Source organism: Hippoglossus stenolepis, chromosome 20 (genome assembly GCF_022539355.2).
Source record: "Hippoglossus stenolepis isolate QCI-W04-F060 chromosome 20, HSTE1.2, whole genome shotgun sequence".
NCBI classification, from domain to species: domain Eukaryota; kingdom Metazoa; phylum Chordata; class Actinopteri; order Pleuronectiformes; family Pleuronectidae; genus Hippoglossus; species Hippoglossus stenolepis.
The window spans coordinates 1,856,911-2,001,089 of NC_061502.1; the positions used below are offsets into that span (position 1 = coordinate 1,856,911).

General features: G+C 41.0%; 7 protein-coding genes across 10 annotated transcripts in view; 4 read left to right on the forward strand and 3 right to left on the reverse strand.

The window, feature by feature from the left end:
• Positions 1-2,907: 2,907 nt before the first annotated feature.
• frk (fyn-related Src family tyrosine kinase) lies at positions 2,908-22,657 on the reverse strand. The gene is made up of 9 exons (XM_035143698.2): positions 22,559-22,657; positions 18,887-19,300; positions 15,785-15,906; positions 12,741-12,904; positions 12,435-12,603; positions 11,673-11,831; positions 5,507-5,688; positions 5,160-5,325; positions 2,908-4,981 (listed from the first exon to the last, which is right to left on the reverse strand). The coding sequence occupies exons 2-9, from the start codon at positions 19,273-19,275 to the stop codon at positions 4,773-4,775; spliced, it is 1,560 nt and encodes a 519-aa protein (XP_034999589.1). The 5' UTR covers positions 19,276-19,300; positions 22,559-22,657; the 3' UTR covers positions 2,908-4,772.
• nt5dc1 (5'-nucleotidase domain containing 1) lies at positions 21,939-78,624 on the forward strand. The gene is made up of 12 exons (XM_035143701.2): positions 21,939-22,309; positions 24,314-24,405; positions 26,179-26,250; positions 26,335-26,444; positions 26,585-26,664; positions 26,761-26,842; positions 54,026-54,200; positions 59,229-59,326; positions 65,036-65,157; positions 71,699-71,872; positions 73,297-73,465; positions 76,350-78,624. Exons 1-12 carry the CDS (start codon positions 22,217-22,219, stop codon positions 76,460-76,462), a joined length of 1,380 nt encoding a protein of 459 aa, XP_034999592.1. The 5' UTR covers positions 21,939-22,216; the 3' UTR covers positions 76,463-78,624.
• On the reverse strand, positions 26,960-32,700 carry col10a1b (collagen, type X, alpha 1b). The gene is made up of 3 exons (XM_035143697.2): positions 32,548-32,700; positions 32,002-32,134; positions 26,960-29,341 (listed from the first exon to the last, which is right to left on the reverse strand). Exons 2-3 carry the CDS (start codon positions 32,117-32,119, stop codon positions 27,486-27,488), a joined length of 1,974 nt encoding a protein of 657 aa, XP_034999588.1. The 5' UTR covers positions 32,120-32,134; positions 32,548-32,700; the 3' UTR covers positions 26,960-27,485.
• A 2,091-nt stretch (positions 78,625-80,715) lies between the features above and the next one.
• On the forward strand, positions 80,716-106,005 carry dse (dermatan sulfate epimerase). 3 transcript variants are annotated; one of them, XM_035143853.2, is made up of 6 exons: positions 80,716-80,851; positions 83,085-83,556; positions 90,380-90,633; positions 99,561-99,800; positions 100,827-101,034; positions 103,051-106,005. In XM_035143853.2, the coding sequence occupies exons 2-6, from the start codon at positions 83,126-83,128 to the stop codon at positions 104,795-104,797; spliced, it is 2,880 nt and encodes a 959-aa protein (XP_034999744.1). In that variant the 5' UTR covers positions 80,716-80,851; positions 83,085-83,125; the 3' UTR covers positions 104,798-106,005. The 3 variants fall into 3 exon arrangements, with proteins under 3 accessions (XP_034999744.1, XP_034999745.1, XP_034999743.2); XM_035143854.2 differs by having other exon boundaries at positions 80,729-82,737; XM_035143852.2 differs by having other exon boundaries at positions 80,729-83,556.
• A 2,164-nt stretch (positions 106,006-108,169) lies between these two features.
• ndufaf4 (NADH:ubiquinone oxidoreductase complex assembly factor 4) lies at positions 108,170-110,010 on the forward strand. Its single transcript, XM_035143302.2, has 3 exons — positions 108,170-108,345; positions 108,456-108,541; positions 109,486-110,010. Exons 1-3 carry the CDS (start codon positions 108,222-108,224, stop codon positions 109,789-109,791), a joined length of 516 nt encoding a protein of 171 aa, XP_034999193.1. The 5' UTR covers positions 108,170-108,221; the 3' UTR covers positions 109,792-110,010.
• Positions 110,011-113,649: 3,639 nt separating this feature from the next.
• Positions 113,650-121,917, forward strand: gpr63 (G protein-coupled receptor 63). Of its 2 annotated transcripts, XM_035144587.2 has the most exons (3): positions 113,650-113,914; positions 114,017-114,116; positions 117,471-121,917. In XM_035144587.2, exon 3 carries the CDS (start codon positions 117,586-117,588, stop codon positions 118,816-118,818), a length of 1,233 nt encoding a protein of 410 aa, XP_035000478.1. In that variant the 5' UTR covers positions 113,650-113,914; positions 114,017-114,116; positions 117,471-117,585; the 3' UTR covers positions 118,819-121,917. The 2 variants fall into 2 exon arrangements, with proteins under 2 accessions (XP_035000478.1, XP_047194157.1); XM_047338201.1 differs by having other exon boundaries at positions 113,650-114,116.
• A 16,571-nt stretch (positions 121,918-138,488) lies between these two features.
• The window catches only part of ufl1 (UFM1-specific ligase 1), an 11,135-nt gene continuing 5,444 nt past the window's right edge, over positions 138,489-144,179 (reverse strand). Inside the window, exons 9-19 of the mRNA XM_035144361.2 lie at positions 143,441-143,616; positions 143,158-143,337; positions 142,928-143,051; positions 142,713-142,835; positions 142,382-142,502; positions 142,125-142,291; positions 141,190-141,320; positions 140,917-140,997; positions 140,736-140,821; positions 139,701-139,881; positions 138,489-138,940 (exon numbers count right to left, since the gene is read on the reverse strand). Of these exons, the coding sequence (XP_035000252.1) occupies positions 138,722-138,940; positions 139,701-139,881; positions 140,736-140,821; positions 140,917-140,997; positions 141,190-141,320; positions 142,125-142,291; positions 142,382-142,502; positions 142,713-142,835; positions 142,928-143,051; positions 143,158-143,337; positions 143,441-143,616 (1,589 nt within the window). The 3' untranslated portion in view covers positions 138,489-138,721. The remainder of the gene's footprint in view (positions 138,941-139,700; positions 139,882-140,735; positions 140,822-140,916; positions 140,998-141,189; positions 141,321-142,124; positions 142,292-142,381; positions 142,503-142,712; positions 142,836-142,927; positions 143,052-143,157; positions 143,338-143,440; positions 143,617-144,179) is intronic.

The following is a 144,179-nucleotide window of genomic DNA, read 5'->3' on the forward strand; positions in this document are numbered from 1 at the left end:
GGGTACAGCAGACAGAGGCAGGAAGTGATGTATTAACTCAGCTGCGGAGATCACGTGCCTTTCTTTACAACACACAGACACCGTTGTCCGCTCTTATGGCCACAAACTCTCTAGACATCTTTGTCAGTGTCTTCTACTGTGTGACACCTCTTTTTTATTTTTGCATCTGTCACTTGTTAGAAGTGTCATCAACCCCCCCACTCACTCGCAGTGATTCCCTGCTGTGTTCTCACATCAGATTCTCCTGAATTTCTACGGACTTTATACTTGAGGGCCAATCTCTCGGACATTTGTGTTCACACATGCGCCTCCTCCGAAGAAAATACAGAGTATCTGCGTAGTTCAGTGCATGTCTGAAAGCAGCTTTAAGTGACTCTAAAGTGTGAATGGTTGTTTGTCTCTCAGCTTGGATTGGCTCCAGCTCCCCCACAAAACTCAAAGGATGAGCGGTATAGATAAAGGATGGATGAAAAAAATCCAGAATCCCCAAATTTGTATGCAATGAGTTCTTCCTTGGGTCGTGCCCTTTGCACATTATTTTTTAAATGATCCTATAGACGGAGACAAACAATGAAAACATAACAACCTTGGCAGAATTAATAATACCTGGGAGTTAATGGGAAGCTGTGTTGTTGCATCCAAGGTTTTCACATTGTGTCAACAAAACAAAAACCGGCTCAGACACCTCCCCTGAAATTTCTCTTCAAGAAAAATCACTTTGATGCAAACTGTGGCCTTTGCCCCTTAATTCAGCTGCTAAACTTTCAGACAGTATTACATGGCATGTTTGAATAATTCAGGACAATCAGGCCCTTGAAGATACTTGCAGACACACACACACACACGCACACACAGCCCTCTATGTGTTTGCAATGTCATCTGTGTTATTTCAGGGTTAGAATTTAAGAGCAGTCAAACCCCAAATTAAAATAACTCTGCAACACATGACAATCTGTTAGAAATGTCCAACTCTGAGTTATTAGGCAGAGGAAACACAGCAGAGGAGCTTGAGTCCTCAGACTATAGCAGTTGCATTGGTGTAACAGGTTGAAGGTTAAACAGTCACTGGCTGCTGGGTTTGTGTTCAAACACACTGCCCTGGGTTTATCTGGCTCTCAGGAAGACACAAGGCGTGAGTGTTAGCAGCAGAGTGTCAGCACCACCCTGTGGCCACGTGGGGGCATTACATCTGGACTATAAACACACTTTATCATGTTGATTTTTTTAAACTGCTGAGTGAGAATTATTTATATATTAAAAAGAAAATCTAAAACCAAAAGTTAAATATAGTATCAGATCTCTGATTATCTTAACAATTTAAATGATTTAAATAGTTATTAGATGAGGAGCCTACAATCAAAATTATGCAGTTTTAGGCGGGACACTAGAGGCAAAAACATTACTTTTTTGTGTACTGTTCAACTTTGGTCTATTTTGCTTCCAAGTTGTTTTCTTCCACTCTAATGGAAAGAAAACTTCAAAAAATACACATTTAGATGGTGTTTGTTTTACCCTTTGTCTGTTTGCTAGCAAGACACAAGTTAATGATCTTAGTTTTTGTCTATAGGCTAATTAGCTGTAGACATGAGCACTGGTAGCTTAGTCCTTTGATTATCACCACTCAGCTCCACACAAGCAAAAAACAAACAAACAGTATAACAGAGACAGGAGGTCGGAGGTGGGAGCTGCTGCCTGTCTGACATGACTGTGATGACTGTGTGCTCACTAAAGTGCCCCTTCACCAGCCTCACTCAGAAATCAGACCACAACAGTAAGTTTATGACAGTGGTCAGTGCTCTCCAAACTGATTTGACATTCATTCAGTTTAGACTTGTGTGTTGCACCTAAGGCTTAATAGGACAAACTCTGATTATAGCCTTTAATGTATCAAGGTGGCCCCACCTGGCCCCCCCTTAGCAGCGCCACTGCACTGAGGCCCATCACTCCGTAGGTCAACAAGTGACTCTGCTCCTCAGATGTTTTCTAATCATCACACTTAGAACTGATCTTTATAAAAACCTGCTGAATGAATATGGCAAGCCAACCTGGACAAAATTCTTCACTCGCATCATGTGGAAAAAAACGCCGTAAAAAGCAGCGTCCTAGCGGAGTAAACAGTTTTTTTAGGCGCTCTTATTAAAGAACGGCATAAAATCCAAGCTGCCTTGGTAGGCTTGCCATACTCTAATGCAAATCAAACAAACACTAAGTAAACGTCAGTCCTGTACATGTCCTTATAACTTGTTATCAGTGATTGTGGTTATTGTTAAAGTGTAAAGTGTGCGCAGGTTAGGGGGGGTGAGGAGGAAACAGACTCCGACAGCGACTCTGACACAGACCGGAACTTTAATGAGCGTCTGTCCAGATCATATACTGTATATAAAAAGGTCCTGATGTTATAACTATTCAGCAGCGGGACATCACTAAAAACTAAATGAATCGATGGAGAGTTGTCCGCGTCGCAATGCATCTAAGAATGGAGAAATGTCCACAGCTCTTGTGCTCAGCACTGTGCAGGAGACGTGGAAGGAGGGAGGTTAGAGACTAAGTCTAATCTCCCGACCTGATATTTTAATTGTTTATTCAATCTATATATTTGTTTGACAGGGAAGCTGTGCACAAACAGGACATTAATATAATTTTTTTAAAAGTACCCCAGAAAAAGGTTACCTTCTCTCGAGGAAGAAAAAGTGCAGGGGCTGAAGCTCCCTTTGATGTCTATGTGTGCACATGTATGCAGCTCAATATAAAGCATTGTAGCAACAAAACAAACATTGTGCCTTTACTTTGAAAGTTGCTACCATGACTGAGATCCGAATTATCCCCTTGTTTTCTTATGTAGCAATATTCCTCATTCACAAATACAAAGTAAAAAAATTCAGTTCTAATGAAATACCACAACCAAGATTGTACTAAATATAAATCATTTATTTGTGATAACAATAAAAGGATAATTACGTTAAAATACAGTATGATCATATATAAACACTGGCCTGGTTACAAATTAAAGGGATGGCGTTCATGACACTGAACACAAGACACAAAATCATCAGAGCATGATGATGGCTGGTAGAACAACTGAAGTTAACGTGTCAGACATCGATCAACACAACATGTTGTTCTTAGAAAGATTGTTGCCACAGATCTAAGAGCAGCTGTACACTTCAAACTGAATCAGTAAAAAAGGAGGGATAAATCCAGTGTTGCATAGTTCAGTCACTGAGCCATTACACTGTAGGTCCCACATGAGTATGACTGAAAAAACATTTGACTGAGCGTGATAGATCATAAAAGCAGAAAGGTTAGTGTGCTGGGGCTTAAGGTGTAGTAGCATGAGGGCACCACACAGACCCTGGACTACCAAACACTGTGGCCAAAACAGTGTCAAGGAGAAAAAAAGAAAAAAAAAAAAACTAATTGCAATTAAAATAATAACTTTTGCCACAATTTTACAGAACATCATGTTTGGCAATCTTTAACATATGTTTAAGGGGGGTCAAACATCTGACAACAATGTTTGATGGACAAAATCTGAATTATATCAATACATCTCCGTCCAACATCTAAACTTCCAAGCAGCTCATTTACAGTAAATTAGATCATCCAACTCTCACTGTTTCTTTCGCAATAAATTAACATTTGGTTACACTGTGATAAACGTGCGGCTAACTGATAGCAACCAAAACTATCAATAGGACAAACAATATTCAGCCTTACATCAAAAAATGTTGAAGGGACATGGATAGTAAGAAAATGGTTTTTGTTTTTTTAGGCATCTCGTTACTGAAACACGACTGATAGAAGGCCACTGACATGATCCTGGGGCTGCCCCCGACCTGACCAGAGAAGACACAACAACCTACCAATTCAGTTTCTGTTGCCACAGTTTTACAATCGAGTGTTTATGTCAATGTCGTCCAAGGAAAAATCTAACATACTTTTGTTTCGATTTTGGATGGATTTAATTTGATTTGGATTTAATCCCTTAACATTACTTTAATCATTTAATGCAAAAGTTGTTCAACCTACAGATAATTCTTCAGTCTTTCGTTCCCCTTTGCCCTACCATATATTTTTATGAATTTTCTTGATTGAGAGAGAAAGTTATATTATGTAATGGAACAGATTGAAGCCATTTTTTTGTAGTTTGTCAATAAAGAGATTGGTAATGTGTTTTCATTTAGTGGGGCTGTAATGGGCTGCCAGGGCCAAATTCAGTTGCCTACATTGGAATAAAAAGAAAAAGATAAACTTGGTTGCTCGCAGTACATATGCAACCACGAGTGAGCTGAAATGACAGCACCTTCGACTCACCTCAGTCTCACTATCAAAGACACAAAGTATTAGTCACCCTCTAGTAGCTTCCAGTAAAGCTCTGCAGGTGGAAACAATGTGAGCTATGCCGAGTGCAAGAAGAACAGGTTCATCCAGATGGACAGATTGTGCTGCAAGAGGTCTGCATTTAAGGACTAATTTAGAGCTAGGCTTAATGTCTGAAAGTGCATTCCTTTGTCATGCAAAGTGAGACCAGGAGTGTCGGAACTAAGCACACTTGGAAGCAAAAGCTTCCTCACTGTGTGCCAGTTACAGTCACAGTATTCTATCACATGCATATCAAACATTTAGATCCTTTTATATTACATTTCAATGAGTTACTTCATGAAACTTAGTGGAACTCCATATTTGTCTCCATACGAGTATGATTTTGTTTTGCTGCGTTCAGAGTTTTTTGTTGTTGTTTCGCTCAAATGTGTCCCAGACATGTTGGTTTGCTAATAGCGGCTGGCATCGTCATACGAGGTCACATCCAGGTCGAAGTAGTCCTCCAGCTTCCACTGCAGGGTCTCGAACGTGGGCCGGTCCTGTTCATTCTCCTTCCAGCAGTCCATCATGATGTCGTACATGACTTTGTGGCAGTGCGGGGGGCACTGCATCCTGTAGCCCTGGGGAATCCGCTGGACCACTTGGTAGTTGGTCATGGCTGAAACAGTAACAGAGGAACATGATCACTGATCTAACAAGAGATTTCTACACTCAAGCACTAATGTGGAATGTTTTGAGAATAAACTGTCACGAAAGAAATAACAATCACACTTTTTAATCATTATGTTCAGTGAATGGTTTCTAAATGATTTATAATGAGGAGATAGAGGTGGTACCTGGGTACGGCATCTGGCCAAATGTCATGATCTCATACAGCAAAACTCCAAAGGACCATACATCAGATTTTATAGTGAACTTGTTGTCATGGATAGCCTCTGGAGCGGTCCACTTCACCGGAAACTTTGTGCCCTCTTTGGCTTCGTACACATTCTCATTCTCTTTCTAGTAACAAAACAAGACACATAATAAAGCTTTACATGCAATATAGATCCACACTTTCACGAAGCTGGATTTAAGAGGAAAATACCTGATGTAATAAACCTGTGTTTTGGGTTGTTGAGTATTAATTAGGTTGTATGTATATATAGCTACATACAGTTTAAACTTGCAAAGTCAAACCCACCATGAAGACCCTGGCGAGGCCAAAGTCGGCGATCTTGCAGATGTTGTTCTCGCCCACCAGGACGTTCCTGGCTGCCAGGTCTCTGTGGATATAGTTCTGCAACTCCAGGAACGCCATGCCTGATGCAACCTGCGCAGCCATCTCGATCTGGTCAGAGATCGCTAGCGTGTTGCCTTTATCCTCTGTAATCGAGGCAGAGACACACAAAATGAGTCTTGGCAGGAAATTTAACAAACACACCAGTAACCAATGCAAATATATTGTGTCGAACAACTTGTACACTTAAGATGTATTCCACCTTTTTACTTGTAGTGAAAACTCGTGAAGACTCCCTCACAAAATCTGACTAATCAATAATCGCATTAAATAAGAATCACAATTTGATATATTTTTTGCCACCCAAATCTACTTGTCTTTTAAGCCAGACAACGTCAGCCGCGTGAGTGTCCTAAAAGAGTGCCTAACTGCCATTAAGGAATGGATGTCACTTAACTTCCTTCAGTTAAATTCAAATAAAACCGAAGTAATAATCTTTGGTCCCGACCAGCTAGCAGGCAGAGCCCCTTTCATTTCTCGATCCCCTGGCAACCAATATTAAACCAACAGCTAAAAATCTAGGTGTCAAATTCGATTCCCGTCTGAATTTTGAAACACACGTTAATGAAATCATTAGATCCTGCGACTTCTGAGGCTGAGAGTAGGTATTTAGTTTAGTTTAAAAAGGCATAGAGGTAATGATGACTGATGTACTGAGCGAGCCACATAGTGCACACCTTTCATAGTACTGCCATACAAGCCAGTAGCCAGTCCGATTTACCTTTAGCCTCATTGACCCTCAGGTCCGGCTTTTAACGTTATTGCGATTAAAATGCTGAAACACCTAATAACGCCAAGGTCCAATTGAGTTATTATTACTCAAATGTGATGACACAACTGTTCCTGGTCCCCCCCCATCACTCTCTCTTCTCTCCCCTCTTTGTCAACCACCTCTCCTCTCATCCATTTCCGTTTCTCTATAAAGTTTGAGGTCTTGACCTTATTATGTTATGATTTTGCCCTTAAAATTGGCCTGAATTGAATAACTTATTATAATTCATTCTTCTTTTTGCTTTGATTTTTTTTGAAGCACTTTGTAACCTTGTTTAGATAAGTGCTATACAAATAAAATTATTATTATTATTATAGTTCACCCCAAAATTTTAATTCACTCATTATCTACTCACCACTTTGCCCATGGAAGGGTGGGTGAAATGTTTACTACTGAAACTCCAAAGTAATTTGTGGACTCAAACACTTCACCCACCCCTTCATCTGCATAGTAGTAGCTGAAGTGGAGACAATGTGTTAAACTTGATATTTGTGACTCTGCACATGTCAAGTCAAGTTAATCTATATAGCACATTTAAAATCAACTGCATTTGCCCAAATTGCTGTATAATAAAAGACACAAAGAAGAATAAAATAAAAATGATATGAGGATAAAAACAACCTAAGGACACTAAAAAGCCTGCAAAAATATAAGAGTCTTCAGTCTAGTCGTAGATATGTCGACAGAAGGGGAGCACTCTATTGTAAATAGTTAACCCAAGGAACAGCCAAGAGCAGCTGATCAGAAGAACTGAGGGATCGGGGAGTAGAAAGGGGGCAAAAAAGCTCAGATATGTAATTAGGGACGTGGTCAATTAGTGCTTTAAAAAGAAATAGAAGCACCTTAAACTCAATACTATACTTAACCAGAAGCCAAAATGCACAGATGCAAGATGCTGTCTCTCTTCCAGGTACCAGTTATCAGTCTAGTGGCAGCATTCTGCACCAGCTGCAGATGGGACAACTGGCTGATGCCAGGGCATTACAATAATCAAGCCAGAATTGAGATAAGGCATTTGAGACAAACCTCAGGTCACTAAAAGAGAAGAAGGGCTTACGTTTGACAATGTTTCTAAGTTGGAAATAACAGCCTTTCACAACTGAGTTAATGTGTTAATGTGAATTTCACAGCCGGTGAGGTGGTACTGATTTTCTACAGCCCATGTGTGAAGAGAAGGTCAAAACAAGATCATATCCATCTTATCGTCATTTAACTGCAGACAGTTATTTGCCATCCAATGTTTTACATCCTGGAGACATGTCCTAGCTGTGATATAAGACAGTCTCAGGGTGTGTGGTGAATTATGGCTGATGGGGTCACCACACGGACTCAGGGCATCAAACATCAGCTCCTCATGAACGCTGCTCAGAGTGGCCATCACTCTAAACGGAAGTGACACTCACACCACAGACTTTTTTTCTGCAAGGTGAACTCAACATTTATCACAGTAGTACAGTACAGAAGGTCACATGTGAAGCCAATGACAGGTCAAAATACTAATCAGGACCGAGGAGAGTGAGGTGTTCTTCGACAGTGTTTTTATGTGACACTGAAAATCCAGGTCGCACTAAGCCAGCATTTGACAACTCTACCACTGCCATCCATTTCTTTTACTTTCCCATCATTCTTTTCATCATCGACATATTTACAGATTCCTTTTCAATAAATGTCAATTTTTTTTTTTTAAAAAGCCCATTTTAACTCTGAACAAAACCTCCACCATTGAAGCAAAATTGAGCGTTAGGCAGCATGTTAAAGATGAGTTCCGAACTCTGGCTTTAAAATTCTTACAAGAAGTGAAGTTGAATAATGAAACGATCTAAAATAGGTAGGTTGACTACATTACTGTGCAAATGTGGGCTCCGCATTTTAACTCACTGCAGTCAACACATTTGACGTGGGCTGCAGTTTGACATCTGTTCACAGTTTAACAACACGGAGGGATTGTTGAGGAAAAACTGAAAAGAAAACTTCCAGTGTGTCAGACTGCTTTAACTGAGATGAAGCTGAGCCTAAAAACTAACCTGACCTGGGAACTTAAGTCACACAATTCAGGACACACAATTTCCTGTTTTGATGAACCTTGATATAATTGGCAAAAATATAAATCCCTATACCAAGGGACGTCTGTAATCTCATTCACGCTCCCTCTTTCGCTACATTGATTGCAGGGATGTCACGATATGACGTTTCGGTGCCACGATTATTGTCAAAGGAAATATGGCGGTTTCTACCATTATCGATACTATAGAAGGAAAAAGACACAACAAGCAATATATAGCTAATAATATAGCTAATGAACTAAAATATGTATTATTATCATCTTCAACTATATCCAGTTAGTTTGGCTATTCAAAAGTAATTTATGTAAGCTATTTAAGTTGCTTTATTTTGGAAGGTTCCACTGCGCAGATCACCTGTTTTTGTTAACCGCACATCAAAACCGGTGTCTGCCCTTATTCTTTCTTTCATTTTTGCGTCGGCCAAGTGTTAGACCAGTGGTGTCAAACTCAATCACATAGATTCAAAAACTGGTACTACGTCGAGGGCCAAACAAGTCCAACATTTATTAAACAGGATAGATAGGATATTGGATAAAGTGCAAAAAGAAAACATATTTAGGTAGGCAACATTCTTCTTTTGTGTACATGTGCCAGAGCCAGATGTCTTGCATCTTTTCTTGGCTGCTAGTTCATTAATGTTTGGGGTTAGGTTCTGTGCTGTGGAAACCCTCAAGATGGAGTGAAGGTGTGCATCAGTGAGACGACTGGGTTTTTGTTCGTCTTCATCACAGAGAAAAGCTCCTCACACAGGTACGCAGTGAGCATACCTGGATACATTCGCTGGAGTGAACGTCACTCACGTTCAAGTTCATCATAACTGATTCGTTCAGTTCATGGTTCACGATGCGGGCCAGTTAAGATAGACATATTTTATCGTGGGACGGATATAATTGTACCACGGGCCAGAAGTGGCCCACAGGCCTTGAGTTTGACATGTCTGTGTTAGACACTTCAGAGGAACTCAGGAGCTCTGACACCGACATTTGCATTCTGCGATTATTAGAGTTCATGTCTGAAAGCAGCTAGCTGGTAGTATTTCCTTTTTTGGCAATACATTAACAGTCCTTTATGAACATTCATTTACATCAGATATAATAATATCCCCAGACAGTGCAAGTAAAATCTGTGCGTTCCTATTGATGACTCTGAGAAAGCGTACCATTTTTCATGCAAAGTTCAGAGATAAGGGTTATCAAGTGCCTTTATGGCCTCTGTGAGCTCAGTGTCACAGCCAAACTACAATAACTAACTTCCTGTTGTATGCTGGATGATTGTGTCCCTTTTATTAATTAATTACATCACTCCTGTCCTTCAGCAGCTTCATAGGCTCCCGGTCAAATACCACGTTGTTTTTAAGAATCTGCTCCTCACCTCTAAGGCCATCCATAATCTCACTCTTCTGTACCTTTCCGAACTCCTGCACATTGACACAAACTCAGGTCTTCCATCCACTTCACTGTACCACCTGCCCACTTGAGAACGATGGGATCTAGACCCTTCAGCCGCTCTGCTCCCCACCTCTGAAACTCCCTCCCACCAGACATCCGTAACATCGACTCTCTCTCCATTTTCAAATCCTGCCTCAACATCCATCGTCATATTCAGTCTGATTGTTTGCCATTTACAACCTACATAATGTTTTATTCACTTTTCATTTTATTAATATTTTTGATATATAGTTTTTTTGTTCTGTTTTTAATCACCTTGTAAAGTGACCTTGAGTGCTGTGAAAGGCACCTATGACTAAAATGTATTATTATAATAATTATTATTATTTTCCTGGGTTTCTCCCACACACACACTTAATTTTGGCAGCCGCCATTGTACCTATGTAAACAGAGGCCAACGTGTATATACACTTTAGTTTTTGTATCTTTCCGAGAGAACAACACACTCTACGATTGATTAACTGGTGAACAACTACCCCTCCCATACCCGTTTGTTCTGGCACAGAGCTTTATAGACGCCCTGATCTACGCCTCAGGACAGTTTTATCATGGAGGTCTGCACGGAGTTCCTTGGATTTCATTGCTTGATGTTTCCCTGACATTCAGTGTAAATTATGGGACCTTATACACACAGGTGTATACTTATCTAAACTCACAGTGTAGTAGTAGACGCATATCGAGTATGAGTAGAGGGTCGGGATACTTAAGTAATTAAGAAATTTCAGCTTTAGAGTTCTAAATACATGTAGTCAATTTGTTATTGAGTATGCAAGTTATATTATTTGGTATTTGATTATTATTTGATATTATGTCGGAAAAAAAATAGCTGACTCTGAATGAATCTTATGCTGGTGGGGCACCACATATGCTATCCCTGTATTTATCCATCCAAGCAATTTATCTCATATAAAACTAGAAGGGCGCTAGGATAGTGCCAACCTCTACGAAGGCAAACGCCCTACGTCGCTATGTTAAAGAAAGTGAAAAAAAATCCAAACATTGGAATTTAATGGTTTTCCTACTAGAGATACTGGGAACCTCTCAACATTATTTCGAGGAAATTTGTGTTAGTTTTGGAATAATCCTGTAGACAGAGACGGATGGAAAGGCAGACAGAGACAAACAAACAGCAATGACAACATAACCTCCTAGACAGAGGTAACAACACCTGAGAGTGGAAGGGAAGCTGTGTTGTTGCAACCAAGGTTTTCACATTGTGTCAACAGAACAAATGCAGGCTCAGACACTTCCCCTGCAATACCCAGAATTTTCTCTTAAGCAATGAAATCACTTTGGTGCAAAATGTGGCCTTTGCTCCTCAACTCATCTGCTGAAATATGTATGGCTGCAAATAAAGTTTAGATTCAAAATTTAAACAGCTTCTCTTTCTCTGGTTTAAATCCCTGTATTGTATTGATTTAGGGTTGGGCCTTAAAATAATATCAATTATCGCAATATAAATTTCAGTAAAAGCAATATAACAAGAATATAACATTGATATATTGCTTATGCATTGTATAAACACAGTGAGGAGATATAACACATCATTGTTCTACCTCATATTGTAGTCATGTTTAGCAGTCATGTCTTACACTCTTCCTCGATGAGAAGAGAATTGACAAACCCATGACATCATTTTTGGGCGTATCGTTCAGCCGTAGACTGACCCTTGCCACAGGCAGATAGACTGATTTCAAAGAGCCGCAGCAGGGCTGTCATTGGACTCTGATCCCGTTATAAAGCAGCAGTAGTAATCACATGTGTAGATTAAAACAAGGCCGTCTTACTCTGGAGGTAATCCAGCAGGCTGCCGTTCTTCATCAGCTCTGTGATGATGTAGATGGGCTCCTCCATGGTGCAGACCGCATACAGCTGGATCAGCTTGGCATGCCGCAGCCTCTTCATGATCTGAGCCTCTCTCAGGAAGTCATCGGGATCCATGGTACCTTGAAAAGATGTTCTGTGATTTTGAGATCTTGTTTTGTTTTTTTGCAAATTTAGCAACAGCTTGGGTGATGCACAATATCTGGTGTCAAGTTTGAATACTAAAGCAGTGGCAAGAAGCAGTGAATTAACCCTTATATTTTGTGTTTATAAATACATTTGTCTTCATATATGGTCAGATCTTCATCTAAATTAATACCAATACAGGGAATCAACAGTATAGTCTTTCTGAAACCCGAGAGTGATTTTTATAAATTTTTCTCACAAGACAAGGTTCTACATGTTGTCATAAATTCTTGTTTAGGTTAGTGCAGTTCCATCCACCTCTTAGTCAAACACCTAACCCGTCTCCATATTGTTTCGAATGCTGCAGCTAACTGGCATCAGCAGAAAGATGACGCCATATCACTCAGATACATAATTCATTTTTATGCTAATATCATCAGTGTAATCAGCTTTCAGTGTATTTTTACTTATTATTTGTGTAGCACCAATCCAAAAACAGAGAAGAAGAAACTAAATGATTTCGGACAAACAGACTCAATTGTATTATTCCCCTGCATCATTTGCCGGAGGGAGAAAATACAAATTATTATTTCATGTACCAGGTTTGAGGGTCTTCACTGCGACTGCTGTGGTTTCGTTCCAGATGCCCTCGAAGACTTCACCAAACTGACCCGCTCCCAGCTTCCTCAGCAGCTTGATGGAGTTGCGGTCAATTTCCCATTGGTCCACTGTGTTGTAGGACATACCATGAGTCTGTGGAGCCTCCATCTACAGGGAAGAGTTACCATTTACCAAGATGATAATTTATCTTTACACAGCAACAATAGGTGAACAAGGTAATGATGGAATTTAGAAACATAAACAGGGTGTGTTTACTTCATGTTGTACAGCACTGTGTGCTTTACCTTTTTGCATGGTTCAACCAGACGCACACAGAGGCCATCAGCCTGTTCGGAGTAATGTTCTACCAACTCCTTAATTGTTGGAAAGCATCTCGACGTCGACACAAAGTATTGACCATTCTCCCTTTTTCTCAGCTTGTAATGCTTCACCTTCCCGCCGTCCAGCACTGAAAGACACATCAGCATCTAGGTTTATACCCAAGACTCAAGTCCTGTCATGTTGAAGGCAGCTACCTGCTGCAGTTGTAAATAAGGTTGAAGAGAGTAGTGAGACTGAACCAGGTCAGTAAAGTTTTGAGCCATTAAATCCAAACGGCGAATTGAAAGAGATGAGGGAAGCACAGTTGGTGATAATTCTCTATGTGTTTTTCACTATGAATGGTAGCTTTCACAGTTCATGTGATCAATTACTTATAAGAAAATAATGTATACAGTACAGTGGCTTATGGAGTTGACTATAAATGTCCATTACAGATATACAAAAATACAGTCCCGGTAAAATGATTGGCACCTCTGAGTGCAAACATGCTAAATTATTCAGAATATGGTCTGAAACAAATACAAATTAACCTGCTTTGTTAAGCAAGAATGTTTTCATAAAATGTCCAAGGTTACTGAAAAATAAAAAGGAAAAAAATAAATTTATACCAACACAGAATGTAACCCAGGCACGATTATTTGTTTGCAGAAACTTTGGTCAAACGCCTACCATGTTTTAATGTAGGTTGACGATTCTCTCTTTATGGGCTTTATTTTGGACACATATAAACTGATGCACTTCATTCCAAAAGATCTCTAATTCGGCTTCATCTCTCCATAGAACATTAACCAACAAAACTCTTAGTTTTGCATTCTTGTGCCTTTCTTTCAATACTGATGTCCTCCTTGGCCCTAAACATGGATCCCTACGTGGTTACTGTCCAGACCTGTGGCACAGGCTGAAACCAACAGTCCAGATTGCTGAGCCTGAAGCTGGTCAGAAATCGTGCATGTGATTTTCGCAATATCGCTACAAACCTTTGCAGACACACACAGTTTTTTTCTAAGCATAGTTTCAACAATTTATGACTGTGGAACTTCTTAATAACATTACAGGCTGTTCAAACAGTGATTTTAGGATCATTGGTAATTGAATTGTAGGGTTTGGAAGTATTTTTTTTAATATAATGGTATTTCTGACACCATCTTGTCTTTGCAATTGTGAAAATAACATGCAAAGCCCCTCCTGAAAATCTATCAATCATTGGTTATTTTAAATGAATCAAAAGGGTACCAATAATTATGTGCAGTGTACATTTTGTTTCTATATTTTTAATTTCACAATATGGAACCATTTTTTGCTGTTGAGTTACTTTGGACATTTCATGAAACATTCTTAGTATACAATAAATAATAAAATAATTTACTTTAAAATAATTTCTGTACTGGTAAGGTGGCAGTGAACATCTTGACCAGGACAGTACACAATGCTTTTATTTAACAGAGCCATCACTGTGTGTGAAAATACAGAATGTATAAAGTTGTTGCTGAATTTTTATACAGAAGTCTATGTTAAATCTGACAGGAAAAGTTACTAAGCCTGGTCACTTTCTGCATTGTCATGATGTCAATATTGCAACAAATTATAAGAAAAATAATATGAAAACACAAAGTTATGTTATTTTCCAGTATTTTTCAATTCAACTGTTTTCCTCACAGGTGTTGACCTAATAATTCATGCACTAAAACAGTAAATCAACCCATGGATAGTGTTTGTGAAATGAACTAGAGTGTCAGTGACTGAGCATGGAAAGAATTTGTCTGTAATGGAAAGAGCAAGGCCAGTGAAAAGACAGATTAGATGAGACAGAGAGATAAAGTTATCACACTGCTTTTATAGCAGCAGAGGTCTCTATTTATTTAACTTGATGACCTTCAAATCATCAATCATTTAATTGAAGGGACGGAACAAATGAATCACTGAACAGTGCTTGCCTGGGGAGAAGCAGAGAAGCACACAGGCAGAGGAATGCGAAAAGACACACACAAGAAGATGTTCGATATTGTCAGCTAATGCAATAATGGTTGTTTACAGGGATTTTGTATCAATGAAAATACGAAATAATACACTTGTACAAGAGTTTGTTCATTCCCTCCCACACCAACTACATCTTCTGTCATCCATAGTTATTAATTAATCAGGTACATAAAAATCTTTGATCTGATTTTGTTTAGCTCTGCTTTTATCTATGAATTGCCACAAGATATGATGGAAGGATGCAGTGTGGGTCTGGAAGGAACCCATTGAAGTTTGGTATGGATCCAAATAAATGGGTGGGTCCAGGAAATTATTAAAACTTTCTCAGTAGCTTTTCCCACAGAATTCATTCAATCTATGGAAGTGGCGAAGGTGCATATGCATGAATGTCGCCTTCACAATCAAAATATTCTGATTGACAGGTACAAATGAAAGAGTGAAAAACAAGACTTTGTTTTGACATTTTCACAGGAAATAATGCATGGATCTAGATAAAAAAAAAACTGCCATATCTAGGGGACTGACATCTATAATTGTCTACAATTTGGTATGGCTAGATTGAATTTAAACGGACTGCTATGCGCTCTTCTAGTTTTTTTATTTGGCGTTTAAATGTCTCTATAGCATCTGCCAAACAGTGGCCAATAACCACAATGAACATAGTCCAAAAGAATATTAAGAATCATAAAGTTGAAGTTAGAAAAGTGATTCAGCAGTGCCAGTTAAATAGCAATATCTATATAAAGTTAACATTAGCTAGCTAATAAGCATATTGGTTATACATGTACCCAACCAAGCAAAGTTGTAGCGCCAAAACCCTGACTGTATCAAATTGAGTAGGGGGGGTGTATGATATTATTTCTTATGAATTCTCCATTGTTAGAGAAAATGTAATTTGTTATTACAAAATATACAGGAGATTGTGTCATTTCATTTTTTGTAGCATAATGTTCATATTGATGAGCTATGGTTTCAGTGGGAAGTTTATTAAAAACTGATGTTGCTGATTTAGCTTCTAATCTTAGCTCACCTGAGAGGGAGAGGTCTCCTGTCTGGGTCTCAGAGTTTCTGATGAGGAAGGCACCATGCCGGTTCCCTCCAGCCAGCAGCATCTTGTCCGCATCCTGACGCTTGGTGTCGGGGAAATACCATCTGGAAATCAGAAATTGGGCAAAGAAGGTGGTCAAGCACATTCCAGACATGTTTGAGTATAAATACTAATAACTTAATGAACCCAACGGTTCCCACAATGAGCAAACACTTGTAACCGTGGAGAGAAAATAAAATCCCTTTTAACTTAAAGAAACCTCCAACAGACTTGTTCACTTCCATTGTTGTCCTCAAGCTATTACAACACATCAGTGAACCACATTGTCTAATGGAGACGTGTTCTTTAACTACCATGAACATAAACAGTGAGGCTTATTTACACTGAATCCCAAATACACCTTATTGTTGCTGGAAATTCTCAACAGAGCCTGAAATATGGATTCATCTGCTGCTGAAAGTAGTCTGCAACAAATAAACTACACTGAAGGTCAAGGGTTTTAGAGCACCTGCTTTGTTCAAGTTTTCATTGAAATGTAAGCAATTCAAGCCCACTGTATAATTACCTCAAGTAAAAAAATAGATTGTATCAGAAAGGGGTCTTTTTGAGGGATTGAAAAAGTGGTTCACATTCACTTTTCCTTCTGCAAATTAATCCTTAAAAAAGGTATGCAAACTGTTTCAACAATGTCCCAACCAGCTGTTTGTTACAAACTCTGTTGGTACAAAGGCTGTGTTAGTACACCCTCTGATGCACCATTACTCTACAGCAGGAAGTAGTACTTTATACTTCTACAAGACTGGTTGATCAGAGGTTCATCGTACAGCAAGCTAATAGTCACAATATTAGAAGAACAGAGAGCAGACGGAGGTTTTACCGAGCAGCACAGACTCTAGACTCAAACCTCATGGAGCTGGTTTGGGAAGAACTGAACAGAAGCTGAGAGCAAAGTAAACTATAAGTGTGGGAACGAGAGGGAAGGAACTACAGTTAGTGACATTCCTCCCCCCCCCCCCTCCACTTCTGTCATTCTGCATGTATCTCTTACTCCAGAGCTGAAGGGTTCAGATGTGACGCTACTATTCAAATATTATTTATTTATTACCCTATTGTTTAGATAAAGCAATAGTGCTGCCATCATTGCTGCTGTTATCATTAGTAACATTACCACATGTATACGCATCACTATTGTTACACAACTGTTCTTTTCCCCCTCCACTGTAGCCAAGTGTAATACTCATTGCTCACTGTTCCCACAGCTGTTGGGTTTCTCCATAAGATTGTAAGGTCTCAACCACATTACGTAAAGTGCCATAACATCGAAGAATTACGTTGTGATTTGATGCTTTAAAAATAAATTGAACATTAAAAGTGTGTTTGGCAGCTGAATAGTCTGAATAGTCTAAATGTAGATTAACAATAAAGATTAAAAAGTCCTACATTTAATTTGTTCTATGCTTTATTAGAACAGAAAGGCCTAACAATTTTCCATGTGGAGGTTTTCTAAAACTTTTGACCAGTAGTGTATTTCTTTCTGCTTCTGAAACATTTGTTCTGAACTATAGTTCTTTGCTGTTTTAGGAGATGACTTAACATTTTATTAAAGTCTATATTCATGAGCTATTCATAAATATCATCAGTGGGACCCAATGTCCTTGGGGTTGAGAGCCAGAGAAAGGGTAAGGGAGTTGGAAAATATGAATGGACAAATTACTATTGTCCTTTTTGTTAACTACCCAGCATTATCCATTAAGGCAGATATCCTTTACTCCTACCTTGATTTCAAATGATGCATTATACTAAAACAAGTACTTAGTTCAATTACCACAAACAGGGGTGGATCAGGGCCCCTGGCAGGCCAATCTGGCCCTAATTAAACAAAAACAGATTAAAAGTAAGTTAAAACAAGAAATACAATGCACTGATGTATTAGTAAATGATTCATTTCAAACGGAAAGCTAAAGCCCTAACACTTAAAAAGAAAAAGAGAGAAGTACGGCCTGAGCTTAAAAAGGCTTTACCCTCATATGTTTGTATTTGACAAGCAGCAAGATTTTTATAACACAGTGTTATGCAACACCCACTTATTCATTCTGTCTCACATCATTCCCATCCAGCATGTGACTCAAGTGAAACTATGACAAATGGCAACTAAGACGGGTCGAGGTAATGAAAAACTATTTATCCTTGAAAACACAAACAGGAACAACCAGAGTTCAGCTGAGCAGGAACAGGTTTGACTGAGGTGCAGAGCAGGATGACAATGCAAAGAACCAGGTTGGATGTTTCTGTGACGCATTTAGATAATAGATCAACATATCAAGGTCTTGGACAAAATATTCTATTGACAACATGCAGCTCAGATTACATTTTCTTGCAGAAGCAGTTATACGCATTAAACCGTCCATCAAGCAACAGTGTCCAGCACAGGCGGTTTTGGTGCACTAGTTATGATCTTGTGTTTCTGGGCCCTACCTTCCTGGGAATTGTTAACCTGTGAGCTTAGTCCTCCTGCTCACAGGTAATTATTAACCAGCTTAACCCATGATTGAAAACATCAGGACTAAAGTCAGAGTAATGTGGCCTGCCATCACATTTTACAGTGGATTACCTCAGTGGGGGGACAGCTACTGTATATTTGTTAGTATAGACTAGGGGTGGGACAAAATATCGATCACGTAATATATCGTTGTCCTGACTCGAGATACGACTATTGATATGCTGACACTAAATCTTGATATTAAGATATTTAGTTATAGTTTGGACTCTTGTCAGTTTATGGTTATTTTACATTGGAGTGATGGTGCGTGTGGACATTGACAAGACACACAGTGTTAAAGACTAAAGAGACACCGAGATGAGACTCGATGCACTTTTTTGGACATGGTTTCATCTCGGTTTCTGTCAAACTCCCAGTGAATAAATACACACATCTCTCACTTTTTCCTCTTGTATCTTGATATTATCGTAATCGTGGCCCATGTTTGGTATCGTGAGTTACCCTCTACCATAGACGTTCCAAATCTGTCCATCATCTCAGATAGAGGAACAACAAGGAGGACGATCACAAGCAACAATACTCACGGTTCTGCATCGATACTCTCCACAGGTGCCACATAGTTGGCGGGGATGTATCCCTTTTTGGAGGCGGACAGGCCGGTGACGGCTTTGGCAAACCACCAGTCACCAGTGCTTTTGTCCAGAGCCTCTAAGATGTCTTCGGTTTGGAAGCTGAGGTCCTCCTCGGTGCGAGCGGAGTAGTCGTACAGGGCGATGTAAAAGTCCCCCGAGTTGTCCGCCGGCCGCCAGCTCTTCCTCTTGGCGGGGGGCGCTGCGCTGCTCTGGGCTGCGAGGTTCACTATCACCGCGCCGACTTTGTCCTCGGACCCGCTCTCCCCCTTAGACTGACCCGGCTTCTTGAAACACGCCAGAAACCTCCGCCAACACGCAGACAGACTCTTCTGGACCTCCATGGCCGGTCAATCACTGCGGGTCATTCTGTGTCGGGAATACAGACGGAAGTGGGTTTGGGAGGAAATCCCTGCTCCGCGCTCATGATAGATGATCCATTAAAAAAACAACGAGAGGTTTGTGGATAATCCCAGAATCAGACAGCGAGCTGGGCACACTGAGTCAGGTAGAAGGAAGTGTGTGTGTGTTTTTGTGTGTGAGTGTGTGAGTGGAGTCCATGGTTCATTTCCCTGTGGAAATCACCTGCACCTGCTCAGGAATGGGGAGCGGCCCACGTCACCATCACTCAGGTGTCCTCTGGCACATATGTTGGGGCATAGCACTGGTCATTAGCTATGTACTTTTACCTGTGTGTGTGTGTGTGTGTGTGTGTGTGTGTGTGTGTGTGTGTGTGTGTGTGTGTGTGTGTGTGTGTGTGTGTGTGTGTGTGTGTGTGTGTGTGTGTTTGCGCTCTTGTACAGATATCTTTGTGAGTACCATTTTGGGAAAGTGATGACATTTTGGCCGGTCCTCACTTTCTGACCCACCTTTAATGGACTGTTTGGGGGTTAAGACTTGGTTTTAAGGTTATAATTAGGGTCAGGTTAGAGTTAGGGTTATGTATTTAGTTGTGATGGTAAAGGTTAGGGTAAGGTGCTAGGGAATGCATTATGCCAATGAGTGTCCTCACTAAGATAGATGTACAAACGTGTGTGTGTGTGTGCGCGTGTGTGCACATGTCTTTCTATAGTTATAAGGGCCAGTTTTAGTTCAATACCATCATTCTTAGGACATTTTGCTGGTCCTCGCAAATTGGAAGGGTTAGGCATTTAGTTGTGATGGTTAAGGTTAGAGTAAGGGGCTAGGGAATGTATTATGTCAATGAGTTTCCTCACAGCAATCTCAGATAGATTTGAGTGTGCACATGCTTTTCTTCTCATTCAAATAAACTGGTGCAGTCTCCATCCTAAACATGTCTGTTTGAAATGGGTTGTTTGCATCGCCGTGTTAATGCTCATTGCAGCTTTCTTTGTGACACTCTAAAAGTGACCTGCAGTAACTGAGCAGCGGCAAGTAAAGTGAACATGCTGTTGCGATGGACAAACAACTGTTCTCAGGATATGCGTTCTACACGCAGACACTCTTTTAAAGAGATAGTAAAACAATGTGTCATTTATTGTTGTGTGTGTGTGTTTCTGTCGTTGGCTACATTTGGAGACTAAAAAACATTAATTGGGGACAAAAGCTCTGTCCCCATCCGGGAAACATTTAATATGGAACAACAACATTGCAATAAATTGTAAAAAAAGAGTGTGTATATAATTAAGAGTGAAGGAACTATGCATTCCATAAACCATTGCAAATGATCCCTTGCCAAAGACTTCCAGCGAGCTTCTTCTTTAATTTAACATTGTTGTTAGTATAGTTCTGCAATATATTGAATGTTTAGGGTTTCATATAGTGTGTAGTATAGTAACCTAATGTAGTAACGCTGAACGATCCAATCGTAGCCGACACGATTTTCATGGTTGTGGTATACATTTCCATGGTAACAGCAAGCTCCACCACTTAGAGACAGTGAGCATTGAGGCAAGTGCAGTTCTTCTTCTTGACATTGCAAATGAAATAGCTTTTTGTTAAAACCCAGTTGATATCATACATACTTGTGGCATATAATGTTGTTTCACAATCTCGTTGCTTCTGCTAAATCTACATTGGATGGTAACAATGTTATGGCTGATAATCAAAAGCTCTATTTAGAAAATGAATTTTTACGCAGTTGAACTCTATTGATGACACCTGTGGGTGGTCTTTAATGCTTAAGACCAACAGAAATCCAAGAAAACACAACAACATAGCTTCATAGACATACACACGTGGACAAAATTGTTGGTACCCTTCTGTTAAAGAAAGAAAAACCCACAATGGTCACTGAAATAACTTGAAACTGACAAAAGTAATAATAAATAAAAATGTACTGAAAATTAATTAATGAAAATCAGACATTGCTTTTGAGTTGTGGTTCAACAGAATCATTTAAAAAAAAACGAACTAATGAAAATGGCCTGGACAAAAATGATGGTACCCCTAGAAAAGATTGAAAATAATTTGACCATAGGGACATGGTTAAACTAAGGTGTGTCCTCTAATTAGCATCGCAGGTGTCTTCAAACTTGTAATCAGTCAGTCTGCCTATTTAAAGGGTGGAAAGTAGTCACTGTGCTGGTATCATGGTGTGTACCACACTGAACATGGACCACAGAAAGCTAAGGAGAGAGTTGTCTCGGGAGATTAGAAAGAAAATTATAGACAAGCAAGTTAAAGGTAAAGGCTATAAGACCATCTCCAAGCCATATATACCTCTACATAGAAGGGCAATGAATGAGTAGGTGATTTCGGATGCAGCCATGTATTAATACCAGGTAAATGTAATCCCAATTCACAAACACATTTAGTCAGAGTTATTAAAAAAATGTAGCATTTTCATACCAAAAAAGACTTTACACCTTGTACACAAGATATTAGGTACAGGGGGGTTATCAGGGGCCTAGTGGCTAATGCTTGCTTCCCAAAGTTTTAACCGGCCCTGAAAAATCCGAATGCGCTTTACAAATTCCCTTTGCGCACCTATACGGAGCATTACGGTTTCGTTGCACACCCGGAAGCACTGTACGCGCTCGCCTCTCTACCGCCTCCTCCTGGCGCACACGAGCTTCAGCTCTTGGCGCCGAGCGGACAACTCATTGACGATCGCCGCTCAGTGGTGGTCGGTGCTGGCTGAGAGGGAACCGGCACGGGGGGATTCTTTCCGCGCCACGGTGAGCGAGGACTGAGCGTGGGCACAGCGCGTGCACAGCGCAGCCCCATTCTCTCACCCAGGCGGTGACATTGACTCATCGGTAGTGTGGTGTTGCCGTGCACGAGTTCATGTGTGTGCACTAGCGTCCTGCAGCTCCAGCTACAATGAGCGAATACTTCAGCCTGTCGGACTGCGATGTGATCGGCTTCGACCTGGACCACACGCTCTGCCGCTACCATCTGAAGGAGACCTCCAGGGTGAGTGTGCGTGTGTGTGCGCGATAGCGACAGTCATGCGGTGGCAGTGCCGCTTCGATCCGCCGCAACACATCTGAATTAAAAATAGCTCCGAGTTGTCGATAGGCTCGGCGGCCGCTCGTCACCTCAGTGTGGCCCGTGATGAACGGACACGGTGGGAACGCGTGTTGTTGTGGGTCGGTCGGTGGTCGCATGTAGACAGATGCGTGTGTGCGCGGACTGATGCTGCAGTCTCTCTGCGTGACTCACAGGTTGATGCTCTTTCACAGTCCATGTCTTCAAACCTTCCCCCCCCCTCCGAGGCCTATTGGCAGCCAGCAGCTTCTCACATCACCATCCACCGTGATCGTACATAAAGAGACTGAACCACAGCTCAGCATCATGATGGGCAGTCTCATCTCACCTGGAGTTCACTCATGCTCTCTCATGTCCCATGTATAGTCCAGTTAATGCACTGCAGGGATCTCATTGTTTACTACTGCTGATACCATTTCTTTGATTTAATTGATACTAAATATTTCTCATAAAACTCAAGCAAGGGTCAATGCATATTGCAAAAATAAATACTAATTTAATGGGAGTCAAAAATGTATATAACTTGATGAAATCAAAATCTCCACAAATCAGATGGCAGCGTGTGATGTCTAGTGACTGCAGGTAAAGATGGTTGACCTGTCTCCACTTCCTCCCACTGGACAAAAATGAGGCCAACATATCCTGGACACGGGTGCTGCCATCTTGTGCTGGCGATGTCATTCAGGGCCAGACTGTGCATTCATGTGGTGTCGGAATAATCAGAGAAATGACTTCCCGCCTAGGTAAATTCACGTGAATGCCATCTCAAGTTGGAACAACAACTTGGAAAAGCTGCGAAAATGTTGGTATACGTGTTTACAAGTTACTGATATCATCACCCATAAACCAATTAACATAATTTTACAATCAGCTCTAAATAGAGGGCTTTTAATACAAAGTTCAAACTGTATGTCCATCTCTCAAAATCCCCTAATATACACCTATACACTATATATTTTTTGGAAGGAAATGTCAAGGTGTTGTATAAACGCTCTAACACATAAATACAACACATGTTGTTCACAGTGTCAATGTTTTTCCACATTCTGACTTGAAAGCACATGAACACACAGAAGTTGGAACGAAGACTTGATAACTCTTGGATCCTCCGAGGATTACGAGAATGCAGTCTGTGCAGTAGTGATCGTGGAGTGCAGCCTCGGTATCGAGGTTCCGTGTGTACTTCTGCCCGACCAATCAACAGTCAGTCTCTGATGTCAATGATGATGTCTCACCCCATTTTTACAGCATCAAATAACTAATTATAATCAAACTTCTCAGAAACATGAAGACTTAAACATACATCAGTTTAGTAAGAACTAGTTAAAATGACAGAAAACATCTTTAGACATAAAACCCACTAACTCCCACTAACATCTGGATGTTGTTTTCAGTGTGAAATGGTACAATCAATTTTTTAATAATAAGCTATTTAACAGCTCCAGCTCCAATCAGCAGTGATGTAAACATGACACCGGGTGGATACACACATTTATATCCACTTTCATACATCCCAGAAGCAATGAAGGTTTGTCACTTCTGTCGGTAACTTCTGTTACTCCTCAAATTCCAACCGTTTGAGGAGCACTCCAACATTCTTCCGTCGGTGTTGAGTTTGAAGAGACTCAAGTAAAAGATGAACGCCATAGCACAGTCACTGCCCTCCATGGTGCTTTCTCTCTACTGTTTACTATGTATTGCAGCATGTCTGTGATGTCGCAATTATCACACCTAGAAAGAAGTTTGAGTAAAAAAAGCGTTAATGAATTTTGAAAGATGTGCACTGTCAACATTTAGTGTCAAAGAAATTAATAAGGAAATGATAAGGAGAAATCATCCAGCATCGGCTTTGGTTGGAACAAGAACTTATATTTTTCATGTAATTTGCTTAATACTCAATCTGATGTTATTTCTTGTATGTGTTTGCAGCTCATCTATGAGAGCTTTGCCAGGTATCTAGTGGAGCATAAAGGCTATGACAAGGACCTGCTGAACCTAACCCCTGCTACATGGGACTTCTGGTGAGTCAGCAGCAGCAGTTTCCACAGCCTAGAGGGGAAGTATGATGTAAAAAGCTCTAATTAATACCTTAATGTTTCTCTTTCAGGGATATAAAAACTTTATTCATATAATACCCACGTCTAAAGCAATAACATTGGATTCCGTCTCTTTGAAATCTCCTAATATCTAATACATATGCAGCCATATTAAGCTGTGGAGGAACAGCCACAGTCACATTCAATGTGACTGTGGCTGTTCCTCCACTTAATGTCAAACTTAATGAAAAACATTAGGTGGATGGATGCATGAATAATAATATGAATCATAATCATGATAGTAATTTTTATGATTATTATTTAATAATTCTATTGTTAAAATAATAATGACATTTCCCATCATCGTGGCATCATTTACACCATATCATTGAAATGCCCCATTTGGTTATGCTAAATAAACTCTAGGTCTTATTGTTTGCAAATGTTAATGCATTACTACACCTACTATATCACTTTCTGACTACATAGTGACATCAGGATGATGTCTTTCCTACCATATGATTATAAATGCATTTTTGAGCTTTGGGTCATTTCTATAGTCCTATAGGTTATATATATTTTGACTTCAGTGTCACATCTTAATGACGTCACTTATCATATGACATAATATAATGTGGAATCATTTTCTGAATCAATATAGCCTTTGTCGCTCGATTATTTTTGGAAATATCATGAATATTTTTTGTTGACCTTGACCTTTGATTTATCAGCAAAAGTTAATCACCTGGAATTAAAAATATTGCTTCAAGTGACACTAATGTTGGGGTTCTTCAAAGACACTAAAGCTAGTGAGAGAGCAGAGCATGAGCCAGGTGTCTTTTTTTGCTCTGTCACCAGTAATGAAAAGACCAAAGCCGTTAAATTATTGAAATCAAGGGGCAGCAGATAACCAGCTATTATAAGTTCTTGAGGATATAGGTTACAATTTTTTTTATGCCATTTGTTTTTATTTGTATTCTTAATCTGTATAAAAAAGCTCTGTCCTGTAACTTGTAACTCGTTTTGTCTTGAGTGACGTTCCTGTAACATTGTGCAGCTTTGGAGAAAATGTAAAAAGTTATTTTAATAGCCCATGATACAGTTAATGTTTACATTAAAGCAAAGTTACAAAAATCTTTGTGTATGCTGTCAATTATAGATCTTATAAAGAAAGGAAATGGGAATCAGCCAAAACTGCAATCAGTGAGTCAGCCTTAAAAAAGAGATACAATGGTTAATGCTCTAATTATAGGCCAGGCAACAATGCCAACACTGATGAGATGATGAAATATGGATTTTATTATTTTGTTTGTAAGTAATTTATATATTTTTTTATATAATAAATAGTTTTAGGGTTTATGTGACACTAAACCACGTCATGCAGATTTGACGTGATTTAGTTTAGAGTTGGTTTTGGAGGCTTTTCTCTGTCTGAGTTGCCTGTTGACCAGCAGTTTCTCCATGCTTTCAGTTTTGTGCTAAGCTAGGCTGCACACATCTAGAACCTACTGATGGTCCAGTGGTCCCTGACCCTTGGGCTTGTGAACCTTTAAATTTCATCTAAATAATAATTTCATCTCGTCAAGTCGTTTAGTTTGACGGAATCTTAAAGGCAATGAGGTGATATTGTCTGGCATTGGCCCATAGTCTTTGCAAGACTATATCAAATATAGTAAATATTTTTGTTCCATGCTAAATACAGGACAACAGTGGTGATATGGATTCCTGTCTTTATAGCTTCCTAACTTTTGTGTCTAGTTTTAAAGGACTAGTGGTGGATCTGGAGGATGGAAACCTTGTGAAGTTGGCTGAAGATGGAACTGTCTTGCGGTAGGTTGCTTTTCTCTCTTTGTACAGGTTCTCATTGTTTTCACTGATTGAGTGCGATAACAGTTTTATTTCTTGTTTGATCAGAGCGACACATGGAACCAATGACCTCAGCATAGAAGAGATAATCAAACATTATGGTCCTAAACGGGAGTGGAAGCACTTCAACAGCCTCAATACCTCCTTCACCAGATCTGGTATTTTTATATCCTTCTTTAATACCTATAGCTGTGTGCTGTTGGCTCTTATGTCAGCTAATGTGTGTTATCTGGGATTTTTTTTTACTTCACCTTTCACTGGATTTCATTGATTTACTTATCTATTTTGCTCTTTGCAGCAAAGTACTATTTCTATGACAACTACTTTGATCTACCTGGGGCTCTTCTCTGTGGAAGAGTTGTGGACATGCTGCACAAGGTACTTTATAATTTAGACTGTGTGGCTTCATATTAATGTTTGATATTTCCACTTGGAAAAACATATTAAAATCTAACTATATATTCCTGTTAACAGCGAGGAAATGAGGTGAATTCCGACTTTTGGAAGGACATGGTCGCTGCCATTGACCACAATTACAACACATCTGCATTCAAAGGTATGCTGTTCATTCCAAAGCATACACAATTGTTTTAGTTTATTGCTCACCACTGATGTCTTCTTGTCAAAGACCCCCACTATAAGGAAGAAAAACACACAATACACAGGGAGGATCTTTCTTTTTCAGACTAGAACTTTTATTCTGTGTATTGATCAGTAAGTGGTACATAACTTAACACATCCAATGGGACATAGTTGTTTTGAAAAATATGCAGTTGAAATTTCTCATTCTGTGTTTTTTCTAGTCACAGTGCTTGTGAGAATGTGCTGATCACTAATAACATATAATACAACTGTTTTGTTTGTATTTTGTATGTATATTACAGGAAATTTAAAAAAACTCATGAAAAAAACCAAACACAAATAAGACGTACTGTAAATGTTACAGGCAGTTGTAAAGCACCACTTGAGATATCTTCCAATATTGTTTCATGATTCCTAAATCTGCCAAGGAACACACAAGATGAACTGGGAAATGGGATGAATTTGAATTTTTCATAATAGTAAATATATGAATGAGGCAGTTAAAAGTTTAGATTTTTCTTCAATACAAAATCTCAAATTGGAATCTTGAAAACTGATCTATTTCTCTGAGTAGTTCAATGTATGTAAGGTTTTGAGGTGTACTTGGACTTGTGAAATCACGTTGAGGCAATCAAGAACCCAGAGAAAGTGCAGTGAACATTATCTGCTGCAAATATACCATTACTCTCCTCATCAGGGACCTGTACATAGACTCTGTCACCGGGATGCAGCATAACCACAGCACTGCCTGACATCTGATCCAGGAAGCCCTTGTTGTACTCATCGTAACTGAAAACAATAGGCTCCTCGTTTTTGTAGAGAGCCACCAATGCGTTTGCACCATTGACATGAACATGATAGCTGAAATAATAGAGGCCGGGAATCTGGCAGGTAAATACACCACTGTTGGCATCATAATGGTGCTCCCCATTGTACAGAACCTGGTTGAACTGAATAGGAGTTGCCGCTTCGGGATAGGCCCTGGTCAACACAGCACTGAATGCAGACATGGGTGCCTTCATCATCTCATGAGACATTACAACCTCATGGGACTTGACTGGCATGCTCTTCTCATGGTGGTAGACCACCTCTCCTGGTTGGCCAGGTTGACCAGGAGGACCAGCTGCGCCTGGAAGACCATCATGACCCCTTGACCCTGGATTTCCAGGTGGACCCTGAGGACCAGAAACGCCCTTAGATGTGAAGCCAGCTGGACCAGGTGGGCCGGGAAGACCTGCATGACCTTTAAGTCCAGAGGGGCCGGCTGGACCAGAGGGACCTGATTGTCCCATGGGTCCTGGTCTTCCGTTCTCACCACTCTTTCCTGGTGCTCCTGAGGAACCTGTGTGTCCTTTAAGTCCTGGGGCGCCATTTGAACCAGGGAGTCCTGGAGCACCACCATGACCTTGTGAACCCTTTGGACCCTGTGGACCATTGTGACCTGTACTTCCTGCAGGGCCTACTGCTCCAGGGGTACCTGGTTTTCCAGTGAAACCTTGAGCTCCTTGATCACCTTTGGTTCCTCTTTGGCCTGGGGCACCAACCATACCAATGTCACCTTTGGGTCCTGTTGGGCCTGCCTCACCTTGAAATCCCCTTGAACCTTGTGGACCACCTGGGCCTATGGAACCTGTAGAACCTGGGTGACCAGTAAAACCTGTTGGGCCTGGCTCTCCTTTTTGACCAGTGGTTCCAGAAGTGCCAGGGGCTCCTCTGTTGCCTGGAATTCCAGATTCACCTGTTTTGCCAACACCTGGCATGCCAGGGGAGCCTGGCTGACCAGCTGGACCCTGTGGACCTTTAGGCCCTATAGGTCCATTCATACCTGGGGTACCATTTTGGCCTGGCTTTCCTGATGCTCCTGTGCCTGGAGCGCCAGTGTGACCCTTTGGTCCTGTCATACCCATTGGCCCTGAAGCACCATCTCTTCCTGGCATGCCACTCTTGCCAGGCTCACCAGAATAGCCAGGGGCACCAGGTTTACCAACTCCAGGTTTCCCTGGCATACCAGAGGGACCCATTGGTCCAACTGAGCCTGGTTGTCCTTGAACACCAGGAACTCCAATACCTCTCTCTCCTTTGTTGCCAGGAAGACCAGGAATACCAGGATGTCCCTTCAGGCCAGACTCTCCTCTTTGTCCATTTGCTCCAGGACTACCACTTGGTCCAGGTCTTCCAGCAGAAGAAAGTCCAGCAGGTCCGGGTGTTCCAGATGAACCAGGTCCACCTCTGGGCCCCATTTGTCCAGGTGCCCCATTTGCACCTCTGTCACCAGGCATGCCAGGGGAACCTGGTTTTCCAGGGCCACCAGGGGTACCAGGTTTACCTGCTTGAGTGAAGCCAGGGGGTCCAGCGGGTCCTTGTGGGCCTTGTGGTCCAGTATGCCCTACACCACTTTGTCCAGGAGATCCAGGTGGTCCCATTGGGCCTGGTTCTCCTGGTTCTCCTGGAGGACCTTGCTCACCTGCAACGGCTAGGGAAGATAGAAATATAGATGCATGTGATATAATTATTTTGCTAATATGATGTACAAGTTGATTATGTTGCAGGACATCTAAGATAGATATATTTAGTTTATCATTGGATTTGGAACTGTCAGTCTGTTTTGCCAAATCATTAGCTTTGAGTGTAAAAAAGGATATTGCACAGTATTTTTACATGATACTGTATGTAGATATAGAAATTACAAACATACAAGAAGCAAGGCTTATAGTACTTAGTAATACCCAAATGGAGTGTATATGATCAAGAACATTTTTTGAAACATTTATCTGACTCCACGTACCTTTTGAATTTTTATTAGACATAATTTTATTATACATAACAACTCCCTGGTCCTTGGATAACCCAACGTTTGGTACTCTACTCCCTAAAACAACAAACTGATATAAAACACTTCTCCCTATGATTGTGGTGTAGGGTGTGGGGACAGGACTCCTTCTTCTCCCAGGATAGTATTCACAGCACCACCAGTCTGCTGAAGTCTGCTGGCGTGAGACTCAGTACACCAGCTTCTGTGCATTTCAGTTTAATTTGCCTGTTCGATACTGCACCCTTTAATTTCCTGCACTGCCCATGGCCATGAATGTAGTGGTGGTCAAGTTGTCAACATTAATTTGATGCATTTCCTGCCACATAGCGAAAAGTTCATGGGCAAGGTCAATTGAATGCATGTCTTTGCACAAATCTGGTACATAATGTCGATTTCCTATTTTACTGGAGGTTAATGCTCACAAATTTATATGTAGCACCATAGTCAACATAAGAACAATCCTTTTTCCCTTTTACTTATATATTACAATAGAGGGATCACAGGGTTTTAACAGATTGGGAACATTGGGACATTCAACAAGTTTTCTGATCAGACCGTTTTATTTTCAGTGTCTTCAATTTTTTTTAAGTTTTCAACTTTTGAAATTAATCTTAGTTGCTAATTTATTAATTCTAATATTTTTGTACCATGCACAAAAGCATCTGTGACAAAGTTGCTATTGTTGCCAAAAGAGACCTGACTCAAACAGTAGTGTTGGCCTCTCTTTTGAAATGGTGTTTTTCCGAGGAAACTGCTTTGACAGGGCTGTCATTTTCAAACCACATACGGCTGTGCCTGAAATCCCATGAGGGAATAAATGGGCCAGAACTGGACCTTTTGGCAGCCTGGAGGTGATACTGACCACAGGAGCTGAGCCAAAACCTTCAAAGTACTACCATACGTCTACTCATTGTTCTACCAAATTTCACTCTCACTTTGGTTAAGTGTGAGTAGTTTTTTTGTTTTTCATTTGTTGGTTTGTCTATTTTTTTGGAAGAAATTTGCTTTTTTCTCTGCAGTGTGAAGTTATAGTAAATTTGCTGTAGTGTGTTGGATTTACTGTTGTTTCTCAGCATTCTGTGCTGTTTTCATCTTTTATTCATTCTCATTGTATGGTGTGATTTTTAAAACCACAAAGCAGTTTGTTAGGGCGCGCCTGCTACGTGGTAGCAACATCTGTCTTAGAGATTTGAGCTCTCATTGTCGACTTACTGTTGTGCTTTTTTATACACAAAGGCAGCAGTCAAACCACATCAAAACCTCTTCAAAAGCAAAGCTGGAGAAATACATTCTCAACCCTTTAATGTAAAATTTGAATATTTTTTTAATTGGGTTATAAAATACAGTGTTACACCATGACCAAAGTTTATTTTTTATTACAAATGACAAATTCCTTCTTAAACTATTATTTATCCAGGGCACAAGTGCACTTTTATAGCTAGTCCTGCCCTCTCAGTTATATACAAATCGACACATTCACAGCAGTTCAGCAGTTCAACCGAATCCTTCTACTCTCAGCCTATGAGACACTGGGAGGGACCTGCTGGGTGTGCACCTTGCTGACAGTTGATGAGGGAGGGGCCTCTAATTTCTTGCCAAGATACATAAGACTGAATTTGAGCACAAGGTCAGAGGAGTGGTGATGATAATGATGATAAGTGTCATGATGACTTGAATTTACAGTTAATTAACAGAAATGCCTTGTTTTCCTTGTTGGAGGTTCACATTTTCAGATTAGGGATTCAGGCTATGGGTGTAATGGGACTTTTTTCTGCGATTGTTAAGTCATTTCATGGAGAGTGAGTTACTAGTATTTTTTGAATTACATTTTAACATGTTTCTGTTTTCATCCATATTGCATGTAAAGCACTTTGAGCTGCATTTCTTCTATGTAAGGTGCTTTACACAAAATATTATTTAAAAGAAGGCTATAACTATATTTCATTTGTTGACTGTTGTAGAACATCTTTGGTGTGTACCTGCTGTCTTTCTTGTCAGCATCTTAATCTTAAGTGTCACTTTTATTATTTCATTCATTGAGATTTATTTGAATATTTAAACAAAACCTGATGGGTTATGGAGCTGATGCACTCTACAAGCAGTGATTTTGAATTAAACAATGTATTTGGAAGGAGTTTAATTATTTAACTAAAAGTAAAGAAAATATACAGGATTTCTTATCCTTCCAATTGACCCCAGTTAAATTTGAACCATCTCTGTTTGTATAAATGAAAGTATCTATCTTACTACTAGTGTACCTGCATTGTTCTAACTTGATTTAACCTGAACAATTATTGGTTGAACAGACACACTTGACTCACCATGGCTCTTGACGGGGTAGGGACCCTTGTTCACTCTCGGCACGTGGTGGTACCTTTCAGGGGTTGCCGCGGCCAAAGCCAGGAGGACGAGGAGAACGCTTGTTACCCTCAGATCCATCTTGTGAAGCCAAACCTGCAAAGACAAAATCCAACTATGAGGAGGAGCAGTGATGTTGGCCTCAAATGACAATTAAAGGAGCGTGAATGATAATATCAGAGCTGCTTAGCCCATGTGTCACTGCATTTCTCATATTCTTGAAAGTGATGCAAAATGAGGACATGGCTGAAAATAATGGTCATACTCATGCAGTTCTGAGCAGCTACAGCTACACCTTTTGTCAAAAGTGTTTTTTTTGTCGCAGCAGAAGCATTGTTATCTTATTTTCTCTCAGTGTAAACTCAGCCATAGCACATGGCTCATTACACTTGTAATTCCATCAACCGGCAGTGCTCTACCACTGGCCCTCTCCTCAGTGAGAGCCTGGCTGCAGCTGGGATCTCCTTTCACTGCACTAACCTGAAATCAAACACAAAAAGCCATCTTACCGTGTAGGTTTACGCTCCAAAGAAACAGTTGGGGGGGTCGGGGGCCTGCTGTCCGAGTGCCTTGCTGTTATATCCTTGGTTGTGGAGTCTGTCAGTCTGAGTGGCAGCTGCTGCTTCCCAGGGCACTGGGCTCAAGGTATTTATACTGAACCGCTCTCCAGTATCTTGAAGGGTCTACCTCACGTGGAAGGCCCTCCCTGCTCTGATGTCATCTTTTAATGATGGGTGCCATGTCCTCAGGAGGCAAGTCACTTCAGGGTGATGGTCCTCCCTTCTCCTCCCTGCCTTCTTCTGCTTCATTCTGTGTGCAGAGAGCAGCCGTGAGGAGACTCTTGTCAGATTCTGTTTGGTGACATTTTACAGACAAGTTAATTTCATGATTTATCTCTTTCAGATGATAAATAGTTGAGATTGTGGCAGACAGTTTGTGCAGTTCTCAAAGTTAGCCTAGTTTATTCAGTCTTGCATCCTACACTTTGATCTCTGCGCTTTTTATATATGAGTCAGATTGGTTAAACTGACAGTGCTACTGTCCCTTTTTTAGTATTTTTAGCTGCTCAAACATACAGAAGTTGTTTGTGTAGTCTAAAAACTTAAAGTAATTGACCATGTGGCTTGTGACAGGTTGTTTTTCTGGAAAAGTAAAGACTGTGTGAGTGTGACAATATTTTCCTCCAGTCTGAAGACCGTGCAACAGGCAGGCTGTGGTGGACTATATGTACCAGATGACTATTTTCACTAAATTTTGGTTAAATCTGAGTTTAAACTTAGCTTTAAATAGATACCTGAAAGTGTTAGAATCTCTTTTTCAAAGAAACTGTAGGTCAATTTTGGGTTTGAAAGACAGCAGGCAGTGTTGACCAATTAAGATGTATTTCTGAACTTGCCACCAGCTCTATATTAAATATAATAAAATATTTGCATAGTAAAGTCTTAAATCATAATGATGGCAGGTTTATGTGTGTGGATTGTCTTTGTGATTTTTGTCAACCACAGTTCAGCTTGAAGACACTGGGAGGCAGAAGTGAGGTTTTGCTCTTTTTGCTGTGAGAAGCTGCAGGTCTGCACTCAGATTCACAGTGTAATAGCAGTTGAGGACTCGGAAATCCTTCTGCTTGAGGCCTTACATTTGTGTTTTTCAATACCAGCCAGAATTAAGATGCTACAACTAGAACTTCTGCATTTTCTGAAGAATAAGCATTTCATTACATTTGCTGTTGCCATTAACAACTGATGCATAAAAAAAGAACGTTATCGTAGTTAAATCAAGGGACATCAAAGTATCAATCAAAGAAAACATTAATAACTGACCACACGGTGGCGCTATCGCAACAGTTTTTGACAATGCAAAGCACATAGTCTGCCAAATTTAATGTTCGGAACAAAGTCAGTTTTTAGCGCTCCTAATCAAAATGAATTACTCATTATGAGAGATATCGATTATCTGCTTATAACTTTGTCATGTTTATTATTTTATTTTTTTTGGTGTAGCACACTCGAAAGGTGAAATTGAGAAATCCGGTAGCCTTATGTAGCCTTACATGGTATACACTACGTTTGGTGAAGTTTGGATGAATGATAGTGGAGAAACTTTTATGTTTCTCACCAGAAAACTGAGTTTTTATCCTTGAGACTTTAAAAAAAACCAAAAAGCTGAAAAAAACCAGCTAAGAATTAAGGAATAATGAGAAAAACACAAAAAGAGAAAAGTGACATTTGAAAGTTGTATAAATTTTGACGGTTGAATTTACGATCAAATGTTGATTTAACACATATACAGTAAATAACAGTCCGAATTGTTCCACTTTGTAATAGAGCTCTGGTTTGGGAAGAGCCTTCCCTTTCCTTCCCTTAGGCCATATCTTTTAAATTGCCAACGTCTCAGCAGCCACAGATGAGCACTCAGTGAGCTGTGGGCATCTTTGGTAAACTCTTTGAATTAAATGACAGAGTATTGTGGGGGGTGGAGTCGACATTTAACAACTTTCTAAGCTGCAGATATGCCACTGCATCTCACTATGAAAGTGGCTGTGACCGCATTGTGTTCGTGGCTGCCTTTTATTTCATTTGGATCTTTTCTTTTCTTTTTTGGTGTGTCAAAATTAATGCCTCTCTATCTCTAAATCTGGCCACTGGGAGCTTAAATGTAAACGCTCACTTAGATTCACATGCTGTTACTGGATAAGCTCACGCTGCTCACGGCAAAAAGCAGTCAGAGTGCATAAACATGTAATTAGGAGTGGAGACGTATGGGAAAGCAGAACTGATGGAGTGATATGGAGTGGTCCTCAGTCTCTTTTCACACGTGGCCTGATGGCAGGGTGGGTGGTATTACAGGAAAGGGTCTGCTGTAACCATTGTTTTGCCCCTCCAAACATCTTAACATTCCACCGCTGCTCTCCAGACATGACTTAATGCTCCTTCAGTGGCTTTAATTAACACTGGTGATGACAGGGGTTTGTCCCCCAACATGTTCTCTGTTTTACACGTTGTCTTGATATGTATAGTATGTATAAGCAAAAAAAATCCTGAATTAAAGTTGTTTTGCTCCTTGGTCATCAATGGACGGAAATTTTACATAGTTGTTAATCATTTTTCAAGTGTTTGTATTGTATTTGTGAGACACCTCATGAAAGGAAGTTTGAAAATATTCTACCTTTTTCGTTGTGTTTTGGTTAAATTTTACACTATCTGTTCACCAGCTAGTGCCTAACTCTCAGCCCTTTTTCTGAATTGCCTAAAGCTCACTGTGGGTTTATAGAGCTTTCCCTTTGACCAAAATTCCTATTGGTCAGAAAAGTGCTATATAAATAGTCTTTTCGGCAGTGGAAGTTACAGACTAACTACCCTCCCCGTTTTCACAACTTGTGACTTGCCCAAGTCATGAATGAGACTGCTAGGTGTAATGCAAGGTCTAAGTTAAACTTATGTAGACATAGGGGATCCCCCTCTGTGTTCATGACGAGCGAGTGGGGGGGTTGATTAAGCTTCTAACGCGCGACAGACGCAAAAATGAAAAGAGAACAAATATCTCCTTGTGAAAAAGCGGTGTCACACACATAGAAGACACTGACAAATTGGATTGGATTTACGCTATTCATGATTCATTGATGAATAAGGCTATTAGGAGTGAACTCAGTTCACTGGACGAAGAGAAGGTATGATTTCAGTCGGCCAGGATTTTCTTTGGTAGACTATAGCCCTAAAAATACTTTATATACTTGGCATTTCTTTTACCGCAGTGTGTTGTTGTGATTAGCATCTATCAACAGATAATTATCAGGTTGGCTAGTACTGAACGGTAGTTGACGGTTTATTCTTGTCCATGGAAACAGTGATTGAGGAAACAGTCTCACCACAAAGGTCTGTTAGCTGTTGCTGGACTTTCTATCTCTTTATTCTCATGAGCAGATGGAGTTACCCAGTTGACACAAAAGTTCTAGATTTGTTTCTTTCTAAATATTATCGCAAAAATCGAGGTGCAGAGTTCATTCATGACTGTGGAAACTGTCTCCCAACAAGGTCCTTTTAGTGGCTGATCTGTAACTTGTGACCTAACCCTAACCCTTGTGAAATTCTGTATTTTCATCTTGATTTTTATATTTTCTGTTTTTGCACTGTCTTTGTCCATTTGACCCAGAGATTTGAGGATGCCATGGTGCCTGAGAGAAAAGGGAGAATAATTGAGGGAGAGTGGAAAGCAGGAGCTAAAGATAGTGTTTGAACTGGGAAGTGACGGTGGCTTAGATTTTACGTTTTAATAAACCAAATACGCCACTAAGAGGCACTTTGAGCTTTATGAATGGAAGGACTGAAGCCGGACCTCCTGGCTGAGAGTTGGCTGCAATTACAGGGACCTAAAGACAAAAACCATGGCTGGAAGCTTGACCAACCTGAGGCTGACTGTGATTCAGAATAGCAACCAAAGGCCCTTACTGCATCCTTCTGCATTTTGTTTTCTTCTTTCTGCATGACAAATCTCACCCAAGAGAGTCATTATAAAATAATAGAAAAGCTGTTCTCAGAGAAAAATAATTGAAGCCAAAGACGCTAATTATTTTTTGCTACCAAATCAGATTTTGCTCTCATTTTAGGATTTATTTTAGGAGCAGGTAATGACTTACTTTAAAGTCAATTATCTTCAAAGCTGAGTAAGTGCTATAATGACCAGTAGTTTTCTTTTTACAGTACCTCCAGCATTAACTCATATTCAGCAGATTTTGCAGGGGTGGCGTTGCAATCTTTATATCCCAGCAGCTCTTACACATCTTCGACTATAATATGATCCGATGCACATGCCTGAAATGGAAACTATGGACTAAAACTGACAAAAGCCAGTAAAAAAATATTAAGAGAGTCAAAAATTTGTAACATTAATTAATAAGTAAAAGTTAAACAAATTTTTTTTAGTATAAATACAAACACCAAACTTTCTAGTGTTATTTTAATCATGATTTAATTAGAATACAAAAGAAACTAAATGTATACCCCATTCACACCTGGCATTAAAGTGTATTTTGCATGATCATGATCAAATTAAACAGAAGTTAACCACATGGTGTAAATGCATCCAGGCTGCACTGAGGACCGATTGTGATCCATCAGCCAAACCATTATTTTGTTTGTTGTTTTTATAGACTCAACAGGACCAGCTCATTTTACTTGAGGCGGGTTAGAACGGTCGTCCTTTAACCAGAAGGTCTGCGGTTTGATCCCACTCTTCCCTAGTCCGCATGCCGAAGTGTCCTTGAGCAAGATACTGAACCCCAAATTGCCTCTTCTCATAGAGAAAGTGGTGCACATAGATGTACTGAATGAATGTGTGTCTAAATGGGTGAATATAAAAAAATTAAATGGCCTGGAGTGGTCATCAAGACTAGAAGAGCACTATATAAATACAGACCATTAACCATGGTGGCTGTGGCTGTGGCTGAGGGGTAGAGCGGTCTTCCTCCAACAAAAAGTCAGCAGTTTGATCCCCAGTCTTCTCCATCTGCATGCCGAAGTGTCCTTGGGCAAGATGCTGAACGGATTGCCCCTAATAGAACAAAAAAAAAAGTGCTGCTAATAGATGCACTGTATGAATATGTGTGAATGGCAAACTGTACTGTAAAGCGCTTGGAGTGGTCATCAAGACTAGAAAAGCTCTATATAAAAAATACAAACCAAACCATTACTCGATGAGGTGCTGCACCTTTTAAAGACGGCTAATGATGACAAAGTTAGCAAGTTAATGCTACTTGAAGTTTGGTATACTTCTTATTATGAGCAAGGGGACATTCAATAATACAGCAAAATGTCAACGAAACACAATAATGTCCAAGATTTTATTTCCCTTGTGCTTCTTCATGAAGATCAGAGATTTGTATTTATTAATGGAAATAGTTTTATGATCATAGATCAGCTAGCGTTATCACTGTTAGCTTTTTAGCTAAAATACTTTTAGCTACCTTTTTATATTGTACTCTGACACTATAGCAGTACTGTATATGAATTATTAACACTTCCTGCAATGGGGCTGTCAAATCTATATTTGAATGTGGAAAGAAATTAAGTTGGCGTATGTTCAAATTCAAAATGTAGTCTATAAGAGTAAAAGGCTGTTTGAAGCAGTTTGAGGCCTTGTAGTCCAGCAGAGTGCGCTCTTAAAATTCACTAATAGCTTTGATGGTAGAGGAGTACACAATAAAGCAAAGTTGAGTTAATCAGATAAAAAATGCTGCAAGTATGTTGAGCACGACAGTGAGGATGGCGAAATTACTAGCAAACATAGGGCTGTTTGTTGGAAAAAACAGCATTACAGCCACAACAAATCTGTGATATATTTTCTGCGATATTCTTGCAGTTTAACAAGAAAGGACATATTTGCAAACTGAAGGGTTGCTGCCCGCTGTATTGGGTTGGTCCACTCTGGGATTGGAAACTAAAGAATATGTTACAGTGTTTATTCTCCATGGTTTGCGTTAGAGATCCTTCACCTTCCATAAACACTCCCCCATAAAACCTTTACTATATGCTCCTATGGTTTCGACCTTGGGAACTTATCCCAATTCTCTGTGGTACAGAGTGCGGAGTGGCATAAGTGTGCATTCTGTACTTTGTTTTTGTTGAATTTCTTCAAACCGCCTTGCACCTTGAGATGTCGGTTTAGTTTTTTTTTTTTTTACTTACGCCAATGTACAAGACTTAATCGTCCGTTCACTGTGCATGTCATTCCTCACCTTCATTCCCGTATGGTCCTCCAGTGTCACTATAGGAAGCCCAGCACACTAAAGCTTGTCGTTGACTGACTGTGGAGGTGGTGTTAGTGGTGAGAAAAGTTGTTGGAGGCCAAACCCAATGTCTTAAACAGCTCCAACACTATTATGTTTATGTTTTTCTGAAAGGAGCGCTGGTGTTTACCAAATTACGCAGAGTTCAAAATAATGATGGTGCACAAAGACAAAAATGGAAGGAATGATGCTGGAAGCTCCTGCAGACATCTGCGGCAAACACTTTAAGACTCATCTGTATTGATTTTGAGATAGTGTGGAAGCTTAAAGTGAGACACGAGAAGGAAAATGTGATGTGATGGAATCTTCAGTTGAGGGGTGGAGCCAAACTGACCTGTCATGTGACATTGTTGTTGAGTCATGAAAAACTCTATTTAATTTAAAGAAACAACTCCAAAACATGTTTGTCTGCTCTAAAATGTTCAGTCTTCAAAGGTCATGTGGGACTTTAGATTCCAGACTGACAAAGGTGGACAAAGAACAGAAGAGGCCAGAATTGATAGATGTGGCAATCCCAGCTAACCCTAGCTAGTAGAAGTATAAAGGGCTAAAAGAACACCTAGAACAGATGTGGGAGGTAAAAGGCAATGTGATCCCCATGGACTTAGGAGCATTAGGAACTGTGATTCCCAAACTAGGGGAATGGCTCCGGCAGGTACAACATCTGAAGCCCCGGTCCAGAAGAGTGCAGTCCTAGGAGCAGCTAAGACACTGCACAGAACCCTCAAACTCCCAGGCCTCTGGTAGAGAACCCGAGCTTGAGGAAGACATACCACCCCATGCAGGATGCGGGGGAGATTTTTTTTACTCATCAATATTTTATTGAAATAGTGCAACTTTTCAATGCTTTGCATGGAAAATAAAGTTTTTTTCTTGAAATTCATTATTGAGAATTTTACAAACTGAAATACCACATGAATGAATTCAGAAAGCTGTTTCTAAGTCAAATATTTTAGTGGTACTTAAATTTCAAGTAGGCTACTTGGTAGGGCTTAAATTTCTAATTTATGATTTAAATTATTGTTGCAATAATTTTTTGCATTCACGGTCATTGCTCAAACTTCTAGTCACACATGTGGAATTCCTATCTAATAGCCACAGGGACCAGCCATGTAAGCAATGTTTTGATTGTGACCGACTGACTGAGTAAGGTTCTCCACTCCCTGCGACCAACCAGCCAATCAAATGTTGGTCGAATGAGACTCTTCTTATTGACTAACATCTGGTTGAGGGGGGCATCATCTACATAAGTAAAACTGACCTGATATGACGTTGCTGTGGCAGCAAGTAATCACTTTAAAGTAGGACTGAGCCTTCTCATTGCCATAAATAGTTTCCCCCGAACTATTCACCTGTTTTTTAATGAACAAACTATGAATGAACTCAGGTGCTGGCATACATCTATGTCATTTGCAAGCTCTTCATGGTCTTTTGAACCCAGTGCTTATCAGCCCTGGTGGCCTGTGTCCTAAATATACCGTAGTCTGTGTGGATTTCCCTCGCTAGGCTGCTCTCCTGGCTCAGGTCTGTTGTTTTTGTCGGTTTTGATTTTATTTTGGGTGTTGGGCTGGGAAAGATCCCTGAGAACCATTCTGAGTACAGTGGGAAGAATGCGTAAGGAACTTAAGAAGCCATTCACTCTTCTTTTTTTTTACCCCTCCAATCCAAAGAAACCTAACATCACTCAGTGGAAATGAATAAGGAGCAAGTCATGAATAGCATTTATCTCACAAGCTGTATAAATATCTTTGTTTTGATTCCTACCACAGCTGATGAATAGATAGTACAAATGTACATGGATTTGGATGTAGTACAAGTATTATACCTATTAGAGTGGCTCAATTACGATTTATTATGCCCTCCATGAGTTATTATGAACAGTAGCTAAATATTTTTCTGAATTGTGCGTCACAGAAAAAGGCAACATCTTGATTTAATAGTTAAGCATCCGATTTGGATAAATGTTATCTTAATTGTTGGGAAATATTTCACATATCTCTGTAGTCCTGTTGCTTTTTGGCTTCAGTCAGTGAAATTGTGAAAAATGAAAAACAAAAAAAACTTGTGTTGTTTACAGGGCACAGTGTGGCTGTATAAGAATGATACTAAACTCAGGCACCACAACCTTTCAGCTGTGCTAAGACATGTAAACACAGCCTAAAGGTTTCTTGCTTTTCCCAAACTGTGGGGCTTTGTGTTGCCAAAAGTTACTGCTGGGCAGTTTTATGGCGGAGGCAAAGAGCCGGCCTTCTCTGCCTTGTCCTGGCTGTTTCGCACTTCCTGCCTGATCTCTCTCCCAGAACTCTTTAGCACGTTTTTATAGTCTTTAGATTGTTACAGATGGAGATAAGGCTACGCGCTCTCAAGCTGTTTTCAGAAGCATTTACGGTTTTGCACTTGGCTGTTGGTGTGTTTGGTAGTCATGGGGAGTGTGTGTTTGAAGGAAGAAAGAGAGAGAGGTTCAAATTTTGGCGTGCGTTCTCACCCCCAAACACCTGGTGTGTCAGTAGATGCACTCCATTTTTAACATACTGTTACTCCTGTATTTGTAAAAACAAACCTCACAACGTTCAGTTCAATCCTCATGAAGCTCTCAGAGGCAAATTTGGGTGAACTTTGAATTTTGAACTCATGTTGCTTAGCAGTTGTAAACCTGCTTTAACAATGACAAATGACAAGAGGGAGAAAGTTCAAAATGGAGGAATCGCAACAACATTGATATTCAACATCTGTAAAATGTAAATTCTTGACAAACATTGTTTTCCGTTGTTAATTTAAAGTGATGACATCATTATTACCCAGCTGTGGTTAGGTTAGTGTGGTGTGAATTTACTCTACTGGAGTATCCTGTGAAAATGTGAGGAAACACAGCATGATTTTTAGTCTGTATACAAAAGTACAGTATGTTTCTTGAATAAACTGTCATAATTCTTTATGGCAAATATTAATCTTAAAAACAGTCATCTGTTGATGTAAAAGTGAAAATAGAATACTTGGTTATGCTCAAGGAGGATTTGAATCAATCCTATGTATCATTCAGAAATGTAATAACCACTGGCAAGGTGACCTCGGCAACCCCTTCTCCTCTGTGATATAATTACTTTGAGTTATTAAAGGCCCATTCTCTGAGGCTTTTGAGAAAGCAAATAAAACACATTTTTGGGACATTGGCTCTGTATGTGTGGACAATGCACTTTTGTTGTGTTGCTCACTTAAATGAAAACCCTAAGTAACAGCTGCTGAGTGTGATGGAGGGCAGTAAAAGGAGCTGGATTTTATATTCTGATTTTTTTATATCTTTTAAAACCTCGAGATTTTGTTTGGTTGGAAACAAATCTATAAGAACATTTTAATAGCATTATGCACATGTGTCACAGTTTGACGTCAGTGATTATCTCAGAGGAAAGGTGGAGCGAGTGAAGAAAAGTAATGCCTAATTTTCTCTGTAAATTAAGGGGGCTGCCATGGTGAAGGGACATGTGCTCTGGTTTTATGGTAATCCAGCAAATCCAAAATAAGACAGCTTTAAACTCAGTAGTTTCATTTCAAACATGGTATTAAGCTGCAAAAATACCGAAATGCTCTCATCAAATCCACCACGTCTCCGACCACTCAATTCACCTCAGCGTCCACTGCTAAATTAACTGCTGAATTTGTTTAGCTCCTCTCAGCATGATTGTTTTGAGCTTCCTATGTCTGATAGTTCAGCCTGTCTGCTCTCTGGATGCAGTGGAGCCAACTTTAACCATAAAGCTGTGGTTTTGCCGTTTGATTTTCCTCCTGCGCAGTAAAAATCCCTTTTTCAACTTTGTAACATTTTCCCTGCTTCTAGGTTAGTAGCATTTCTAGAGACAACTTGCAAACCAACCGGTATTTTTGTATTTGGTATTTTTAACAGACTTTGAAACTTGGATCTCTATCGTGATACTAGTTTTGTCACAGTCGATATGTTTCTATACATCAAACACACTCTGCTTTGACCTTGTTAAGAAGTAAGCATACGTGTGTATGTTGACATAGCAACAGTATCCATGTTTTTACAGCTTTGTTTACGTTAGATGATGAAGTCATCCATGCCACAAGTCTTTGGCCTAAATTAGTCTGGAAAGTTGATTTAACGTCTTTGTTGCATTTAAAATGCCCAACCTACTGGGTTTGAAGATGATGAGCCTTTTCTTCATGACGTACATGTATAGAAGGAAGAGTTGAGGTGGATTTAATTACATAAAGGGACACCTCGTTCGCTTATGTTTTAAGACTCAGCGAACACTTTGTAAGAAACACCCACCCACCAACCCAATAGTTGTGACTCAGGACATAGAGAGGGTCGTTCACTAATCAGACAGTCTGTGGTTTGATCCCCAGGCCTGACCATTGGCAAGTGTCCATTGGCAAGTGTCCTTTAGCAAGATACTAGGTATGAATGGTGAGTTATCGAAAAGCACTGTGCATAGAAGCCTGTGAATGTGTGTGTAAATGGGTGAATCTGGCTTGCATGGTTGATATTATCCGAAAAACGCTATATAAATACAGTCCATTTACCATACTAACACTGGGCAGTTCCTCCCTCAAACAGCCATAGTTCTTAGTTATGTGTTATATGGTATATACAGCACTTTTCTAGTCTTGCTGACCACTCAAAGTGCTTTACAGTACAGTTTTTGGCATTCATACAGTGCATCTATGGGCAGCCGTCAGGGGCAATCTTGCCCGAGGACACTTGGCCTTTTAGTTAGAGGACGATCTGCTCTACGCCCTGAGCCACAGGTTCAATGACTGCATCTCAACATTACTGCAGATTTGTCAGCTGCACATTCATGCTGCCAATCTCCTGTTCTACCACATCCGAGATGTTCTACTGGATTCATATCTGGTGATTGGTGATTGTTCTCTGATTTGGCGCTGTTTGTCTCTCTGGCTGAAGACTGTAGTCATGTACAGTGAGAGCACAGACAGACAGGTACGCCAGTGAAGCATTTTATTCGCTCTGAATGTGCTCATTACAGTCCTGCGAGGGCCAAAGACACTGGCTTTTTTCAGACAACTTTATCTATTGATGGCTATTGGGACGTGAAGATAGAAGTTATTTTGGGGGTCGTTTTTCCTTCCTCTTGTTGAGGGTTAAGGACAGAGGATGTCGGACATTGTTAAGCCCTATGAGACAAATTTGTGCATGTGTGCTACATGAATAAAATTTGATTGATTTTGTTTCAGAAACAACTAACCAAACCTACCTTTAAGCAGTTACGTATGAGAGATGTAAAACAAAAGTAATAAACACAACATCAGGCCAGCTGTGGGCACCCTCTATCATTTTTATAAATGCCAGACATGATAGAGTTTGATGTTTTTCTGTTTACATTTGTTCCTGTTCCCACTTCCCAGTACGTTAAATATGTGTGTTCAGGAAAGGCAACATTTACCTTCACCCCTCCTGTCTCCGTCTCGGTCCCTGTCTCTGTCTGAGAGGACATGTAAACACCACAAACCCCTCATATCTCAAACCATCACCAAAGTTAAGATTTAAGTGCCAGTTTCCCTCGGTTCGAATCATAGTCAACCTAGTTTATGAATAAAATGATTTGTTTGGTATGTCAATCCCTTTAAACAGTCTTGCACAGCTTTGTAACAAATGCATTCAGAACATATGTTCCACACACCGATGTCACATATCAGGGCGGGGACATACACTGTTATGTCTGACTTGCTAAATGTTGTTATAGCGATGCCCATGCTTTGATCTGGCCGGACCGCTCTCAGATAAGCTAAAATTGTGTTTTGCATGCAACAGTAACAGTTGAGGCACTTTCTGTATCAAATAAACAACTCTCTCCTAATGAACTGCTTGGATCAGGAGCTGTGCAGTAATGCTTGGAGTCTGATGAAAGCTGGTGACACCAAAGACCTTTTTAATAAACGCAGTCAGTTTAATCAGCCTTTTATTTCATGACTCACTATTATTGTGGTCGTGGACAACACAATGAATTTGTCAGATGTTGATATGTTGTGCTACACTGTGGTAAAATAAAGATTTTTTTTTATTGAATTGTACTGTAAGGATGCACGATGCAGAAAGATCTAATATCATAAGCACTTCTGGCTTTGGCACATGGCAGTCTTCTCTTTGTCTCATTATGCCTCATCAAATTCATGCGAATGGGACAGATGGACAACCTGAAAATATATAATCCTTCCGAATTATAGAGACTTTCTTCAAATTCGGCACTTGGACTCCAAGTTGATCCTCTGAACATGATATCTCAAGAATGCCTGGAGGGTATTTCATTATATTGGCACAAACTTTGATTCAAGGATGAATTGACTAGAATTTGGTCATTTTAAATGATGAGATTTTATTACCAAAAGGTCAAAACACTATTTATAGGTAAGGTTGGTTGTCTCTGAAACACTTTTTTTTTTAATCTTATATATTTAATTCCTCTTCACAACCAGATAGCTGCAATAAATAAAGTGGTCTGAAAAAAAAGAACACTCTGGTACTCGCATGGCTGTAGTAAACACAACCGATGGCGTACCTGTCTGTCACTAACTGATCATCCTACGTACGTGCACCGAGGCTGCGCTCTCACTGTGCATGATCACAGTCTTCACAAGGCGCAGAGACGATATCCAGAAGTAAGCGAGCGAATCACATTAAAGGTGACTACTAGCAGTTGTCAGTGTTCATATGGGCGTACTTTTCACGGGAGAGCCGATGGGAGGGGGTGGGATTTATCGGTTGCATGTTTAAAAGTGTAGCATGCTTTTTTGCTAGCTTTTCCAGGAATACCATCCCTAGATTTAAAACCAAACGTCAGAACCAGGAGAGCCTGTAACCATATTTCCTGCTCCTTGACTCGTTCCCAAAGGCAAACTCAGTCAGTCTAGTTTATAATCTCCACTTGTGATTGGGCCTGTTAAGGACCTGGGCACACCCGCATATAAACAAATTTCAATGTAAACATATGGAGATCAACTTTCACTCTGTCAATTTTTGCCCTTGACCAACTTCTCGTTTGTCTTGAACTCTACAGGAACAGAGACTTGTACAGTTCAGAATATGCTTCAGTATTCCCTGTATCCTACCACCCCATCTGATTCATAGCATTGTTCCATGAGAATATTGCTTAGCAATTGTCATGAGATGAGCCTCCTAAATTGCAGTCAACGCCTTGTTTTAAAATCGTCCTTACAAACATTTACGTAAGAAAAACCCTCCAGAGCTTCTATAAGTAACACAATGTACCATATGAGAGCACTCCCTCCACTTGGATCAAATGTCCTACAGTAGCCTCAGTCTGCTGCAATACACTACATCACACCGAGAGACGTGGTCACTTTGACCACAAGAGGGTTATATACTGTACATCTGGACAGGATGTGGATGTGTTTGTTGCGTGGTTTTTTCACCGAGAATCAGAAAGCCAGTCCAAAAATATGTCTGACTCTTTCAACTTAAAATAAAACACAGGAAAAAGACAAAAAGGCTAAATACAAATGGAAAACAATTGTTTTAATGAATAAAAATCGAAATCATAAAGCTTTATATATAGAGAGATAACTTAAAATACTTATAAATTAGCTGACACGAATCCTGTTAATTCAACATAACAAAACTGACAATAAGTTTAGATTTAAAATTCTTTGCTACCCACATATTGTGTCTCCTATAGCCCTGAATGAAGCTGATTCACAGCATGCTCCTGGTGGCCTGATGGTAATCTATTGTTTATGGAGATTGTACCTTGAGATGGGAGTATAATTCGTCTCTGAGTGCCATAAATCCCCTATGATTAAAACAAACCTGGCAGGCTCTGGATTTTACACGTTTTTTGCTTTCTGTGCATATTTTTGTCCTTCATCTGTCGTCAGCACCATTCAGCCAAGATGGATAAACTTTAATAAGTTGAAGGTCATTTTAACTTAGGTTTTTAACTTTTGTTTAAATGGATTCTTCAGCTCCTATTAAGGCAGTTGCAGAAGTGACTATAAAATGTGATGCAAGTTATTTTACACCTTATGGGAAACTCAAGCTACGGTTCTGCTGAGATCAAGCCTTGAATGTATGAATCCTCACGGTTTTCTTAAGATAGCTCTGGCTAAATATAGCTCTGGTTTGGTATAATGACAGATTTCAGTGTCTCTCACATTTGCTCAGAGGGGGAATGACTGTGTGCCTGGCGTCACTGTCCCCCACAGTGATGTGCACAAGGGTGTCCAAAAACCACTGTGTATTTTTTTCTCTGCTGCCATTGTTCTTGTTTGTTGCCTTTTCTCTCTGCTTCAATCACATTTCTTCAAAAAGGAGAAAGTCTATGAGATAAGAATCTTTTAGACTACGTCTACCTGTCTGGTGAACTACTAAAAGTTTCCCTTTCACTGACAAATGCCTCTGTCTGTCTGAAAGGCCAAGGTCCAAACTAAGGTTTATGTCTTTGTTACATTACATTTGATCTGGTTAGATTTGGTTTCACATTGCAATTTATGGCGCTGACTAAATAATTTTGTATGGCGTACGTTTTTCCAGTCATCACCTAAAGTAAATGTCTTATCAGTTCGACAGGTACCATAGAAGTGAATGAACCAATTCATTTTCTAAGTTTCGTTGCCATTGGTATATCATTACGGTATTACTACCAGCTTCACCAGTACTCAACAATTGGGGGGAAAAAAATGCCAAATGATTGCCCTCTTCGTTCAAACATTATATTATTGGAGGAAAAAGAATCCTGCGATCCTGCCTTCTTCTATTGTTTAACGCTGTCCAAACTATCCAAGAAAGCCAAACTTTTACCTAATGCATAAACCCTCAATTATATTTGGACCAAAACAATGGCCCATGCTGTTGAAAGAAAATAACATAGGGCTAATGTGTAATATTTACAAAATATTCAGCTTACCCTGACTTTAAATATAATGCTTATTTCGTAGGTTTAATTGACATGTGTTTTATTCTTATTTCTGAAATCAAAAAGTACACATTTGTTTTGTTACCTTAGTAGAGAAATGCAACCCCAACAGGCTTTTCCTGTCCCAGCAGTGGTGGCAGTATATGGATGGGGTATCACCTTTCATTTGTCCTTCATCATGGTACAAGATTAGAGATGTTTCTATTTCGGTCTCAGTTTCAGAGTCATAATGTCAAAAATCGAAATAGTAGCAAATTCAAAATTCTTTGTCGTTGCAGAAATATCTTCCAGATTAGAAGCAGTTAAGTTCTCCATGAACATTTTGTGCTTCAAGTTTGGCATATGGTATGTCCCAGCAACGTAGGGTACCTTTTACCTACTACACCTACCTGTGTTATATCAAAAAAAGCAGCAAATTTTACATACTATAGTGTATATAACATATATAACTCCATGTGAAAGATATTGTCATGACACTCTCAAGATTCTCCCTGTGTCACTGTCTTAGAAAAAAACTGTGTGCACCATGAGGGACATAATGCAGCAATTTGTGGTCAGTCTGCTAAAAATGGAAAGTCCACAGATAAAATGGCCTGGCCAGTGTTTTCCACGTGGTTCCAACAGGTGCTGGAAAACATTGTCTGTCTGGATGCCTTTTTAAGACAAAACACCCAAGATTATAGCTTTCCTTTAGAGATCTTCTCCACGTGCCTTGTGTGGGCTTGATGCACATTAAATATAATGAGAAAATGGATAAATGCGTCTTTCTTCATATTGTTATGATAGCCTTTATCTTCCTTGCTGATTAACTGGGCGATAAAAAAAAACGAACGTGATTCTGCCCCCTCATCACTTTTGGTGTGGCTGTTTGTGCAACGCACCCGGGCTTGGCCCTAATTTGCACTGCAACTGTTGATTTGTGTATCCTGTCAGGGTGCTTTGATGTGTGAGAGCGATGGAGCTGCTGCTAGTCGCGGTTCTCTCTGTGACGCTAGGCAGCTCTCCAGCCGTCCAGGCCCCGCGCCCAGCCTGCACGGCACGGTGCCCAGCCACAGGCCTGCAGGCCCTTGGGGCACTTGAGTCTTGAATTCACAGCCAGATCCTTTAGAGCCACATTTTGATCCACGACGCACACAAACACACAAATGCTGTAGTCAGCAGGCACTGGTGATGAACCAAGCAGCATTTAAAATATGCTCTTTTGTACTTGTGGATTGATCACACATTACACAACAGTAATAATCTGGCCTCTCTACTCTCAGCCTAATGCCAGAGAGAGTGGGAAGTGGTTTACAAGAAATCTAACATATCATCTTGGTGGACACATTTTGCGTAGATGTTTGGCAATTATGCAGGAAGAAACAAATCACAGAGAACCAGAGGTCACTGATCAAGTATTACAAAATTAAACCACCTGCTGCCATGCAAATAGTCTTTGGATCTGAATGCAGACACACAGAGAACCAAAGGCCGGACATCACTTTATGCCTACTCACTATTCCGCCAGATTCTGTGACTCAATGCAATCTCCCTTTGAGTTAAGACGTGGCTCCTGGTCCTGTGGTTTCTCTATCCTGCCAAGATAAATAGGTATCTACTGTATTACAACACACGCTGCAGCTGTTTACTACTAGAATTTGAGCTTGTTGTGGTTTTTTGAAATATGTTTTTATTGACCTTTTGTTGTTTTCATTGGATAGTGACAGAGAGACAGGAGACACAGGGAGAGAGGAGGTGAGTGACAAACAGTAAATGGACCAGTAGTCGAACCCGGGACCTGCTGCTTGAGGGCATGTCTTTGCAGTGTGACACTTACCTTTACCATACGCCTGTTCTGGTATTAATGAAATTTGAAAATTATTCATTTGTTGGCACTGACAATATTATAGTTGCAATGAAGAAGCAAATAACTCTAGCTGTTTGCCCTTTAAAAGTTACGGTAAATGGTCTGTATTTATATAGTGGTTTTCTAATCTAGATGACCACTCAAAGCACTTAACAGTACATTTTTTTGCCATTCACCCTTTCACACACACACACATTTATACAGTGCATAGCCGTCAGGGGCGATTTTGGGGCTCAGTATCCTGCCCATTGACACTTCGGTATACGGAAGGGGACGATTGGGATTGAACCAAGGACCTTCTGGTTAGAGGCCGACCCACTCTTAACCCTGTGACACAGCCGCCCCCAGTTATGATTCAAAACAACATAAATGTACAACTTTTCTGATATTTACTCTGAAAGTGCTCTAGAAATAATAAAACAAACTAGAATGGCACTCAGAGGGTGTCAGTCTCCTTATCAAACCACATTTAAATTCACTACATCCAGATTTTGTATTTGGATGTGCACTTAACTGCACACACTCATAGATAAATTTCTGGATCTGCCCCTGAATCTGCAAAAATGTTCATAGATTCTTTCCTAACCTATACTGCATGGTAATCCATTCAGTAGTGTTTGCGTAATTCTGCTAAGTAACGAATAAACACACAGATGAAAGCATTATCCACTTTGGGCCTGATCTACTAAGATCCCAAATAAAGAGTGCTAAATTGCATGTGCATTATAACAGATTGCACGTTTGGTTGGTGTGCATTTTGCGGGTGATCTACTAAAACTAATTGCGTAAATGATAACAGGTGCAAACACGGTAGAGGCAGCAGTATTTAAAAGAGTGTTTTGTGTGCGTCACTAGTTTCTGCCATGGAGCATTACGGAGAGCAGAGTGACCGCAAGCGCAAAGCGAAATTTAATGCCATGGAATTGGAGGTGTTAGTGAAGGGGGCAAACAAACATGTTGTTGAGCTACAGCAAAGAAATATTAATATAACTCAAAGAAACACGATTAGGGAGAGTGTCTGCGAGAAAGTAAATGCTGTGGGTAAAACAAAAACCGATGAAATTAAGAGAAGATGGCAGGACATAAGAACAAGAACAAAAGAAAAAATAGCTCATAATAAAACCTCGGCAAATAAAACAGGTGGGGGGGGGGGCCGGTTGAAGAGATGCCTCTGACCAATATTGAAAAGCAGGTGCAGTTCACTTTCTGTGACACTCGCGCCATTGTAGCGCACAGGGACAGCGGTGTATCTGGTCTGAAGATGGCCATCAGTGCCCTGGCAAGAGGGATCAGAGCACAAGGGATGACACAAAACCCTGCCGCTATACAAATAAAACAGAATTTCATTTCTTGTTTTAGTCTGTGTTTCTGTTTATTTGTGGGTAAGGTAGAAGGATTATGCAGAAACTACTCAAATCTACTCCATACATTTTTGTGGTGGTGCCCAATTTAATAGGTTCTTCTAAAGAAGAACCTATTTAATTTTGGTGTGGATCCAGATCAGTGGTTGGATCCAGGATTATTGTTTTCACTATATAGGGTGTTTTCAACATAATTCCTGGATCTTGATAAAAAATATCTGGCATGTTTATGGGAACGATATTAATGTGAGTGTGTGCAATTATGTGTCAATGCAAATAAAAATCTGATTCTGGTTAATTTAAATTTGGTGTCATGAGGCGGATTGTCGGGCCTTGGCAGAGGTATGTGCCCCCTAGCTCTAGTTCCATGATGGTGTTTAATCAACATGACCATTCCCTGGATCTTGTGTCAGCTGTGTACTTGGGTGGTAAATGTCAGGTCCTGGTGGAATAAAACAGCTTCTGCTCTGTGTTTCTGCTGCACGCTATCTGATCGTTTGAACGTTGCACAAAGATTGATGACGAGGTCAGTTGTTTATCCTCTAGCACACATAACTGCAACAGGGAATTTGTTGTTTGCAGGGTCCCAGAGGAGGAAGCCCCCTCACACTGAGGGCCAATTGTTGGTCCCCATGACCTGCCCTTTCTGTTTAACTGAAAGTGAAATGGTCTGTGGACACCATTAACTTCAGAAGAAATTCGTGGATGTCAAGCCCAGATGTTTACAAATGTGTGAAGTCCGGGCTCCTGAAATGAATCTAAGCCTCTAGTTGCCTGTGTTTGTCGCCATCTTCAGGTTAGATCCGTCTACTGCATCTTGAGAACCTCCAGGAGCTTTGTTCTTCCTCAAGATAGTCCTGTGTTCTACCACTGGGGGGCACCATGCCCTCATTTTTCAAACTCCTGCTGCAGGATATTCATTAGCTGCTTGAGTCAGTCCTCCACATTTTAGGCTTATGTACAAGAACTGAGTAGTTGAAATGTAGCTAGTTAGGTAATTGTGTTGACATTGTGCTAAACACTTAAAAAAAGGAAAAAGACTGAAAGTCTGTTTCTATTGATTTCTGTTCAATCAACCCCAAAAGACACAAACAGGTGCTACAAGCTACTATCCCACTAATGGACAATCAGCACAGATATTTTTTCCAAATGAAGTTCAGGTCCAATCGTTCGATCTCTTCTTTAAAGGATTAAAGAGGTTTATTTTGTCTTTGCTTGAACAGTTGGGAAAGATACAAGAGAATGAAATCCAACACAAGTCATCTGTTCATTTCAAATCAAATTTCAGATCAGCTTTCCAATGACATTGTGACTGAACTGAAGCTTCTGTCCAAATAGATAACAAGACTTACAATGCACCTTCCATTGCTAAGCCATCCTCTCCGTAGCTGCTGTGGTGATGATTGTGGAGAAAGACAACAAATCTAATCATTTTCATGAGAACGGCTAAAAATTCCAACTTTAAATGGTTAACAGATTTAATGCTTTCATGCCCTGTCAAGCGATTGGTAAGACCTTATATTTTTATAAGGGTTAGGGTTGGAATATTACGTGGACTGAAAACAGGAGGCTGATTTTCTCACTGGCTTCTATATAAATTGAAAACTGACTTCCGCCCTGCATGAAAGAATGCCAAACCAGAAAAAAAAGGGTTCCAACTAAAATAAGCAAAGCAATGCGGTGTGACATCATCTGCCACAGCACAGCAATGGTCATTCAGATATGTTCATGAGTTGATTGCTAACGTTACCATTAAATTGCAACTGTTGATCTGCGGCCATCATAACTATTTGTTTAGTGTTTAGATTATGTTGCTCAAACTGGACTTCAGTAGCAACAGTACCAGTGTGTTGTTCTAATCTGTGTTAAAATGAATACCTGCCTGTGTGTGTCCATGTGGCACTGAAGGTGCAGGGATGCTCCTGAGATACATGTTCTGAAACATCTAAATTCATGAGAACACACTAGTCAGCCTCACCCTGTCCTGTTTTTATAAGCCCTCTTTTCTCCTGCTCATGAAAATAAGTGATGCAAAATTCTCTTTTTTTTTGTTGAGCAAATGCAATTTGTGGGTTGCTTTTTTATGTCTCAGGATGAATCCAAATATAATTCTATACTTAAAATCCTCAAATAATGCTACACATAGCAAAGGAGAATGTAGTGCTTTTCAGTGTCACTGACTTGTTCACTGTAATTGGATAACCTGTCACATTTCCTCTCAGTACCAAGAAAAAACACACTATTTTCTAACTTAGTATTACATTACATGTATATTGCCAATCAGCATCAAGTGCCTATTTCCATATAGGTCATATTTTATTCATGAACTGTTACATTCAGCTGAGAACCTAAGGTAAAGGATATTCTGTGATGGACTGGGATTATGTAACAGAGCGCAGGAGAGCTTTGCCATATTTAGCTGTGTGCACTCTGCTGACAGGATGTACTGAAGGGCAGCTGGGGCATCAAAGTGGGGAGAGCCCACTGAAGTTGCCTCAGAAGTGGGGAACATGACTGAGGTCCCCTTTTACCTCTTTGAATACAAATGTGGAGAATCAAGGCAGAACTCAACAAAAACATATCACAAATGTAAAAAAACACATAAGCTATACATCCTGCAAAAAGTTGGACTGAAGGATGACCTACAAAACCCATGTTTTGCTTTATCTTAAGAGCACCAACAGAAAATCTTTTCAGTTGTTTTCTAATACTCAAGGATAAACTAATCAGATTTGGGGAGTTAAAGGTCAAGGTCACGGTGGCCTCACAGAACATGTTTTTGGCCTCTTGAACATGATAACTCGAGAACAGCTTCAGTGTGTGAAATCTAGGAATTAACAGCATTGTCTTAAAAGATATATTCACCAATTTGGTGTTTTGATGTTGGTGACAGAGAGAGACATCTCACAAACTGTTCCATAATCTTCCACTGGTTGTCAGATGGGTTGAGAGCTTTAGAATGTGACGGCCATATCATATGATACATTTTAGTGATGTCGCAGATCATGATGGTCCCCACTGTGTCACCTTAAATGCATCTTTAAGATCAAATCTGGTTGTCTAACTGTATCTCACTGTGTCTCTGCACAGAGGACGCAGGGACTTACTTCCCTAGTGTGAAGATGGACCCAGGCCGATACCTGCAGCCCTGCTCTGACTCTGTCAAGGCCTGGCTGCACAGCATGAAGAAAGCCGGGAAGGTCCTCCTCCTCATCACCAGCTCTCACAGCGACTACTGCAGGCTCATTTGTGAACACATCCTGGGGTAAGACTGCCCACACTGGAACCACAGACTGACCCCTCCTTAATAAGACCAGGACCCAGTCTGCAGTGCTCACCATAACAGCCCCCACAGGATTTATAACCCGGAAGTCTGCAACGGCCGAGCTGGGAGGTTTTGCTTCTCCCTCGACTCATAACATTCCTTACAGCCCCTGCATGCCATTAGTCATTCCTTTAGTCAAAGGTGGCTCTTATGTCCACCTTGAATTACCATCATCATCACATACAGTATGTGCTACACACATAAACATTGGCTCCATAAAATATTCAAAGTATTCACTTTTTTCGCGCTTCATTGTGTTATAGATTTTTTTTTTTTTCATGCTGTGCCTTTATTAATATTCAATAAAACACAAACTTATACCATTAAATTGAAAATAGACTGCAAAATACAATAGCTATAAGTTAGTGGGACCAACGGCACTTAGACTTGTTCCTCCTCCGCCTTTACTCCAGTTATACTGCTTTTGTTTCTCCCGGTAGGTGTTGGTAGCTTTTGCTTGGTAGTAGAAATGGAAGAGCCGGAATGTGAGAGGAGGCAAAGAAGGCGAACATGTAGGGTGATAGAATACCAGCTAAAACAACAATGCACCTCAGACGGTCTTCACAAAATGTAGAGTGAATGCTGCCCCCGGCCCCTCCCCTCAAAAAATAAATCCAATCATGAAGTGACTCTGATTGAGCCCAGTCCCAGAGCACACATGCAGGCTCATGTTTCCCAAGCCTATTTTTCATTTGCTTACACATTATGAATTAGAACTTTAAGGCGTCATATGTTGTATTTGCAGATTGTTCTGTTTTACAAAAGGGGCCAAAAAATTCATTAATGCAGTTTTAAAAAATTGGAAAAATGCAGTTTTCCTCCTTTGGTTTTCTCCCTTTTTACTAAAACCGCCTTTTATAAAGGCGGTTTTGTCAGCAATGTGTCAGCAATGACTCCACTCAAATAGGCTGGCTTAGAGTATATCTGCACCTTCTAAACACATTCATGTGTGTAATTATAGCTGCACAAACCATGAAAATTCATTCTTACACACTTTTCTGTCACTTACTTAAAAGCAAAGTGGTTTTCAACTTTTAAGCTGGTTAGTTTTTAAATTCTAGTAAAACGTACTAAGAAGTCTAATTTGGTGAGCTGACAGATTTAGGCCAACTGGTGCATGTAATGCACCAGTTGGGGGACCAAAAATGAGCTAAAAGTGATGTGAGTGAATATTGGACTTTTTCAGGCGGGTATAAGAACATGAATCCAAATTCATGCTAACATTGCCTTATGATGTGTTTGTGGCTTGCTCTGGTGTCAACACAGAAGAATTAATTGAAGTTTAAAACCTAAATACAAATAACAGAAAAGCAGTGGGTCTAATAATTAACATCATTAGTTGTACAAATGTCAAATGTCCATATTTGGCAAGGTAAGTGAAAAGTGGAATCCATCTCCTCACACTTAGCCATTTGTTACCAGTCCAGAAGTAACACTCAGCACTTAAGTTTATAACTGTAGGTGTGCAGCAAAGGGATTATTCTCTTAGTGGGATTTTTGTAGTTCAACACTGGCTTTGTGTATCACTGACGTCCCTCTGTTTGCAGCGCACCCTGTGTGGTGTAGGCTTATTTTTGTAGCCTAAGCCCTATTATGCACTCGACCAAGCAGCAAGAGGGCCTTGAAAAAACACAGTGTCCATGTTGCTGCTGTGATTGAACTAACATAAGCCTCTCTCATTCTTTGTGAGGTGCTGTTGTCTTTCAGTGCACTCGCCCAGTGAGGTGGTCTGCCTTTTCACTTTCCACGCTGTAAGCTGATTGTTCTTTGTACGGCCAAATTGCAGGTCGACTTAAGGCCGCTTTGCTCGCTCTGGATGCCAGTTTGTCTCATGTGGCCTCGGTGGCCCCCGCCTCCCCCCACGCTTCCCCTCGCTCACGGTTTCCTGTTAGGCAGTGATCAGCCTTGGCCATTCCTGCAGTTCCTCACCCCCTTCCCCTGCTCGCCTACTGTTTCCCTGGCTGCCCCCCCACCCCCTCACGTCCATGACCTCCCAACACCACAGCATGCGACGCCTTACAGAGAGAGCAGCTAGAGCCCAAGCTGTGCATGAATGTATGTGCACCAAATCATATTCAAATGACTGCTTTACAAGGTCAGGGGAGACATTTTGGCTGTGACTTTCAAAGATTAGGCCAGCTTCATCTTGTCAGGTGTGGTTTGTGTGGTGTGGTGTGGTTTGAGTATTTTCATTGAGTTGGCCTTTTGAAAATCGTTCCTGTCTTATCTATATGGTAAGTGTTCCTACCTCAAGGAATGTAATTAATGCTAATTAATAAAATAATTTAATTCAGTCAACACAGTACCAAATTCTCTCTCTCATTGTGCGTCGCATTAGCACTGCACTATCAAGACAGCCTCCTCTGCCTCACTACAAGGTCCCTCCTCTTCCAGACAAAACCCTTGCCCTCAGCCGCTTCAGTGTGGTGAGTCGGCTACAGGCCAGTGACAGTCAGCTGTCAGAAGTAGCATAACAAGGTCAGAGCTGTCTGGCAGGAGACTACTTGCCAACAGCCAACCACCTGTTCGGAGAAGCTGCTGTTATTTGGCCTGACCAGATAAAAGCATTTACTGCTGGAGTGCTGCAAAGCTTATTGATTTGTTAGGTGTCAATGTGTTGAGCTTCTTTTATCCCTTAGATGATATCAGTTTAGACAGAACCAAAGCTTCTCCAGCTGGGTGAAATCAGCTTTAACTTGGCTGCATTCACATGATATCAATGCATCTGCAAACACATTTTCACATGCTAAAATATCTTTAGATCTGTAATGGTTACTCAGAAATCTTGCCATTTTAAGTCAACATTGTGGTTTTCTAAGGACCTGAAGTGTGGAAAAGGGCAGAGGCAACACACATAAGCACAAACCACACAGTGTGCTGCAAGCAGAGGGAGATCAGTGATATACAAAGCAAGTGGTAAACTAAAAGAAACCCACTCAGAGAAAAGTTCCTTTGCTGCAAAACTACAGCTATAAAATAGAACGCTTTTATTTCTGGACTGGAAGCAAATGGCTAACACACTGGCTGCGTGAGTGACACCTGTGTGATGAAGAACATCTTTTCATTTAGGCACCCATGTTATCAGGCAGGAGCGTTTACACTGCCTGTGTGAGCAGCGCAGCTCAGGCGTGATGCTCTTCAAGAGAAAGGAGGTCTTGCCAATTTTCTCCACTTAAGGCACATGGTTCAGAGAAGAACAAACAGTAAAAAGTATCTTTCTCCACAGTTTCAATGTCTATCTGTTGAATATGTCACAACACATTGAAACACTTCTTGTACCAGTTTTAAAGTAAAAGCACTGTCACGTTTCTGTTGACTGAATCCATTCATTTGTTTCACAAGGATTGTTCTAGTCATTGTTAGAACCAGAAGATGCACGGCTTCATACTGTAGAGTCCTAGCATTACGTTGCGTATATCGCAGATCTTTTATTCAAGGAAATACAGTATTTATACCATAAACCTCTCATTGCAACGCCGCAGCAGACACACTACCTGTGTGAACAACAGAGGTCTGCGACACGCAGCAGATCTGCGGTGCAGCCATCACACGTAGCTCACACAGGTAGAGTGGCCCTGTGGCCCTGGTGTAACTCTGAGCAGATGGACACCAGATATCATATATATAGCCTAATTATGGAATTTGACTGTTAAAATAATAATAATGAATTTAGCAGCACGCTACAAACACAACATCTAAGATATTGTCACATTATGGCTCTAGCTAATTGTTAGCAAACAGTTGCCTATTTATCCAGCAGACATAAGACAATGTTAGCATTCATTGTGTCAGGCTCTTAGCCACCTGACACATTCAAGTCCAATATTCACTCAAATGTGACTGTATCTGGTAGAGCTTCATAAAGAGCTAGCTGCTTTAAACGTGTATCATTTTCTGGCAATATGTCGGCAGCACAACAAGCTGCAAACATAACATTGTGAGGCAATGCTCGCATTAATTTGGACATGTTTAGTCATCTTCCTAGACACCTGATAAATACAAGTCCAATATTCACTTATATTTCACTTTTTAGCAGATTTTTTGTCTCCCTTAGAAAAATATGTGACTGTTACTGCTTAGTGCTTCATGGCGTGCATCAGCTTGCCTAAATCTGTCTGCCTGTCGCTTGTTTCTGGACAGCTAGCAGCTAGGGGAGTAATCTTAACTCAAAGACCACTTTGTAGATTTTTGTAGGATTTCAAAACTAGCTAGCTTTAACACTAACACTTAAAAGTTTTAAATCAATTTTCTTTTAAGCTAGTAACCTGAAAGGGTCTAAATACTATGTTCAAAGCCGAGAATTCATTTTCATACTTAATGAAAAATAATGTTTAGACATAAACATACACCACTGCCTTTTATTAAAGTTATTTTAAGGTAATTAGCTATCTTCCGGAGCTTTAAAGCATTCTACTTTATTTTATTAAATACAAGTCTTAAACTGCTGAAGGCACAATGTAAATAGGGGGACCTTATATAAACCAGTGTGTGTGTGTGTGTGTGTATATGCCTCCCAGTTTGAAGACCTCTGCTCTATAACATATATTCTCACTATAAACTTGTCAAACATCAAAATGATAAGTTTACGTGTTTATACATTCCCAGTCCTTCCTGTTTCATAAGACACCTTATATGGAAGAACGTACAGAGGTTCTTATATCTTATATACCATGGTTTCCTTGGAGGCACCATCCAGCTCCTTAAATGCTCATTGTAACTCCCTGTGGGAGTGTATACTGCCCTCTCAAAGTGTTGACTTTATCAGTCTAAGTATTCCTTCCACAGTGCCCTATGTTTACACTGTTTATTGCACCAAGCTTTTCATCACATCTGTACAGACTAGTTGGCTTCACTGAGCTATTAGTGCTTATGTAACTCAGTGTCTTGGATGTTGTCCAGGCATTGTCCTTCATGCAGCGGCCAGGCGCATGTCACAGAGGTTAATGTTTTTTCTCTGGCTGTCAACAGGAAGGACTACGAGGAGCTGTTTGATGTCATCATCACAAATGCACTGAAGCCCGGTTTCTTCTCCTTGGTGCCCGAGCAGAGGCCCTTCAGGACCCTGAGTGAGTGCTTTAACACATCATCAAATAAACCAAATAAAGCCCATCACATCAAATATTCTCTTTATAGTCATATTATACCAAGACAAACATGAGGAGCTGGAGCCATGAATTTACCATATAACCATAAATATAGTATCATCAACTAACACTGACAATTCCAGTCCTTCTAAATAGATTTTAAAAAATCCCTGAGAGTAAATTTTCCAGTTAGACAGTCAGTGTCAACTACATAATTGCCAGCTTTGGTGTTATTGTACCACACCATTCTAAATTATTTAATACATACTTCACTCTAACCACTCTGAACTTCTTCTGTTTGGTGAGTCATCTTACATCTGATGGTGGTGGTGGTGATAATGATGAGGATGATGATGATACTGGCAGCTGGGTCTCCAGGTTTGTGTCGGGCAGTCTTCTACTTTAATGTCCCCAAACAGAGATGCAAACTTAAGTGCATGTTTTCTCAGGACATACATACACTCGTATATAGAACTAGAGCAGAGAGAGGTTGTTGTATCTACTGCAGAGTTGAGTTTTGTTGTTTTGAAGTTCAATGGTTTCATAAGGGACATTGCATAACACGTCAGCTTGTTCCACATTAAACATCTTAACAAATATGTTCTGTTTAATTTGTTTCCTTTCGTGCCCTGAAACATCTCATCTTATACCTGCTTTGCAAACTCAACCGCATATTCAGATGTTACAGCAGACTTAAAGTGCACGTTAGGAAAATACACAGTGTTTGCACACAATGAGTTTTACTTTGTCTGGATCTAGCAGCTCCACAGCAGCAACAAGGCTCCTTCACTTATTCTCCCTGGTAGTGAGGCTTCAGCTTCTTAGCTATTAGCTCGCTCACCACAAAACCTGCCTGTGTAGCATTATCTCTGTCAGAATGTGGTGCTGTGAAAGCTGTATGTTGGGCACACACCAACCCCTTAACTTTATCTAAGGGTGTTTGTCTTTGCAACTCATCTAGTTTGGCTGCATATCTCCAACTGGATTGATGCCGAGATTGACCTTCTTCTTAACTGCGAGCTCCTCCCTGAAAACTAGGCTCGTATTTAATGTCTACCAAAAAAATTGTCCATTTATCTTCATTATACTCATGAACTGTCAGATCAAATTATCTTGTGGGCCAGAGATTCCCCACCCCTGACCTACAAAAACACACAGTTATGAGATTGATATTGGTATGTGTATCCCAATGCCATTTATTAGAGCTTTGAGTAGCACAGAATTCATTCTATTGTACTGAGGAGGAGAAAGAAATCTCTCTAAATCAGCACGACCTGCTTGTCATATGTACAACAAACAACCACTTTTTTAAAATTTGGGTGAACTGACATTTTGAGGGAGCAGGGCTTTTTAGACATATGCAACATCCCTTGTATTATTTTAAAACATCATACAGAATCAGACATCAGACCAGATGTAATTCTATATTCAATATGAAGATTTCCAGCAGCCGATGGTGTTAGTGAGAAAAGATCATCTGTCAGCATCTCATCAGCTTAGATCACCCTCAGCGGTCCACGTAACTCCATTTACCTTGGTGGACTGTCTCCCTTCTCATTAGCCCAGGCGTCTGTTCCTGAATGCTCATGTTAAAGGTGTGTGCAGCCAGCTGGAATGTTCCACTCATCTGGATTGTCTTCCTGCCAGCAATAACACAGGGGATGCATTATGTGAGAAGACAGGATGATCTACGCACTGAAATATCCTCCTCTCTCTCCTTCTCTTGCTCTTCCTGAGTTTTGCCACGTTGGCAGAAAAAAAAAGCACCAGTATCTGTTCCCCCGGCTGCTGCACAGACAGGCCACTCCTTTTTTGAGCTGGAAGTATTTTTTGTTTCATTTATTGGCAAATACAGTTTATTTGGAAGAATTGAGGATTGCTGATGTATTAAGTGTGTACCGCTGATTATCTGCTCGAAATATATTCAGGAAAAGTTCCACTTGTCACATTAAATGACTCATTTTCTGGGGCCTTTCAATGTTTAGTTTATATTATCTGTCTGCTTTTGTGGGCTTTTTAAAGCACTTAAACACAGGTAAAATACAGAGGTGAACTTATCTAAAGCTGTGCTAACATGTCATGGTGTTCCCAGCCTTGTGATCAGTGCATGCTGGGACCGACCAGAGCCCCAAGCTATCCTGAACAAGAACTGTACCTATAGCAAATTAACGTACGGATCAACTTCATGTGGGGGGCATCAGGAATCAAACTGTGCTTTTCATAAAACATTTAACTCAAGGATTAAAGTGGTGTTAGAACTGGGACTTTAGTCATTTAGCAGTTGCAATTAGAAATTTGGAATGCCAACAATACTGTGGGCATTTGCTGCACTGTTATGATGACAAGGGGGTTGAGCTGGAAGGTAAAGCGTTTGAGTTACCGGTCAGTCTATGCTTCAACCCTCCCCTATGCGGGGCCCACCCTCAGAGACAGGGTAAGGAGATTGGACATCCGGAGGGAGCTCTGAGTTGAGCTGCTCCTTTGTTGTGGGGGGAGACAGTTTGTGGTTTAGCAATCATCTTTTGGAGGTTTTCCGACAGACCCAAGTGGTAAAATTTCCTCGGGTAGACCCCTTCTTTATTATTGTGGTTACATTTATTCAAAAAACCATGTTACCCAGAGGAATCCGGTTTTGGAGATATTCTGGGAACGAGTTTGCATGAGAAAGTTATGACCTATCTAGTATGAAAACTTGTACAGATGCAGCAGGCCAGTAATCAGCTCTCTATCCTACTGTACATGGCAGGTGAAATCAGGAATCACTAATCCCCTATCCTGATTATGGAAACATTTATATGACGGTTATTATTCCCATGGAAAAATCTTTTAACAACAAAAACAAAGATAAAGATACGTTTTTCATGTTCCTTTTTGCAAACTAGTTATTTTCAAGCAAACTCAGCCTTAAAACAGTCTGCACATTTAGTCTCAACATGTTTATGTGATTTGGTTTGATCTGGTACTAATCAGTGTCTTTCCTTTCTTTGCATGTCGCTGATTAACTTGATCTGGAGCCTCAGAGGTACCCACTCTGTTTGAGGCTACAGTCTGATCAGTCTCTCTTTCTGCTGCTCTCCAAAGACACCTCACGTCTTGAGTTGGTTATGTTGTCTGAGGATATATTTAGGTTTTGTCCTTCACTTTACAACACCCACATCCTTCACTCCTGCTTCCCACACACCGCTGACTTTACTGATATTCACATATTCTAAAATTATAGATCTATAATTTGTCACTTAAAGTAAGTTTGAGTGTGTGTGTGTGCAGTGAATTGACATGGTTGGTCTGAAGCTATCCTTCTTTTCCAGTGGTGTATAGGTCAGACATCTGTCCTGTTTCTTTCCATGAGCAGCAAAGAGCAGTTACGGTACAGCTACCATATCTATAGCATCACTGATTCTGCCACAAATGTAGCCAGCAATAACCAGAACAATCTAAAAGAAAACCTTTGTTTGTTGCTTCAACAAGCTTTGTGGTTAATGTAAGATATCTGGTCACATCAAACAAGAATGACACATTGAATGAGTCAATCAGAATAAATGCAAAGCTGTTTTATGTTCAGTGTCTCTTCATCTCTCCATTCTCTTATCTAGCGTTTCTGTTTAAATGTATTATGGCTTTGTATTAAAACTGGACCAGCACACTGACTTTTCCTATGGGTCGAGGAGGGGGGGACTAAATTATATAAAACATATATACCATATACCAAATTCAATATAACATCAAACTTCCCTCAGTTTGCCATTGGTGGTTCTGTATTCATCTGGATGTGAGGAGGATAAAGGAAAACAAAGAGAGAGCCATCACATCTGAACCAAAACCTGTTACTACCACTCCAAAGTGTGTTTAGATTGGGTCACTTGCCAAATGGTGAAAACATTTTCAATACATTTTCAAAAGTATATTGACACTGCAATGCAAATTACAACAACAAATGGGAAAACACAACAGCAAGTCGTGTTTTGTGATTTGCTGTTATTTGACAATACAAAGTGAAAACATATTCTAAAAATATGTAATTGATGTAAATGGTCTGTATTTATAAAGCGCTTTTCTAGTCTTGACGACCACTCAAAGTGCTTCACAGTACAGTTTGCCATTCACACACACATTCATACAGTGCATCTATTAGCGGCACTTTTTTGTTCTATGAGGGGCAATTCGGGGTTCAGCATCTTGCCCAAGGACATTTCGGCATGCAGATGGGGAAGACTGGGGATCGAACTGCCGACATTTTGGTTGGAGGACGATCGCTCTACCACTCAGCCACAGCTGCCCTGATGTGTACGTCTATTGTGCAGTAATGTGCAAAATATAAACTAGTTTAAAATGTGTAAAAGTTCACAGCATGCAGCATAAAGAACATTTTAAATGTGCAAGATAATCCTCCAAAAAACAATGTAAAAATAATATGACATAATTTATTTCATAACTGCAGGAGCTGATGTACATTATGATTCTTTTATTTTGGTGAAAATGCCACAGGGCATCTTCAGGGCTGCTGCTCATCTCAGCAGCAGTTTCCACTTCTCTGAAGCCCAGACCACATACCACTCATTCCTCTAAAAGTCCAGTGTCCTCACAGCTGTTACCGCTCGTGTACACTCCAAAATGTGCATGTGCTCATCACTGTTCCTTCACTCTCTCCTGTCACAATATTTGTAGCATATTTAACCTCAGTTTGAACCTGCACCGCCCTTTACTCCTAAGAACACCACGGTTTTGTCTGTGAGGATTAGGAGCTTCTTTAATCCTGCTACTGCTGCTGTTGTCTTAAATACCAGTCAATCAACGTAAAGACCACTGCCTGTCCAGAGTAGCAATTACCTACTTCAGAGAAGTTTCTCTATTGATTCCTAGATGACAGCCAAGGACATACCACATTTAAAAGTCATTCTTTAACCTGCTTCAACACACTATTATACGTTATTATAGATAAATGATTGTTATTTCATTTATGTGTGCCTAAATTAAACTATATTCAAATTTTTGTTCTAGTTTCATTATGGCTTTTGGCCCATTTAAGGATGTGAATGTCAGGTTTTTATTTAACTAATCTTTTGAAATACAAATCTGGTCCTGTCTAAAATGGAGGCAAAATACCAATATGCAGAAATAAATGAAAAACAAATGGCGCGTGCATAAAGTTAGGCAGCTCACAAAAAAAGAAAATTGAAAAAGGAGAGGCCAATATATCCTGACTTTTAATCCCTAGGAGGGGGTCAAGCTCCAAAAACGCTGGATACTACATTACCCATAATAGCGTCACTTGGTTCAACACTGTGTTTAGTAAAGCCTAACTTATTTTCAACTCCACACCACAGGCTCCTTTGTTATAAGTTTGTAGTCTCTTGTTTATGATGACATAAGCATTTTTTATTTTATTTCAAAAATGTCTCTGCTCTTTTTCTTGTGTTAATCCTGTTGCAACTCCTGAGATTTAACCTATTGATCCCTGAGGGGTCCTAACTCATAGTGTAGGACCAGCTGTAGTGGTGGTATTGAAAGCAGGTTCACTGTCCACATGATTCACACGGTGCTTCTGCTCTTGTGCTTCCTTGTGAGCCTGCTGCTGAGTGCTGTGGTGAGGTTTTGGTGCTGAATGACTGGAGGCTGTGTGGTCATGTAGCCGCTGGCTGTTTGGACAAACTTCTGCAATCATGTAGTCTGATTTTATTCCCTTTCCTGCAGTGAACGATGTGGAGGAGAGAGAGGGTCTACCTTTGCTGGACAAACCAGGCTGGTACTCCCAGGGCAACTGGCCCCACCTCCACGAGCTGCTGAAAACCATGACGGGGAAACCAGAGCCAAAGGTAGGCCCACCACCTCGTATATCACAGGAGTAGGCAGCCAGACGTCTGGCTGAAGGACATCTCCGACTCGCTTTGAGGTTGACTCCAACTTTGGTTTTGGCAGAGGCTGAAAGAGATGAGAGCTTCACGATAACTCAGCTCAGGGAGATTCACACTGGTGTGATGGAGAGGAGGAACGTGGCCCTTGGCATGACTGTCGACAAGGCTCCTGTGTGCCAGCATGCTGGGTGTTTACTGATGAAACATGGCAAATATTTCCCCTCAGACAAGCTTCTTGTGTACGATGCAGCCTATTTTACTCTCTCAGGTCGACAAAAAGTAAGAAGCTAAAACCAAGGTTGGATTTTTCTTAAAGGTTCAGTGTGTAAAATTTAGGTGAAAGGAATTTGTTGGCAGAAATTGAATATGTAATAATCCTAGAGATGTTTTCACTAGTGGGTTTCATCTAAATCGTATGAATTGTTGTTTTCTTTACCCTAGAATGGGCCCTTTATATTTAAATACTTTATCTTTACATCGGGAGCAGGTCCCCTCTACGGAGGCTGCCATGTTTTGTATTGTTGTCCAAACTAGACAAACTAGACACCTTTCGAGTTTTATGACAACTGAAGGTTACTGCAGGTTCTCTTTCATGTTTGGAAGGGGTGGGTGAAGTGAGGGGTATTCAGCTGTAACATGCAGCTTCACCACTAGATGTCCCTAAATTCTACACACTGAACCTTTAAGTTCTGAGATGTCATGAATGAATTATTCCCATTTCAAGACCAAAAATTGTATGTTATGTATGTTAATTGTTATGTTGTACCTAACATTTACATACATTTACAAAAACATTTTAGCGAAGGACAGGGCTAAGGACAAGCTACTTGGCGCGTGGCTCTCTTTTAGGAGCAGAAGCTACTGTAGCTGTCCTGGAATGCAGGGACACTGGACATTGATCAGAGAAAGGGGTGTTCGGAGAAAATTTACAGTACCACAGATCTCAAACATTGCTGTATGTTGAAGCAGCAGAGTATATTTAGCTATAAACAGTTCACACACGAAATTCAGGTTTCTTCTTGATCAGAAATCATGCTCAAAGTTATCGACGTTGTATTTCTGCGTCACATAGGCAGAAAGTAAATGAATTCAAATATTCTAAAAAAGATAGGTGGATGGTAGGCCTTCTTCTGTGCTTCTCACAAAATCTTTTACCACAAATGAAATGAACCTTTTTTGTATCGAATTTTTTCAGTGAGCTTTTTGCTTTGAAGGTACATTGCCTCACCAGTTCCCTGCCTTCGGACGCAGAAACTCAAGAGAGAGAGAGAGACACACACAGAGAGCAGCGAAGTCAGTGTGTGTGTGTGTTACTTTTCCCTCAGGTTCTGGGATCATGAATAAGCTACACAATTCCTTTATATAATCAAACGCTCATAGTGATGAATTTGATCCGGGACAAAAGTGATCACTAGAAGTTTCCACAGTAGAATTTAGTCGGGAGGAGGCAGAGCGTGATTTATTTTCAAATTCTCTGTTTTCTCTTCTTATTCTCTTCTTCCGACAATGATTCATTGAATTTCTGACACCCATTTGGACGTCAGTTAACCGTTCAAGTCATTTTTCATTCAGCAGATATATCCAGTTGTAGTTTCTCCCATGTAAGGATTCAAATCTTTTCTCCATCAAGAAAACATGAAAAAGAGAAGATCAGCAGACAGAAAGCCACTTTAGAAATAATGCTTTGAACCGAATATCTTTGGGATTTAACAATGTTGGTTGGACAAAAAATACTATAAGCTTGTTTTCAATTTACTAAACTAAACAATACACCAAAGAAGAGATCAATTATTGATCTGCCGATTAACTTTGAATCCCCTTCTTTGAGTTTGAGTTTAAAAGGAATGTATTTTATGTTTGTGACAGGAAGTTGCCAATGAATTTAACTTCACTTTGGTCTCACTAACTTGGTCATGTTTGTATCAGGTGAAACATCTAGTCACAGTGGTGTCTCATATTCTATTATCGTGTCTTACTGGACTAAAAGATATAAAGACAAATGATGTCTATTAAAACAAACCCTCCCAGATCAGGCACATACAGCTCTGTATCATCTAACCCCTGAGTCCACCCAACAATACTCGTCATCATCCACATCCACAGCTCCGTCTCCCCCTCTCTCCCTCCCTCCCTCCCTCCCTCCCTTTCTCCCTCCCTTCTGCTCAATGCCCCCTCTGTTCCTCAGCCACGTGGAGAAAGCTCTTGTGGAATTCAGTATCAACCTTCACTTTTAGCAGTTGGAAACACTCCTCCACGGTGACCTGAGGCGCTCTGAGTGTTTGCACTTTTCTCCACTTTCACCTGAAAAGACTTAATGCAAGTGCTTTGAATAGAGGCATTCAGGGGAGATTACAATTCCCGCTCTGAACTAGAGTTTGAATTCAGTACAATCATAGTCAAATTTTAATTTAGCAAGCCGAAGACCAATAAAGCTTTATTTTACAGGTCAACAATTTCCCTAATATTTTCCTACAATACTTAACTTGGGGAATTTTGGGGAAAAAAAGCTTAATTTGCTGACAGTAAGATTAATGAGTCCCCAAACATGTCACTGGGTCTACCAGTTGAAGACAACCCCCTACATTACGTCAATATTAAAGTTATGACAAAATTAAACTAATAACATAAATAACTAAACTGAAATGATCTTAAAATGAGTATGGAGATGTGTCTCATTCTGTCTGAGCTGCATTAAAAATAATTTTCACAGCTTAAGATGAAAGTTTTTTGAACATTGAATGAACATTTTAGACCAAATGGGGTCTCATTGCCCCCCCCACCTCCGCTGCCTGTGCCACACTGTGCTGCACAAAGGGCTGATTAAGACCCCTATGTTCCTGCAGCTCTGTATATGTGAGTGATGAGTTGATAAGAGATGTGGGGTCCACAGACCCGCATTACACTCCATCCTCAGGCTGCACTAAGTGGTTACTGCCAAACGTATACTAGACTGCCTTATAAAATATGTGAGCGTACATTTCTGATACATTACTTGGTAACGTGATTAGTTTATTTCTACTGTTTAGCTTATGATCGTGTGATTGTGATAAAGGAGAAAAATGTTTTTGATGTTATTCTTGAAACTGTGAGCTTATAAAACTCCTCATCAAAGTATAGCAAACTAAAAGCTGGTGAAAGCTGCAAAGAGCTGAGGATCAGCTGTTGATTCTTAGTGGGATCAGAAGCAGCAGAGGTCCTAATGTTTGAGAGTACTGAATGCAACTTTCAAACACGTTTAAATAGTGAGCAGAGCTGGTCGAAGGTCTTCTTAAATTACAAGATTTCAAATGCATGTAGTGTTCCGATATAGTGTATCTGATACCAAGTCCTTTAAAATCGACCCAAAGAATTCTCCAAGTTCTGTGAATATACACAAGGTCAAAGCTGAGATGTTTGTGTTCCTTCAGTGAGTCCAAGTCTCAGGTAAGTTGTACAACAGTTACTCTAGGTCCAAGTGTCATCTTGTAAACATTGCATTTCTGCAGCTCTGTGATCGAGAGTCACAGAAAACTGTAATCCGAGTTACATCGCTTGTTTTAATTAACTAATGAACATTAAGTCTGGAAAACTTTAGAAAGAGGTTGAGTGATCTTTACTTAAATATATTCCACTGTGCTCAACCTAGTACATTTTCCTTTTTTTAAGTGTTTGCAGATTATATGTATCGTTTTGTTTTTTTGTCGGTAATGTATATGGCAGTGAAATTCATATTCCATCGGAATTTATTTGAATCCGTTCAGTAAGAGAGAGGGGTCTGTCCAGCTGATATAACTGTATGGTGCAGCCTGGTTCACCTCACCATGCTGTGACTCAGGCAGAACTCAGCGTGGTTCAGGCTAATGTAACTGTATCCACCCACAATGAGTGTCTTTTATGATTATGTTGCCTCTGTGCTGGAATCCTGGGCCTCTGTAAATATTTATTATAGTGATCCCATGACGCCGGCAGCAGCGCTGAGCAATGAGAGGTGCAGGGATTTTTGGGGGCTCGGGAGCCAGCTGTGGCCAGTTCCGGGAACAAAATGAGATTCCTGCAGCCCCCTCCCCTTCTGGCCGGCCCGCAGCAGCCCCGATTAGTCCGACTGTTTGTTTACATGTGGTACGGTCGGACTGAGACACACATCAGCTCTGTGAGGGGGAGGGAGCTACAGGCAGCTACTGGAATGCTGAACATCATCTTTAAGGCCATCCAACTCCTTTGGAGAGATTTGATCTAGTTTAATGTCTATGTCACACACACGCACTCTAACATGAGGCATCCCAGTATGTGGTGTCTGAAAGGGTTTAACTGATGAACCTTCCATAAATCTTCATCTTAAAGATTTGAGAAGATATTAAGACCATGAATGACTAACACACAGATTAGAGTGCCTATAGATACAAAGCTCAGATCAGCAGATCCAAACTAAATGTGAGCTCTGAGCCGCAGGAGAGACCAAAGATATGGTTACTATCATACTTTTACTTGGTTGCACTTTTGAGCATGCCAATTTTAAATTATTTGATTTTAACTAGCTTTAAGTTTTTCTTTTACTCATGTTTAGTTGAAGACATGATATATCAACTCAAATAATATTTTTTTTATTCCTTAAAATTGCAATTGCATCAAAACTTCTTAAAACATCTTGAAATGTAGCTCTACATCACAGCCAGTTACCCAACAGACTGCTGGTTAGTAAGACTGTAAGTCTACATTATTGCAGTTATGTAGCATTTAGAATAGAATATTCACATCTGCATTAATTTCAGTGTTTTAATCCAGAGCTATTATTAAAAATCGATTCTTCTCTGTGGCTTCACTCACACTAGTATGTTTTAGTTTTAATACACATCACTGTGGCTATGTTTACATCTGGTATCCACACTACTTCAGACTCTTGAGCCCCTGAATGGAGACTTTATCAAATGATTCTGGCTCCATTTCAGTTGTGTTTTACTCTGAACGGGCAAAAATTTACAATTTTAGAAACAATGATACAGTCATGCAATCACTATTGATTTCCTAATGGGTTCTTATCAGTCATGACTTGACGACCGGCGGTGAATGCAAAGCATAGTTAACATTTACTGTACAACCGACTAAAGGGTAGACAACGGCTTCCTATTAACCAGCCAGTGAACATGAAAGATCATGTGATGTGCGATTATTTCTGATGCAGAGAAAAATAATATTTTCAAATAAAAATGTATTAGTGTGGATGTAGCCTGTAATGCATAAAGTAATCAATTTTCAGTTGACAGATTTTCATGCTGAATGGAATCCAGTGGGTATATGCAAAAGTAAACAAATGGTGTATACACATTACCTAAAGCTTTTAGAATTGGTTAGCACACCTTGAAACTTCAGATGACTTGTAGTTAATGTAACATCTGTGGGGTTTTTCTTTTTAAAACATTACCTCATGCATCACTCCATCACTCACATGTCTTACACACATTGAAAGACTGTAATGATCAGTTTGCTGTAATCCTTCCGCCTCTCTGCAGTAGCTGTGGAGTGATGTCTTTATAGTGCAGCCTCACTGTAAAAGATGAGGGGGGGGGGGGCAAAGTCCACAGTTAATCCAAGGCTAATCTCAGGCTAAATCTATGGAATCCACCAAAGTTACACTTTACAGTCGCTTTAGAGCAAAAATACCATCTTTGTGTTCCCTGGTTGTGTTTCCCTGCTCAGCCACAGTGGACTCATACCATTGTAGTAGATGTGCACGTCACAGTCTGAGTTCCAGCTCATCTTTCTCTGCATTTGTGCAAAGAACTAGGACTGTGAACTTTTTCCACTATTTTTCCACTGAAGTTGATGAGGAACCATTATTGCAGTGAGCAAGTTTTCATTAGAGTCATTAGATGACTCTAATGAACGTCAGAGCCCTGCGTAATCAGGATGCACTTGATGTAAACAACAGTGTAGTAGTAGTAGCAGCAATGATGCATCAATAGGCAACTCATTATTTGACCATATAAATGTGATAATTCTCAGCCTGAAAACTGCATTTCAGTTTTCTTTTTTGTTCTTTTTCAGTTGTAGTCGTTGGTGTGAAAAGCCAGTAAAAAGTAAACGTGAAGTGGCCTCTGGTCTTTCACTTCAGTGTTCTGATTGTCAGCAGACGTCTCTGTCTTTTCTCCAGCCATCTCCACTCCACTCACTCCATTTCCTTTCTTAGTTGGAGGAATAGAAAGAAATAGGTTGTGGAAATGGGATTCGAAGCTTCAAACGACTTTTGCGTTTGGAATGCATCTCGGTGAAACCTGCCTCAACTTGCTCTTCTTTCCAGACGTGGGGGGACAAAGAAGAAGTGATGGTCAGCGGGGTTGTAATGAGCTTTGCAGTCTCATCGTGTCTGGTTCACCCTGGGGGCCCATAAGTCTTGTGCCAGCTTTACTGATTTTACCGGCTGCTGCTGAGAGAAGAACACTGTGCAATCTTACCACAGCGTTTGAACATTTGTGTTGCAGTCAATAATCAAGCTGTCCTCTCTGTCATCTTTTTCTTCGCCCTGCAGGTAGTCTATTTTGGAGATAGCATGAGATCAGACATGTTTCCCGCCAGCAGCTTCGGGAAGTGGGAAACGGTGATGATAGTGGAGGAAATGGAGGGGGAGGGTACCCCGAAGAGCGACGCAGCAATGTCTAATGAGGCCCAAGTGGAGCCGCTGGAGGAAAAGGGAAAGTTTGAGGTAAGTTCACTGAAGCAGCTGTTTCTGTTTAGCAGCCCGCTCCCCACTTACCAAAACCCCCTCCCCCACCTCTGTGTATGTATATATTAGCTCCCAGAAAGTATTATGGGCACATTTTGACAGTCAGGTGTGATGGAGAGACATGTAATATCAAGCATGTTGACACATGTCTATGTCAAAGATGAGGACACATTAAAGGCTGAGTGCTGGTTTGACACATCTGTTCCAGGTGTTGTGAAGCACTAGTGCATAGAGCCCATGTGGAGAAATATATGAAAATATGTGAAATCTGCTTATTGTCCTAAAGTGATGTCACTTGAGTTTGAACATTTTAATAAATCTGGGGATGTGGAGTTAGGAAGAAATTATTTTACCAGACCTCTGTAGTTCAATCCTCATCTCCACTTGAGAATAGAGACCCCAGGCTACATTAGCTTTACTTGTTCAGGGGCCATTGTAAAGCTGCCTGTTTGGAATGGGCTGTTTGATTGGCCAGTGGTGACGCTCTGGAGCTTCTTCAGAATTGATCCTTGTCATTCCATCTTTTTGCCATGGGTTTTTGTGAAGCACTTTGTAACCTTGTTTAGATAAGTGCTCTACAAATACAGTTATTATTATTATTATTATCATTATTATTATTATTCCTGAGTCCTCCTCAAACAGACCTACAATATACTGTAAAAAAAATAATTTACGTTGTGTGCAGAGCTTTTTATAAACAGTCAATGATACAGAGTGAAATTTTGAAAACAGTTCATCCTACCTGGTTTATCTGCAGTGAAGATTTTATAGTCAGTGTGTTTCATCGAATAAAACTGAATGTGCTTCATTATTGTTCATATGCACGATTGAATGATCTACTCAACTGACTTGTTCAAAGGTCTGTTTAGCAATCGACACATTCTTCAGACCCAATTAGATGAACTGTTTGTGAGATGTGCGTTTCACAGACTTACGTTTGTGGAATAAGTAGGTAGATTTGTTACAAATCTCTATAACAACATATCGGCCTTTTCAGGTTCATATCTTCTTGCAGTGTCTATATTATGCAACATTTCCTGATTATTTAGCTGATATTGTGCAAAGCACTAATTCCTCTGTAAGCCGTGTGTCGTATCACATCCTTCTCTTCACATCCTGTTGTCACAACGATTGCAACTCTATCTGGCTACAAACGCATTGAAGTTGTATGACTGATTAAGAATAAGCGGGTGGGGGATTTCTCAGGAATAATGATTCACTTCAGTTCTGGGAGAAAAAAACAACTTCAAAGCTGCGTGGGTTAAAGCCACTTTAAAGTCTCCCTATATTCCCCTGTGCTCAGGGTAGAATTCCTACTTCCTTTTATCAGGTCTGCACTTGCCTGAAAATGAATGTGAACTCACAGTGAAATAGTTTGGTTCATGTGTCAATTGTCTCAACAGGAGCAGGGCATGAAGTCACCCTCTGCCATGTCCAACCAGTGGGGCTCATACTTTGTCGACGTAGACAGAAGTGGAGGAGGGGACGAGGAGAGCCAGAAACTGACCTGGTGCGGCCACTGCATCCACAAATACAGCACCATGGCCATCCCTAGTGTTGAGCACATAGCAGGTATGTGGAAGGAGAAAAAATGCAAATAAATGTTCGGAGACTGGGATTAAAGAACCCCCAAAAAAGAAGATCAAAATAATGATGATAAAAATCAACTATCTGAAAGAGCTTTACACTTTTAAAGCAAAGTCAAGCAAAAAAGTAGCAGTCGAACATAAAAACAGAGAGAACGAACTTATATTCAAATACAGAACTCAAACAATCAAGGCAGTAAGAAATGACAAGGTGAAAAATATAGGTAAAATAATAGGGAGCTTAATTCAGTGTAAAATACTGTATGTGATGAAGGGATTTGAGAAGTGATTTAAAAGAAGACGACAATTCAGCTAAGTGGATCCTCCTAGGCAGAGGGTTCAGGGCCCTGAGGGAACCATGGTTGAGGAATGGTCTTCATTTAAGGAACGTAGAACAGATCTCAGGAATAGGCTGCGAGTACAGCACTCAAGAAATCAATAAAGGGCCTCCTGTGGCAAAATGTTCACATCATGATACCGTGTCGAATGCTTTCTCCAAGCCAAGGAAGATTAAGTGCAGCAGTCTTGGTCACTGTGTTCATGATGTGCCGTTTATAAGTTGCACTGCTTATTTTTATGCAATGAAAATGTCGAGTTTTTGGCTTGCTGCCCTTACATATCTGAGCGCCTCGCATTTTACCGCTCTATGCACTTAGCGATTTAGTTTTTTTGGGGGGAGGGGGGTGAGCATCACCAGGTCTTAGAAAAGATTCAAATTTGTATGGACTGTACAGTTGTGCTGTGTAGCTATGTGTCAGATCATGCACTTAAAGGAAGCAACACATTTAAAGTCTTAATAAAGAACATTCACCGCAATAGCGACTGCTAAAGGGACATAGCATGCAAATTCCACTTTGTTAGTGCTTCTACACATTAATGTGGGTATCTGGCATGTCTACCAACCCAAAAACTCTGGGGAAAAACACTTGCGCGTTTGTTATAGTTCCTCTAAGTCAGAAACGTCATGCTTGGGCGACTCGATTGAGCTTCCTGGGTTTGTGTCGTAACAAGGAACTGGAAGTCTCCTACATGGTCTTGGCCCACCCCCACCTCACCCCCAGCCCCGTCACGCCGTGTTTACACCGGATGCTGCGAGGCTGCAGGCAGCGCAGCGCCGTTCCCAAGCACGCAGCCGGGCTGTTCACAGGGCAGAGCATTTCTCCGCTGGTCAGCCCGCGATTCACTCACATGTGGCATTTGTCTGGATCATTGGGACTGGGAGGCTGCAGCAGCTGCTCGGGCGCGACCGCTCGCTCTCCCATGCGTGAGCTGGAATTTGTGTCAGCGCCACACAGCCAGCAGTGTGGAAGACTTCCGCAGTGTTCAGCACTACTGTACGCCGGGTTACAGTAGTTAACACCGGACGCGGAAGCGCAGCTGCGAGGCAGCGCAGCGCCGTTCTCCAGCACGCAGCCGCCTGGCTGTTCACACGGGACGAGCATTTCTCCGCTGGTTAGCCCCATAGACTGTATATATAAGGTCAGCCCGCGATTCTGCTTTCTCCGCTTGTTGTTGTACCCGTTGAATGTCGGGGTTCGGGGTAAATGATGGTCTTCATAGCCCCCCCTCTCTTTCTCTCTCTGTCTGTCTGCTTGTGTGCTTGTAGTGGATGGGCAGAGGGGACATTTAATTATGTGATTGGGAAAATTAAAACTCCAGGACAACAAAGGGAATACAAAGTATGGGATGCATATTTGATAATTTATATCATATAAAATATGTAATTTATATCGTTTAAAATCATGGGGGGAGAGGGGGAGGGGGGAGCTGGCTCATTAGCATTTAAAGGAACAGGCACTCAAAACAGGTCACTCTGTGGAGGGCTGTTTTATACAGGGTAAAAAGGGTGCTGTTTTATATGATCCTTGTGGTATTTTGACCAAAGTATGTTACAGACATTTCATTAAGACCCCAAGGAACCATATCAACTTGTGGTAAAATGGGCATGCTATGTCCCCTTTAAGAAATTAGTGACATTTATCTATCTAACAGGTAAACAATTTTGGTTCAGATAGATGCCCAGTTTTCTATGCAGTAGAGATAAATACAGTAGCATAGACTTTATGACATACTCACTGTCCAAAAAGTATCATAAAACTTTCTTCAGCAAGGCCCCAATAAATTGTTTGTCAGCATTTTCCTTTAAAAACACACATATGGTACACAGAGCATGCATGAGAATCTGATTCATTACGTTAAAAACAGGGAAAAACAATCTGAGGTTACAATTTTAGTGGTTAAAAATCCATCCCCACATCAAACATTCTCTCCATTTTTCTGTTTCAACACATAGAAACACTCACTCGAGTCAAAACAACGACTGAACCAGACACAGATGTGGAGTTCGACTGAGCTGCAGCCACCTCTGCTGCAGAGCAGCATGTGGGGAAATGGTGCCAGTCTCCCATATAATGAGGAGCTTAGGGCTGTTTTCACACTGGGGTCATTTGTTGTGTCTGAAGTTGGATGAAACTGACCCACTTTCACAGAACCTTGCAGCTCTGCTTTCACCTTTGTCTACTGTTGTTGCCATCTGTTTTCAGCAGTTTCCAGGAAGTTTCAGTTCAGATTTTTTCTGTACCTTTTTTTCCTGTTTTTTTCGGGGGTGTTTGGGGCGGGATTAGCCCCGGCTACCCCACAGTGACTGTGTTGCATCTTTTTCTGAAATAAACCATCGGTGTATAGCAGACTTTTCTCTGTAGAGGTAAAAGATCAAACCATGGTGACTCTCTGGACCAGCTGTTTAGAACAAAGCGTGCTTTTCCACTGACTAATAAATCATTGCTCTTCAGAAGAATACCATGCAGGCGGCTTGTACACGTACTCCTCAACTTGCAGTTGACTTTCTTGTTTGATATTGCTCTTTCTAGATCTCCCTCTGGATTACAAGTTCCCCAGGTTTTCTCCTGACAAGCCCTGCACCACCGGCTACTACCCCAGGCCCCCGGATTCCTTGCTGAAGAGGTGCGAGAGTCTGTCATAAAAAAAGGAAAAGGTCTTAAAAAAGAAAAGTCCTCCCTTACCCCTTTGCCTCAGGAGAGGAATGTGCCTCCATATTTGCCTGTAGTTCCCCACCTGACCCCCATCGCCATCTGTGGAGCACAGGAAGCATACACTCCTCACCCATTCAGAGAAACCATGTGAATGTAAGCCACAGTATCTCTGTAATAACGCCTGAACGTTGTTTCGTGGTTTAGTGTTCCGTATACGTGGAAATATGACAAAATAAGTGTGCGTGTGTGTCTGCATACAGTAATAATAAGAGATGTAGTGTTTTTATTGTTTAGTGTGTGAACCCCCTGTTCTTTTCTATAGCTGATTGTTTTAAAATCCAAACTTTTGAAACTTGAAAAGAAGTGAACACTTTCCCACCTTTTTCCCCCCAGAAGTAATTACCTCATGAATGTTATCTACTGTAAGCAGAACCCAGATGGTGACCGTGTTTGTCCCTGGAAATCCTTTGGAAACATTGTGGCAGTATTTCTGTATAACACTCTCATTGTGAAGTCTTCTTTTTTCAAAACTAGTTTCATTTGCATTTTAGCAACCTTAAAATGAGGTGTAAGGTTTAATGTTCCCCCTGTGTACGTTCTGTGGAAGGTGTTAATCTTCAGGTCATTGTTGCTGAAGAACTGGCACAATGCTGTCCTTTGTGTTGGCTGTTTCGAAAAACACAACCCTAGGAAACAATAATAATAATAACAATGGATGATAAAGACTATGTTAGATGTTCTCTGTATTATTTTTGGTGCAGCAGTGACATGTGCTCTGTGAGTCATAAAGATGTGGACTACTTGTGCTTCATTGATATGCAGTACCAGACTGAGATATGCTTTAACCGACACCTGAATGGTTTCTTTTGTCGGTGTGCATAGACAAGTTGTGCCATAATATTTAAGGAACACTTTCAGTTTGGGACAAATCTGTGCTTGTTTGTTTCACAGGAGATTGATACTGGATATATCTGTAAACACATGGGAATCCAGATCTAGTCCCACCAGGTCCAAATTATATTCATATGACCAGCATTTAAGTACAAATCCACTGTAGATCTGCATGTCCATATACCTAACCTGAGTGGATCCAAGTATACTTGCTGTCAGCCATCAGTCTTGGGTCAGTCCTCGGGTCTACAACATGCAGCACAGAACGTGAATACAATTTAAAGGGTTTTTCCCTGACCCATAACACATCCTTCCGCCAGGTTTCAGGGTAATCCGTTCAATAGTTTTTGTGTTATCTTTCTTACAGATAAACACAACCTTTTTGGCAGAGGTTAGTTAGTTTATGCCATTTTGCAATACTGAGAACAACATTAGCTGAGTTTGCAAATGAGCAGGCAACGGAAAAAGGAGAGGCCATGTGTTTTACAAACGCCCCTCACTGGAGCATGAGATAGGCCTGATACACTCTGATTGTTGCATACTGAATACTTAACTCTTTTCAGTGTCTGAGCTGTTGAACTTCTACAAAGACCCTAAAGTCCACTTGTGCACACAAGAGAAAACTCGTCACCAGTTGGGACTTGAGGGCTCTGTAAATGTCAATCCTAAAAATCGACAATACTACTAAGTCACAAATAAGCTAGTTCGAAACTCTTAAATAACAATTGTTATTTTGTTTCTACAAGTTTTCCATGCATAAGATTAGACATGGAACCAAAACTGGTATGCAGTATTTATTACAGTACCACAGCAGTTGTTGGCTTGCTGCTAGCTGGTCGTTTCTTGTGCTCAGATGGACTAAACATGTCAATGCTGAGCACACAAAGATGAAACTGGTTTCAGTCTGCCCACTTGGCTCTGATTAAATCAAGAAACAAACAAGATGGGTTCCCACATGTGGAAGTGTTCCTTGTAGATGACCATCATCTCACACATGAAGAGTAGAATATTTTGACAATGGGCAGCACAAATGGGAGATTGGTCATCAGAAGTGAATTATTACTTGTGCTGTGTTTTCTGCATACAGCTGTAGTGATTGTACTCTTCTTTTCTCATCTGTCCTGGATGTTTGACATGCACATTTGCCTTATGTTGAGTTACTTTGTGGTCTTAAGTTCTTGAAAACACAGGGAAAGTTGAATTCTGTGTTCACGTGTTGAAGTACTGTCAATTAAATAAAATGTGATACAATTTTCTTAAATAAGGCTTTGTGAGTTCTTTGTGAAGACGTGAAACAGTGCCTGTGCACAGGAGTTGAACAGGTTTAAGGGGAACACATGAAACATGAGCCGGTTACTCCCATTCAGTTTGAAAACAAAATGACAACTAATTCATGCATTTTGGTCACAGTGAAAGTGAATGTTTTATTTCCGTTTTTCACATTGTCTCTAAAGCAGGTCTATCATACAGGCTACACTGGACTGCTCTATTTCATTAGTGCCTCAGCTGTGTCAAAGGCAAAAAACAGTAGCTATACAAACAGTGAAGACAGGCAGATTTACAAAGCTGTGATGCCTTAATTTCTGCTTTTTAAGAACATTTTAATCATGCGAATTTCCCCTTTGTGCTGGTACCTTTGGTGGGCCGGGGCTTTAGTCTAACCAAGCCGGGCATATCCACAGGGGCAGAGGTCAGACCAAAATCAGCACCTGGTCCTCCTGGTTGGGGGTTGGGCCAAAACTTCACCCTGTAAAAGTACCATCATGTTACGGAAACAACGAGGACAACCACTACACCAGACGCTGCAGTGAACTTGAGCCTACTAACTGGCAGCATGACTACCTCTGATGAAAGCCTCCAGCAGAAAGCCCGAGGTAGGAGGGTAGCCTGCTTTGGCCCCAAACAGCGAACTGTGAAGCCTATACCATGATGTCATGATGCCTCTTCCCAATCCATTTTTGGTGTAACACAATGCTTCCTAAAAATGTAGAAAGTTCAGATATTTGAGAATATATGTAGTGGAGTCAAAGTAAAAGCCCCCCCCCTAAAAAAAAACAACAGTGTGTTATGTCTTGTGTAATATTTGATGGTGGGGGGAGGGTCATTGAGCAGTGGGCTCAGTGAGACTAGTGTGGGGACAGTTAACTAACAGTATGTAAAAATACTCTGGTGTGTCTCCTGTGTGTGAATATGTGTGTGTGTTTGTGTGTGTGTGTGTGTGTGTCACCAAACTTGGTGGGAATATAGATTCTCCAGCCTCTAGACACGACCTTAAGGTTACGTACATAGAAAACAAATCGTTCATGGTCACCTGGTAGGAATGATGTCACAAGCAAGCCAGAGAATGAGGTTGTATCGTGTAGTTTTACATACAATAAGATTAGATGTACAATCTACATCTTATTTAAATATAACAATCATTCTTCTTCATATAAGTAAAATTATGCCATGATACATTACATCACATTACAGATTAAAGGGATAGTTCACCCAAAAATGAAAATTCACAAAGTATCTAGTCACCACTATGGTGATGGAGGGGTGGGTGAATTAATTGCAGCTATCGCGAGAACCCGTGAGGATCGTCACGTGCCCCTTGGGCGAGAGCACAGAGGCGAGAGAATGTGAACGGGGCTCCAGAGGAAGATATCAGAGGAGATTTGGGCTAAAAACACGGTGGAAATGACGCCGCTTTGAGTTGAATTTGAATTTCAGAGCTTCCGGACAATTGGATGACACCACAAGAGCCGTATGGAGGCCTTTTGTGTTGTTTCTGTTGGGTTTTTTTACGTTTGAAGAATCGGTCACCAGTTACTTCTGTATTGGATTTGGCTGCAACACTATTTACACCTGAGACTCCAAAAGTGTTCTGTGGAGTAGATAATGATGAATTTTTTATTTTTGGGTGAACTATCCCTTTAATATAACAGTTATACAGCCTGGTTGGGGTATATACAGCATAAGTGTTCCCCTCTCTGGGTATAGAAAATATTTGCTCAGAACCAATACATTATTTTTTATAGTAATCACAACCAGATTTTTGTCAACAGCTTTAATTCCAATTATATTGTGTGTGTGTGTGTGTGTGTGTGTGTGTGTGTGTGTGTGTGTGTGTGTGAATTCATTAGGTCTCCTTTAAGCCTCTCTCCCCCTGTTGCAGCCCCTCCTCACTCTCAGGCATGACGCTTCCTCCCTCCCTCTCTCCTTCCTCACACATTCTTACCCTCCCCTCTCTCTCTCTCTCTCTCTCTCTCTCTCTCTCCCCCTCTCTCTCTCTCCCCCTCACACACACACATACACACACACTTTACTTTCTTTGACTTCTCTCCTCGATCACACACACTCTCTCTCTCTCTCTTCCTCTCTCTTCCCTCTCTCTCTCTCTCTCTCTCTTCCCCTCTCTCTCTCTCTCTCTCTCTCTCTCTCTCTGTCTTGCCGTGAAGAGAAGAAATGAGCGCCGTGCGGACGGGAGTACGGATCAGTGACAGGTAACGTGAACGTCTCCTCACTTCGCTGCTCTTTGCGCGGTCCCACCGGCACAAGGAGACCTTTGTGTGCGCAGATTGAGATAACCGATCAATACCGATCGATCCACTGATCGGCTCGAATGGAGGCTGGCGGGTCGGACCCCATCGTGCGGTGGAGAGCGATACGTGAGGGGGGAAACAGCTGCAGACTTTCTTCAGGAAAGTGAAGGAGAAGTTGTCTGTAACTATTGGGGAGAGGAGGGGTAATAACAGAGTGTGGTGGGGAAAGCGCTGCTGCTGAGTGACATGGACGAGTCAGACATTATTGTTCTTATATAACTGTCAATCTGAGAAGCATCTCACTCTCTGCACCTACAGGAAGTTAGACATGGAAGCAGTTGAGGCCCAGAGGAAGGTGCACATCTGGCTCGAAATCTGCTCTGTCTTTAGCTTATTGTTTTTACACTGACAGCACAACTCAACTGTATTTATGTTACACCAATAAGCCATAAGGAAGTGAAGAATTAAAGCTATTCATGTCAAATTGAAAGGACAGAATTAGAGCCCTCACAGTGATTGTACAGTTCTGTCACAGCTCTGTGATTCTGTTGCTGAGTAACAGAGACAAACTGAGGTCATGTCTTGTTTATTTATTTTAAGTTTTCACACTATGTTGTGACTACTTTCAGGCCACCAAAACTAGATCAGTAAATGTGGACTTTGGTATTGGCAGTGGTGCAAACACATGATACCTTACTCTGGGGTTTATAAACAGCCTCTTTCTTTTTAACAAAAAAATCTGGAAATGTAGAACAATGTTTAAGAATGTGAGTAAACATTACTTGATACGGCCCTTGTCTATATTTTCTGTGTTATACTCATATTGTGAGTATGTATTCAGGATGTGCCTCAGTATTTCTCTGCACCGTCCACAGGACAGTGCAGAAACATCTTAAATGTTTATTTTGAGAAATATGATTTTAGAGCAGCAACCAGCAGTAATATTTATTATTATTTTTCCATTATATATTATACTATGTTTATTGTTTTTCATAGAATTAACAGGTTGCATGGTTTATAAATTGTCGCAATAAATAGAAAAATACCATCAAAATGCCCCAATTTCAAGGTGAAATTATAGATATTTCATTTACGATTACATCAAACAGAGAGAGAGGCTGTAACCTGCACCATGTTTGGCATTTTTGCCTCAGAAAGACAGTTAATCAATTATAAACACTTTTTTTACTTCTAATTACCTGTTAGATGACTAATAAATTAACTGATTCATCAATATCCATTGAATTTGATAAACTATCTTACAGTTGGATTTAAATTTGTTAAATTTGTCTAATTATAAAAGGGCCTTGGCTCGTGACACAGCTACAGCTTCCCTGTGATAATTTAGTCCTAAGTTGTGTTGACGGTTTCAACATGGCGATGAGCTAACCGGGCACCCTCATGTTCACCACAGAGGAATGTGACGCCTCCTAAGGTCAGATCTCAGAATTAACAACAGTGGAAAAACCATTTTTCGCTTCCCCTTGTTCATCAAACACAACACAAACTCCATGCACACGTCGGACAGCAAGCGCCTATTAGAACGTGCCCCCGTCTAGACGGCGTTAGAATGACTACCAAATGGTTTTCCACCCGGCCTTTTCCAATGGCTCCACTAAGGTCATGGAATTTACCCTCATGTTCAGAGCAGAGACGCTGGGCCAGCCCTTGTCTTTCTGTGAAGCACAGCACTTTGGTTTGGAGCCGCTCAACAGACCAGAGTAATGTTACTGCAGTAATGGGCCATTTATGACCTCCGGGTCTGCTCGTCTGGACATCTGGGTGTGCATGGCTGGACTTGTCTCACAACAGCTACTCAGAAACAAATCCTGGGAGGTGAATATAAGGTAACAGTGTGCAGAGGTGTGACAAGCTCCAGATTTGTAACGTGCATGTGGCTATTGGCAGGAGGTTATCACTGAATTCCTAGAAATGGTGAAGAGTTTTGAGGAAACGTAAACATGTGTATGTTTTGTCAACAAAAGGTCCTACTTTATCTGAAAGTCCTGTTATTACTGTTTAACTGTTGTGCTCAATAATGGCCTACATCAGTATGGAAAGCCTGCATCATCAGGACTACAGCTGTATCTAATTATTCCAGGAATGCCGGGCTTTGTAAAAAAAAAAAAAGCTTTGCGCAGAATATTGGCTGACTTTTTCAAAATCCTTCTCTTCCCCCTCGGCTCCCTCTCAGCTGAGCTCCTTTGGCAATGCCACAGTCTCCCCTCTGATGAGATGATGACAACCTACACCCGCGGGGCCCCCACAGTCTTCTTCCTAAGTCTTCTGTGGCCCCTGCTTGTCCCGACGGTGGTGGCTGCGACGGAAGGGGACCCCAGCGAAGGAATCCCCTTCATGGGAGGCAACTACGATGGACATCCCATGCTGTACTTCAACCGGGGGAATGTGGAGGAGCTGCAGTACGCAGCGGCGGGGACTCATCGGGACATGGCGAGGAGGATTCGTGAGGCTGGGGAAATAATGCTGGAGCGCCCGGAGGAGTACCTGCCACCCTGGAGCCCCGCGGAGTTCAGCGCCCGCTGGAACGAGGTGTACGGGAACAACCTGGGTGTGCTGTCCATGTTCTGCCTGCTGTACCCCCACAGGGCCGGGGCCCTCGACCTGGCCAAGGACTACATGGAGAGGATGGCGGCTCAGCCTAGTTGGTAGATTTACTGTCTTTTATTATTTCATCTATTTCAGAGCTCCAGAGTGCACCAGTCCTAACATTTAGCTGGTCTGTCTATGTGTATTTGATTGAGTCGTGTCGCTTCCTCATCTCTTCTCCTCTGCGGTGTTTACACTCATACACACACACACACAGGCCCCCACTCACACACTGACACCACACAGACACACGGACAGTGAAGCAGAGAGGAACAGAGAGTGAACAGGTGAAAGGATGGTGGTTGTTTGTACCATGTCAGACATATATTTAAACACATTGAAAGAAAGTCCCCCACTCACACACACACACACAATCCTAGGTGAAACGCTGTAATACTAACCTAATACAATAGAAACCTAAAAGCTCATCTAAATCATAATTGTCCGGTTTACTGAGCTGGTGACATACATTCTGTGCCAAATACTTATTCAAGAGCCATTTTTGTTTACAGAGCCAGAGTCCATGGTTGTGTTAACTTCTACAAAAGATATTTGAACCAGCCTCCTGTTTCCTTTCCCAGGGACAAAAATGTTTACAGATGCTACCTGATATCCCTTTGCACCCACATGTGTGCATCACAAAGGTTTTGATGCTAAGACCTCCCCCTCACAGGCTTTTCTACCATGTCCAATTCCCAGTGTTCTTGTTTCTGTCTGGTGAAAATGCATTTTACTCTGAAGATTCTGTGGCACGGGAAATATGTTTAGCAGCTGTCTGCGGAACCTGTACCCCCCGATGAAGGGAAATGAAATGTTCAGATGTGAGCTGAACAACAGACAGGGACTGAATCCACTTTGCTTTGATTGTTACTCCTGTCAGCCGAGGATCCTGCAGCTCGCTTACAATCAGTCATGTTGAACTATCTTGACATGTCTGTGATTTGAAGGTGTTCAGACTGGATTTGATTTGATAAGGGAAAGTTTAAATTTAAATGTGTGTTTCTATGTAAAATATATCTATTCTTTTATTCTGTCAATTTCTTTAAGTTCAATTTAAATGTATTGATTTTTATGAATACTTTTTTTTAATTAACTTTACAACATAGAAGAAAACTAAGTTTTGTTCCTAAATTGGCTTAAATTGATAGAGTAAAAGTGAAAATATTTCTACACAGAGTGACAATGAATCATTTAACCAAAAATCAACTGCCACCGAATAGACCAGCATGGGACCCTTGGCAGTTCTCAGCAGCAGCCAGACACTGCTTTGTCACATTGATGTATAAAAAGGAAAATCTGTCAGAACCATTTACAATAAAAACAGACTGAACCGTTATTTATACCACGAGAAGTCAACAAGTCAGCAGACTTGATCTCTTCAGCCAAAGTCTGGCCTTTTCAGAGTGGGCCATGGCTGGACTTAATGTTAGCATCAGCCGTCAACAGAGCTTCTGAATACCCTGAACAATTTGATTGAGCTCAATGAACACTAGTTCTGTCTGGCAGGTGCAAAATGGCTGCGAAGTGGATTAGAGCCATTCAACTTCTCCTCAGCTTTAAAAGAGGGAAGGTCTCAGAAATGATGCTTGGTGAATATTTGCATCCAGTGTTGGTATCCATGGTAACCTCCGACAGTTCATTTACATACATTCACATAAACATAAAGAGAATTTGCACACAGCTGCTACTCCCGGTGACCCAACTTTCTCAGTAATACTTCCATTTACGATTTTGGAAATATGTACAAAAGTAGAGGGTCCAGTCATGTCGAGACAAAATTCATCCAATCACAAAAAGATACCAAACAGCAACATTATTAAAGTAGAGATGCGTTGATCAAGTGTTCAAACCCTTAAACATTTGTAGATACTGACTCTGATCCTCATGTGATACTGATGCTTTACCTAAATATTGATTAGATATCATGTCAGCGGTGGCTGTTACAAGTGAACTACACTCAGAATCCTGCTAAATCGGCCAAAATAGTGACATGACGAAGCTAAACGTGACTGACAGGCATCGTGTCAGTGAGGTTACCACAGTAACACTGCTATTATAGTTCTGATATCCTGAAACAAAGGAAGGGCTCTACACGAATCACTCGCCCTGCTGCTGTTGTTGGTAATTTGACTGATTACTAACTACATACAAACTTTTTTTTGCATCTCTGTTCTTAGGTTAGAGTGTTGAGGATTTGAATGGCTGGTATGTTGATATCCGTTTCTATCCTCCTTTCACGTCCCAAGTCCTTTACATATCAGCCCAAATGCTGTTTTTATGCTTCAATATGTTCACACATTGGTAATAAAAAGTGATTAATACATTCCATCCATTCCATCCTCTAAGTTGATCAGCAGAAACTATAGATACAGAATGAATCCTAAAGTGGGAGAATGTGACACGTCTCATCAAATACCTTCATATTCACTTATTGCATAATTTCTTTGGGTGCAAATATCCTTGTTTAAAAAAAATTTAAAACAGCACATCTTCCTCTTCAAAAATGAAAAGTTGAATTAAAAAAATTTGAAAAGCACACCTCTGCTGCTGAAGCTTGTCTTAGGCTGGTATGACTATCAGCTTATTCACATCGATACAGCTACACATTACTGAGTCACTTCACTGACTTTACAGATCTCCTTGACTTTGTAGGATTCTCCGTTGACCTTGTCACTTGTGACTTGTGTTTTTTAATCAAGTTATCACAAAAATCTTCATAATTCTTGAATACAAGTTTTCGTTTGTAGTTGATGTTATTGGAGTTTTTGTAAGAATCAATCAGCTCCGTGTCAGTTAGTTGGTTTTCATTTCATTCACTGTATTTAAGTTCCATACCCCCCCTCCTTCATTTGGAGAGCGAGCAGCTTAATCCTTTTCTTTTTGCTGTGCGGCTGCTGTGCTCCCTCCAGCCACTGAACAGAGGGAAGGGGATTTTCCAGGCGGGCTCATAATGCGGTATTATACATTTCTCACAGAATCAGTGTGTGTGCCACAGCGCAGAGAGGAGAAGCCACCGAGCATGTGTTTTCACGTCTCGTGAACACACTGAGTTTTCTCCTCGGCCGCACTTTTATTATGGTCACTGAGCCTCTGAGGGCCTCTGCACAGCCGCTACAGGAATCAGTCAGCTGTGGTCTTCACACCCTTCAATTATGTCTGCAGCAACTCCACTAACCATGTTCCAATGGGCTACTTCTACTTTGTGGTGGAGTGGTGCCTGCACCTTTTTTTTTTACACAGTCTGCAAACTCACATAAGTGAAGTTGTGTGTTCGTCTGCATAATTTGGCTGTAATTTTGTTCTTTTTGTTATATTGGTAAACTGCAATTTAAAGAACTTTTGATTTTGGTTGATTTTGGCGCCGCTGTGTGCAGAAGAGGTCGTGTTTCCACCGTCTCCTGTCTTAGAAACCTGGGTCTGCACATGCATTTGTTATAGAAGGAGCGAAAAACGACACTCAGCTGTTTGTAAGGATGCATGGCGATGAGGGAATAATCTTGCAATTCACAAGATAATTGTGAATTATTTCACATAAGACATTCCTGTTAGGGAGGAAGAAAACCAATTCAGGATCGGTTTCGAATCCTTTATGATCATGTAATTCTCTAAATTGTTCACCTTTTAGTTCGTACTTTATCACTAGCTTTTTTAGCTTTTCATTGTTCTTCTGTCCTTTCTCCTCTTTTTCATTTTGCTGATCCTGCCCCAGCATCAGCCATTACTACAAAATGCAATGTCAAAAGAGAAATCTACTACTCATTGTGAAAGTTTGCAGGCGGAAATGTAAACTTAGGCTTTTCCAACCTGACTGCCTTAAATCGACTTAGAGAATAGTCTAGAAAAAGCCAACTTTCTAGCTGATTGTCTCCTTTGCTGTAGGTCACAGAGAGGCAGCAATATTAAATGAGGCCGTTTCGTTACCAGTTGAAAATTGCTTGTAGTATGTTTGAGCTGCAATTAACAAGAGTAAACATACAACATATCACCAACATCAGATGTGTGAATCTGCTCAAATATCACTGATATACTCTATCATGTGTTTGATCGCTTGTAAGAGTCATTGGAGAAGCTTGTCACAAAATGTCATAACAATTCACTCATTTAAATGAAATGAAATCAATCTATTCAGCTCTGCAGCACAATTGTTCGTCCATTTGTGCAGAACAGAGTCTGGCGATGGTGATGAGGAGGAAAAACTCATTCGTGAATACATGTTGCTGCAGGGTTTATTTGGTGGAATCACTTTTTCACAGACAGCCGAGCAGTAGTTCAGATGTGAATCATGTGGAGAAATGAAGGGAGGCATCTGTCCCAACAGGCTTCCAGGGCTCTGTTTACACAGCATGCCAGCACTGCCAGCGGGCTGCCACAGTGTAGGTAATGGGAAACACGGGCAGTGACGTCATGCATTGTTCAGAAATGCATTTTTGTCAGGTTTGTCTGAATCCCGTAGAACTGTAGACACGACCTAAAGCTTCTATAAGCTGAAAAATAGTTATGACCATATTTCTCATATACAAATTTTGAACAGCATGTCACTGTTGCACAAACATGTTTTTATCAAATAAGGAACATTGGTAGAATTCCTCCGATGTTAAGGGACAGAGAAACAATTTGACCTGCTTTACTTGCACTAGTGGTAAATCTGTAGAGCGTCTTCAGACAGTACAGAACTCAGCTGCCAGGCTTTTAACCAGAGTAAACAGGTTGGGACACATCTTTTTGGACGTGTTTTAGGTCCAGACGACATTTGATCAATCTTTATTAATGGTTATCTGCATGTGAATACTGATAAATTAAAAAGCAGGAGCATGTGTTCCGCTTCTTTTTCTCTCCAGAATAACTGTTTACCTGCGGGCAACCAAAGCCTGCTCAAACATGATTGGTCTCACTAGAGAAACAGTAACTCAAGGACCCAAAACATCTACAGAGTTTGTATATTCACATACACTTATAGAGATTAATATTGCCTCAAGGCAATATATACAATGTGCGCATGGTATGCACCACCCCTGTCATGCTGTTCATGTCAAGTGAAGTTTTTTAGTAGATAAAAATCTTGGATTCTAGGAATCAAGGCACACGTCTTCCACATGACAAGCAGACTTGATGAGAGCTGCATGAAGAGTTGGAATCCAGCCCACAGATGAGGCAGAAAACCTTTTTTCCATATATATCACCAAACCACTCTGACAACAAGCGAAGGTGTCACCAAAGAAAATACATTTGCAATATATTGACTAATAGTTACAGTATTCCAAAACTCTATAACATTAAGCCATAGAATAAATTATATAAATATCACTATCGCATCAAAAGCAAGAACTGTAAATTTAGCAGGGAAGAAACTTAATCCAATCGTAATCCACACCTGTTCATATCATAGACTGTATATAAAGATGGACGACATGACGGATCCCACAAGTGAAGCCAAATCTTTTGTATTGCCCCCTGGTGGCTGCCTGCAGTATATATATACTAAACTCTACCTCCTGCATGTTAGCAAGTGGGACATGGACCAATATAAATCGGCAAAATGTGGATCGGAAGTGTTTTCTGTCAGTTTACACTGATGTATGTTCAAGTGTTTGTGATTCTGATACGTTTAGTTCAAATTAGGTAATTGGCTGGGACGTCATGATTGACAGCTGAGATTGACTCTTGATTGGACGGTCAGGTTTACTGATGGGAACTCGATGTCACAGCTCCACTCCGCGATCACTACCGCACAGGCTCTGACACCAAATGACATCACCAGCACAAGATGGCCGTGCTTGTATACATATAAGATATCTTGGCTTCATTTTTGTACAGTTGGAAGAAGCGGAGACATGTCGTCCATCTTTACATCCAGTACGGTCCAATGAAGATAATTCAAAGCAGTGGTCTCATGGCACATTCTCACATTCTGAAAACACTGTAGCAAATCTTGTAGCAATCACCACAATGTTATTGAACAGAAATTTCCGTACAACATATAAAACAGAAAAGCGTGCAGTAATATTCATTACAGTGTTGTAAATGTGTGCAGTGACAGGCGGTTTGCCCTCATGTTCATTGTTTCCATTCTCCCTGAATCTGAACAACGAAGCTGACGAGTGCTACGTCAGGACGAGGCCTTTAAGTGACCACATTCATGGGAAGTTTACTGGAACTTGCTCTTTAATTTTCATGGCAGCTGTTGTTGTTTGAATCCCAAGAAAACGAATCATTACATTACTTTGTCAAGCTTGTGAAGATCTCAGCTTCTAATAGCAGGCACTGTAGCAGATACTAATTTAACTGACAGTGTAGCGCGTAAACCACAAGATCGCGTTTCATTTTCCATAAACTTGTGATGACAGGAAGAACTCAGTGATCGGCGGCTAGACTGCGGATGAGGTCACGACTGTGTCTCTGTTGGTTTTCAGCTGAATCCTGGCGCATGTGTCAGTGGGAAACACTAAGCGAACACAGCATTTGCTTTTAACACAACATCTGAAGTTCATTTCTCTTCAATTAAATCAAGCAGCAGGATTGGAGAACACCTTTCACCTTTTTTACGACACTAATGCTCCTGACAGTCAGCGTTCTCAGATCCTGGTGTGTGAACCAGCACATGCTGCACTTTGCAAGTCTCGTTCTACGTCTCTTTATTGCTGCAGCTGTATTCGTGGTGTAAAAGGCAACTTAGCACCTTTATTTTTGCTTTCAACGTGAATAGTTGTGTTTTACAGCTGTGTTTAGGTGTAATTAAAAGGCTCTGCACAGGGAAGGGTTTCTTGTTCATGACATAGCATTTAGGTTTTATTTAAAGAGGGAAAATGTCACACCTGCTGCCCTGTTTTCAAGATCCACGTGTGTGTCTTGCCTTCAGTCTTGTGTTGTTGTTGTGTGTTGCAGGCTGGTCAAAGATGCCCCCTGGGATGAAGTTCCTTTGGCGCACTCATTGGTCGGGTTCGCCACCGCTTACGACTTCCTGTATGAGTACTTGAACAAGGGCCAACAGGAGCGATTTCTGCAGGTGATCGGCAACGCGTCACGCCTGATGTACGAGAAGTCCTACGTCCGAGGCTGGGGCTTCCAGTACCTGCACAACCATCAGCCCACCAACTGTGTGGCTCTGCTCACAGGAAGCCTGGTTTACATGACACAAGGTTAGTGGTCCATGTCTTTATGATGTGGTTTCATTCTTGCCCTCGCTGCAGGGTTTAAAACATGTTTTTATTTAGCGATATGCAGGTCTGATACTGATATCAGATATTGGTCCGATATAATCTGATCTAATCCATTTAAATCTAAATGCTTGCAGCCCGTCATTGGGTTAGCATCAATTTATATTGCTAAGAAGGATTCCAGTCTCCTCACAGTGAGGCAAACAGCTATTTAAAGTATATATTTTTGGGCCATTTTTGACTTTGTTCGACAGAGATAGTGAAGAGTTGACAGGAAACAGAGAGAGAAAGTAGGGAATAGAAATTCACTTCCAGCAGGGAGCTGCTGCTCAAGACGTATGCACCTATGTGGTACGTTTCCTAACCTCATTTGACTATTGGGTCCCACCAGTCATACAGCTTTAGTTTAACACTGGTATCAGAGAGGTACTTGGTATTGGCCAACACCCAAAGCACAGGTATGGGTATCAAGAATGAAAACATATACTGTTCCTATGATTCTCTTTTCACCAGATTTCCTGTGTGTTGCGTTGTGAATTCGCATTATCCCAAGTGTTTCCAGCCATTTTTAAATGTAGAAAAATCCTATGTTTGTCAAACAGTGTCAGAGAAACTCCACTTTCTAACACGAAAATGCTTCCTTCAGTGTTTTAGCTGGATTTAATTACATGGTGCGTCTGTTTTAGAGAGGAGGAGACCTCTGTGGATGAGTTAGCTCTCGGTAAAAACCCTCTTTAACATCCTCTTAATGATCACTGACTGAAACAGCGGTGAAGACAACAATTCATATGATCCCACACCACTTCATGACAAAACCAAGTCTTTTGTCATTGATTTGATTTATGGTCCCCGATGTGGCAGAAAATTACATATTGTGTGTTTAATGTTAATTATCTGAGGAACTTGCAAACAATGAAAATGAGGGATTTACAGAAGTGCTTGCTCATTGTGGGATCTGTTGGGTTTTTCCTTTCTTTAAGGTCTCTTTTTCAGGTTAACATGTAAAGTGCCTTGAGATACTGTATATTAGGATTTTGTTCAGTACAAATAAGATTGAATTGAATTGAAAATCAAACTTGTCTGTTGGTGGTTTGCGTGTCTGCACTCGTCAAATCAGTTGATGGAAGAAGCATCACACTCTCATCACATTCTCTCTCCCTCTCTCTCTTCTCCCTCTCTCTCTCTCCCTCTCTCTCTCTCTCTCTCTCTCTCTCTCTCTCTCTCCACCAAGGAGGTTATATTTTCACCCCTGTCCATTTGTTCAAATTTACACATAACGCAAAAGAACAGATTTCCACTAAACTTGGTCGAAGGATGTGTTATGGGTCAGGGGAGAAGGCAAGAAGTGTTGGTGCGGACCCAGATCAGAGGGCAGGTCAAGGAATTTATTTTCACTTTCTTTAACTTTGTAAGATTTTTTTAACATTTTCACCATTTTCCGAGAGAATAAGTCATCGATTTTGACAAGCAGCTTTCCTTTAAAAAAAAAACTGCCGGGTCTTGGAGAAGATATGTGTTGTGAATTCCCGCTGTGCACCTTGTTTTGCTCACAGGGATTTGATTTCTGCAACAAAAGCTCCGGTGCTGATGTGAACCAAATGACGGATTTCTGAGAGTGGCTGCGGTCACAGTGGTTTTATTTGAGGCTTTTTTTTGGACGGGGTAACAACAGGCATGAAGCTGTGTAACACTCAGGAGAGTTAGAGCCTGACCTGAGAGCAGGGGAAAGTGTGTTTGCACCAGTGTCTGTGTTACCTGGGGAACGGATTCTGCCCGGGTGCTTTTGTTTATGACAGATTTTATTTGTTAATGTGTGCTTTACAGGAGACCACATGCAGAGATGATAGGTTCACACCCAGCAGGAGGGAGACGATAGCTTCTCAATAGATTGTTAACACATGATGTATCTGCAGTGATCAAATAAACAGCTCTTATTTCAGCTGCTTCATTGAGCAGCCTCCCTCAGCCATCACAAGTAACACTGTGCAGAGGCCTGACTGTATTACATTATCATACGCATCATTCGTCTCCTGCGCAAACGGATGACATAAGTTCCCAATATTATTCCCGTCAAAGTGGCTTCGAACGAATGGAAGTTTGTTTTCGTAGCCAAATGGAAGAACTGCCAGAAATGAAGGGCAGATTCTGGTTTCTGCTCGTTCTTTGTTGGATGTCCGTCACAAGGCGTTGTTTCCATCATTGTGTGGCCTAAAAATAACATGGTCTGCCCCTCACTGAAATGAAAGATGCCTGTGCTGTCATGTGTGTTCGGTTCTTCGTTTAAGATAACCAGACAAGAATGCAGCAGCAGCAGCTCAGAGGAAACATACATTCCAGATACAGGTGTTTGCTTGTTGGCTCCTGGAAGCATCAGCTCAGGGCCCAGTTTAAAATACAGCTCATCTGTAATGAACGTGTCTGTCACATGCCTCTGACTTTCCAGCCACACTCTTACATCTGCCAGAGCAATGCAAAAGCTGCTATTGTTATACTTGTGGGCCCCAGTGCTTGCCATGAAACAGTTTAGCATCCTGTTAAGAAATGTGGAAAGTGGAGAATTTTTTATTTATATTCAAAAATATCTAAATATTAGATATCAAATATCACAATGCAACAAAGCTGATGTTCTTACTCGTCTCAGGCTTCCCAGGGGGAGCAGCAATGCTACGTGACACTACTAAAACTAAACTGCACCTCCTGGTAGCATTGAAGTAGCATTGCAAAATGATGTAATCATATTTTTTGTATCAAGCTTTTTTTTCCAGTAAGTAGCACAGAAGTGTGTCCAAATGCTACATCAGTACATTTCTAACTATCTAAAGCTGTGCTGCAAGCCATAATGCCATATACATAACTCACATAAATGACATTAATGATACTAACAGACTCAGACAAGAGGCAGCTTGTGCACAAAGAGAGAAGTGAAAATGAGACCTGACATCTGTTTTTTGTGTTGTGTGATTCTACAACATTTAGCAGTGAGAAGTGTAGAACATTTACTGTATATGAAAATGTCTCTGCTTCCTCCCACTCCCAAATATCTCAGATACAGATACTCATGACACACAGTCATACTGTTGTTATAGCATCAATTAACTAATAGAAACTTATCAGAAACATGAACACTTTACAAACATTTTTGTGAACTGCTTAAAATGAAAGAAAGCATCTTAAAAAGTAATTTGATTTGTACTTTCATATTTATATATTGTACTTTTTTTGTTCAGCACATGTCCCATCTGCTAACATGGAGGGGTCAGGGTTTATGGCCTATACTTTATGACCTATACTAAACACTTTGGTAACTGTCATGTTGTCAATCTTTATATACAGTCAATTAGGCTTGTCAGTTTTTCCCAAAATTAAGTTTGAATGAATTTGACATGACATAGAATTCATACAATTATATCATGAGGTTAATTACTAAGACAGTCTGATGTGCTTCTAGACTGTATATTTTGAATTACAATCTTGCATGACATTTCGAATACAAACTTTTCCTCCCATGTTTAAATTGAATGTTCGAATTTTTTATATAAAATGACAGCCCGACAATCTACGGTGTGGAACTTTACTGCAAATCATCTCCATTCATACTAACACATCTGAAAATGTGTGTCACATGACCATTCACGTACACTGGGCCTGTGTGTGTGTCGGTGTACACAGGAAGTATATTGTCTTCTCTACAGTTGGATGCTCGTTCTAGTTTTGGTTTCATAACAAGGTGGGACAGTTTCTGACTTAAATGCAAATGTGGTCGCTATGCATCATTGTTTCCAAAAGTCTCGGTTTCTGCCTCTTAAGACTGAAAAGTGAACCTGGAGTTTTCAAACTAAAACAGAGCCTGCAGTGTTTCCAAGAGTTAGAGGGCCTCAAGTACTCCAGAGTCGGGTGGATGGTGTGTTTGTGTGTATTTGGTGAAACCTTGCAAAAAAGAGACCAGAAGAACTGGGGGATCGTCATGTGACAAAACTAAAGCAAAGTATGTGGAGTCAAAACTCTCGAAACTGAGCTATCAGCCTCTGGGGCAGATCGTATTTCAGCACTGACTCTTTCTCACCTCTAATTTAAAATAGAAATAAAACAGTTTTTCCCAATAGCTGTTAACTGTTTTGTAAAACTGCTGACAGGGCACCTCCAACTGCAACTCTTTCTGTTCCATTTCTATTCAATTTTATCTTTGTGACATCCATCTGTGTACCGAGCAGGAACTACAATACTTGTTTTTGCTCATGCAACAGGAGAGCAATTTTCATTCAGGTGACAACCATCTTTGAGTGTGGTATCCAGGTCCTACTGTACAATACATTCTTGACTGTATAGTACATGTGTATGATGCAGTCTGACTGGTATAGGTGCAGTTTTCCTTTTAATGCAGGTACAAGGGATTATTGTTTTTGTAGTTCCTCTTTCTTCTCTTTACATTAAGTCTTAGTTTACGTGTTCAACACCGTGTAATCATTATTGTTGAATTTTCTGCTATGCAGCACTCTCATGTCTGCATTGCTTTAACATGGAGCACGTGATCGTTTTGGCGGATCGTGATTGTGTTGCCAGCTGACTGTGGACTATGATTACAACAAGACTGCTTGATATACAATATGCCTCCTCACATATTCTACCATTACTGACAATAATTCATCAATTAATCTGTCATTGCTGCTCCCTTCATCTCTAGCAGACATATTCTTATTCACAAATACTTTAAACATTGACACACTTTTCCATTATGTTACTAACTGTTTCTTCTAATCGATTTTGTAAATACTGTTATTTTGCTGATGTTAGTTACATGTGGCATCTATTGCACTTCTGTCTGACCTGGGAGAGGGATCCCTCACATGTGGCTCTCTCTGAGGTTTCTACGTTCATTTACCCTGTTAAAGGGTTTTTTTCATAGTTTTTCCTTACTCTTGTTGAGGGTTAAGAGCAGAGGATGTTGCACATTGTTAAGCCCTATGAGACAGAGTGAGATTTGAGAATATGGGCTATACAAATATAACTTGATGATTGATTGATTGATTGATGCTTGGTGGTGGTACTTACTGATGAGCAGTGTTTCATGTTAGTGCTCAGTCAATGACATTTAAGCTTCATTACTTTCTGCATATCTTCTCTGTTCCATCATGGTTTCTGTCATTATTCATGCTGACTGCTCAGTTCCTCTTCTGTCTTCTGCCAACACTGAAACTCCTCTGGAGATGCTTTGGAAAATACATGATTTCCTGTTTGTTAGAAGAATGACACCATGCACTCTCAGTTAAACATTGTTTTTGTCATTAGGTCATTGTCACTTAACTCAAACCAGCACACAGACACATATAGAGACTAGCTAGCATTAGCAGGCAAGCAATTTTTCTTTGGACTTGGAGAAGACCAAATCAGAGTTGAAAGCTGAGCAAATAATGTAATGATTGTTATGTGACCAATAGAATGGCTTGAAATTGCTTCCTTGACACTGCTGTTTGTTAGTATTAGTGAATAATAATCTATCTAATAATTCCAGAAATCTCTCTATCTAGTTATTTAAGGGCCCAACGAAGTGCAGTGGGAAATTCGGTATGATTTGGCCATGGGATACGTTTAGTATTAATAAACTTTGAATAGGCAAGAACTGTATGTGTAGCAGCAGCGGCTGGGACTCCTCAACAGAATGGACGTTTTCCAGGATTTCAACAGCACGGTTACGACAACGGCAACAACAACTGATTCTGCAGTCCAGGGTTCTACGTACTGAGTCGAGCTTCACCGAACTTTGAATAAACAGGTGAACAGCTCTTTGTGCGGCAGCGGTTGTGCGGCTTCAGGGTCCTGCAGTAAATCTTTACTTTCTGCGGCTCAATTACCGCAGGTCACCTTTACAGTTTCAGAAAGAAAACTGCAAGCAGTGTAACCACAGGCCAAACAAACAATACATTCCAAACAGAGAAGTTTAGAACAGGCACTGAACTTGTCCATATTATGTCTTAACTTGAGGAAAGTAACTGGGGCATCTCTCTGCGCCTCTGTTGCACTGAAGTGTGGCCCTGCACTGCATGAGTGCCCGTCAAGCTCTGTTTGTGTAAATGTGGTCTTTGTGCATGGCAAGAGTTCCTGTTTGATGGTAAATACCTGCTCTGTGTAGGCCAAGCGGTCCCCAAGCCTAAACCAAACACGTCTGGGGGACGGCTCCACTGGGCGGACCTGCACCCGCACCCACCCAGCCGGTTACTGCCAGTACCCCCTGGGATTCCTCAAAGAGTTGTGGCTGGTGTGTTTATATAGTCGCTTGTTCTCACAGTAAATGCTGCGTGTGTGTATGTGTGCATGTGTGTGTGTGTGTGTGTGTGTGTGTGTGTGTGGGAGAGAATATACATAGTGTAGTGTCCCACCGTGGTGTCATGCTTTCCATGACCACAGCTAAATGTTGCGTGTGGAAGGTTTCTTTAGGTAACTGACTGAGAAGACTTTGTTTGCTGTAGTGCTGTTTTCCATTAATTCCATTTGTGACATAACACATAAACCACTCAGACTGAATAACACGAGGCCCTGTTCACTTTATGTCCTGCTGTGAACATACAGTATTTTTCATTAATTTAATTCAAGCACTTTTAATGCCCCTGCTTCCAAAGAGGATAACTACTACTTGTAACAGGAGTCAAATTTGGGAAGTATGTTCACCCTGGATTTCAGCTTCTCTGATCCAAAGTGAGATAACTAGCACCACCAGGTAGCTAGTGGCTAACCTCAGCTTTTGCTCTTGACTCCTACCATAGCTTGTAGATGCAAGATTAAAAGCTTTAGATATTGATAGAGTCCAGCTTATCACCTCATCTCTTACTACTTGGGCCCATTCCTGAAGTAATTTTGCTGTACAGATCAGTGTCCTGCACGGGTTCATTTTTGCAGACCCGACCCATTACCAGTAATGATCTCCAAATCAAATCCGGACCCACCTGGATCTTTGAATCTTGGAAAAGTATCTGTCAATTGTCAGAGAACCTGTGGTCCTGCCACTGTCTATGTGTTTCCTCAGTGACATTGTGTCCAGGAGCTTGTTGCAAGCAGTAAAGCCACTGACAACATATTCACCACTGGCTATTTTTTATCTTCATGTGATCCATTTCGATGTGACAGTTATTTGAGCGGAAGTACCTGCCAGTACCCGACCTGGTGCAGGACTCACATGAAAAACATTGTCTCATTGATTAGAGCTGGACTGATTAACTCACACCTCTATGACTGACTTGGTGCAGTTACCACCAAATCTGATGATCTGACACTTTTGAAACATTTGTCATTTCCACCCTGCACAAGGCCCGAATGAGCCCTGACAAAATTCAAACCCAATTTCATCCAAAGTCCCTCGCCTCAGTTGAGGATGATTCCCTGTGTCTCCATAGCAGCTTCGACTCTGCCCTGGACATCAGCCGCCCACCACACCTTGTACTTTAACCACTTCCAGGCCAAGCAGCACTACTTTGTTCAACAAAGTGTAGCCGGGTCCATATAGTGCGTCTGTGATAAATGGGAAACCAAAGGTCTGTGTGGACCAGATTTTAATATTATTATTTGTGAGAGTTGTATGTGCGAATGTGACAGATTTGTTAGGAATATGCTGTCGTTGCACTTTAAGCATGTGACTTTTAAAACAATGGAATGCAGGCGAATTCATGTATTTGAACATAGTCATTTCTTTATATTTATTTACAATATGATTTGAGCAGAAACTACTGGCAGTAATCACAATGCACTTCCTTCAAGAAATGCTCTTATTTTTCACTTTCCTGTGTAAATCAATGCAAATCGACACTTTAGTGTTTAAATGCAGTTGTGAGTGAAAAGGGGAACTGAAACTTAATGCTTAATATGTTCAGTGTTTGAATTTAAATTGTATTTGTATAGCTGCAAATAACAACAGATGTTTTCTCAAGGCACTTTACAAAGTAAGGTCGAGACCTTACAACCAAACAGTTTCTACAACAAGCAGGCAACTGAGGAGAGAAAAAACTCCTTCATTAACTGGAAAAAACCTCTTGCAGGACCAGACTCAATGTGGGCCGACATCTGAGCGGAGAAGAATGGGGGTCACAATAAAAGGCAACTCTAAAATGTGCAGTTCTTTCATGCAACACAATGCCACATCTACCACACGTCTTGAGGGAGTGTGATTTGAAATGCTAACTGCAGGAATGTCCACCAGAACTGTTGTCCATGAACTGAGTGTTCATTTCACTTCCACCTCCAACGTCTTTTCAATGTCCAAAATACCTTTTATGTGAAACGGTAGTTCAGTGCCTAGGTAAACTGCACATTTTAAGGTGACTTTTTCTGTGCCCAGTCTAAGGCACGTCTGTGCAATAATCCTGCTTTATAATGAGCATCTTTTGATATGTCACACCTGTCAAGTGGACGGATTATCTTGGCAGTGGTGAGGTGCTCACTAACACAGGTTTCAACAAATTTGAAAACAAAATGGATGAGAAAGTAGCGATTTCTTTGCATAGAGGAAATTACAATTCATGAAAAATGGAAGCGGAAGCACAAGTGTTTATATTTTTGTGTACAACAGCTTTAACACAGAAGAAAATCCCATTGCTGACATACAGACACAAACAACCACTGATGCTCACATTTACACATTCATCTAACCTGCATGTCTCTGGACTGTTGAGGAAGGTCGAGAAGGGTGGAACTCTGCACAGAAAGGCCCAGATCTGCTGGCAGCTTTGAACCCAGAACCTTTTTGTTGTGAGGCGACAGTGCTAATCGCTGCAACATCCTGCCACCCCCAAGTTGAATCCAAAAATCTAGAATAGAATTCAATACGGTTATACCAGTCAATTTAAATAACAATAACAATGGCGGGACTAGGTATCTCTGACTGTATTCCACTTGTGACACCATCTCTACTCCCTGTGTTGCAGGTTACCTTCAGGAGGCCTACCTGTGGACCAAGCAGGTCCTGTCCATCATGGAGAAGTCCATGGTCCTCCTGCAGGATGTGACGGATGGCTCCCTGTATGAAGGCGTGGCCTATGGGACTTACACCACCCGCTCTCTGTTCCAGTATATGTTCCTGGTGCAGCGCCACTTTGCCATCAGCCACTTCGACCACCCGTGGCTTCTCAAACACTTTGCCTTCCTCTACAGGACTATCCTGCCCGGTAACTGTCACATCAACTGCTGTTTACTCTGCTAAACGCCTGAGAAATGCATCTGATACACTTTTCACCTAAGTCAACAACCGGGGAATAAGTAGTTACTTAGCTGTGAATGACGGACACATCCTGCTATAGCCTGTATGCCAAAAGTTGTATAGATTCGATTAGAAATGAAAATGACCATAGACTGCCTCATCGGAGAGCAGCCTCTCCTCTCAGTTGATATGGGGTATGCATGCATGTAGCTCCTACCTCCCTGGATGTAGTTTCAAAGCTGAGCTGAGACCTCCAGGGACCTGTGGTGTCCCGGAAGTTTCATCTGAAGGTCAGAAGGAGGGCAGCAGCAGAGGAGGGGGCCCCCGAGGTCAGGCTCGGACATTTTACAACCCCCCCAGCAACACTTTCTGTATTGTGTTTGAATGGCACTGCTGCACTCAGACAGCACCTCTAATTACACCAGCCAGGAGAGCCCCAGACCCAGAGCCACAATGGCAGCTTTCTCCCTCCAGCAGACAGGAAGACAAGGCCAGATTATCCTCAACTGCCCCCTCAGCAGCAGACGATTGCTGTCCCCTCACTGACTGTGTGTGTGTTCCCCGGTTATGTGTTTGTGTACAGTTGACAGAAAGCAAATGGTAATTAGGATATTGCTAATATCTGAAAAAGCACAGTTTTCTTGGGACAAATTAATTTGTTCTCCCTGTAGCACATTGGCTTTAGAAACAGTTGTGGCAGCTGGATGATAGCTCTCCTCTCCCTGCCTGTGTGTATGTGATACAGATGACAGAAATTAAATGGTCACAGTGCTATAGCATTACTGAAGGGCAGTGATAGACATGGAATGTTAGTTGATATGCAACGGCTTTGTGTGTCCACATATTGGTAATTATCTCTGCATATGCATTGTTGTCACTGCAGACTCATGAATGAGTCTTTACATCTTCATTTGATTTACAATATTATGTCATTTCTTTATGACGCCACTATGACCAGCCACCACTGACACTGTGTATTCATCATTTCATCCAGGATTTCAGCGGACTGTAGCCATTGCAGATTCCAACTACAACTGGTTCTACGGGCCGGAAAGCCAGCTGGTCTTCTTGGATCGCTATGTGTTGCGTAATGGCAGTGGAAACTGGCTGGCAGATGTGATTCATCAAAACAGGGTGATGGAAGGGCCAGGGCAGGCTGGAAAGGGCCAGCGGTGGTGTACTCTCCACACAGAGTTCATCTGGTGAGCTGCTGAATCTAATTTAACACTGGGATATTTCTTACATCTTATGTACAACTTTTATCAAAGGCAGATCATGGAATTTTTTTATTGGTTTTTCTGTAACATTTTGAGACAGGACTTTTTTCAGAACTCTGAGGAAATGATGTCTGGATCTCTGGATTGAAAAAAATCGGACATATTTATGTTGTGATCTATGGGCCTCGTTCACCAATATTTTCTAAAAAATATATATATTTGCACTCAAGAAAGTTCATTACGTTTTCTTAGGGTGAAGACTGCAGGTCCGTGTGCACACACAGAAATCAAGGAACTGAAAAGAAAAGTCCAGAATTCCGAAACGAAAATCTAAAGATGGTGGCACACCAGAGTCAAACTGTAAAAAAATGAAAGAACACAAAAAAGTATTCATGGGATGCAGTTAAACATTCAGTGAAAGCTAAGAAAGTCCCACAGTTAATGGATTCAAAAAATAATAAATAATAATGAAATATTGTCAAACGCTGAAGAGGAGGGGGAAGCAGCGCATCATTGGAAACACAGCACTGCTGGTGAATCCTCCGTTGATTATTTGTAGATACCAGACCTGAGCCTGCCGGGTCCCGACAAAAATTTCGAAATTATTTTGGGGTCGGTCACGTTGGCTTGGCTGATTTATTTACACTGCACATGTTTTTTTCTGCTCGGACGGGTTCAGAGAGAAAAATGTGCCCCGAGCCTAACTCTAATCTGGACACACACCTGGGCGCCGTCTCCTGGGTCATCTGCCGTCTCTGAATCAGAACGTCAGCTCATTTTTCAGAATATCTGTGACAATTGGACAGAATATTTTAAATAAAAGCTGTAGTGACACATTTAATATGCAAACACCTAAAGTGTGTAAAACCTAAAGATGGGCGACTATTTTTGTGAATAACTGTTCTCCTCTTCAACATGTCCACGTGTTTAAAATCTCTGAGACAGTTAAGTAAATATTACAAATTTGCAATAATAACTATGCACTGAAACGTCTCTGTCTTTTTAATTGACATGTTTCAGTCTTGAGATTCATTCTTAACTACAAATAACCACAAACCAGCAAAATATTATAAATTCTAAAATATTGTGGTAATTTTACAACTTTAGAATTGAAGAAACCACGGATTTTTTTACACAAGCATGTAGTCAAGTTGTAGTCAAGTTTGCGTATGAGTATGCATAGATGCTGTTCTTACATAAGAACGGTCCCAGATAAGAGTTCTCGTGAAAACTGTTTTCTATGACTTTGTATGACTTGTTTCCAGACCGCTACTTTTTGCTTTTTATTTTTCTATTATAAGAGCTGGATAGAAGTGTAGGATTGTTTGGCCATGGTGGAGGTATGCGCTCTTCTTAGTACCATTCCAGTTTGAGTAATTATAAAGCTTATGCTGACTTCTTCCTTGATAGTTCCCTCAATCATCAGATAGAATTAGCTTCTAAATCCATGCTTTAATCATATATATACAATCACATAGTTACCGTAATCACTTTGGTAAGAGTTTGATAGACAACTAACCTGGAAATAATGGGCAAATGTCCGGGAGCTATGAAAAACACTATGAATGCCTTTGAGGGACAGTTCGCACCTACTTTGTCTTTAAATGTGGTGACAACACCCCATAGGTACATGCTTATTTAAAGCATTCTGACAACATATAGCCATCATTATCTCCCAAGATGGTAGCTTCAAATGTTTTCTGTGACCATCAGTTCCAAACTAATAGTAATTCGGTGTACTATGATATAAAACACTGTAAAGCTCACATTTGAAACTTTCAATGTTTGACATGTGTCCTTGATAAATGGATTATGTGAAAAACTGATTATCAAAGTTCTCATCAATCAACTACTTGTTTCCAAGGCATTGGTAGTTGAGGCAAACGTGTTTTCACAACCTGACATCTAGAATACCCTCAATGATTAAAATGCCTGTCAGTGCATTTTGCTTTCTATTCTATTGTGCAAGTATTATATTGTTTATCTTGTTGTATTCTGCAGGTATGACCCGAGCCTGATCTCCAAGCCCCCGTCAGATTTTGGAACATCCCAACTCCACTACTTTGAGGACTGGGGTGTGGTCACATATGGCAGTGCTTTACCTGCAGACACCAACAACACCTTTGTCTCCTTCAAGTCAGGGAAGCTGGGAGGACGCGCCATCTTTGACATTGTTCACAGGAACAAGTACAAAGAGTGGATCAAAGGGTGGAGGAACTTTAACGCTGGCCACGAGCACCCAGATCAGAACACTTTCACCTTCGCACCCAATGGTTTCCCATTTATAACTGAGGCACTATATGGACCCAAGTACACTTTGTTAAACAATGCGGTGTTGTTTGGCTCGGCGGTCTCAGGGAGTTGCTTTAAGCCGTGGGCTGGACAGGTTACAGAGACCTGTGACTCTAAGTGGTTGAAGTACAAAGTGGGGCTGGCGGCTGATACCCAGGGCAGAGTCGAAGCTGCTATGGAGAGACAGGGAATGGTCTTCATCCGAGGTGAGGGACGTTCTGCGTATAATTCTGAGCTAAAGATCAGAAACTTTCAGAGGAACCTTCTCCTTCTTCACCCACAGCTCCTCCTCCTCGTGGACCACATCCACCTGGATCCTGACAGCCCAACCAGGGCCATGAGTGCCTTCTTTCACAACACCGATCTGCCATTCCAGGGCACAAAGGTAGATGGTGTTCATGGAGCATTTGTGTCACATGGTGAGGACAAGTATAAGATGTTCTGGATGGACGACACTGGCTACAGTAACAAAGGAGTGATAGGTTACTGGAATTACCCTCGAGGGTACCCATATAATGGTTCTAACTATGTGAACATCACAATGCCATTAAGGTACCCTTACACAAGGGTGGCCTACATTTTTTTTGGACCGGGGGTGGACATACAGAGCTTCAGCCTGCGTGGTGATGACCAGAGAGTGGATATTTACCTGGCCACCAAGGATCACACTTACACCATCTACCTGCTTACTGGAGAGGTCACCAGCAAGCCTCTGTTCTCCATGGTGCTGCTGAACAACAAGAAAATCGTATTCGAGAAGGCCGCAGTTGCGGATGACAGCTCGCCAGAGGAAGTAGAGGAGTACGTCAACGTGATGGAGGACAACCTCCAGCACGTCAAGCCTGTTTTTCAGCAGATGGAGAGACACATCCTCGGACGGGTTCTGAACACTAACAGCTTCAGAAAGACTGCAGAGCGCCTCCTGCAGTTCTCTGACAAAAAGAAGACAGAGGAGGTCATTGAGAAGATGTTTGCTATGTCCAAGAAGCAGGGCAAGGGTAAAGGGGGGAAGAAAGTCAACCTTGGGGAGAAGCTTTCTGAGAGTCTCCCTGACATTTTTGCACAGATTGAAGTGAATGAGAAAAAGGAGAGACAGAAAACCTCAAAGCGTACGTATGAGGACAGTCCAGAAGAGGGGGACGCAGACTCCCGGGCCTTTATGGATTATACAGACAGTCGCAAAAATAGAAAAGGTGGCTTTGTCAAGGGCCGCAAATTCAAAGAGGTTCACATGGTGGGCACAGCAGGGAGTGAAGGTTTCACCAGCACAGCCTCTTACATAAGACTCTTCCTCCTTCTGAACACGGCCACCTTCTTTTTACTGCTGGCTGTGTTGCTGACTCGCTTTCAGAGGGGTCGAAGTTTGCACACACAGAGGTGTTTCTACACCATCCTTCTGATCGACTGCTTCATCTTACTGTACCTCTACTCCTCCTGCTCTCACACACAGTGCTAACACCTTGAGCGGGTTTGGAATCGTCCAGCCCACGACCGAATGACCTGTTGTTCATGGTGAACTAAATGCACCTCACACCTCAGTCTGAGCCAGATCTTATAACAGAATATTGGGCTGCTAGTCGAAAGAAAGTCTGAGATTTCAAGAAAAATTATAATTTTGACAAAATAGTTATAATATTATAAGAATGAAGTTCAATAAATGTTTACATAGTTCAAGACATAAGTTCTAAATGTATAAGAAAACATTTAATGTTGATGAAAGTCATGATGACATGAGAAAAGATTTACAGTATTTCATAAATTAGTGGTAATGTTACGAGATGCTTCTGTCAGTGCTACCTATTAATATCTCAGTCATTAGCAGTCTAGCAGTTTTAACTTGTCACATGAGGGATGCAAAGGATTTGAAGTTAGGAGTTTCATATTTAAACAATTGATTAAATCATAGAGTTTAGGACAGTAAAATTATATAAAATCAATTATATAATGTGACAATCGTTACATACGGCAAATGGCACAAGTTAAAAGGGGATGTACGTCCTAAATGCACTTGAACAATGAGATCAAGATCATTCAAATAAAGCCTGATGACCTTTTTGAAATGTGACTCTTATTCTCAGAATATAACCTTTCTTTCTCATGTTATGACTTTTTGTCGTCATTTCTATTTTATTCATACAAGTCACAAATTTACCTCATGGGGTTTGAGGATAATAATCTGAAAATTATGACTGAGCCTCTTAGTAACATACTCGTAATGTTGTGAGTTTTATGTGTCATAGACTTTTTCTCAAGTCTATGACTTTTTCCTACATAATATCCTGATTTTATTCTTGAAATGTCAGATTTCCTTTTCCCTAACAGTGGCCCAAATACTTATAAGATCAGGAAATACAACAACTGATTCCAATAGGAATTGAAGAATTGCCAAGATGAAACCAGATCACCTCTGATTAAGCTTCTGTGGAGCTTTAGAACTGAGTCTGTGTGAAGTTTGTTCATAGTTGTGTTCAGAGGTCCTGCCTTGTATCAAAGATCTCAAGGTTAGCCACTATAGTGCAGTCGCCTCAGCTGTACATGAGATTTGTCCTGTCTACATAGTTTATAGAAATACATTGAAATGTATATAAATATATATATATGTGAAAGCAAGATATATTTTTATGGTTTCTTTTTTACCATTTGTAAATAAAATTACCACATGCAGATGCGTGCGATCATTGTGTGTTGTGTCTAATGAATGTGTGAACTGTGAACAGTGGCTAAGAGAGCACTGTACCTTTACCTGGAACAAATAAATGAAGATCTTTATGTAGCAACACGTACATTTCATTGTAAATAAAAATTGCAAATCCAACTTTGAATCCAGAAAACAAGCAAACAGGAACTGTTTAAATCCAGAAGAACACACGGAGATACTGAAATCAATTCAATTCAACTTTATTTGTATAGCGCCAAATCAAAACATAGATTATCTCAAGGCACTTACCACAGTGTCAGTGTGGCTCTGTCTATTTCTTGAAATGACCACTTAAGCTTTAGAATCACAGCAGATATCTCACGTATACTCCAAGAAAACTGTGTGTGTGTTCTGGTGGTGATGAAGGTACATGTCACCCAGAACAAGAGTGTGATTCACTAACATGTTAATAGTTGTGGAGCTCTATGGCTCAGGGTACCAGATCAGGCTTGGGACACACGCACACGCACACACACCAGTCATATGCTTTCAATTTGTAGTCTTTTGTGAAGAGAGATGATTTTCTGAAGTGGAAAGTTATATTTATGAACTGACATCTGCCCTCCTCATGCTCCACACACTGAAAAAAGAAGAGATGATGAACAGATATAAAAACTACTCCCATGCAAAAGGCCAACAAGAACATTAATTATTTTTCATCATTAACAGAATTGTTTCCTTTTCACAGCACTTTGTTTTTATTACAATACGGTAATTGTTACATTTTTAGTTAGAAATAAACACTCCTATCTGCCTGCCTCGTGATTTGTGTTATTCGTCAGCTCTTTTTGAATGTGGTGATTCAGCTGTTTAAGGCTCTGGTGTAACAAAGCACCATTGGCTGAGAACCTGTGGCCTTTTGTTGACTTTCATCAGCGAGTCTGACTCCACCAAGTAAGTGAAATGAAAAGAGTATCTTTCCATCCCTCTCCTCAGAAAAATGCTGTGGGTTGTTTTGTCATGATTGAGCCGATAACCATTTCCAGATGTGCTCCATACTGCTTCTTTCAGGATGAAAAGTGACCTCTGTTGTCTGGCCCAGTCGACACACTCGATGAGCAGAGAGGATGGTTGATTTATCGATTTTGTATTACTATGAATTGTGACAAACAGGCTGAGGCTCTGTTTGTGATTGTGATAAAACATGAAGCCATGAAAACATGAAGTTTGTTTTAGTTTGTTTTTATGTTGAGCCTCTTTGTGTACAAGTATGAAATACTGCCATCTGTTGGCCATGTAACTGCTCAGGTTGTAGTAATCTTTAGAATAATACCTCAGATCTTTTTGGATAATTGTTTTAGCGCTGGTATTGATAATTTGGAAGATACACTGGAAGATGTCAGTTTCACATCTTTTGATGAAATTACAAATTGATTATTAAGTGTGAATTTATGAGATTTCTACAAGTTAGACATTGACCTCTCAAATACAAAACATATTAAGCAGGGTTCAACTGGGATTCAGGAACTTTCATGTCAGATTTGACACAAGAATCATGGTAGGTCAAATTTTAAAAGTATGCAATGGCTAAAATTAAATGTCCTTAAATTGTGCTGGGAAAGAGACCTGGATCATTGTGTTGTCACAGACGGGAAACACAGTCAAAACTCATCCTTATAAGATACTAAATACATTTTACTAGACTCCCTCCAAGTTAGAGAGAAGGTGAGAACCCTCATGCATGTGATAAAAATAAAAATAAATAAATCATTTCCCTCTTCAAATATGATGTTTGGAATAAATTTATCAGTGGCAGATCTATGATTTTTGTAAATCAGGGGCCATAAAGGGCCACAATTTATACAGAGGGGCCAATAAATGCTTTTATTATCTGTATTATTATTGTTGTTGTTGTTGATATTATTGTTTGTGAGCTTTGTAATGTTTATTGTAAAGCAATTTGTTACTTGTAGTGCTTTACAAATTAAACCATTATTAATATATTATTGTCTATAAAAGAAGGGCTTTAAAGTAAGACTGTATATAATATATACCGTTTGTATTGTGTATATAATATATTTATTACAAAGTTTTATATTGCAGTTTTATAAAGCAATGTTCCATCCTTCCATCGCAGCTATTTACTGTGTTCGCCTTTTCGCCATGAAAATGACCCTCCTCGCTCGCCGTCGACAGTTTGAATAAACTTTATTGGTAGAGAGTTTTCGGCTGATGGTCAAAGATGGGGTCGCGTGTTGCTCGTATGTTCAGAAACTTCAACCTGGAGAACCGAGTGATCCGAGAAATTTCCAGAGAGAAGCCGCGGGCGGCTCCGCGACACGAGTCCAGCGCGCCGCCGTCTGAAGGTGAGCGACACGCGACCATATGTAACTGTGACTGTGTCCTCAGGGTCACAGCAGGTCCATCACACAGTGTGTTCATGCCCTGTGTGTGTGTGTGTGTGTGTGTGTTTCAGTGGTGGACACAGTGAACCAGAAGAACGACCCTCTGCTGAGCCTCCTCAGGTCTGTGTATGTGGAGTCCACGGATCCAGCAGCAGAGGTCAGACTTGTTTTTAAAGGCTGTGATGCTGCTTTGTTTGAGCTCATTTGTAACTAATGGAATAATTAGAGCTACAAAATGAACATTTCTAGTCACTTCCATCCTATTTGCTCACCACACACGTATAGTTTAACTAAAGTAGTAAAATGTCTGGGACTATTTTCAGTGGTGGATCAATCCACACTTGATACTAAAGTGAGAATTTGCTGCAGTAGGATGGTTTATGTGAGACGTCTTAGTAAACTACTGTGTGTGAGTGTGTTTGGTACTGGTATTTGGATAACAATAAAGTTGTCTGGCTCAGAAGAATACAATTAGGGACACACACACACATTAGGGTGAAACAGGAGCTGTTATCTAACCTTCACTGGGTGTGTAGCTACAGCTGTTTGTAGCTGGGTCAAATGTGTGTGTGTGTGTGTGTGTGTGTGTGTGTGACCCCACACACATTTGACATATCAGGGCACCAAAACATTGCTGTAGCTAATTTGTTACTAAGCTGGTTCCTATTTACTTTTCAGTTCAGACCTAGATTTATTTATTTATTTTCGTGTGTGTGTGTGTGTGCGCCTGCTGTAATACCTAACTCTTACAGCAGGCGTATTTGGACCAAACATGTCATATGCTGTAGGAAGAAAAAAACAAATTTAGTAATTACTAAATAGACAGCATCCTGCCCTAACTTTAAATGTTAATAATTTGGTAATTAACATGTGTTAATATGGAAATCAAAAAGTAGATTAGGGAGAGCTCAGCAGGCTTCACCTGCAGTGGTGGTGTTCTGTCGTCCTGTATCGCAATACAAGATTGAGGACATTTGCATCACACTTCTTTGGTTTCAGAATCATTACATGTTAGGAATCTCTTCACGGCTAAGTGTGTATTCAACAAAACAATAGGCTTTTTATTTCCCACTCATTTCCTTTACCTTGATCTTCCCACAGGCGTCAAAGGAGGTCACAGAGGGTAAAGAGGGAGAGCGCCGGCCGCTCAGGTACAGTTTACCAGGGGGGGCATACGGCCTGGCGGAGCTCACGGACGTTCCTAGAGGCAAACTGACCATCGCTGAGGCTCTGAAGGCCCTGAGCAGCCACCAGCAACACCCTCAGACGTGGACGCTGGAAAAGATTGCTCAGGAATATTCTCTTGACTTGAAAGACACAAAGGCTCTTGCTGAGTTCTTCATCCCCTTCCAGGTCAAGATCATACCGCCCAAGAGCGACGATGCCAGGCAGATAAACGCTTCGTAGGACTGGACTGATGGTGATCATTAGATAAGATCAAATGTTAAACTGATTTATTCATGTATGTCGATGTACTGGTATTGGGAGAGTCACCTGACCTGGAGCGGATCAGCCACAGTATCTCAAGCTCGGGGTTTGGACACAAATGACGATGAAAGAAACTATGAAAAATAATAAAATATTAATAAATACAGTGGGTCTAAGAACTCACTATCTATTGAAAAATGATTCCATCTTAATTATAGTATTTTTTCTTAGAGTCCATGTGGAGATTTTGGAAAGCTGGTGAAAATGCAACACGAGTAATTATACTCGGGAGGTCTAGAAAATGGTTGAGAAATCCGAATTCAATGGAATGTAACGTTTTTCAGAAATACACTTATTAGCGTTCCCTCCAATGGTGAGATGAAAGATGGGTATTTATCTCGTGTTTGTGTGTTTTGTGCACAGCTGGATGTGGTTAGTCAAGCTAACAACTAGCCTAGCTCCATCTAAAGTTGAGAAACATAACTACTGATGCCTCGTAAACTCAGTAATACTTGGCCTGTAGCTAGAGTCACTTCACAGAGTGGCTGGGTATTCGTAATCTTCACTATCCCCCAGATTTAAGTCATTATGCTAAGCTATTGGCTAACTACATTCAGACTCATGGGTGCAGTTTTGAGCTATTTGTACTCTAGCATTTCCATTTTATGCTACTCTACACTTTGCCTCCACTATACATTTGAACTGGAAGAGCTTAAATCTGATCCTCTTATTGAATATGATTTAAAAGTTTGATATTTATTGGAAAATGTAGCTCCACTTTGACATACTACAGCACTGCATCAGCAGTAATAATGTAAATTAAAATTACTCCAGAATATGTACATTTTCCCCACTTTCTAATTTTCTGCAAACTTTGGTAACTACTTGAGCATGTTAAAGCCCTCAAAAAGCCAATTCATTTGCCTGAAAAAAAAAAAAAATAATAATAATAATAATCCTTACAATTGCAATAGGGCCTCCCACTGTCTCCTACTGTTCGGTGCTCGGGCCCAGATGTCAAGAACACCATAGGAATCGATATAAGCAGCAGAAAACACAAGACGAGCCGTCAACAATGTTCCTTCATTTGTTATGAAAGCAACCAACCTCTTGAAAACCAGTTGGTGCAACTCGAGGGGTTTATCCCATTTGAATAAATACATTTAATAAACAACCAGCACAGAAACCAGCACATTATCAACATTTAACAGCAGCAGGTAACAGCAGCAGCTTCATATTTTACAGTAGCATCATTTCAAAGTTGAATTATGAGCCTGAATTGTAGAGGTTAGCATGATGGATAAATACAGAGTTCAAGAGAATGAGACATGACTTACCTTACACAAGGTCAGAGTGCAATAAGAAACTTTCTTCAACTTTAACAGCATTAAAGGCAGAGTCAAAAAGACAACAGCCAATCAGAGGTCTCCTGTGGAAGGTGTCCAATCAGATGTGTCCTGTTGTCCCAGCCCCAGTGGAATTATGATGGAATTAAAATTACTCCAGAATATGTACATTTTCACCACTTTCTAATTTTCTGCAAACTTTGGTAACGATTGGAGCATGTTAAAGCCCTTAAAAAGCCAATTCATTTGCCTGAAAAATAATAATAATCCTTACAATTTCAATAGGGCCTCACTGTCTCACTGTCTCCCACTCTGTTCGGTGCTCGGGCCCTAAAAATGTTTTAACTTTAATTTATTTATATAAGTCAAATGTATTAAATATGATTAATAGTCCCAGCATTATATTAAATGCAGGACCTTTACTGCAATGTAACAGTATTTACATTGTGGTTGTACTAGTCACCTCAAATACAATAATTTTGACAAACATGATGCAAAGACAACATATTTAAAGTGACTCTTCTCATCTCACTCTTGGAAAGAAAGCAAAAAATGCACATTTCCAAAATGTTGGACTATTCCTTAACTGTCCAGCAAACACCTTATTTACCCAAGGACTTTAACAGTACATTTTTGTCTAAAGAGGCAAAACAGCATCTATCATATTATTGTGTCGACCCAGTCGGCTAACACTCGAGTCATTGTAGCTCCATCAGGGCTCCAATGACAGAATCTGCTGCACTGGGTTTTTCATGAAGAAAATACATTACTATGCCATTAAGCTAAATAGCTACCACATACTGCAATGGTTGTCAAATAATGGCTCCAGGGCTGAATCCACCCTCCAAACCAAATGATGTGACCTCAGACAAAGGTTTTTAAATTCATAACAAAACCTCTAGATCAGGCCAAGGACCCCCAAACTGGTGGAGAGATGGAGCAGGGACCCCTACTATATATATTGTATAAAATTGTGTTTTATATTAAACTGGGCCTAGTGACATGTATAAACATAGCTACTCTGTTATTTTGCATTCAATACTAAGCTATTCAAATATTACACAGGTTCATATATTCATGTTTTTAATTTAAACGTGCAAGGTACAGGGTGGCCGTGCCACTGCCATTTATAAACATACATCTTGCATACAACACTGAGCTATTAAAATAATTCACAGATTCATGTTTTTATTTTAAACATTCATGTAGAAGGGACAGTGAATCCTCAAGCCATCTGTGGATGGCACACATACTCCCACATTAGTGAGATGTCTGTCCCTGATGAGTAGCACACAACTTATCTAACCTCCGGATGGAGGTTGTCAGGCAGAGGGTCATATCAGCCTCACAATATGTTGGATGCATGTTAATGTGTATTTAAAGACATTTAAATTTGTGGGGAAAGAATTGGTTGGAAATAAAATTAAAAATTAAAAAAATATAAAAAATTGTCTAATCAACCAAAAATTTTGCGGACCCCGTGTTGAAGACCTCTGCTCTAGATAATCAGTCATGTATCTACTGTAGATAATGTGAGTACTGTGATGATTATCTTCTTATTTGATGTGTGGTCATGCAAATGAATATTAAGTGTTATTAGTGTTTTGTTGAAATCACATATTCACAAACTGAATACACAGTAAATAATATGACTTAAACAATAACAAGCTCCATTTGTCATTTTACCACCTTTAACAGAGATACATGACCAAATAAGTACTTCCTTCATCCGAAGCCGCGCCCACTTTGTCCAACCCCGTCAATCAGACGACGAATAAAAGGGGCGTATCCTAATAAAAGTCCACATTTCAGCAATATAATTGGCTCCTGTAGGTGTCAGTCATCACAGAATACAAAGCTGCGTCAAACCAACCAAAGAGAGCGTGAAAACCGCCGGAAGCTGCATTTTTCTTCTTTCACAATAAAATGTTAGAGCAATGAGCAGAAATTGGCCAGAACCACCTATTAGTATCAGTTTACTCCCTTAATTTTTTTTTTTATACAAATGTCTCCTTCTTATGTCTTTTACCACTTTTAATTTATTTATTCTGCTCTTAATCTCTTTTATTTTTGCTTAAACAATGTCTTAAACTGCGCGTTCTGATTTGCAGTTGATTTCTTTAAATTTCGTCTCTGTGTTGTCTTTAATGACCCTGAAACTGCACATTGAATCTACCTCTGTGGTACCATACGGTAAAACGTCTCGTGCCATCTTACTCCAAGATTACAGTTAAACAATATATAATATAGTTCAAAGTATAAAACATTAGTCTTATAAATACAAGTAAAAAAACAAATATACACTATTATTTATTTTTTATGCATATGTATTCACCACACAATGCTGTCTTTTCACAGTCTATATATATTTGTTTTCAACTATTTCTTGTGTATATATGTATATTTTCATAAAAACGGGGGAAAGACGTTTATGTTGAAGGTCCAAACAGGAAGTGGCGCCTGTCTCCCTGGTGCTGCTGCGGGTATCGAACAGTGAGGGCAGTGTGCCCCAGTGTGTTGATGGTGGTGTCTCCGGCTCCACGCAGTGTTCAGTGAGCTACATGTGTGTTACGTGTGTGTGTGTGTGTGTGTAGGATGAGCCGCTCACACGTCGCAGCTGCATGAAGAGAAGGAGATAGAAGCGGCTGAACAACACGAGCTCCACTGGCGAAGCGGCGCCGCCTCGCTCCTGCTCCCCCGGAAACAAAGCGACACCAGGCGAATGCGGATTTCACTTTTCCTCCGGCTCCATCTGTGTAGGTGGAGGCTCCGGCGGCTGTCGCACTGTTGATCAAACACACGGCCTCGCACACGGCTCCACGCCTCGGATTGAAACCCTCTCTGCTCTTGTTCTGCAGAGCCGCGGTTCGTGGGGTGGACTTCGAGCGGGAGGAGACCTCTTTGCCGTCGGTGAGATGCACCGTGTGGAGGACTGAGCCTCATGGGAGAACGAAGCAGGTGAGATCAGCGAGGAGCCATCCGAAACCCGAGCCAGCTGGGTGTCCTGTTATTGTTCACTGGCGTGTTGTTAACAGGGCGACACCATGATGGGCTCCTGGGTGTAAACACACTGTGTCGTCTGCTAACATGTCAACTCTCCACGGACGCTCAGTGTGTCCTCGGAGATTTGATGGAGCAGCATAGAGACAGTGTTTGTATGACTGTAAGTTTCAGAAACATGTCACACATGTGATGGGGTGGGATGGAGGGAGGGCCTGCTCTGGAGGAGGTGTCATTCTGATTGGCAGTGATTGTATTCCTCCAAAAATCACAAGACCCCTGAGTTTATTCCACATGCGTGTGTGTGTGCATCAGCTGTTGAGTGTGATAGAGGTGATTTGCCTGAATCATCATGGGTCTGTCACATATGGCAACCAGCGAGCTCATCAGGGTTATTATTGTCAGAAGCCTGCACTGATCTAAGTGTTCCTTTCTTTAACACACATCAAACTTAATACAACATTTATCAGCTGGAATAATCAATGCTAAATGTTGACTTTTAAATGCCACTGGATTTAAAGCTTCAATATATTTAGACTTTGAATATCTACGCATCTCTGTCGAGATCAAATCCCCCACTTCGAACATTTCAGAAGTCTTCAACCGCTCAAATCAGATTTTGAAGTTTGCCAGTTTTGCAAATCAGTGCATAAGTAAACATTTTGTAATACTGTGTAGTCAAGTTACTAAAATTTGTAATTTTTTTATCTTAAAACTTGCGTTAAATGGAAAAAAAGGTCTAGATGCCAACATTGAATTGATTAGTGTTTGACTGCATTATGAGGAATTCGCAGTCAAAAATTATGAGGAATTTTGAAACAAATTTAAAGGTGCTACGTAACGTTTTTTTTCACACAGCCCATGACAACATTGGCAGCTGTTATACTTTCCAATCTGGCATAAAAGTTTCGGCTTGTGCATCAGACTTCATCCCATTACTCGTCAACATCTGTCCACATATGTGGAACGTATCGCCCGTGGTAACTCCTGTGGTTTCATTTCTCTTCTACTGAAGTTAGCATGCTAACCAGCTAGTGTCATCTTTCCAATTAGCAAGAAGTCGTGCTGCTGAGATTGTGTATTAAAACCTCTCGTCTCTTAAGCACAACAATGGCCGAAGCTCTTTGTGAGAGACCATCACTCCCACCTGCCTCCCACAAGAAACTGTGTTTGGTGGCAAAACCATTAACCCATGTAGCCAAACTATAAGCTGTAGATTTAAAATTCTTCAGTTCATTTACAGTGCCTGTGAATGAAAAGCTAACTTAAACACAGTTGCGTTTTAAAGCTACAGTCTTTTCCTTATCCACCACTTCTTTAAAGGCTTCCTCTCATTCCATCTCGAATGGTTTGGATTCCTAGTTATCTGCTCAGCATGGCTTCTTAGTTTTTGACTATGATGTAACTAATCATCTCCATGAAATCTTTTACATTTCAATATGCAGAAATCATATAGAGAGACATATATATCCGCTTTGCTTAACAGTAACAACGCTGCTCTGAGGTGAACCAGTACATGAACTCGGGAATTTTTTCAGTATACACCATCAAAGACTTACTTCAGCAGCAACCCTGTTTCTCCTAACTCTTCTTCCAAGCTATTTAAGGTGAGGGTCTGTGGCTAAGAAGCTCTCAGGATGCTCTCTATACAATTCTCAGTTGCATGATTGCGTTGCCACCGTCTTTCAGAACGCCAAGTACCCGATCATCCATTTTTACTGCAGGTTTACTTGATTGCTTGGAGGCTTAAGTGGCTATTTTAACATTTTAGGTCACGCCGCCTCCAAAGGAAAGGAATGAGATGTGGCATTATATCCCCTGTTATGGCAGAGTGCTGCACGGTATGTTCAGAATTGGGTTCCACAAAGCCCATGACCTTAGAAAATGAGTTTGTAAGTATGTGAGGTGAATGGAGCCGGAACTAGGCCAAAGTGAAACCCGCTTCTTCACGAGGTCTCCATTGGGATGAAGCAGTAGGTATTATTGAAGCAGACAATACACCAGGAGAATAGAGCAAACTGAACTTGGCGGCTGCCGGCCTGTTTATCTCCGTACTACAGCTTTTCTCTCGACTGTCTTGGGGACATGTGATAACACTATCATAGCTACATTTGCAGCCAACCCATGTTTAAGCATGGACAGTTGCTGTTGTCCCAAAAATTGACTGAATATCTATTTCCTTGATTTCCTTTAAATTATTAATGAAGTAATGAAACCACATAATTTATGTGGAAAAGTACTCACAGTACAAATGGACTCTTTCTATGGCTTGTGTTTACGATTTGGCATTAGTCTCTTAGTCACTGTTAATGATACCAGGCAGTCTGAAATAAACAGTGTCCGTGTTTATACAAGTGATAAGGTTTTATTGCACTATTTGACTTGTCTCCAGTTGAACACTGGCTGTTTTACTGGCAGCGGGTGAGAAAAGCAGTTAACAGGATTTGTTTTCACATTTCAGTCTAATAAAAGATTCATGTGAACAAATGCTTTTAATTTCTACTTTAGTTCATATTCTATTTCACCTTATTGTTAAAATACAATTATTACATTTCTGTCTTGAGGAAAAAATGAAAAGATGAATGGCAAACTCGTGTCTGTGTGTCGAATAGAAATAAATAAGAGCTCAAGTGCACAACTCCTAAAATAACAAAGTGGGATTTTTACCAATCTGCATGGTTTAAAGAAATGAGTAAGCCTTGTAAGTCAGTGTTGTAGTTGTAGGTAGCTGTATTTTGTAACTGTATATTCAGGCTTGTTGTGTCCACCTAGGCTAAGCATGTCCTCTTACTTAAGGCCAGTTCATGGTTCGGCTTGCTCTCAGCCGGACGTGCGAATGTGGACACAGACTCCTGACAACAAAAAATGCTCCTTCATTTGTTGTGCTCTTTAAAAAAAAAAGAAGAATGAACAGTTTGTGTGACCCCCTAAAATGAATAGGTCTATTAATATAAGTACATTTTTGTGCAGTGTGCTGGTTCCACGGTTCATTTAAACTTTAATCATAACAATTTTATTTAATCCATCATGCTTCCAAAATACAAAACCGTTACTATAAATTGAACAAATTAGAATTAGCTGTTTGTTAAAGGAAGGGTAGTTTGCATGCAAATCAATGGAAATTTGCTACAACACAAATTAAAACGCTTTAAAACAACATTAGCATCTAGACTTTGTGTTTTGTGTCAGTACTAATAATGGAGATTGGTGGTATGAATTAATTGGGGAGATCAAATTAGGGGTATTTTGGTGAATTGAACTTTTATTATATTTCTTTTCTCTGTATTCACTACATTTTTGTTTATTTCTTAGGGTCCCACAGCCATGAAGACGCCGCCATGTTGCATTGAGCTGGGAATACCTGCATCCACAGCACCATGTTTGGGATGAGCTCACCAGCAACAATGGTTGCTCACCCTGGGGAAGAATGGTACACTCCACTACTGCCCCCCCTCCAGAGGCAAGGGACATCAACATCAGTCTCTGCTGCCTCTATACGGGGCTGCTGAACTTATCTGAGAGGCTGGCGATGGAGAACATCTCCATGGCGAACCTTTCCCTGGGCTCCCGCTCGCCCCTGGAGCCGGTCATGCCAACAGCGGAGGCCCAGAGGAGTCTACAGGGTGTCGGCCTCCCTCTGCAGGTCTTCTTTTGCTCTGTTATGGTTGCCATCCTGCTGGTGGCACTGTTGGGAAATGTGGTGGTGTGCCTGATGGTGTACCAGAGATCTGCCATGCGCTCGGCCATTAACATCCTCCTGGCAAGCCTGGCATTTGCAGACATGATGCTGGCCATCCTGAACATGCCCTTTGCTCTGGTTACTGTGGTGACCACCAACTGGATTTTTGGAGACGTTTTCTGTCGAGTGTCGGCCATGCTCTTTTGGTTCTTTGTGATGGAAGGCGTGGCTGTACTGCTTATAATAAGCATAGATCGCTTTCTTATTATTGTCCAGAAGCAAGATAAGCTGAGCCCACAGAGAGCTAAAGTGCTTATAGTGGTCACATGGGGACTATCATTCATTTTCTCGTTCCCCCTGGCGGTTGGCTCCCCTCCCCTTCAGATCCCCCCCAGGGCCCCTCAGTGTGTATTTGGCTACAGCATTGAGCCTGGCTACCATGCCTATGTATTGATCCTAATGTTAGTCTTCTTCTTCATGCCTTTCATGGTCATGCTATACACATTCATGGGGATCCTGAACACCATCCGCCACAATGCCATCCGCATCCACAGCCACCCAGACAGCATCTGTCTAAGCCAGGCCAGCAAACTGGGTCTGCTGAGCCTCCAGAGGCCCTTCCAAATGAATATAGACATGAGCTTCAAGACCCGTGCCTTCACCACCATCCTCATCCTCTTCTCCGTGTTTACAGTGTGCTGGGCACCCTTCACTGCCTATAGCCTGGTAACTACCTTTAGCGATGGGTTCTACCACAAAGACAGCTTTTTTCAAATCAGCACATGGGTCCTGTGGTTGTGCTACCTCAAGTCAGCCCTCAACCCTCTCATTTACTACTGGCGGATCAAGAAGTTCCGCGATGCCTGCCTTGATCTGATGCCCAAGTACTTTAAGTTTCTTCCTCAGCTGCCAGGAAACACGAAGCGGCGCATACAGCCAAGCGCAGTCTATGTGTGCGGAGAGCATCGCTCTGTGGTTTGAAGTAAAATCCACACTCAAACACTTAAATCTTTACATACTGTACTGTATTTGCCTGTTTTGCTGTTTGGTGGTAAACTTCTCTTAGCAGGTGTTCAGACAGAAAGTAGCACTGCATTAAAAAAGGCATGGGGCAGGGTTAATGTGGGTGTGTTGCTACAGGGCGCAGGTGAAATGCAATCTACAAAGTCCAGTTTGAAGCAAACATCTATGAGTTTCAAAGCTTGTTTGATTCCAAAACACTGTTCAGTGATAAAAAATTGTTTTTAAATCAGGGCATTACAATTTAGAAGTAGGCTGGGTTTTCTTTGATACCCATTCTGTTACAATATCTGAGATTCTTCACCTATAGAAAAAATCTATATATTTTAATACCCAATTTTGATGAATATTTTTTTTTTTGTTTGACAAAAGAAGATACTTGAGAATTGTTTTATCATATAGTCAGCTGTAGGATATAGATTTTTTTTTTTTTTTTTAAACCCATCCCTTAGAGAAACCATCTTCTCCTGCATCTTGCCAATATTGACATAATTATATGACGCTGTTACTCACAGTGGAAGTGTGCAGGGTATTGTGTGCTATATGTCTGATTGGCTGGATGATGTGCTGTGTTGCAGCAAAAGTTGAGTCAGGGTCAACCTTTTTGCTGGACAACCTTGCATTTTTGCTGGAACCCTCATAAGAACAGTGTTTAATGCTGTGCTAATTTTAGTCTGACTCACCATTTTTGCACTGATGCTCAGAAACAGTCAGGGTGTATGTTAAGATTCGTGGTAGCCATGGAATATCTGGGGGTCAAAAGCAACTGGACTCTCCATGTGCAAAATGTTTTAGTGTTCAGTCAGAGGCTTCACTTTCTGGTGAAAGCTTCAATTCATTTCTCTCATTGTGGTGGTGATGTTCAGTACCCCATGGCTGGACTGAAACTTGTTTTAGAATCATGCTATATTTTCTATAATATCAGATTAGTCTGGTGAGTATGATTGGTCTATTGATATTTTTTACACTTAAATACTTGATGCCAAATGTAACTTTTTTTCTGGACCGCAGTGAAAGTCCAGTTTTCTATTAAAGCTGGGCATACACTGTACGATTTTAGAAATGCTGTTGTTAAATTCCAACTCGTACTGTGCGTGTTAATCGTCTGCAATTGAGATGTTGTGGGTTTGTTAGCGTTGGGATAACTAGACATACAGTAGTTTTATACTTTCATAATCTCCTTTGAGTAGGTTTATCCTATAAAATTTAATATTTATTAGTAATGGGAGATAGATAGTTTACAGGTTTACCTTTTGACACCCCCTCAATAACCTGTGCAGTCAGCCCTCACCAAAATGACAGTACACTGTTGCGAGGTGCACACTCTCCTTAAAAGGAAGGATAAGAGAAGTTTACTACAATGGTTGGTTAATCCGTGCCGGTACCACACCACGAGTACATCTCAATCTCTCAATTTCTCCATGTCAACAGATTCGCCAGGCGCATCCTGTCACCAGTTTGCCATATGTGCACAGTCACGCTCCCTGCGCACTGAACCTTTAACTGCGCTTTGAATAGGGCCCTATGTTCTTATTGACTAGTAATCGCAAACGTTTCCACCACAGTGTGGCCTCAATCAGAGTCAGTGCATACAGTGCATGTCAAACTAAAGCTCATTATAGAGGTTACATCATGTGATCAAGTGAAACGTTTCATCTCTCATCCAAGAGGCTTCTTCAGTTCAGTTCACTGTCTCTGTGTTTGCCACTTCACGCCATCAGGAAAAAAGGCACAGAGACGGAGGGACCGACTCGCGGCTCTGCTTCAACTGTGCGAGACGATGAAGTCAGCCGACCAAAAATTGTCAGAAATGTATCGGTGCATAAATTTCCACCCTGTGCAGTGCACAGCAAACATTGCACGACAAAGCTGAAAATGGAGTCATACGACTCAGAAATCAGGGCAAAAACGGGCTTAAATCGTACAGTGTGTGTCCAGCTTTAGAGTGTGTGAAGATTGAGATCAGGTCATTGTATATCAAGTGTCAACTCAAAGGCAACTGTGCTGGCTGTTTTGTCTCTTAGCAGAACAAAGATTGAGTACATTTGTCTTTGATTTAGTGCTGTACTGGAAAGAATGCATTGCAGAAGAGGGAAACCAACTGTCCACATACAGCTTTAGTGATCTTCAATTAAAGCTTCAATAATAGAGCTGGGTAATTGAAGGTGTTTGATACTAGTTCCAGTGAAATCCCTGAGTGAAAACAAGTTCCCCAATGTTAAATGTGTAAACATAAGCAGCCATACAAGATTTTTGCCTTATAGTCAAAATTTTACAAAATTACTACTGAAATCAGGAAGTACCGGGTCAATGAGAGATTCAGCAAGATAATTATGACATTGATTATTGACAATACTTGACTGTTTTTAATACTTTGTTAGACTTCATAGTTATTTTGCTCCAGGGATATTCAAGTAGATCAGCCAGCCCTACTCATAGACCAGAATGCATTGCAGCAACATGACTTTTAATGCCAAGAATACAGTCACGGATAAACTTGCTCTCTTGCTCTTATGCTGTCACTCTAGCTATGGTTCTTTTTCCACCTACTCATCCCACAGAACGCACTTTGTCTCAGAGTGTCGCTCTGGGTAATAACAGAAAGCTTTAAGTGAAGTTGTCAACTAGGAAACATAAAAAGAATGAAACCACTTTATAATTGCTGGAATGCACTGAATGGCACCGACCATGCAGGAGTATCCACAAATGAATTGTAACTTTAATATTGAGCTAAAAAGAAAACACGGGCGCTGTTGGATTTGACATGATCACATCTTTTCTTGCCACTGGAATCATGAGTCGAGGGGAAAGGACAGTTTGTTTTAGCTGTGTACAAGTTGTTATACAGGGCATGTAAATTAACAGCTTAAATGGAGTTGGGATGTGGTCAGAAAGTGGCCATGACCCATTTGAACATGTTTGAATTTCAATGTTTTTGGATGTGCCTATTGATTAGTCCACTTGCCAGTCAGAATGCTGCTATATCTGGTGAAAATGTGCAATTTCAGTGTACTGTACTGTTGAATGTAATAAAGAAATAGACATTTCTTACCTTGGTAACCGGTCTGAAGTGGGCTCTTTGTTGCATGTGTTGTGGATCAATCTTTGTCAAGCCATGAAGTCATGTAAAATAATAGAAAGTAAAAAAGTAAGTGATAAATCACATCACTGATGGTTCGGAATAAGTAGTTTTGAAACAGGCCACAATGCAACACAATGCTAGATTAAAACAAATAAACAGTTTTAATGTTATGGCTGACTGGAGTTGACTAGGAGACGACCTACTTATGTCAGCTTTGGGTTATACCTGCTGTTCCACTATGTCACTCAGTGTCAACCTAGACTTTCTTTAATCTGTCTTTCTGAAAAACAATTAACATTTTCATGTTGTTTATTTTACATGGATAAATCTATATACCATAAACACTTGCTGAAAACTTGAACTTCGTTTACATACAGCTCTCGTTGCTACTTTTTTGTCCATGATATATCAACTTAAAATCTTTTTAGTGGATCTCTGCAGTGTAAAACATTGTGTTCATTTTGAACAGACAGAAAAGAAATGATGGAACAATGATATTGGATTATTTTCTAATTTGCCAGCCTTTTCTCCATAAACATAAACCAGCACTGGAACAGAGATTTGTCAAGATTAGATTGCAAAACCATTTTTGAGTTCCCTCCAGCCATGCCTATTTTACATTTTGTTTTCTTGTTCCAGCTATTAGAATATCAAATTTCTCTGAGCATCATCGATTATAGTCACTTCTACTTCGGTCAGGTGAAAGAAGAAATCTCAGATACTGATGTACATTTTGTAATTTGATTGGTCAAACCAGACAGTGTGGTTATTTTACCCATAAGTATCTTAATATAACAGGTCTTTGTAAGAGCAGCATTTTGTCTTGTTATGGGTTGATAATCCTGGAAGCCATTAAGAGCAGGCTACACTTTAAAAATATGGAACCAATACATCCCACCCCCTTCCATCGGACCTCTTGTCAAAGCTCCACCCCCAAATCCCTTGGACGCACACTTCCTACTGCTAGAAACCGACTTTTCCGTGACTGGCTCGCTGACTTCTGGCTGTTATCTCTGCTTTAGAGGTTTATGTCTCTCTGGCTTGTGAAGACTTCGGTCATTCACAATGAGAACACCTGCAGACTTTATTTCTTTCCTTTTTTATGACGACTTTGTTTATTGATGGCTTTCAGGAAGGGAAGAGGATTTTAACAGGTAAGATAAGAAGTGTTTCAGAAACAAAATACCAACGCTACCTTTAAGGCCTCGACACATCAGGATTAGAAATGGAAAAAAACATGCTGGGCCCAAGTTAACACAGCTGAGATTCCAGAACTATATCTCACCTTTCACTTTTATTTAAACCTCTCCAGTAGGAAATGTAATCCACTAAAAGAGCGACATTTGTTGTGACAGCAGCTCATGTGAGGTGCACATCTTTTGAGTAAACTGTTGGACTGTTAGCACCCAGGTTAGGCTGATGGCTTTGTAAGCTCATTGGCTCAGAGAGCTTTGACTTCATAGGCTGAAAAAAGGTGTCCAATGGTAAACAAAATGTGAAGGTAAACAGAGCAGCAGTGGTTGAAGACACAGCAGTTCACCATTTGCTCTGTATTAGTCACTGCCCCATGAACATCTTCCATTTGACACCAAATTTGTTTACATGAACATTAATATCTCTATATAAACCTAAATATAAGCGGGATACAGAGGCATGTACACATGATCCATATTTGTGTTTCCAGCTTTGATATGGGACAATAATGTGTCATTGTTGTATGACACAAGGCTATAGAAAATGATCTGGTTTTGCTTTAGCAAAGTTAAAAAAGAAACAAAATGTACCTGATGCAAATCATCAGCTGCTTACCTCATATCTGATTCATTTTGCTTTTGCATTTCAAAGCATATCTGCATTTAAAAACATCATTACTGTTGGTGTAAGGCCTCCTGTTTGCCTGGTGTTTACGTGACGCCTCTGTGCAAGCTCTGCGTTAATTATCCTCCTCCCAGCGCATCACCTGTGTCTCCTCTTTCCACTCAGGGACTTCACTTCCTGCCATCGTCTCTGCTGAATGCTTTTGCGAGGGCGACACACGCCCGCCGTGCGTTTATGCATCACTCCTCCACACGGTGATTTCACGGGGGCCTGCCACTCACACTCCTCAGTCGAGTGAACAGCGTGCTGTGAAATGCAGCAAGTAGTAGTGGTGAATACCAGGGAGCTGCACCCGCTGCTGTGCCTGACAACCAGCCTCAGGTCTGTTTCCAGTCTCACAGATCTGTTGTTTTGTGAAGGAAGTGTGAGCTCACGTCCCTGCTCTCAATGTCCTGCACTACAGGTGTTAGGGGAAAAAGGGAACGTGTATTCATATTTTCTGTTGGTTTATGGTCATTCATTTCTGGTATTTATTGAGCTTATATTCATAAATTGACTGCACAGGAAAGCCCAGGACCATGTCAGGGGATTTCTTTGGAAAATCCAGAAATGCAGATTGATGGGGAACAGTGGCTCGGGGGTAAGCTCTCTGTAATCATGAAAAACATTTGCATATTTCTTATCCAGCCGTGCAGATGCTTTTGACTTCATGCATCCAGTGAATGAAGGTGTCTCTGCAATTTCTGCCTCCACCTTGGTGTTTGGGTGGAGGCAGAAATTGATTCTCTGTGTATTGAAAATGACATTTAACAAATTCAAATGTGCATAATTCTCACGCTCATAAACTACATTTCAAAGGTTTTTTTCTTATCTGAGCTCTACACTCCGCCGTGGTGACTGCTTTCTACATTGAGTCTGACTCTGGAACACAATTTGAACCTTGGACATTTGCACAAAAAGCCTCTTAAATAACTACCAACCCCTGAAGCCCTTTGTAGAAATTCAACCACAGTCTAATTTAAATAAATGAGAAGCTGCATCTTCATCAACAAATAACACAATCCTAGCATCTGTTAGAAAGAGGTAAATGTGATTGAAAACAAAATTTTTCTCAGTATGTTAAATTGTATTTTCGATAATCGAATTCAGATATATGACTGAATGATATGGAGTTTATCAAAGCATTTCCCCATTTGTATGGTTTGCACTAATGAGTACAAAGTAAGGACATGAATGTGACACAACCCATATTCCTTACCCTAAACTAAATGCATTATGGGATACTTAACCTGACCACACATGGTTAAATCTAACCAGTTCAATTAAATTGTATTGGTGGTAAATCACAACACACATAATCTCAAGGCACTTTACATAAGGTTGAGACCTCACAATAACAGAACCTGACTCGATGTGTGCGTGTGTATGTATGTGTGTGAACCTATTTTTCTTACGTCTTTAAGACCTTCCCCAGCATAAACACTGGCCTTGTCAGGACCAGTCTATGGTCAGGACCAGTAGCAAAACATAATTTTTGAGGTCCTGATTAAGATTCGGGTTAAGATATGAATTGTGGTTAGGTTAAAGTTAGGGGTAGGCATTAATAAGTCATGGTAAAGGTTAGAGATAAGGTTTTGGTTAGGCTGTCCACGATGAATAGAAATCAATGCAAAGCTCTCATTAGAATAAGTAAACAAATACTTGTGTGTGTGAGTCTGTGTTTGCAGGGGGGCGTCTGCCTTGACTGGTTGGGTTGAGCGGAGAGACAAATGCACTATGTTGGCCGCTCTGCCAGTGACAGTGTAACAGAAAAACTGGTTTGGCCCATTCATTTTGAAAGAGTAACAGTCAACTCCCATCACTCAGCCAGCCAACCACATGTGTAACGTCATCATGAACTCCACTCTATCAACTAACTAAATAATATGGGTGGCTGTGGCTCAGGGGTTAGAGCTGTAGCACTCTAACCAGAAGGTCAGCAGTTTGATCCCAGTCTTCCCCTTTTTCCTAATGCCGAAGTGTCCTTGGGCAAGATACTGAACCCCAAATCGCCCCTTCTCATAGAGAAAGGTGCTGCACATAGATGCACTGTATGAATGTGTGTGTGAATGTAAGACTAGAAAAGTGCTATTTAAAAACAGAAATAACATTTAATGTGCTAAGTATCAGATCTATTCTGGATGTGTCAGAAATAGATTTTAGAGGCCGGGTGGCAAAGAGCCGGAAAACCATCTATCATGTGATTCAGTGAAAGCAGCCGCACAGTGTTTCAGTTAGAATGTAAAGAATCGAATGTTGTTTGTTCCACATTGGACACTTAAATACAACATTTTAATCCTGAATGAAAATTATTTAAAAATCATTTCAAAACTTTATCTTTCTTATAAAAAAACAAAGTCTAAAACTACCTGTTGCATGTGTAATGCATTTGATGAAGGGTTTTATTATATACTGTCTAAATCTAATCTTAGTGTGAAATTTGACTGTGAAAATGTTATTGCACATTTTAATGTGGATTTAAAGAATGTATTAAGACTCTACAATTTTAAAGATACAAAAAAAGTAACAAAACTTTCCAAATGTACAAAGAACTGACTTTTAAATGAGCAGTTCCCTCCTCTTTCTTCTATTTATCCCCCTTTATATTCATGTTATATATAATGTTTTTATATATTGTGTGTATGTACGCCCTTATTTTCCTAATTAATATTTATTTATCTGCATGACTGCTTATTTTACTGTACTGTCACTTTACCTGGATATTTTCTGTGTTGAGCGCACATCTGCAATGTGTGTTTATTTACACATTGGTAAATAAAGTCGTTTAAATGTGTAATGAATATGATTGTAAGTCAGTATTTAATTTAAAACCTTTCAGAGCTGCCCACCTTCATGTGAGCCCAAAAGACACATCAAAGCCTCCCAGGCCATAATCTGTGTGGCCTGGGAGACATGAAAGCAGAGCAAATGAGGCGTCTGGCAACTGTCCGCATCACATGGGGAACACGGCCGGTCCAGAAAAGGTCAGCGGGTTGCTCCTATGAGCAGACATCAGACCTGCTACACCTCCGCTGACCCCTGTGACCTGTCGCCGCCGGATCGGCGCAGATAGTTCCGGTGAGACGAGGCCAGTTTGATCTGCTCCAGACGTGCGTTTATAAAGGATGGTGTTCTTAATCAGCTTCCTCCCTGGGATTCATTATGCAGCCAGCAGTGAGTAATGAGCGTATCCAGAGCTTTGAAGCTCACTGTAATCAGAGCACTGAAGGCGATTACTAAGCAACAGGAACTTGCACATGTCTCAGGAGGACGCGTGGTGATGGTGGATGGAGTGATGTTTGCGCGAGGAAAGAAGATTGAAGTCAAAGGCACTTGTGCTTGTATCACTGTGCTCGCGGCTCCAGCATCTTTACTCTATAATTTGAGTGCTGTGGTCCATGATTGTTGTTACAGCTAGAAACCAGAGAGTGACTGAAACAAGGGCTCATCATTCCTGCAGGTGGAAAATGTGGAGCGGCAGCACAGACAGTCAATTTGTGACAGATCTTAGCGGATGACACTTTGTGTTTTTGAACGTAGAAATATATAGTTACTCTAAACTATTACTCATTGATGTGTGATTGGATTTTAACACCATTAATTCTTTGCTACCTGGTTTTGGGACGAAAAATTTCCCACACACTGATGAGACATGTACACAGACATTTGAAACATTTTTTAATTAAAATCTTAAAGCTTATGAGATAAATTGTGATTTGTGAATATTAACAATACAATTAAAATTTGACTGCATTTTTTTAATTGGAAACTACAGATCGCTCGATGACATTTGGAAGACACATTTTTATGAGGTATAGGAAGAGTATAAAAAGCATTGAGTTGACAGATGGGAAATGTAGGATCTGCATCTCAGAGATGGTATGTTTTGAAGATGGAATAATATACAATTCAACTGAATTAAATTCAGTTCTATTTGTATGGGACCACATCACAACATACATTATCTCACACCATCAGTGGTGTTGGCTTTCTAAAATGATATTTTGCTTACACCCAGAAAATTGCCTTCACACCTGCCGTGTTGTGAAACTGATGTTCTTAAAATCCTAATGAGGAGCGAGCACTGGGATGTCCGGGTAACCTTGGATGTATTTTCTGAGAATCTTCAATTCTCTCAGGGAGCTTGTGTCCTCACCCTGTGGAATGTAGATGCCTGGGAATATGTATTCAGTTTGGAGAGGATCAGTGGCATCGTCTTGTTGCCCGTAGTGACAGTTATGCAATACTCAAATTACCTCATGAAGGCATAACTAAAGGGTCAAGAAAACATAAGACTGCGCTGCCAGGACAATGGTCGGTTAACTCCTGAATCAATATGAGCGCTGTGATTGCTTAGGCTGTTGCTATGCACTGCCAAGGGAACCAGTGTCCCTGTAGTCATTAGTACATGGTGTGCGAAGGTGACTTCATGAGGGGCTTTTAGGTTTTTACATAAACAACATAAATCATTGACTAGATCAACATGGATTCAATTGACTGCATGAGCCACTTCCACATCACTGCAGTGTAATTTCACTGGGAGAATGTGTATAAGACTGCCTGCTCTCATTCATGATGGATTCTCACTGGAGCAAAATGAGAATAGGCGTCTTCGACACCTGCTCTTGTTTACATACTTGATTTCACTGTGTTTCCTGTTAACATCCGGTATTCAGATTTGACATTTAGATATGATTTTAATCTGCGTGTCCAGTGTCGACGTTGAGATCTGATCCCTCTGTCCAGCTCACGTCACATCTCTTTTGCACAGTTCCAAAAAAACAAAAAACAAAAACTACAAAAAGGTCCACGAACAGAAGATCCACTAATTGCGTTATTGTTTTTGAGTGTCTTGAATAACATTGAGAGATGAGGAGGTGTGTTTACTGACAAATGTCTGCTCGCTGCTGCTACCTCAACGGTTTGAAACTGTCGATTTTTTCCGCCCATGTAGTTGAAGTATAGAATGTGGATTGTTTCAGTCAAATTCATCAGGAAGTTTAATAATATCGGTGATTGAATTTGATAATTAAGTGATTTTGAATTAATAACTTAATGTCAAATCTTCATACACATCAGCAGAGCTTGGTCCTTGTGTATGTTCATTTGATCTCATCTTGAAAAAGAGAAATCTACACACCTAAGCTTTTTAATTTGTCAGTAATGTGTCAGAATGCTCTTCTTGGCTCTTCGCTACTTCTGAAAGAAAAACAGTGTCGCCGTCTGAAATACCCACAGACCACGTGTATCTATCAGTGATACAGTATATATACATACCATAGTAGATATCATCATAAATGTACATAGAATTATGTACAAAATATAGAATTATACTCACGTGTAAAGCTCATGCCACATCGGAAGTTGGTGTTTCATTGCAGGTTCAGGGTAAATAAATGTGTCTAGATACTGTTTCTCTATCAGAAGTGTGAGGAAGAGCCTTGGTGCTAAAAACGTCACTGGCAAATAAATCCTTTAACATGAGCTTTAGCTGTGCTGATTTTCTCCTCATCAATCATTTTATGGTTTGTTGATCCTGCATCCATCAAAAGATTAAAACTGGATGTGTTTGTTGTTGCTATTTTTGTTCACTTTATCTGGAAAATGTAGCAGCATTTGACGCTAGAGCCTGTGAAAGTGATACACTGCAGATGTTTACTTTATCTATGAAATATGAAGTCGTCTCTGAGTATCATATTTGTCCCGTAAATCCTGCTCAGAGTTAAAAACAGCTTGAATGAGGATTATAATACTTTATCCAGCTCTGTGTGCATGCTGTATCTGCTATTTGGGAATCAAAAAGGAATGTGTGCTATCCATGAGTCTATTTCTTCTGTAGTCTGAAGGGATTAGTGTGGTTTTAACTTTGCGTCAGTATTTTGTGTTGGTATGAATCATATTCTGAGAGTAGGAGGCTGTTCCTCAACCTCTCGTTTTAGAACGAAATCCCTCTTTTGACATCTCACACGCCAAACCTGCAGGCTTTGGAGGAAGACAGAAAGAAATAGAAGGGAGAAAAAAAAGAATCTGGCCTCAGCAAGGAGATGCCCGTTTCCATGGCGACGAGGAGCATGTGCTTAGGTGTATGATGACCTCACGCATACATATCCTCCTTGCCAGCCTCTTGTGCTGCCAGGATGCAGACAGTGCGTTTGCCTCCATGCGGCACATGGTGCAGTCACATGTCAGGATCTGCACTGGAGGAGGACTTTGTGTTCAAAACGTGACAAAGTGTGACATTTAGTGCCACAATGTATTGTTCAACATTATTATTCTCCAGACCCAGATAGTTTCTCTGTTTTCTGACTTTCTTGAGATGGAAAACGTTAATGTCTGAAATAATAATAATAATAATAATTATTATTATTATTATTATTATTATAAACTGCATTTACATTGCACCTTTCAAAACACAGTTACAAGGTGCTTTACACGTTTAAATTGAAGGCAAACAACAGGAAACAATTAAAAGCAAATTTAAAGATCACACAGCAAATATTTTTTTTTACAGATGAGAATAAAACACTGTATGACATATAAAATATTACAATAGACGGTTAGATCCAAAGAAGAATAAAGCTCACCTTTAAAAATGGGTCTGTAAGAGAGATTTAAAGAGGATAAGGAGTTTGCCAGACAGATTTCCACAGGGAGACTGAAAGTGGAGAGTGGGAGCCCTGACAGGAGAGGTCTGGTCTCCTCTGATCCTCAGCCACGACTGTGGAATGGAGAGTAGGGCTTTCGCTGAGGACCTCGGGTTATGATACAAATGGTTTCAAGAGATGTGAAATGTACAAGTCCAGAACGGGCCTTAGAAGTCTGCAATAAAATCTTGAAATCTATTAATAGACTATGAAGGAGGTAGAAGGCCTATAGTGAAACTTCAGGTTCTATGAAGTGGATGTTTTTCTCTCACTTACATCCAACTGCACACATTGCAACTAGGGTCCAGTAGTCCGGATAGTGCAGGACGTCATCATTCTGGTAAGTATTATTTTGATTAATAAATGTCTAATGTGTCATTTTATTTTAGAACATAGGACAAGATGGTGAATATCCCTTATACCTCTGAAGTCTTGAAGTCACCAGCAGATGTTAGGGATCACCAGCAGATGTTAGGGATCACCAGCAGATGTTAGGGATCACCAGCAGATGTTAGGGATCACCAGCAGATGTTAGGGATCACTAGCAGATGTTAGGGATCACCAGCAGATGTTAGGGATCACCAGCAGATGTTAGGGATCACCAGCAGATGTTAGGATCACAGCAGATGTAAGGGATCAGTATCGGATGTTAGGGATCACCAGCAGATGTTAGGAATCACTAGCAGATGTTAGGGTTCACCAGCAGATGTTAGGGATCACTAGCAGATGTTAGGGATCACTAGCAGATGTTAGGGTTCACCAGCAGATGTTAGGGATCACTAGCAGATGTTAGGGTTCACCAGCAGATGTTAGGGATCACTAGCAGATGTTAGGGTTCACCAGCAGATGTTAGGGATCACTAGCAGATGTTAGGGTTCACCAGCAGATGTTAGGGATCACCAGCAGATGTTGGGATCACTAACATCTGCTAGGATCACTAGCAGATGTTAGGATCACCAGCAGATGTTGGGGATCACTAGCGGCAGCAGATGTTAGGATCACCAGCAAATGTTAGGATCACTAGCAGATGTTAGGGTTCACCAGCAGATGTTAGGGATCACCAGCAGATGTTAGGGATCACTAGCAGATGTTAGGGTTCACCAGCAGATGTTAGGGATCACTAGCAGATGTTAGGGATCACCAGCAGATGTTAGGGATCACTAGCAGATGTTAGGGATCACTAGCAGATGTTAGGGTTCACCAGCAGATGTTAGGATCACTAGCAGATGTTAGGGTTCACCAGCATATGTTAGGGATCACTAGCAGATGTTAGGGTTCACCAGCAGATGTTAGGGATCACTAGCAGATGTTAGGGTTCACCAGCAGATGTTAGGGATCACTAGCAGATGTTAGGGTTCACCAGCAGATGTTAGGGATCACTAGCAGATGTTAGGATCACCAGCAGATGTTGGGGATCACTAGCAGCAGCAGATGTTAGGGATCACCAGCAAATGTTAGGGATCACTAGCAGATGTTAGGGTTCACCAGCAGATGTTAGGGATCACCAGCAGATGTTAGGGATCACTAGCAGATCATAGGGTTCACCAGCAGATGTTAGGGATCACTAGCAGATCTTAGGGATCCCTAACAGATGTAGGATCACTAGAGATGTTAGGTTCACCAGCAGATGTGCACCGATGTTGGATCACCAGCGGATGTTAGGGATCAATAGCAGATGTTAGGGTTCACCAGCAGATGTTAGGGTTCACCAGCAGATGTTAGGGATCACTAGCAGATGTTAGGGTTCACCAGCAGATGTTAGGGATCACTAGCAGATGTTAGGGATCACTAGCAGATTTTAGGGATCACCAGCGGCAGCAGATGTTAGGGATCACCAGCAAATGTTAGGGATCACTAGCAGATGTTAGGGTTCACCAGCAGATGTTAGGGATCACCAGCAGATGTTAGGGATCACCAGCAGATCTTAGGGATCAATAACAGATGTTAGGGTTCACCAGCAGATGTTAGGGATCACTAGCAGATGTTAGAGATCACCAGCAGATGTAAGGATCACCAGCGGATGTTAGGATCACCAGCAGATGTAGGATCACTAGCAGATGTTAGGATCACTAGCAGATCTTAGGGTTACAGCAGATGTTAGGATCACTGAGATCTTAGGATCACTAACAGATGTTAGGGTTCACCAGCAGATGTTAGGGATCACCAGCGATGTTAGGATCACCAGCAGATGTTAGGATCACTAGCAGATCTTAGGGTTCACCAGCAGATGTTAGGGATCACTAGCAGATCTTAGGATCACTAACAGATGTTAGGGTTCACCAGCAGATGTTAGGATTACTAGCAGATGTTAGAGATCACCAGCAGATGTAATGGATCACCAGCGGATGTTAGGGATCACTAGCAGATGTTAGGGTTCACCAGCAGATGTAAGGATCACCAGCGGATGTTAGGATCACCAGCGGATGTTAGGGATCACCAGCAAATGTTAGGGATCACTAGCAGATGTTAGGGATCACCAGCAGATGTTAGGGATCACCAGCAGATGTTAGGGATCACTAGCAGATCTTAGGGTTCACCAGCAGATGTTAGGGATCACTAGCAGATCTTAGGGATCACTAACAGATGTTAGGGTTCACCAGCAGATGTTAGGGATCACTAGCAGATGTTAGAGATCACCAGCAGATGTAATGGATCACCAGCGGATGTTAGGGATCACTAGCAGATGTTAGGGATCACTAGCAGATGTAGGTTCACCAGAGATGTTAGGGATCACCAGGGATGTTAGGGATCACCAGCGGATGTTAGAATCACTAGAGGTGTTAGGTTCACCAGCAGATGTTAGGGATCACTAGCAGATCTTAGGGATCACTAACAGATGTTAGGATCACCAGCGGATGTTAGGATCACCAGCAGATGTAAGGGATCACTAGCAGATGTTAGGATCACTAGCAGATCTTAGGGTTCACCAGCAGATGTTAGGGATCACTAGCAGATCTTAGGATCACTAACAGATGTTAGGGTCACCAGCAGATGTTAGGATCACCAGCGGATGTTAGGGATCACCAGCAGATGTTAGGGATCACTAGCAGATGTTAGGGATCACTAGCAGATCTTAGGGTTCACCAGCAGATGTTAGGGATCACTACAGATCTTAGGGATCACTAACAGATGTTAGGGTTCACCAGCAGATGTTAGGAACTAGCAGATGTTAGAGATCACCAGCAGATGTAATGGATCACCAGCGGATGTTAGGGATCACTAGCAGATGTTAGGTTCACCAGCAGATGTAAGGGATCACCAGCGGATGTTAGGGATCACCAGCAGATGTTAGGGATCACCAGCAGATGTTAGGGATCACTAGCAGATGTTAGGGATCACCAGCAGATGTTAGGGATCACCAGCAGATGTTAGGGATCACTAGCAGATCTTAGGGTTCACCAGCAGATGTTAGGGATCACTAGCAGATCTTAGGGATCACTAACAGATGTTAGGGTTCACCAGCAGATGTTAGGGATCACTAGCAGATGTTAGAGATCACCAGCAGATGTAAGGGATCACCAGCGGATGTTAGGGATCACTAGCAGATGTTAGGGATCACTAGCAGATGTTAGGGTTCACCAGCAGATGTTAGGGATCACCAGCGGATGTTAGGGATCACCAGCGGATGTTAGGATCACCAGCGGATGTTAGGAATCACTAGCAGATGTTAGGGTTCACCAGCAGATGTTAGGATCACTAGCAGATGTTAGGGTTCACCAGCAGATGTTAGGATCACTAGCAGATGTTAGAGATCACCAGCAGATGTAATGGATCACCAGCAGATGTTAGGATCACTAGCAGATGTTCACCAGCAGATGTAAGGATCACCAGCGGATGTTAGGATCACTAGCAGATGTTAGGGATCACTAGCAGATGTTAGGGATCACTAGCAGATGTTAGGTCACCAGCGGATGTTAGGATCACAGCGGATGTTAGGGATCACTAGCAGATGTTAGGGTTCACCAGCAGATGTTAGGATCACTAGATGTTAGGATCACTAGCAGATGTTAGGGTTCACCAGCAGATGTTAGGGATCACTAGCAGATGTTAGGGATCACTAGCAGATGTTAGGGTTCACCAGCAGATGTTAGGGATCACCAGCGGATGTTAGGGATCACTAGCAGATGTTAGGGATCACCAGCAGATGTTAGGGATCACCAGCAGATGTTAGGGATCACCAGCGGATGTTAGGATCACCAGCGGATGTTAGGGATCACTAGCAGATGTTAGGGATCACTAGCAGATGTTAGGGTTCACCAGCAGATGTTAGGGATCACTAGCAGATGTTAGGGATCACTAGCAGATGTTAGGGTTCACCAGCAGATGTTAGGATCACCAGCGGATGTTAGGGATCACTAGCAGATGTTAGGTTCAATCACGCATGCAGATGTTTAAGGGATCACACGGATGTTAGGGATCACAGCAAATGTTAGGGACCACTAGCAGATGTTAGGTTCACCGCAGATGTTAGGATCACAGCAGATGTTAGGGATCACTAGCGACTTGGTTACCAGCAGATGTTAGGGATCACTAGCAGATCTTAGGATCACTAACAGATGTTAGGTTCACCAGCAGATGTTAGGGATCACTAGCAGATGTTAGGATCACCAGTGAATGGATCACCGCGATGTTAGGGATCACTACAGATGTTAGATCTCCAGATGTTAGGATCACCAGGATGTTAGGGATCACAGCGGATGTTAGGATCACCAGCGGATGTTAGGAATCACTAGCAGATGTTAGGTTCACCAGCAGATGTTAGGACTAGCGCAGATGTTAGGATCACTAGCAGATGTTTCACCAGCAGATGAAGATCACAGCGATGTTAGGGATCACTAGCAGATGTTAGGGATCACTAGCAGATGTTAGGATCACTAGCAGATGTTAGGTTCATCATGTGGATCACTCAGAATCACACAGATGAGGGATCACTAGCAGATGTTAGGGATCACTAGCAGATGTTAGGTTCACCAGCAGATGTTAGGGATCACCAGCGGATGTTAGGATCACTAGCAGATGTTAGGTTCACCAGCAGATGTTAGGATCACCAGCGGATGTTAGGATCACCAGCGGATGTTAGGATCACCAGCGGATGTTAGGGATCACTAGCAGATGTTAGGATCACTAGCAGATGTTAGGTTCACCAGCAGATGTTAGGGATCACTAGCAGATGTTAGGTTGCAGATGTTAGGGATCACTAGCAGATGTTAGGGTTCACCAGCAGATGTTAGGGATCACCAGCGGATGTTAGGGATCACTAGCAGATGTTAGGGTTCACCAGCAGATGTTAGGGATCACCAGCAGATGTTAGGGATCACTAGCAGATGTTAGGGATCACCAGCAGATGTTAGGGATCACTAGCAGATGTTAGAGATCACCAGCAGATGTAAGGGATCACCAGCGGATGTTAGGACGATCACCAGCGATGTTAGGATCACCAGCGGATGTTAGGGATCACGGATGTAGGGTCCCAGCATGTTAGGGATCACCAGCAGATGTTAGGGATCACTAGCAGATGTTAGGGATCACTAGCAGATATTAGGGATCACTAGCAGATATTAGGGATCACTAGCAGATGTTAGGGATCACTAGCAGATGTTAGGGATCACTAGCAGATGTTAGGGATCACTAGCAGATATTAGGGATCACTAGCAGATGTTAGGGATCACCAGCCAGACGAAGTTGGGGATCACTAGCGGCAGCAGGTGTTAGGGATCACCAGCAAATGATCACCTGGGTGTCCCCATCTTGGGGCCCAGTTGGGGTCTTTCCTCCTGATCCAGAGCCAGTAGCTGCAACATTCTGCAGTCTGCAATATTTGTTGCTCTGCATTAGTCTCGACAACAAGTTAGATCCAATGTCATTCTTAGAAAGCAGAGGATTCAAAGGCTTTGTTGGATCCTATATACAGCATCCCTAGAAGGAAGACCTTGAAGCTCTAAGATGCAGAGAAAATAAAAAGGCTGTGGCTGCTTCACACCTGATATGTGGAAATCTTTTATCATGGATGTCTGCCCACAGTGACACAAAGCTTCAATACAGAGGAGATGAAGATGGCCAATGTCATTTTGGGGTTAAAGAAATATCACATGGCAGCTCACCAACGCTGAGGCTGAGAATATCCTGATAGCAGAGAGGAGTGGACCCTCAAAGCAAAACAATTACAATACCATGCGCAAACACACTAAACATGTAACACATCACAACCTCCGCCAACTAGTGCTGGTTAGATTTCTCAGCCAAGACAGTAGACCTTGAGCCAATCCGCATTCTGGTATAAAAAAAAAGTGGAGCAATTTAAATCAAGATCTACATTGAGAGGCAGACATAATGTTTAAATGTTGACCCTCTCTACCCATAAAGTTGAGCTAAGTAACCAGTGTATTTAAGTAATAATAATAATAATAACAACAATAACAATAATTATTATTATTATTAAAAACTGTATTTATATTCCCCCTTAAAAATGTTACAAGTTAAAATTGAAGGTAAACAACAGGAAACAATTAAAAGCAAATTTAAAGATCACACAGACAAAAATAAGAAATGTTACAGATGAGAAGAAATAAAGAAATAAAATACTGTATGAAAAATGTAATTACTACAATAGACGGTTAGATCCAGAAGAAGAATAAAGCACACCTATAAAAATGGGTCTGTAAGAGAGATTTAAAGAGGATAAGGAGTTTGCCAGACAGATTTCCACAGGGAGATTGAGAGTGGAGAGTGGGAGCCCTGACAGGAAAGGTGTGGTCTCCTCTGATCCTCAGCCACGACTGTGGAATGAAGAGTAGGGCCTTCGCTGAGGACCTCGGGTTATGATACAAATGCTTTCAAGAGATGCGAAAAAAGTACAAGTCCAGAACGGGCCTTAGAAGTCTGCAATAACATTTTTTAATCAATTTTGAAATTTACTGGAAGCCAGTGAAGAGAAGCTTCAATGATAATCTGGTCTGTAGAGGTAGAGGTGAGTATTATTAAGTGCTCAATTATCTGAGGAAAGAGATTGCTTTCTTAAACAAAGCTCCTCCCTGTGTCAAGATGTTGTAGCATCAGACAGTGTGTGGTGGTCAGGATGAAACTGTTACTGTATTTTGTGTAAATCACTGGATGTCACTGTTCTTTCTATCATCAAATCTTTGTTCCAGCAGAGTCAGGAAGGGTTTTGACTGCAGTAACCCTAACCCTAGTAATACCATCATAACGGAGCTAAGTGTCTGACTAGCCACCTACTATCATGGTATACAGACAGAGAGGATCTCTTTGTGGTCCTCTAAAACCGAATACACATTTCTCAGTGGGCTGCTGTGAAGTCTCAGTTGGCTGTTGTTGCCCCCTAGTGTTACAAAGAAGAACGTGCACATATTTTATTCAAACCTTTAGTTATATGTATATGCAGTTCCACATGTTGCCACAAGAGAGAGACTTTATGCATTTTTCAATGTCCTGTTTCTCACTCACTTTCTGTGATACAGGCACTTGATTATTTATTAGAAGTTGAGTTGGACAGTATCTCATTAAAGTTTACACATTTACTGAATGTGTAACTTCTCGGGCCTCAAATCACGTAGTTTTAATCAGGAGATGTGCTCACTTTTAGTGTGCACATCTCCTAGACTCGTCCTAGAGTCTGTATGAGTAGAACAGGAGGTAGAGCTCTCAGTTTGGGTTCAGGAGGCAGACACCCTCACTTCATCTAAGGTTAAACTTCTCTCTGATAAAGTTTATTGTTAGAGTTTTATCAGGTGAGCTACTGGAAAAACTCCCACGTCATCAGTTGGAGAACCCCCCCCACTTGTGGTAACTGTGTGGTTATAAGTCTTAACCTTATTACATTTAGTGCCTTGAGATGATGTATATTGTGAAATGATTTAAATTTGAGTGCTCTGTTACTGAAAGCTTCAGAACGAGCACGTTGCTTTGCCCACTGCTCTTCTAAGGCTTAAGAATTAAATTTCCAGTTAAACGTTACAGGTATGTGGAGAAACATGAGTCAGTATTGTTGACATAGAAATGACATTTGACTACGAACAATTGAAGGGCACACGTAGGGGAAGAGCTGAGCTTTTAATGAATGCATGAAAATCAGAACCTCATTGAGGATTTTCATGTTAATTGGGTTTTACAATGAGACATCCCACACAGGAATTATGTCCACATGGATAAATCACAAAAATACAGTTCTTTCAACTCACGAAGTAGTCCTGCAAGTATTTATCTGATAATTTAAGACCATAAAAACTTCATCGTGGAACAATCACTCTTCTCCTCTTTGTAATGTTCAGTCCTCGTTGACAGATGTTTTCCTCTGGGACAGCACCAGCTCCTTCACCTGAGGTGCCAGGGTCATAAGCTGTGAGCGGACGCTCCGGGCCTCCTCCTCCTGCTCCTCCACCTTGTCAGCCTCGACCTCTGCCTCCTCCTGTTTCCTGCCCTGACTCTGGCTCACCAGCTGCTTCACCACCAGGCTCTGGTAGGCCGACAGCAGCTGCTGCTGCTCCTGCAGAAACACATGGACGCAAGATAACATTTCAGCAGTTTAACTCGATGAACAGACGCTCTATTACACCGACACTGCGGCAGATGGAGATTACAGACATCTGCTGAGTCTGAAAAGTGGATGTAAACAATCGGAAGATGAAGTGATGCGTTGCCAACATTTGCTGACGCATTTAGAGCCCACTGAAGCACAAACACGGCCATTATGACTGAGATAAAGATGTACTATTTTAGGTTTCCCACACCTGTTTATGGATCAAAAATAAACAGCCCCGAATGCATTTTGCGCAGTCTGTTACATTTTCATATGATAGTTTCCTCTTTGTGTCTCCACAGACCGTGTTTCCATGTCTACAGTGGAGGGACAGGACCTGGTATTTGCATACAGGTTTGTGTTGGGGACAAAACTCTGGTAATACAATAACATAAGAGAAATAGGCTTAAAGACACTGATTTTACTCAGCTCCTTCAGACTGGTCAAACTTCAGCTGACCTTGAGGATGTATTTTTGCAGAGAATAAAGACTTTGGCTGTGTCTGAGTGGGACTTTAGTTATGGACATAGTCTTGGCCATAAGTATTTGGACAGTTACACATCTGTTCTTCAGGCTCTGAGCGTCAGCACATTTAAGCTCCATGGTTTATGTCATTATAGAAGGAAATAGAAGGATGTATATATTTTACATCTTAAAAGTTTTTGACAGTTCTAAAAATGTTGACAGCACTGGTTAGGCTTTTGGTCACAATGAGTGTCAGACATACTGTAGGTATTCGGCCTGTGAGAATGCCGATGATCTGAGGCACGCAGCGTCCCGGAGCGTGCAGCATGCACTGGGTGTTGGCCTGAAACAGCAGCACACTGGTCAGATGGAGAACCAGAGCCGGGTCCTCCGTTTCCTTGAGCTGCTCGGTGAGGGCCTGACGGTGCAGGAACAGGGCCTGTCTGCAAACACACAAACACATGCGTTAACAAATCACTAATTAAAGGGGACAAGACCTGTGATGCTCATTTCCAGGTCAATATCTTTATTCTAAAGCCTCTTTTCCACTGGTCAAAAACCTACAAACACCCACTCACTTCTCGCTTTTGTCTGCAATGGGAATGGATACAATCACAAATCACTCCCATGTCAAATGACTCTGCAGTAGACCCAGGTGACTAAAGGCTCCTGCTCCGATCGGTATTGAGGGAAACATGACACCTGGGTGAATGTGCTAATTTGGCAAGACAGCGAGGTGAGAGTGCCTGGGTTGCCGGTGTGTTTGTGATGTTGCACTCAGTAAAAAAAGAGCACAAAGTCAATGTCAATGGGAAAAGAGCCAATAGCCTGTTTTCGCAGGTTTACCTGGGTTTGTACCCACGTACACACTAATTATGGTGCAAAAGAGGTATAATAGAGAAGCTATGTGTGATTTACTTAAAAAAAAAAAATCTATCTCAAACTGACAATTACAACAGCTCCTCAGTTGAGCCTCTGACTGAAACAGGCAATAGTCTCTAAGACCTACTTAAAAGCACACTTTCCTCTAATTGAGCGAACCTCTGGAAAGTGCATCAAGTGTTTGTGAGCTCCACCTCATCCTCTAACCAATGTGGAAGTTCTGAAAGCAAACTGTTAAACTAAGTAACTCGTAAAAAACTTCGGAGCAGATTTTACTTTTTATGTTTGTTTACTTCATACATTTTTTATATTTGCTACATTTAATACAAGGATCAGATTTTATACCAGCATATACATGTATTTCAGTACATAAGGAAAAACATAGAAGGCCCCTTGAAGAAAAAAAAATCATTACCTCTCCTTTTTCTTGTCTCCCTTCTTCAGCATGAATCCACACACTTCAGCAGAAGTCTCTATGTTGGTCAGAAAGTCTTCAATCGTCTGATGAAAACAAGGTGAAGACTGTTTTTATATTTTATCCATCACACAGAAGCAGCAGCTGCTCATGTACCTGACAGGAAACACACTGGACTCACTTTGCCAATCAGACAGTTGTGCAGCTTCATGAGAGGTCCTTTAGTCTCCACTGACAGTTTGCCCAGAATCTTCACTCTGACCTGAGGCGACATGTCAGAGACGATCAACATCCAGTCCACGGTAACAACTCCCACAGTGCATTTCACACAATGACACATGGTGTTAAAACTCTAAGTTGATCTAAATCTGATGCCAGGCTCTCTGACGGATCCTCGCTCCCTGAGGCTTCTTCAATTCGAACACAGAAGACATGAGAAAAAGTGTTTCCTGACCTCGTTGGTGATGGAGCCTGGGTTCTCCACAGACATCATCATGTCAGCACCCAGGAAGTTCACCAGGATGTTGGTGACGTCTGTGCACACAGTCTTCAGGACGTGCTTTGCAATGTTGACCTGTGTGTCATCTGCATGAACAAAATATTTCTGTTAAATTCATTATAGAATAAATTAAGGCTCCTATATGACGTGTGATTTTGGGCTGTAGAGAGACATGTGGTGTTCGACAGTCGATGATAGACCCCGTTCAGACCTGGTTTTATCATCCGACCTGCGGCTTCATCCATACTACTACTATTTTGTTGCACACTTTTTGAATTCGTGTTCATACCAACACGCTTGAAAACACGAGGACTCACATACACTGGGAATGCACCTGCTGGTGTAAATAGAAAGGCATGCGCGTCCCACTGGACACAGGAATTGTTGCAGATTGCTCAAACAATAGCTCGGCTCCTACACATGCTAGATATAACAACTAGTTGTATCATTGTAAAATACAGAGTTTAACTGCACAACAGCTGTTAGCAAAGACAACAGGGTCAGCAATGCGTGTAATTGATTATTAATGTTGCGTTCTACACTGAGGCTTGTTTTATCCCAGAAGAGGATCATGTGATAAAAGCCTGACGAATCGGCGAAAGCTGCATTGTGACCAAAAAGACCCAAGAGACTGTGAGTCTACCGCATTGCTTCCAAACATGTCTGTTTCTGCCCGTCCAGAATAAAACGCAGCCTCGGACTTATTAAACTGAAACGGGGTCAGCTGCGTTTCCGAACTTCTATCTAAGCTGTAGGAATTCAACTGTGTCCTGGGCAACATTGACTGCCTACTCCTCTGAGCTGCTAGTTTCATTATCAATCCAAAGTATTTCTACTATTCTTAGTGTCAGTATTCTTTTTTTTCCATTTGTGGCAGGAGAAGGATTTACCAGCGAAGAACTTGGTGCCCTTTTCAAAGAGTCGGATGTTGTTGTACAGGTTGGTGATCTCCTCCTGCAGATCCTTCATGCTCTTCTTCTTGTTGGCCCCTGATGGAGAGCTGGTGGAGGACATGAACACTGCTCGCAGCACCTCCTGATAGGCTTTCATGAGAGGCCTGTGGAGACATAAACAGTCAGGTAATGTCCTTGCTGTTCTCCCTGATCTTTGGAGAAGTTCTCACTTCAGACAGAAACCTGTGTTTTACCTCACTAAATTCTCTGCCAGCTCAGAGAGGATTTCTTCAGGGCAGTCACTCACTCTCTGCTCTAAAACAGCCACGATCTCCTCCGGGGCCATAAAGGGGGCCTCAGTCTGTCTGCTGCGATCTTGGCAAAGGTAACACACAAGCTAATTAGTCTCACAGGAAAAGTACATTTGACTTTGTCTTCCATGATAAAAAACCCAGGAGAGAGATTTCGAGCCAACCAGCCATTACACTCTTGTTACAGTAGAATGCCCAACTGAAAAGGCTTAATGTGCGTACAGTGACATTATATCCCCGTGAAGATAAAATAGCTTTGTGGCCCTCAGCATACTTTGCTGTGAAGGTCCGTTTTCCTCATCACTGTCCTCGTCTCTCCTGCCTTTCTTCTTGGTTTTACGAATACGGATTTCCCTGGCGTTGCCTCCTCCGCCTGATTTCACACTGCCACTGCCCTCTGAGAGACAGAGAGTTAAGAGATGTCATAGAATCATAGAAAATTAAAATGAATGCTGTGTGTCATGGTGAGATGGGGCTGTTTTAACTAACCTGTCGCCTTCTTCCTGCGTTCAGCTTCTCTCTTTTCCTTTTTTGACGGAGCCGAGTTGTCTGTCATAGACGATTGCTTCAGATCATCCTCAGTTATCAGAAACACAGGGTTGTTCTTGACTTCCTAAAAATCACATCACACAAAACACGAACACTGTTCTTTCAAATCTGTAAAAATCACCTATATATGATCAAAGACTTTTCTTTGGAGATGTGTGACAGTGGAAGACCTTCTGAGCTTTCTGCTGCATGGCATCGTCAAATAACGACAGGCAGTTGCTGATGAATTTCTCACTGACGACCACCGTGCCTCCCAGTACTCTGGCAGAAGACTGGACATCAGTATTTCTCATAGCCTGGTTGATCAGGATCCCAACGTCCTCCATCGACAGGCAGCTGGGCAGAATCGGCTACAGCAGCCAGAGTCAGATGAGAGAAAATTAAGTACTTTTTTTTTTAACAAAAAAATAACAATGAATTTTATAGCAGTTAACTTAAGCCCTGGGTGAGCACCTGTATGTCAGTCCACGTGGCAGAGCTGACAGCTTCCTCCACAGAGGCCTCCACCTGGTCGACCAGAGTCTGACCCACACAGGCGGCCCTGAGGAACAGCAGCTTGTTGGACTTGAAGCGTTTTCTGATGTAGCTGGGGGGGTCGGGGATCCCCAGCCTGATCAACGCGTCGAACTCTGCAGGAAGAGAACTTCATCGGTTACACGCAACCCTACTGCAGACACTTCACATAGCGACGGTGAATCTGAGTTTATGCGTGACACAAGGGGTTAATGGGTTACCGGGAGTCATGCCATGAGCCTCCTTTATACAGTTAAGATGACCCCTCATTATGCAGGTTTTGTCTGTTTACACTGAACCAGAGAAAGCTGACATAACACCGCCCCTGTGTGTGATTTTAGATATCATGCAGACGTTCTGGAATCAGATGCATGACTCACACTGTGTCTCTCTAACACACTTTAAATCACTACTTAAAACACATCTGTTCTCCTTGGCTTTCTCCTCGAGTTGAGTACGTTTTTATCTCAGCTCATCGTATATATCTTATATTTTATTTTACTTATATTTTATTTTTACTACTTGCACTGAGATGTATTACATGTTACTGTACCATTACACTACATTACACTTGTGAAGCACTTAGGTCAACCAAGTTGTTTTAAATGTGCTATATAAATAAAATTGACATTGACATGTTTTTTATATTGTTTTGTGTCTTCAATTACATTAATTGAAA

Excerpts from the sequence above, each read along its gene's own strand:
- frk (XM_035143698.2), bottom strand. The coding sequence starts at position 19,275 with ATGGAGGTCCAGAAGAGTCTGTCTGCGTGTTGGCGGAGGTTTCTGGCG. Across the intron at positions 12,604-12,740 it reads TGGTTGAACCATGCAAAAAG|ATGGAGGCTCCACAGACTCA; the intron begins GTAAAGCACACA and ends TCTTCCCTGTAG. Across the intron at positions 11,832-12,434 it reads AGTGAAGACCCTCAAACCTG|GTACCATGGATCCCGATGAC; the intron begins GTACATGAAATA and ends CATCTTTTCAAG.
- nt5dc1 (XM_035143701.2), top strand. The coding sequence starts at position 22,217 with ATGAGCGAATACTTCAGCCTGTCGGACTGCGATGTGATCGGCTTCGAC. Across the intron at positions 22,310-24,313 it reads ATCTGAAGGAGACCTCCAGG|CTCATCTATGAGAGCTTTGC; the intron begins GTGAGTGTGCGT and ends ATGTGTTTGCAG. Across the intron at positions 26,665-26,760 it reads TTGTGGACATGCTGCACAAG|CGAGGAAATGAGGTGAATTC; the intron begins GTACTTTATAAT and ends TCCTGTTAACAG.
- col10a1b (XM_035143697.2), bottom strand. The coding sequence starts at position 32,119 with ATGGATCTGAGGGTAACAAGCGTTCTCCTCGTCCTCCTGGCTTTGGCC. Across the intron at positions 29,342-32,001 it reads CTACCCCGTCAAGAGCCATG|CCGTTGCAGGTGAGCAAGGT; the intron begins GTGAGTCAAGTG and ends TATCTTCCCTAG.
- dse (XM_035143852.2), top strand. The coding sequence starts at position 82,994 with ATGCCGGGCTTTGTAAAAAAAAAAAAAGCTTTGCGCAGAATATTGGCT. Across the intron at positions 90,634-99,560 it reads CCTGGTTTACATGACACAAG|GTTACCTTCAGGAGGCCTAC; the intron begins GTTAGTGGTCCA and ends CCTGTGTTGCAG. Across the intron at positions 99,801-100,826 it reads CTACAGGACTATCCTGCCCG|GATTTCAGCGGACTGTAGCC; the intron begins GTAACTGTCACA and ends CATTTCATCCAG.
- ndufaf4 (XM_035143302.2), top strand. The coding sequence starts at position 108,222 with ATGGGGTCGCGTGTTGCTCGTATGTTCAGAAACTTCAACCTGGAGAAC. Across the intron at positions 108,346-108,455 it reads CAGCGCGCCGCCGTCTGAAG|TGGTGGACACAGTGAACCAG; the intron begins GTGAGCGACACG and ends TGTGTGTTTCAG. Across the intron at positions 108,542-109,485 it reads CCACGGATCCAGCAGCAGAG|GCGTCAAAGGAGGTCACAGA; the intron begins GTCAGACTTGTT and ends ATCTTCCCACAG.
- gpr63 (XM_047338201.1), top strand. The coding sequence starts at position 117,586 with ATGGTACACTCCACTACTGCCCCCCCTCCAGAGGCAAGGGACATCAAC.